The following is a 144,179-nucleotide window of genomic DNA, read 5'->3' as shown; positions in this document are numbered from 1 at the left end:
AAGACATGCGTCTTATACCTTTCGGACTCCTGGAACCCAGCTGTGCTGGGTGGACATTGACACTTTCAAGCCCTAAGCATGGCCCCCTCTGTAGCAGGCGAGCAGGTCCTTCTCTACCTCCAAAAGAAGCTTGATCTGATCATTACAAAAAAATGCATTTTTCTATCAAAGCAAGTGTGCTTAAAATCAGATTACCCTTTTAAAATTAAAGTGTTTAAAAATCCTGAAAAAGAATCTTGAGTAAAGACATTTTTCCTAGCCTATTTATCTCCCTACAATTTTGGATTGTACAGCTTAAAGTTATATATCAACACAAGCTTAGCCTACTCCTTCCCACTAGAAAATTCTTTCTCAAATCCTGCTGCTGCTTGTGGTGAGAAATATGTGCTATAACTCTTTTACAACGTAATAGAAGTTTTAAGTCAAATTATGCTAATTTTTATATAAATAGATACAAATGAAGGGGGGGTACTAAGATGCAGTATGAATCTTACCCAAGCTTCTACACTGCCCTTATGGATGAAGAAAAAAAAAAAAAAACTTTTTTTTTCTAGTTGGGAAATGAAAAAATGCAATGTTTGCCAATTGACTCATTAATATTTAATGAGTATTATTAATGAAATTAATATTTGAGAAATTCATCCACTAGAAAAATCACCTCTCTTCCACTTTTCCAAGAGTTTCTAACAAAAATTATTTTATGAGTGTATCAATTGTATAAGATCTTTTGCTCTTGCCACTGTATTCTATAGACGCAAAAATTGCTCATGTAGAATAGACCACAGAGAACACAGTTATTGCATAAATAATCCAGAGTTTTGCAGGGGTTTTCAGGTGTTTCAGCAGCATGAATACATTTTTTTCCTTAAATAGCAGTTCTCCTTAGTTAACTACTTAACTCCTTAGTTAACTCCTGCTGTATCTTGAAATGTATTTTAAAATGTCAAATGACTCTCATGGCTCTTCTGAAATATGTAAAAGGAGTTTTTTGGTTTTTTTTTTCCCCACATCAAACTGCCACTTCTATCTTAGAGACAGTTTTAAAGTTTCTAAATACTGATCTGTTTTTTCACCACTGTAGCTACCGCCTCTATCCCACTATCCCAGGACATGTGATTATAATTGACTTGCTTGGAGAATGGTAGTTAAATGCCAAAAGAAACCAATGACAAATAAATGATACATAACAAATGTATAGCGAGTATGTATCAAACCGACTACCCTCTCCTTTCCCTTAAAAGTATATGTGTGCTCAGTGCCTTCCTCCTGCCTTCCTCTTTCCTTCCTTCTTTTCTCCCTTCTTTTCTTTCTTTTGATGTTTTGTTCTGTACTGTCTTTCATTCTTTCATTCCCTTCTGCCTTTTTTCTTCTTTTATTTGTTCTTCTCCTCGAGTCCTTTGTTTCAAAGTCTGGCTCATTCTGGCTCTTCCAACCTCAGGCCGGCCATCCACGGCACTGGATCTGCCTTCTTCCAACCCTTATCCAGGGGGACAGATAATAAAGAGAGGAACAGACAGTGGAAAAGAGATAGTTCATTCTCTCCTTAAGTATTGTCATGTCATGCAGCTGTAGCTGTTTCATGCCCAGAGAGTCTCATGGTGCTGTTAAAACTTCAAGGAGGGTCAAGAGGCCAGATAGCTGCCGAATCCATTCTTGGAAGGTTTTGACCACCAGAAAATACAAGTTGAGAAGTCTTTGGGGATCATTATCTTTCTGAATCGCTTCTTAGGCAGAATTTGAAGACATCAAGTGACAAAGTTTAATGAGTTGACCTAGGAGGTCATCTTTTCTGCATATTCTTATGTTAAACCTTCCATTGGTGCCAACCATCTGTCTCATGTCTGCTTGGTTGAAACTGGTGCCATAGTCCGTTGCATAAGTGGTGCCTTTTCTTCCAAGTTCCCTCTGACCAGAGTCGTTCCCATCTATGGGAAACTCCGACCTGCTTAGCAGACATTGCCCCCCCTGCCATGGGTACAACTGTGTGCCAGTACGTAGCCAAACTAGCTTGGATGTATGTAGACAAATTCACAGTGTTGTTTGGTTGTGATTTATGATTTGTTTTTGAAATTGCAAAATCACTTTGATGTGAACTGCTGTTTTCCGAACCTGTTCCAGATGTACTTAAAACTCCAGATTTGTCGAACAAAAAAAAATTTTTTTTTTAAATAGTAGTACCTAATTTTAAAGGAAGGAGAATTCATCAGTACTTTGGGTCTGGCAAATTATCTTGGACCGTCTTGCAGATTTTTTCGGTGCGGCAAGATCTGTTTGGCCAAGGATTTCTCTCTTAATTTTTAAACCCTGAGTGTTTCGGGGGAAACTTCATCCATATGTTTCTGGTTCGCTGCCTCTTAAATCGTCAAAATGTTGTTTTCCAAAGGCTTTTTAGTGCTGAAAGAGGTTTATCTGACACTATACAAGTTCTCAAAAAGTGTTTCTTACCTCCAGTTGTGGATCCCACTGGACATGAACTCAAACTCTTAGAGTTTGGTTCTAAATTTAACTTTAAGAAAGCTTGACTGAAACCCAAAGCAGCCAGTCTGCAGTAAGTCCTTTGGAAAGCACCATATTATTGGAAGAACACATGTGTTGAATGGGACGTACAAATAAAAGCCCACCAAAAAGCAAACTTTGAGGGATTGATGGCAAGCCTTTCGAGGAATGACTGTTGTATACATTTCTATTTGATTAGCTCTCTTTTACATGTTAATTCCCCCAGCCACTCCTCCATGGTCCCACCACCCCATTGTATCCTGGGTAACTCCATTTCATGTGTAAAAAAGGAAAAAAAATTAAGAAGTATTATAATAATCGTGTGAGAGCAAAAAGGATAAGGAAAAACACATAAGAACTTACTGTCTAGAATGCATCTCGTAATTTCCATAATTCTCTAAAAAATTTCACTCCCCGCCAGTATATTTGATTTAACATCATCCAAAGTGTAAGGTTACGTGGAATAAATAGCTAATTGGGTTAATTTAATAGCAGGTTAAATCTTTCTTTTATTTTGTCTAAAAGGCACATTAAAATAGTGCAATTTTCAAGTGGTCTTGGAAATCTAAAGTAGAGTTTCTTGATAAAAAAATATATAGCTTTCCCACTGCTGGGTTTATAGTGGGAGTTGCTGGCATGCTTCCAGTTCACCGCATGAAAATCTAAGCTGCCTGTATAAGTGCAGAATTTAGTGTTGGGTCTTAAGGTTTTGTTTGGCGTCTTGCCAAAGATGTTATGCATTTAGCTGGGAAAATTGCCTAGAAGTTAATTGAGAGGAAAACACTAATATACAACCTCCCCCCCTTAAGAAAAAAAAAAAAGCCATGGATATGCATACGGTGCTGCTCATTGATAAGATTTGTATACAATAAAGACTCAGAGTAAAATTGATCCCAAGATTGATTAAGATGGATTTTCTCTGATTACCCAAGCACCACCTATCTACTCCTTTGTGAATGTCCAAAGTTTCCCTAGGATCAGGGTGTCCCCACAGTGCCTGCTCATTAGAGGCAGGGCGTCACTGGATGTCCCTTTAAAAATGTTACTGACTACAGGATGAGTGATTATTCTGGAACTCAGGAGAGGATATATATTCATTCCACCTCTTAATTAAATTTTAAGGGGACATTTTGATGCAGAATCTCAGTCTCTTCTCTCCAGAGGAGAGGCATAGAATTGACCCTAGCTCTTCCTGCCTCCCCCCTCGCCCCCCTGCCCCTCTGCCCCAGCAACCCTGTCCTCACCAGGGACCACCAGCACCTCAGGTCTGGTCTCTTCAGGGCTGAAGGAGGGTTTCTCATTCGAGAGGTTATGACATTTATTTTGTCAACCGTCTCCGGACCTGAATTTTGCTACCCTCAGCAGATAGCCCATGCTTCCTCTCCCATGCTTTTTAATCCACTGCTCCCCTTTCATCTGTGATCATTTTTCCATCTGTGGCATTCCCACCCCCTACTCAATTTTTCTTTTCTAACCAGTAATTACGACATTGAATTGCAGGGGTTTCTAAGGAGTTAACAGCTGTATTGCCTTCTTCAGCATGAAAGTACCGAGGGTTAGGTGTAGATGTCCCTTTACTGATCTCAGTAGATAAAACGGATGGGGAGACCCCACCAACACCACCGTGCCACATGAGTAATTAAGTCATCGCTCCCAGCACCTTCCCATCATCCACGCCCTCCTCCTTTCTCGGTCCCTTTAAGCCTTGGATAGAAAAATAACACTTCTCAAAACTGGAGTCCAGCCTGAAGCCAGAAAGCCCTGCTCTTCAATGACAGAGCTCACGGTTAAGTGGGCTCCTTGGTCACTTTCAGAGCTTTTCTTGGCGGTTCTCACTGTGGTCTTAGAGAATGGACTTGGAGGGGGAGGGCAGGAAAGACAGAGGAACAAAGCTGGGGGGCGCGCTTCAGGCTAGAAAGTGAGGGAAAAGTGATCCTTTAATTAAGATGAGGTTTCTTTTGTACCTGGACTGTATCTTTTTGATGTGTTAGGATAGAGAGGACAGGACTGGAGCAGAAACAATGAAAGTTTGCTACTGTATGAATTCCCTCTCCTTAGCCTTAATCCTGTCCTTATTGGGGCCTTGGGTGGAAAGCTGATAATTTTGGTGAGCCCGAAAAGAAAGGCTGTGGCTTGAATTCCTGCCACCATCCTCTGGATAATGAACAGCCCTAATGAATGCGGGTAAGTGGTAGGAATCTGTGACCAGCTGCATCGGGGCAGGTAATACAGCTCAGATTTAATTGGGAGCAGGTATTGGAAGGCTGTATTACTTTAATTGGTGAGGGGTTCTCTAAATGGAAAGGACAAAGTATAATGGACAAATTGTGCAGTACAATAGCACTTAAGCTGGGATTGTATGCATTCGTTAATCTGCTGAGGAATGAGGCAATTCTAAACAATTTTCTCAGTGAAACCAACTCCAGAAAGCTTGTCCCTTTTGTTCTCCCTTGGGAAAATGTAAGATTGAAACAGAAAATACCTTTACCGAGGCAATCATTTGCCACGTGTGGAAAGCGGATACAGCTGTAAACTATGAAAAAGGGATCTTTGTAGTACAATAAAGGATGGAAAAAGAGATAAAGCTTGGGATAAGAGTGGGCCTGTCACTGCATCTAAAGGAGGAATAAAGTGATGGCATTTACAGTGACAGATGAGACTCTAAAGAGAACGCAGGACAGTTGAGAGAGGGAAATTTGATATTTAAAAGAAAGGGCTGCAATAATTAAAAGTAGCATTGCATTAAACTGTTACGCATATCATTAATGACAGAAGGAAACTGGTGTCTTTTAAAAAGTTAATGATTCCTATAAAACCATTCTTGAAACCTTACACTTTTAAAAGTCCCTATGAACAGAAATCTGGCCTCACAGGTTGTATTTGTGATATCCAACTTTCCTTAAAAATATAAAAAGTAATTCAATTGGCACTATACAGCAGTGATTGTGTGACATCATCCATGGACGAGTGCTCCCGTTCTGGGCTGCTAAGGAAAAGGATGGACAGACACCAGCCACAGAAAGTTGCTATAAAAGGCCCTCTTATTGATATGTGGGCATTAAATGAGCCCACGGGACATGCATTGCCAAGCACACGCTATTGCCTTGTTTTCCTATCGTAATTTATATTTGACAACATCCAAGAGCATATCTATGGAATGGCATTTATGAGGGGAAAAAAAAAAATTGCTTCCAGATTTGTGGTTCAGTGACCAGCTCTGATGAGACTGTTTAACTGGATTTTCAACTGGTTTCAACGTAATTGTCGAAGAACCATTGTACTTGAGCTCTTTTAATGGAGCTCTTACACTTGTCTATTTCATTACAGGTGGGGAACCTGGGAAGATTGAATGTCCTCTGGAGTCCACAGGGGTTTCCAGGGGGAGAAGCAAAACAAAACGGAGCATAGCGGCACAGTGGGACAGACTTTCCCAAGATCCCCAGGTGAGTTTCAGGTACCCCCTAACACGAGGAGTGAGACGGGTTCGGCTTCCCACTGGCTCTAAAGGCTGAATTACCTTACCTCGGCTATTGTTTGCGGCTAGAGTCAAAGCTACCGCTGAGATAAAGGATTCTTTGGAAGGAAAACTACTTTGCTATCCACACATCTAGATCCACATACTGGACAGCACCTACTAGGCTCCAATCTCCTGAAGTATAGACTAGGATGAAAAAAGCCCCTTCTTTGTGGGAAATCATATTTATTCTAAAAGTTCCAGCCATGGGTGCATAATGTCAAAATTCTGCTTAAAATGCAGTCGAGATGCCATAAACTATAAGAGAAAACCAAAAAAAAAATCAGTCACCCCAAAACATGTTCACAAAGTATGACTCTTGACTAAGAGTCTCGCCATCTTAGCACATCTTAAAATGTTTGTAATCATGGTGATTCAAATTATGACTGGGTTTTCCAGTTAAAAACGAGTCTATCAAACCCTTTGAGTAAATGGGAGAATAAAGAGTTTAAAATCTCAAGTTATTATTTCAGTAATTGTGATGTTTGAGGTATCACAGTACTTATTTATACTGAAGACACATCACCTATGCTTTTAAGTGTATGTGCTGTGTGTGCATACACACACGTGCCTATGCATGTAGTCTCAACATGATTGAAGTTGGTGAAATGTGACTATGTTATATACAATATCACACTTGTATACAACTATGTATACTATGTTGTATACAAGTGTGACAAAAACTCAGGTAAAAATGCAATTAAAACAGGTCAAGTGTCTGTGGAATACCGTGGCCCTTCCCCCAGTCCCCAGAATTAAAACAAAGTAGTCTTGGAGTTCTGTGGTGGCTCAGCTGATTAAGGATCTGCCATTGTCGCTCCAGTGACCAGGGTCACTGCTGTGGCAGGGGTCACTGCTGTGGCACCTGTTCCATCCCTGGCCCGGGAACTTATACATGCCACAAGTGTGGCCAATAAAAAGCCAAAACAAAATAGCCTCCCACCCCACCTCAAAAGTATTCTGCTGTCCTTTGCTTTCCCCATGCCCATTTCTCCTCACCAAAAGGGTAGGGAAAGAATGTCTCCCTCAGTAAAAATGCTATGCAAATTGTAGATAAAAACCATTCAGCATTGGGAATATCGACTTATACAAAATTCCACTATCCTGGAGCTATTTACACTGGCAAGTGAACAATAAAGAAGAATCTTGATACACGCACACACACAAAACCACATCCATGGAGACAAATACACACATACAAGTTCATTGAATACCTACTGTGAGTTATTTAATTCAGCTCTTTGACCTTGTGTTCTTCTTATGAATAACAAATTCAGCAATTGGAGAATCATTTCTACAACCTTTAATTAGAAGCTTAGCAGCCATAAATATCCACAAAATAGAGATTTTAATTACATTTGGATAGGGAAAATCTTACAGATGCCATTGTATCCTTTTCTACCATTGAGCTATTGAAAAATATAGTCATCAAGTAGAGAATCAAAATAGAGGGCTAATAAAACTTGGGAGTTTTATGAGATAAAAATCCTCTGTAGGCAGATAACGTCTTCTGGGACTTTTCCATCATCCTTTCAGCTGCAACTTAAGACAATTCTGAGGGCCACAACAATGCTCATTCCCTGCTTTCTCATGTAAGAAGATGTAGAACATTTAGGTTTACATTTGATGTTTAATATTTATCACTTACAATATCTATCTATACAGAAAGAGAGAGCTGAATACACAAGTAGAAAAATATTATAGTGAAATTTCCGGCTTATTTAAGTAAATGGAATATATGCAAGAGAGGTCCTAATTTTAGGAGGCCTACTACCACTTTCAAGTAGAATAAGGGATAAAAGAGTTAAGGAATCTCTTTGAAGAAGCTTCATGTTCTTAAACTTTTCTGAGCATCTTGTGTATAGCCATACATGTCCAATAAATTAAATTATAAAGCAGCGATGTTAATTATTATTTGTGCATTTAGCTAAGGTGTATATAGATGTATAAAAATACATTACTTTAAGTTATGCATATATGTCTGCCTGAAGCATTTAAAAATGAATTGTATTCATTCATCGGCATTGGATAAATTCCCTGAAATCTCGGAAAGTGAATATTTACTGACTGTTCTATTTTGACATTATTCAACTATGTCTGGAGCATATACAAATTTTGTGCTTTTTATGAGATGTAATTAATCAGTGAAATGAAAAGAACTTCCCATGGGAAATACCCTTCAACTGTTTGGAATAGAAATGGAAACTTGAGAAATGAAGAGAAAATGAGAAAAATATTAGAGCTTCTTTTTGGATGAAAGAAAATGTTGGGAGTTGCAAATGAGACCTCCTGCATAAAATTAGAAATCTAAAAGTTCTGCTCACTTCATAAAAAAGGCAAATAAAATACCCACTCTGCCATCCTACAGTAGGAGAAAATAAGTTTTCACTTTTCAAAGTTTCAGTGTGGAAACATTTTCTATGAGAAATAGAAACACTAAATGTATGCCACACTCAGTTTTGAGGACTGGAATTCATTTTAACTTGGGATGTTTTGCATGTGTATTTCTCAAGCTGGATACCCCAAGAGATCCAGCAGAAGAAAAACCAAAGCTGTATATGAGATAATTCTACAACACAGGGTATCCAGTTTACCTATGGAGAAAATGAAGCTAAGGGTGAATTCATGATTTAAAGATACAAACCTGGTAAGAAAATATGCCAGCATCAAGAGACCAGCAGACACAACAAATAGGAGCATTGCTATTCCCAAATGCCTAAATTAATATTCTAAAATAAATATTCTGAAAGTGAGAATAAAGTAATAACGTTTAAAATAATTAGGGAAATAAACATTGGAATAGAAATCACAATGAAAGAATAGTGGATTATAGGGAAAAAAATCTGAATTTTTGAAGAACCATATAAAATCTCACCATTATAGTACCTGAACTCAATTAATAAACAGAGAAAGAATACTTAAACCCTTAGTTTCAAGAAGTGCCCATAATATGTGTGTTCATAGGAAAACAAACTAAAGATCTTATTAAGATTTTATGTTTTATTTTCCATAGTTATTGAAATTTAAAGAAAGGCAACCCAAACACAATAATAAATAATCACTGAAAACATCTAGTAACAATAAAAAGAAGTCATGAAATCATGAATGTGATAATAAAGAGTTTTGACCCTTTCCTAGAGATCTTATATGATAACAAGAGAATAAAAATGAAGGTTTCTAGACATGTCAAAAGGGAATCCTTAGGAGAGTGATGTCAGCAAAATGGCTTACTAGGAAGTTTCATGCTTTGTTTTCCAAACAGAAATAACAATAGCAAATAACAAGAAACTACATGAATCAACCTGGTAGGAGCTCTGGAATACTGTCAAATGTTTATAACTATCAAGCAAATGCTTGATCAACAAAAAGTCATCTTCAAAATGTTAAGCAGTTTCATCACGTTTTTACTTTGTTTTTCCTCAATCCATTTCCAGCACATAGCAGGTTTGATCTTGAGCAATGGAAGTCTGGTTCCCAATCACCATCCTTGAACTGGAGGGAGAAGCACAGATGTTATTTGCAAATTACTATGTATGTTTATTCTAACCTGGCTGGGAGTACATTAATAGCTGACCCGCTCATCTCTGTCTCACAAAACTTGGAACATAGATAGGAAATTTTACCAGAACTGCTCATAAAAGCTACAAGGGACAACACATCTAGAACACCTATGGAATTTCAGATACAGAAGAATTTGGAAAGTCATGCACATGCCTAGGCAAGAGGCATGCTCAAATGACCTGAGAAGACCTTAAGCTTTCACTTCATCCAATCTCTAGCTTCATAGCAAGCATAGCTAATCCACACAGAACTAGTCTTTAAAGACTGAGAGAGGTGGTTATATTATTATTATTATTATTATTATTATTATTATTATTATTATTATTATTATTATTATTAATGATCATTGTTTGCTTTTCTCTTTCAGCTCCTGACATTCAAGGAAATCTTTCTCAATACATTTGCAGAACACAGCTTAAAACAAACAAACAAACCAGCAAACAAACAAACAAGCAAACAGACAAAAAAACTAACAGTTCATACATCAAGAAATAGTCTTTAATGAAATGTTTGGAAAATCTCAAAATAAATGGAATACAACAGCCTTTAATAATCAAAACAACAGCAAAAACCAAACAAAATAAAGAAAACCCCAAGGAATTGATAGAATCTGGAGTAAAACATCACAAAACTCAAATACCAATTGTCGACAACAACAAATCACAAGGAATACAGAGAAATAGTTTATTCAAAAGGACAAAATAATTAAAAGTCCCTGGGATAGCCCAGATATTGAAATTAATAAAAAAGACTCTGAAACAAGTGTCTTAAACATGCTTAAAGAAGTTAGAAACAATAAGAACGTAATATGTTAATAAGAAGAGAATATCAACAAACAGATAGAGATTATAAAAAAAGAACCAAGCAAAAATACTGGAGCTGAAAATTTCAATAAATGAAAACTTCTCTAGAGAGGTTCAACAGAAGATTTTAAGAAGAATGGGTGAATTTAAAGATAAGACGATTGAAGTTATTGGGTCTGAGGTGCAGAAAAGAAAAAGAATAAACAAAAGTGAACCAAGACTAAAGGGCTTGTGAGAGGGACACCATCCACCTAACTAACATGCACAAAATAGGAGTGGCAGAAGAAGAGAGAAAGGGAAGAAACGAATTTCTTCAAATATAACCAGATATAACCAAATAGGAAGAAATTCATGAAATAAATTATTGAATTTGAATTTCTACAAATCAAAGAAACTCAGTAAATTCCAAGTAGAATATACTTTAAAAAGACTCTGAGACACATTACAATCTAATTGTTGAAAGATAAAAAGAATACAGAATTTTAAATGTAGCAATAGAGAAGAAATAAGACATGTTAAGTGACTCTCAATGTGATTATCAGTCAAATTCTCATCAGAAATCTGGAATATATATATATATTCATTCAGGGGAATGATATATATAAAAGGCTAGAAGAAGAAAAGAAAATGTCAATTGAAAATTCTATATCTGGTAAACCTGCCCTTCAAAAATGAGGGTGAAAGTAAAACACTCCTAGATTTAATTACCACTAGACTTGGCTTATAAGGAATCATAAACAGAATCTTTTAGGATTCAATAAAAAGACACTAGACAGTCATTTGAAGAAGTATGAAGATGTACATTTCTGTGGTAAAGATAGATGCATGGGCAAGTAAAAAAATGCCACTATTATCATAACTTTGATTTATAACTCACTTTTCACTTTCTACAAGGTTTAAAAGACAAAATATGAAAAAAAAATATAAAATTATGTTATTAGGTACACAACATAAATATACGTTATCTATGACATCAAAAATATAAAGGAAGGATGGAACTTTATAGGAGCCATGCATGCATTGAAGTTAAGTTGATACTAATTAAAATGAAGTAATTTTAATTTTAGTATGTTATATATAGTCTCCATGGTAACCACAAATGCAATATCTATAAAGTATATACAATAGGAAATAAAAAGAGAAGAAAGCATGTCACTAAAAAAGCCCACTAAATGTAATAGAAGGCAATTACAGAGGAAACAAAGGACCAAAGTATTTAAAACATACAGAAAACAAATAGCAAATGTCAGAAGCTCTTCCTTATAAGTACTTTCTTTAAATTTAACTGGACTAAACTCTATAGTTAAAAACCATAGATTATCAAAGTGGATGGAAAACATGATACAACTGTCTTCAAGGAACTCGCTTGATATCTAAGACAAATAATTTGAAAGTGGAAAGAATAGAAAAAACATCCAATGCTAATATAAGAATAGCTACACCAATATCCGACAAAATAGTCTTTAAATAAGAAGGTGTTACAACATATAAAAGGAGATATTATATAATACTAAAAGATCAATTCACCAAGAATATATAACAATTGTAAACACATATGCACCAAATAACATAGCCAAAATATGTATGATGCACCACTGACAGATTTGAATGGAGATATAAGCAATTCTATAATAGCAGAAACTTTAATACCTCTAATATTCATTTAAAAAGAATAATGAGACAGAAGATCCATAAAGAATGAGAGGACTGTAAAGCTGTAAACCATTTGGACCTAATAGACACGTACAATCATTTCACCTCAAAATAGAAGTTTACACATTTTTCTCAAGTGCATAAGAGATATCCTCCAATATAGAACATAAGTTAGTCAATGAAAAATACTTTAAAATTGTTTAATGTTTAAATTGAAATCAAAGTATCACTTTTGATCACAATGAAATGAAGCTAGAAATCAATTTTGAAACTGCAGAATTCAAAAATTTGTGGAAATTAAACATAACATTTAAACTACTAATTAAAGAAAAACAAGAAGGTAAATTAGAAAGTACTTTGTAATAAACAAAAACACAGCATACCAAATTTTACAGAATGCAGTAAAAGCAGTGCTAAGAGGAAAATTCATAACAGTAAATGAATACCTTAAAAATATCTCAAATTAGGAGTTCCCATCGTGGGTCAGTGGTTAATGAATCTGACTAGGAACCATGAAGTTGCGGGTTCAGTCCCTGGCCTTGCTCAGTGGGTTGAGGATCCGGCGTTGCCGTGAGCTGTAGTGTAGGTCACAGATGCGGCTTGGATCCCACTTTGCTGTGGCTCTGGCGTAGGCTGGCAGCTACAGCTCCAATTCGGCCTCTAGCCTGGGAACTCCATATGCCGTGGGAGCAGCCCAAGAAAATGGCAAAAAGACAACAACAACAACAACAAAATATATATATATATATCTCTAATTAATAACAGAATTTTACTCCTTAAGCAACTAGAAAAATAATTAAGATAATAAATTAAAAAACATGATAATTTCCATTAAAGTAAAAATTTGACAAAGTTCAATATGCTTTTTTGATAAAAATACTCAATAAACTATGAGAGAAGAAAATTTTTCTCAATATAATAAAAGCTATAAAAAAATCCCACACCTAAATCATATTTAATGGTGAAAGATATTTTTCTTCATTTAAGATCATAAACAAGACAAGGATGCTTGCTTTATCACTTCTATTCAACTTAGTATTGAAAATTCTAATTAGAGCTGTAGGCAAGAAATAAAAGGTATCCAAATTGAAAATGAAAAAGTTTAAAAAATCCTATTGGAACTTAATAAAACAAATTTAGCAAATTTGCAGGACATAAAATTAATACACAAAAATTGATGGTGGTTCTATATGCTAACAATGAATGATCTGAAAAGGCAATTAAGAAAATTTCATTTACAATAGCATAAAAATACTTAGAAATAAATGTAAACATGGAAGCAATGCACTTGTACCTCCTTTTTGAAGAAATGTCTACTTAAGTACTTTGCTCATTTTTTCCCCATTTTTTTTATTACTCAAATGAATTTATCACATCTATAGTTGTATAATGATCATAACAATCTGATTTCACACGATTTCCATCCCACAGCCCAAGCACATCCCCCCACCCCCCAAACTGAGACCATAAGTTTTTCAATGTCTGTGAGTCAACATCTGTTCTGCATAGAAGTTCCGTCTGTCCTTTTTTCAGATTCCACATGTTGGTATTTCGTTGTTTTTAATGGCTAAGTAATATTCCATTGTGTATATGTACCACATCTTCTGGATCCACTCCTCTGTCGATGGACATTTAGGTTGTTTCCACGTCTTGGCTATTGTAAATAGTGCTGCAACACTGGAGTGCTGAACATTGGAGTACATGTGCCTTTGTGAGTTGTGGTTTTCTCTGGATAGATGCCCAGGAGTGGGATTGCTGGATCAAATGGTAGTTCTATGTTTAGTTTTCTAAGGAATCTCCATACTGCTTTCCACAGTGGTTGCACCAATTTACAATCCCACCAACAGTGTACTAGGGTTCCTTTTTCTCCACCCCCTCTCCAGCCCTTATTGTTTGTAGACTTTTGGATGATGGCCATTCTGGCTGGTGTAAGGTGGTACCTCATCGTGGTTTTGATTTGCATCTCTCTAATAATGAGTGAGGCTGAACATCTTTTCATGTGTTTCTCGGCCATCTGTATGTCTTCTTTGGAGAATTGTCTGTTTAGATCTTCTGCCCATTTTTGGATGGGGATGTTTGTTTTTTTTGGTATGGAGCTGCAGAAGGTGTTTATAAATTTTGGAGATGAATCCCTTGTCAGTTGATTGATTTGCAAAGATTTTCTCCCATTCTGTGGGTTGTCTTTTTGTGTTGTTTAGGGTTTCCTTTGCTGTGCAGAAACTTTGAAGTTTGAGTAGGTCGTCAACAGTCATCAAAACTGCATGGTACTTGCACAAAGACAGAAATATAGATCAGTGGAACAGGATAGAAAACCCAGAATTAAACCATGCACTTACAGCCAACTAATCTATGACAAAGGAGACAAGACTATACAATGGAGAAAGGACAGCTTGTTCAATAAGTGGTGCTAGGAAAACTGGACAGCCACATGGAAAAGAATGAAATTAGAACACTCCCTAACACCATACACAAAAATAAACTCCAAATGGATTAAAGACCTAGATATAAGACCAGACACTATCAAACTCCTAGAGGAAAACATAGGCCAAACACTCTCTGACATAAACAACAGCAACATCTTCTCAGATCCACCTATTAGAGTATTGACAATAAAAAGAAAAATAAACAAATGGGACCTACTCAAATAATAAAGTTTTAAAATGGGCAAAATATTTGGATAGGTATTCTCCAAAGAAGATATATGGATGGCTAGTAATCACATGAAAATGTGTACACATATTACTCACTAGAGAAGTGCAAATTAAAGAAACAAGATAAATTCATTCCCACCAGAAGTTTTTTTTTTTTTTAAGAAAATTGCAAATAAGAATATGAAGAAACTAGAACTCTCCCTGTTAGTGGTGAAAGCATGCAGTTTCTCTTAACCACTTCAAAAAATTTTGCCACATAATTTTAAAGTTAACATAAATTTATCAATAACCCATTCATTTCACTCTTAGATATTTTCCCCATCCCTCCCCCACTAGACAAAATATTGTTTTCCTATCTTATTATGGAGTTTCCTATTACTGTGCTTACTTTTTTCCTGTTAATAGTAAGTATGTATTCCAATACCACAAGATTCCATGATCGTGCTCAAGCCACCTGGCTTTAGTGAAAGGTAAGTAATATAAGACAGGCATGATAAAAATGTCATAGGGATTTCAGATCATGTCCCTTAAGAATACTAAGGAATGGAGTTCCCATTGTGGCTCAGTGGGAAGGAACCCGACTTGTATCCATGAGGATGTGGCTTCAATCCCTGGCCCCTTTCGGTGAGTTAAGGATCCTGAGTTACTGTGGCTGTGGTGTAGGCCAGCAGCTGTAGCTCTGATTTGACCCATAGCCTGGAAACTTCCATATGGTTTGGGCGAGGCCCTGAAAAGAACAACGACAACAACAAAGTACTAAACAATGCACTCAACTAGTGGGACTAAAAGTGACCAAGAAAGGTAGGTGGATATGATCTTGAAGTTTGAAATGGATGGCATCTATTTCTGATATTCATATGAAAAGGCACAGAAGAGAAAATTGCCTCTATGATTGGAAAGCAGCAATATTGCAGCTGTCAATGAGTGGGTCTCTGAAAGAGCAGTTGTAATAGTTGGACAGGTAAATTGAGACTTGAACTCCAACTAATCTGAGAACATAAGACCCTTCTTGGGAATCTTTTAAGGGATAGAAGGACTCATTACTTTAGAATTCAAACAATTATATTTTTGAACAGGGTATTTACATACCACTGTTATTATTTCAAATGTTCTTGAAGCTCTATTTTCCAATAAACATATGTTTGATTCTGTTGTGAATTCTTATTTTACTTACATAGAAGTAAATTTGTGTTATGACAGGTATTTGGAAATAAGCACAAAGCAGCATTTTCATGTATTTGTGATTTAAAAATTAATATGCAATGTTTCACTTTGGTCATTGGTAAAAGTAGTATAGAACTTCTTAAATCATTGAGGAATGAGAATAATGCAAATTATCAAAGAAAAAGCAATTCTCAGGAGTCCTGTGTTCTTATCTTTCTATCCTAATTTAAGAGAACATTCTGTCTCCCGAAATTGCTTTTAAAAAGAGAGAGAAAAATAAGATGAGCTGTGGTTTATTTGAGGATAAACTATCCATCAAGAACAAGCTTTCCTTTCCAAGAACAGATCTATGTTATTTTGTATTTTTAACTAAAAATGAAAATTCTATTATTTCCTTTACTATGTCTTTGTGAGAACCATAAAATATCACTAAAGAAGGAAATTTTTTTTATGCACATGAATGATTTGAGTGTGTAAAATCTTTAATTATCCTCTAAATGCAAGTAAGGATATATTTTTCCCATTACCTATTGAAGAATATTTTTTTCGACGTCTGGAATAATTGGAATTCTCTTTAACTTATCATGATCTTTCAGTAGAAATTCCAATGTAGCAAAAATTTAAAAAATAGGGAAAGATGCTATTGTATTTCATTCTGGTTATCATCTTTATTTTTATGATTATAAGTAATTATTTATTACAGATAATAATTTCAAATGCTGTATTCTTAAATATATATAATTTCTAACTTTGACTCCTTAATTAGTGTATTTGCAGATTGCTTCTGAAACAAAATTCTATATACCTTGTCATAATCTTTCTCTCCGACACTGGGGCCCCAAACTCAAAGTGTTTTATCACATTTTCTTAATTTAATTCTCCCACTTTAAATAAGATAATAACAATAGCAACTAGATTGGTAGGTGAAGTTAGCCTACTTTTAGCATATAGGTGTGCACTAAGACAACGGTTCTTGATGCTTAAATAATTTTGAAAAATCCTTCTGTGATTTTGTGATTCCTGAGAGGACAGCCTTTTTACCACAAAATTTAGTCAGTGTCTGGCCTAATTCAAAAAAACAAAAACAAAACAAAACAACGTTTATTAATTAAGCCGGTCTCCTATTGGGGCTTCTTACAATTTTAATGAATTTAAGGGAAAAATACTGAGCAAGTTGCCTTACAGAGTTTTGATCCATGGTTTAAATATATATTTAACTATAAATGTGGACTATTCAAATTGAACTTCTGCCTAAAAAGTTAGTTAAAACAAATTTACTTTATTATGTATAGAATTGATATTAATTGAATGCATCAGTGTATCTATGGTAGGTACTAAACAGATTGAAAACAAAACATTAAAAAGAGAAAAAGCGAAGATTTTAACTAAGAAAAGATGCATAATAAAGCAGTGAATTTTATAACAGAGGATAGTATGAATTTATTCAGTGCTCTTGGAAGATTTTCATATATGTTGTTTTAACAGGTTCTACTCACGCAAGACAAAAATTCAATTCAGTTTATTACCAGTTAGCATATCATTTCTAAATGAAGCTCATTGCGATCTAAAATGGGTCCTGCAAGGAGCTAATGAGCAGGCTCCTGCCTGATATTGACAATTAATCAGGCATGAAAGCATTTAGGATCAGGACCCATTGACAAGCATGAAGGCTCACACAAACTTCAATGAAACATGATATGTGAATATATTTGTCTAATTGTATATCTTTTTTTTTTTTTTGCACAAATTCCCACCAAAACACTTCATTATCTACAGAGGTGATGCATCCGTTTCAGAATCCGTAGGAAGCTTTTTGGTTTGCTGTAACCATATATAATGGATTGAATGTAGAGTTATTAGGCTTTGTTCCCAGTTTTCCCACTTTAATTGCTATAGCAACCTGAAGCCAAAGTTGGATCATTGGATAGAGTAACTGAGCAATTAAAAGCAACGATCATTGTGCCCTGATAGAATTATCCTTGTCCCTTAAGGAAAGATAAATCAAGTCTTTAAAATAATTGAAAATTTGGAATGTGAAAAGAAAGAAAAGTTTTTTTTCACATTTAAATTAGGGAATTAGAAATAAGTTAGTATTTATATTTCTCCTTTTAAAGTTTATAATTGAAAACATTCAAAATGTATGTTGTATATCAACTTTGAACATATGAAATGAGTGCTTTGTTTCATAATTCATAAATTACTTACAGCTGATTTCACTCTGATATATATAAAAAGGGAAATAAAAAGAAAGGCCTATTATACAGTTTTGGTCTTTTTAAAAGTTCTTGATGAATATTTCAAGCACCTATACAGTTTATTTTGCTGATAGATCAAATGATGGAATACCCTCCTCTCCCTTTATTGCTTGTGATTTTTAGGTTTTCTATCAATTTATAATATTTTTAATCTCAGCGACAACAACAAAAAAAGGAAAACAGAAACTTTATTAAGTGGTGTAGTTAAATATATCCTTTGCATGATATTGAAGGTGAAAAAGTTCAAGGTGCTTTCTGACTATGTTCTTTAGATACAATTAGGTTTATTGCTTTAGAATATAATACCATACTAATATTTTATTCTGATTTGATCTTTCTTAGTTTAGAAGCTTGCTTTTCTCTTTCAAAGTGAATATGAAAAAGAATGTTGCTTCCTTGCAAATTGGCAGGAAGGTCTCAGCATAGTAAAAGAATGAAAAAAGAGCAAGTTAACCCAAGCATTAAACAGAGAAAGTACAATAGAGAATTATACCAGGAAGGAAGATGAAGGCAGAAATTCAGTGAATTTAGTACAATGATGGAAGAAATTAAAAATTAACTGAATGAATACTTTCCAAAATATAGAGATAAATAAACTATAGTGAATCATTGCTTTAATAATATACTGTATTGGAATCTGGATTTGCTCAAAAGATGAATTACTAGGTATCTCTTTAGAAAAACTCTGATTAACATTATTTCTTTATAAATGTACTTCACTTGAAACAAGAGAACAACTGTTAAAAATAGTTTATACATAAATCTTTGAGACAAAAAATGATGGCTTATAAGAGAATGAGCCATTTTTAACTCTAAGATAACCAGGAATTCTAACTTAAATCATACTCTAGTCATCTGTCTTGATTTAGGCTTTTTAAACATCCCAATAAAATGTCAACAGTAACACAGACATACAGAAAAATAGCAATGAAACTAAGAAGTACCTATTGACTTGAAATAATAGGTATGCATCTTTTTTCTTAAGATAATAAATATGATAGTTTGAAGAGATATTTTATTTGTTACCTTGTAGCCTGGATGGCAACTAATAGTCCACAATAGGTGCCAACAAGAAAATTAAGCAGCTATAATAAAATAGCTAGTGTGATGCCTTTCTTTCAAATTTTTTTTCTCATAATCACCTTCTCTTTAACATTCACCAGAAATAACAGCTGCAAATAAAACCACAGAACAAAAGCAAAAGGACATGTTTGTATGAATCAACATTACGGGAGATGGAAGTATTCCCTCTGCTTGGATCTTTGGAAGAGGTTATAGAGAATTGGCAAAATGTTTTCCTTAAATATTTGTTAGAATTCACAAATGAACCCAGATGGGCCTGGTACTCTGTTTCAAAAGGTTATTAACTACTCATTTAATTGATTTAATAGATGCAGACCCATCAGATTGTCTATTTCTTCTTGTGTGAGTGTTGGCAACTTGTGTCTTTTAAAGAATTGTTCCATTTAATCTAGGTTATCAGACTTGTAGCCATAGAATTGTTTATAATTGTATATCACTTTATTATTTTCTTCACATCCATGGGTTCTGTAGAAATGCCTCATCAGTCATTTCTGATAGTAGTAATTTGTGTTTTCTTTTTTTCTTAGCCTAGCTGGAGGCTTACCAATCTTTCTGATCTTTTCAAAGAACCAGCTTTCATATCTACTGATTTCTCTGCTGATTTTTCCTGATTTCAACTTTATTCATTTCTGCTCTTCATCATTTTTCTCCTGCTATCGTCCCCTTCCCCTATTTCCTTCCTCTCCCCTCTCCATCCCCCTTCTCCCCCTCTTCCTCCTTCTGCTTCTTCTAGTTTCCTAAAGTGGAAGAATATATTATTTATTTAGATCTTTCTGCTTTTCCAATATACACCTTTAATGCTATACATTTCCTTCTAATCACTGCTTTTGCTGCATCCCACACATTTTGATAATTTATATTTAATTTTTATTTGCTTCAGTATTTTAATTTTCCTCCTGATGTCTTTTTTTATTCATGTGTCATGTGTTATTTATAGGTGTGTTGTTTAATCTTCAAGTATTTTGGGTCTTTTCAGGTATCTTTCTGTTATTGATTTCTAGTTTAATTCCATTATGATCTATTATATGACTTCTACTCTTTTACATTAGTTGAAATCTGTTTTATGCCCCAGAAAGTGAACTGTTTTGTTCAACATTCTATGTCAGCTTTAGAATATGTAATCTCTTCTTTCTAGATGAAATAGTCTATAGATGTCAATTAAATCCAGTTGGCTGATGTTGCTACTGAGTTCAACTATATCCTTAGAGATTTTCTATCTGCTAAATCTATTTCTAATAAAGCAGTGTTAAAAAGTCTCCCACTAAAATAGTGAATTCATCTATTCTTCCTTGTAGTTCTATAAGCATTTTCCTCACTTATTTTGATGCTCTGTTGGTAGACAAGTACACAGTAAGTCTTTTTATATCTTCTTGGAGTATTGACCTCTCTGTCCTCATGTAATGTCCCTATTTACTCCTGATAATTTTCATTGTTCTGAAGTCTGTTTTATCCATTTAACATAGCTGTACTGATTACTATTTGCTGTGTATATATTTCTCCATCCCTTTCCTTTTAATCTATATGTGCAGTTATATTTAATGTGGGTTTGGATAGATAACATATAGCTGGGAGTTGTCTTTTGATCTGCTCTGACAATCTCTGTTTTCAATTGGTGTTTTTAGATGACATGTTCAAAGTGATTGTTGATATAGTTGGTTAATATCTACCATATTTGTTACTGTTTTCTATTTGTTTCCCTTATCCTTTGTTTCTATTTTTGTCTTCCACACTTTTTTCTGCCTTTTGTGGTTTTAGTTGAACATTTTTTTCTTGGGTGGCTCCTGCAGTATATGGAGGTTCCCAGGCTAGGGGTCAAATTGGAGCTGTAGCCACTGGTCTACACCAGAGCCACAGCAACGCAGGATCTGAGCCATGTCTGTGACCTACACCACAGCTCATGGCAACACGGGCTCCTTAACCCACTGAGGAAAGCCAGGGCAAACCCACAATCTCATGGTTCCTAGTCAGATTTGTTAACCACTGAGCCATGACAGGATCTCCTGCTGTTATTATTTTTGAACAAACATATCGGTTTGATCAAGTAAGAATAAGAAAAGTAGAAGTTGTTATTTTACTTTCACTTTATTTTATTTATGTTCTCTTTCTGCTGTTCTTTTTTCATGTAAATGTGAGTTTCTGACCTATATCACATTCCCTCTCTCTAACGAATTTCTTATAACATTTCTTACAAAGCAAATGTATGGTGACAAATTTCCTGAATTTTTATTTGTCTGAGAAAGTTGATTTCTTCTTCACTTTTGAAGGATAATATAATAGGCTACAGAAATCTAGGTTGGTGATATTTTTTCTTTCAACACTTTAAATATTTCACTCCAATCCCTTCTTGTTTTCATGACTTCTGAGAAAAAAATGGATGTAACTTTTATCTTTGTTCCTTTACAGTTAAATTGTTCTTTCCCTCTGGCTTCTTTCAGAATGTTTATTTATCGCTGACATTCTTAAATTTGAGAATGATACGTGTAGTTGTTCTTGGCATTTATCCTGCTGTCTGACATTAATTTGGGGAAAATTGTCTGTCATTACTGAGTAAAAAATTGTCTTCTCTTCCTTCCGCTCTTCTTCTGGTATTCCCATTTACACATATATTACACTGCTGTAGTTGTCCCCAACAATTCCTGGATATTCTGTTCTTTTTCTTTCTTCTTTTTTTTTTGGCTTTTTTTTTTGTGTGTTTCAGTTTTGGAAGTTTCTATTGTCATATCTTTAAGCTTTCTTTTCTCAGCTGTGACCCATCTACTAATGAGCTCATCACAGGCATTCTTCATTGCTTTTTTTTTTTTTTAATCTCTAGAATTTCTTTTTTATTCTTCTTAAAACTTTTTTTCTCTCTGCTTACATTGTCTGTCTGCTCTTGCATATTGTCTTTTGTTCATTAGAACCCTTACCATATTGATCCTGGTAGTTCTAAATTCTTGGTCTTATAATTCCAACACCTTTGCCATCTCTGACTGTGGTCCAGGCACATCCTATTACAAGTATCCTATGAGAGGCAGAAGGAGATTAGATACCACCAGAAGAGAATAATGAACACACACAGAGGAAAACAATGTGAAAGCAGAGGTAGTGCTTAGAATGGTAGGTTCACAAGCCAAGTAATGCCAACAGATACCAAAAGCAGAGAGGCAAGAAACAGATCCTCTGCTAGAGCTGCTGAAGGAAGCGCAGCCCTATTCACACCTTAATTTTCTCCCAGTGGTACTGATTGCTGTCTTCTGGAATCTGGAAATCTTAAAAAAAAATTAACTTATTTTAATCCACTCTGTTTGTGGTAATTTGTTACAGGAGCCACATGGAATTAATACAACATGTGTGTGGCATGGTCTGTCTCAACATGTAAGGGTGGTAAATCTCACCATCTGAGGAACAACCACAAAACATATGTTAAATAGTCAGGAATAGAGGATATCTTTGTCTTATTTCTGATCTTTTGTCCATATTCACAAAGGGTATTGGTTTTATTTTCTTGTAATCTGATTTAATATCACGATGACACAAATCTCATAGAATGAATTTTAAGTTTTCTTTCTCCTCTATTTCTGAAAGTGCTGGTGGACTATTGATATTAATTCTTATTTAAATGTTTACTAAAATTCTCCAGCGGAACCTTCTGGGAATGGATTTTTTTTGTAAAAACCTCTTAATTTGCTAACCCAATTTATTTACTTGGTATAGATATATTCCTTCAAATGTTTTTCCTGTCCCTTTCTCTCTCTCCCTGGGCCTAATATTACACATATGTTGTTACACTCAGTGGAAGAATACCGATTTCTGAAGCTCTGTTCATTTCCTTATATCCTTTTTTCTTTTAGTATCTCAGATTGGAAGAGGAATAACTATAGACCTATCTCCTATTTTGATTACTTTTTTCTCCACAGCTCACATCTAGTACTGACCCCCTCTAGTGAATATTTACCTTTAAGTTATTTTTCTTCTCGCTTCCAAAATCTCTATTTGGTTATGTTTAAAGATATTATTTTTGGAGTTCCTGTTGTAACTTAGTGGGTTACTAACCTGATTAGTATCCATGAGGTTGTAGGTTCAATCCCTGGCCTCTCTCAGTGGATTATGGATCCATTGTTACCATAATATGTTGTATAGGCCAGCAGCCACAGTTCCAATTTGACTCCTAGCCTGGGAACTTCCATGTGCCACAGGTGCAGCCAAAAAAAAAAAAATGAAAAAAGTGTATTATTTTTATATTTTGTTGATATACTCAATTTGTTGAGTCACCACGCTTGTACTTTTTTTTTTTTTAGTTATGATTTCCTTTAGTTCTTTTGTATGTTTCTAATAAGGGATTTAAGGTCTTTGTCTAATACCGCAAACATCTGAACCTTCTCAAGTATGTATTGACTTCCGTGTGTGTGTGTGTTTTGGGGGTGGTCATTCTCTCCCATTTTTTTTCCTCGCTCATAATTTTTCTGTTGAACATGAATATTTCAGGCTATATGATATGGGACTTTAGAAATCCTATTTCCCCTTTCTTCTACAAGTTTTGTTGGCAGTGATTACTTTGTTTAGGAAGTTTTCTGGGCTAATTCTGTTATGCCATGGGCATGGTAGCATGCAGCCACTGAAGTGTTGATTTGGTTAGCATAGTAGTCAGATAAAGATTGCTAAGAGATTTCCTTAATTAGCTTCATCCTGCAAGTTTCCCTACCTTTTGCCAAGAGGCTCTGTTGTGTAGGGACAATTATTTCCACTACGTCCATTTAAAAGTCTGTTTCAGCTTTTAGTTTTTTTTGTAAAGGACAGAGATTGGGCCTGGGGAGTGAAAATGTTCTCTAAGGTCTTGTCTAGTCTTACTTACAACCTCCCTGTGTGTGCACCTGGCCCTCTGTGGCCTTTTATTTCCACAGGAATTGGTTAGGGGTTTATAAATCTCCATACACACATTTTTTTTCATATCTTCTTTTTTAATTTTTGCCTGGTTTCTTGTTTTCCCTATCTGGTATCACAACATTTGGCACTTTTAAACTTTTTAAATAAGTGACATAATAAATTTCATAGTCTTTTTTTGACTTCTTTCTTTCATTCAGTATAGTATGTCTAAAGTTTATCCGGATTTTACCATGTATCAGTATTTCATTCCTTTTTGTTGTTGAATATTATTCCATTGTGTGGCTATACCACACTTGCTTATTTATTAGTGTTAAAATTTGAGCCGAATCCCACTTCTTTTGCTATAACAAATAATGTAAAGATCATCTTTTACAAGTCTTTGTGTAGACATAGGTTTTCATTTCTAGCAGTGGCATTGCTGGATCATAGAGTAATTCCATGTTGAGGAGGTGACCAATTGTTGTAGGAACATTTTACGTTCTTATGATTGATGAATAAGTGTTCTAGTGTCTCTACTTCCTTGCCAGGATTTGTTATAGTCTACCATTTTGATTATAGCAATTCTAGTAAGGGTGACATAGTATCTCTTTGTGGTTTCAACTGCATTTACCTAATGACTAATGACGCAAATTATCATGTCATATGCTTACTGTGTTTTGTATATTTTCCTTGGAGAGAATTCTATTCAATTATTTTACTCATTTTCAAATTGGGTTATTTATTGTTTTATTAATGAGTTCTAAGTGTTCTTTATATATCTAGATACAAGTCCTGATACTAGATAAAATTAGACACAAGTTACTGATAAAGGACTATCTATGATTCACGGTGGCTGTTGCAATATTACATAATTGTTGCTGGGGAGTTCCCATCGTGGCTCAGTGGAAATGAATCTGACTAACATCCATGAGGACACAGGTTCAGTCCCTGGCCTTGCTCAGTAAGTTAAGGATCTGGCATTGCTGTGAGCTGTGGTGTCAGTCACAGAGGCTGCTCGGATCCCACGTGGCTGTGGCTATCTATGGCTGCGGCTGTGGCCATGGCTGTGGCTGTGACCTAGGCTGGCAGCTACAGCTCTGATTTGACCCCTAGTCTGGGACCTCCATATGCTGTGAGTGTGGCCTTAAAAAGACCAAGAAAAAAAAAATTGTTGCCAATTTGACTTTAGATAAACACCCTGAAAATAGGGTTTTTCTTGTGGGGCAAGATCGGAGTCAGCTCAGATAATGACAATGACCTGTAAATGGGGATTTTTGAGAATGGAGCTCTAAGTCTGATAAATAGTAACCCTGCTCTGGGGGCTGGCACCTTTTGAGGGTCTTCTGTCTGGTCTGCCCCCTCCAGTGGCTATAAGGCTGCTGGCTTTTACAACTCTCACAATGGTCCACTTGATGATTTTTCAAGGCTGCAAACTTGTGAGAAGAGAATAGAAGTGGATAAGACACTGACCTCACTTGTCGCAACAAGATTTAGCACTTTTTCTTTAATTAACACTTATTGGAATGTCACAGGCCTTTGGCTAATTTCTAGAGATGGGAAAAATTTGATTTTGACTTGTTTTTTGCCAAACTTTTAGTGTTTTATGGAGGCATGGATGTACTGGGGTACTCACTGCCCTATTCCAGAATTTCTCTTACATTGGACTTGGCTATTACGAACTGATTTCTGGTCAGGTGATCCAATTTAATCAGGAAGAAAAAAGCAAATGAGGCTATTTTCTATGTTCTAACTAATTTTGGCAAATCAGATATTCTTCTAAGGTCAGATTTGTTGGTTATCTTCAAATTTGCCAGTCATAATCTAAAATGCTGTCAATTACAAACAAGTTGTGAGTACAGAGCTAGCTATGCACATGTGGACAAATTTAAGGACATTATTATACATTTAAAAAATGTTTCATTTATGTACTCAGTTTTCTTTAACTCAACTACTGGCACATATTTTTCTAATTATGAAATAGTCTATCCCCCCCCCAGAATACAGTGTACAATATTATAAATCTTATACCTTTGCCATGCTTAAGAAATTAAATATTGCCAGGTCCCCATCTTAATGACCTTTTCCTGAAATTCTCTAGAAATTAAGAAACATTGGTTTCTATTCTAATAAATAAGCCCAAACAGGAGAGAGGGAGAGCTGTTGTTGGCAATATTTTTTCTTAAAACTTGGAGTAATTGAGGACCGTAGGTAATATTTCCAATCACAGTATCTCCAAACAAAACAAATGTCTCCAACAAAACAAATATCTCTAACAAAACACGTTGTACCAGGTGATGATGGCCTCTTAGAAATTCTGCACTATTGAAAAGCAACCATGCTTCTATCCACATTTGCACATACTGAAAATATCATTTGGGTGAGTTTTTGATTTATGAGGGTAGAACAAAACTTCAGATGAATAACAAGAGTAAAATTCCTGCTACATTAGTCCAAATCTGTTTTTAATATTCCAGGAATTCATTTGAATATGTTGCTTTTGTTCCATAATCCCCCAAACTAACATTTGTATCAGAGTTACCTGATGATATAACTACAGGACACTGTATAATGAAAATGACTTTTTATATTTTCATCCCTTCTCCAGGGGATTAAAAGAATTGCTGAATCAAGTAATGGTTTTAACTAGAAACACAAGTACTCACTCATTCCAAACAAATGAAAACCAAAGGCATAATTACAGTTTTCACCATGGTGTGCTTTATACATAATCTATAAGAAAATTTTCTATCATTTTAACAAAAATTATTTCTGCTAGTCACTTTTATATCATGGAGATTGCTGGCAATAATGAAAATAACATGTTGATTTCAGCCTTGTTATGTCATCATATTCATTCTTTTACTTCATGAGAAACCTAAGATTTGATGAGTATCACATATTTTTTATAGACAACTCATTACTGACAGAGCTGGAGCCTCTTATTTGGTTTTGCTCATTCAGATGCTGGCAATGAGTTTCTCTCAGTGGTTTCTCTGGTTTTGAGTAGCCAATGGAAAAGGAACAAAATTTTTATTTTTTTTCACCTTCTTCAAAATTATAGTCCCAGTGTGACTCTTCTTTATGAAACAAAATCAGGCTGCTTGTAAACTCAAATAGCTAGGTTACAGTGAGGCTCTGAAGAGGATGAATCACAGAGTTGGTAAATTTAGAGGTAGGGAAAGAAGGTAAAATGGTCCAGAGAACAGACTCTTTGGCAGACAGGCTCTTCAACAATCAGAATCTGTGGACACTTACCTGAGTAAGTAAGGACTCTCCTCTCTGTATTTGGGGAGAGGGATGTGGATTTCTGGGTCGACACTCAAACTAGATGGTGATACAGGAAACTTTCATAAAGCCATCTATATGCTGATGACTTCCGAATTACTCCGAGGCCCCTTTCCATGACCTCCAAATACTCATATCCATTTTTCAACTTGATAATAGACAGTTAACCAAAGACATTTCAAACCTAACACTTTTTGTTTGTTTATTTGTTTGTTTGTTTGGCCGCCCAGCAGCATATGGAATTCCTGGCCCAGGGAGCAAATCCCAGCCACAGTGGCAACCTAAACTGTAGCTGTGGCAATGCCAAATCCTTAACTGACTGTGCTAACCAGGGATCAAACCTACGCCCCAATGAGACACCACTAATTCCACTGTGCCAACAGGAACTCCCAAACCTAGCACTGTTAAAACTGAACAACTGGTTCTTGCCACTTGTTCTGGTCATAAAGTAAGGAGCGGTTCAATACTCTGTTATTCTTCTTGGACTTTACAGCCAATCTACAACTACTAACCCTACTTTCTAAACATAGTCAGTATCCGACCATGTCTTCAAAGCTACTAGCTAGGTTCAAAGTCTGCCTATGGCATTCCCCAAACCCCAGACTTCCACCAACCCATCACCACCCCTTTCCCTTTGTTAACCATGTTCAGTGTTCATTGCAGCACTATTCACAACAGCCATGACATGGAAGCAACCTAAATGTCCATTGACAGAGCAATGGACAAAGAAGATATATGTATATACCCATACACAAAAAAGAAGGAAACAATGAAAAAAAAAAAAAAAGGAGTTCCCATTGTGGCACAGTGGAAACAAATCTGACTAGGAATCATGAGGTTGAAGGTTCGATTCCTGGCCTCCATCAGTGGGTTAAGGATCCGGTGTTGCCATGAGCTGTGGTGTAGGTCACAGACGTGGCTCGGATCCAGCATTGCTGTGGCTGTGGTGTAGGCTGGCAGCTACAGCTCCAATTCAGCCCCTAGCCTGGGAACCTCCATATGCCACAAGTGCAGCCCTAAAAAAGCAAAAAATAAATAAATAAAAAAGAATGAAACAATGCCATTTGTGGCAACATGGATGGACACAGAAACAAGTGAAACAAGTCAGATAGAGAAAGATAAACACCATATGACATCACCCATGTGTAGAATTTTAAAAAGGAGGAGCTCCCATCATGGCTCAGCAGTAAGAAACCCGACTAGTATCCATGAGGTTGCAGGTTCAATCTCTGGCCTCGTTCATTGGGTTAAGGATTCCGCATTGCTGTGGCTGTGGTGTAGGCCAGCAGCTGCAGCTCCGATTGGATCCTTGACCTGGGAACTTCCATGTGCCACAGGTATAGCCCTAAAAAAGCAAAAATAAAAAAATTTTAAAAAGGATACAAATGAACTTGTTTTTAAGATGACAGAAACTCAGATGAAAGAAGAATGCTGACCTTATTTCTACTACCATTTATCTTGTGGACCCAAATTTCTCAGCTTTCTATGACCCATTCAGCTACCTTCAGGTTCCTCCAAGTCACTCCTCTCACAGACATCATAATTAAAAGTTTCATTTCCAGAATAAAATGATGTTTTATGTGTTTCATCTTATCCCTATAGCATTTAGCTTTCTCCTTTTTGCAACATTCATAGATTTCTTATTGTCTCTAAATGTTAATTTTCTGCTGAAATCTGCTTTTGTGCCTGCCTTGTAAAAAGAGGCACTGAATTCCTTAGCGCATACATCATTACAAGTGAGACATATACACGACTGTAGGCAGAAAGATGCCAACCTAAACACATGGTTCAACATGCTTGTAATAAATGTGTTTGTATTTATGGGCAAGGACTTATTTAGAAATGGCGCAACTAGGAAGTATGTAACCTTTGAACAACCCAGGTGGGTTAAAAGAGATTTGGGGGGCCTATAAAATTTATGTGAATGTTAACTCTATAGATTTGAGTTGAAAGAAAAGGGAGGAGTGAATTTTGTGAGGACATCATAACATTTTATTGTTCTCTACTGTGGGATCTGTTTGAGTGTTCTCTTGTTTCCTGAGGCAGGAGTGCAGGGTTGCTTCTTAAAGATGTGCAGTGGTGAGGGAAAGATCCGAAAATAGGCAAAAAGGGAGCCCGGGAAGGAAATTATACACTTAAATATTCTTACTCTTAACAAGATCAATGTTTTCAGTTTTGTAGTTTTCCCATCTACAAGAGCTCTTTTCCTTTCTCTAGGACTTCCATGTGGATATCATTACAGCTCATCTTAAGTGATTAAGTGCCTAGGATTCCAAAGACTTCCCTGATCTTGTGCCGAATACTGGCTACATAATAATAAGTAGAAACAAAAGATGCTCATCACACATACATATTTGTACCATGATATCCTATCTGTATATTGCCAGTACTAGCAGACGGTGATAAATGTCTTTTGATGATGATAAAATGTCATTAATTTAGAGCATTGTGTTTTCATACCTATTTTATATTAGACAAAACTATCAACAGAGGGATGTGAAAATGGGCACCAATTGCAGTAAAATTAAATTTTAATTAAAATTTTGTTTTTTACCTGCTAATTAATTTCTGAAATTATGGTCATGCTCTAAATACTAAGTTCCAAAGGATCTTATACCAAATCACTCTTGTAAGCTATCCTCTTGGCTATAATTTAAAACAGAATTATGAATAAATATTAAGTCTGAATTTTTAAAAATTGTATTGTTTTGAAAATAAGTAATTACAGGCTATTTCCTGTATGTTGATGATTATTCACTTGTATAAAATTTTGCCATATTTTTTTGGTTTTGCCATGAAATCTCATTATCTTCTTAATGTTTTACAAATTTTCATGTATAAAAATGAGTCTTGGAATTTGCAAATGGAGTTGTGAAAATAGAAGAAAAAAAAATACAGACTATGTAGAAAAAAATTGTAAAAGTTATGTAACAATGAGCGAAATTTGTGTCCTTTCCCAGTCTACCCCTTGTCCTGTCAGAAACATTACAATCCAGTGGGAATAAATGGCACACATTTCTAGAAGCAGCCCAGAATTTGGGGGAGATAGGCCTGATGTTAAAATTTTAAAAAAAAGAAAAGATATTTGGGTTTTTGTAATGTGTGTTGGGTATGTGCTTGTGCTGTTGGTATTTGTGTATGAAAAAATGTGTACTTGAACTTTTATATCATATGTTTTTTATATAATATGTATTTGAATCTTTATGATGATAGAAATATGTAGGATCCGTGTATATATATATGTGTGTGTGTGTGTGTGTGGAGTGTGTGTGTGTATTTTTTCATTAATCTGAAAAAGAAAGACATTTACATTTAATGTCTACAAGAGGACATTAAATGCAAATAAATAATTAATTTAGTAGACAAACTTTCCACATTGAGAATTTAAGTGTTTTAACAAAAATCTTATGGGCTACAATAGTTTTCAAAATTCTTTACACAAAGTTTTCAAAAAAACATTAACCTGAGTGTTCATTTATCATCAAGAAATTATATGTACTCTATATGTGTATTGAAAGGCCACATGCCTTATGAAAGTCTTTCCTTATTTTAAAATAGCACTATATGTGTGTGTGTGTTTGTGTCCATGCACATGTGCATAAAGTGTAAAAATGATTTCACATATTGTATTTAAGCTTGTACGCATAAATTTTGCATTTGAACTAATATTCTTATGCATGTGTAGTTACATGTGACAATTTAAAAAAATACCATAAGCTAAAACAAACCATTGACTTGAAAACTCTATGTTTACTGTCATAACTTTTCAAGTATTAAGCACATTTAGAAACATAAATACTCACTTATTTAAATATTGTTTGTTGAATGCCAGTTTAACGTTGGTAATTGCTAGCTAATAGAGAAGCAAAAGTGAGCAAGGTATGGTTGTGGAGCTAATCACAATCTACATGAGAAGTTCTGTGGAGACATCAGCAGTGTTTCTAGGAAGACTGTGCTTACTCTAACAGAGCTCATTTCTGTTTGCCAGGAAAAACAAGGCAACTTCAACAGCTCACTCTATAAATGCACATTCATTGTATACGTGCACGTTCATTTCTTTGACCATCCTAAGTGAGGGAGCTCCTCTGAGATCTGTGTCCAGTCAACCAAAGAACCACTGGAAAAGTCATGCCGTGCAGAGGGAGGCCAATTTAGGAGAACAGAGCTCTTGAGAAAATCATCCAGCTTCCCTTAAATGGCCTTCATTAATTTTACATCTTCTGCCAATTCATTGCACTTAGTAAACTTCTTGTCTCACTCTGAGCAATTGAACTAATCTTGGCCCATTCCTGTTTGTTTGTTTGTTTGTTTTTCCCAGTCATTTCCAATTGTCAATATGAATCTTTATAATCACATTGCAACTGTTTCACTAAATTTACTCATTCATTCTTCATTCGGACAAAATGAGTCCCAATAATATGCTCTTTTTTTTTATTCTGAAATTTTATTTTTATTTTTTACAGAATAAAATACATATATTTAAACACAATTACATTCACACAGATTATTATATCATGGATCTTAAGAAACAGATTAAGTGACTCCCTCTGGAGAAGTGGAATGGAAAATATGCTGAGACATATAGGAAATTTATTCTATACTTTATCCCATTTTGTATGGCTTTCATCTTTACAATTTAGTATTATCTATTACATTTCAATTTTTATTTAAAAATTAGCATTATATTAAAATTGTTATATATGCAACTAAAATTTATAAAGAAGAAAGCCTTATATACCATTAAATATTTTATATGGCATAATAAAAAGAATAACTTAACTGGTAAGAATAACAAAAATAATACACCCTCTGAAAATAAGTAAAATATAAAATGCATAAATTGGTTAAAAAACAGTGTAACTATATAAATATGTCCTCACAATTTGTTACATCTTATTGATTCTTCAATATAGGCATTACACCATTCTAGGTGATGTGATAAACAAGACATTATAGAACTTACATTGTACCATGAAGAGAAATGGTTAATAATAATACAATTGTAGAGCTGTATTATTTAATTGTACAGTGGCATTATTTAATTATAATTATCATAAATTCTTTGATGGAGAGGAAATCAGAATCAGATCTAAGAAGACTTCAGCATTCCAAGAATGATGTCGAATGACCGTCTTCATGGTGGATTATGCACTTATTTACTATGAGATATATTTCTTCTCCAGAGATTCCTTGTTTGTGTATCAATTGTAGATTTTTGGTTTGCAGTTATTCTGAAGTTTTGATATAAGAGTCTATATGTATACGAGATTCTTTTAAGTTGTTGTTCTCTTAATTGCAAGTTCATCTCCAGAATCCTGCATTTGTACCCACCTCTTCTCCTGACTTCTGATTTTGGTGGTATAATTGTGCATGGATGATTTCGTATTCTTACTGTATATATACCTTTACTAGTGAGCCTTGTCATTTGTGGAATTTTTGTTTCCTGTTGCTGTCTTGTCTTTTCTGCCTAGAGAAGATCCTTTAGTATTTGTTGTAAGGCTGGTTCAGTGTTGCTGAATTCTCTCAACTTTTGCTTATCTGTGAAGGTTTTGATTTCTCCTTCAAATCTGAATGAGAGCCTTGCTGGGTAGAGTAATCTTGGTTGGAAGTTTTTTTCCTTTCATCACATTAAGTATATCATGCCACTCCCTTCTGGCCTGCAGAGTTTCTGCTGAAAAATCTGCCAATAACCTTATTGGGGTTCCCCTGTATGCTACTTGTTTTTTTCCCTAGCTGCTTTCAAGATTTTCTCTTTGTCTTTAATTTTGGTTAGTTTGATTAATATGTGTCTCAGTGTATTCCTCCTTGGGTTTATTTTATATGGTACTTGCTGTGCTTCCTGGATTTTAGTGAGTGGTTCCTTTCCCATGTTAGGGAAGTTTTTGGCTATTATCTCTTGGAATATTTTTTCTGTCCCCTTCTGTCTCTCTTCTCCTTCTGGCACTCCTATAATATGGATGTTGGTGCGTTTAGCATTGTCCCAGAGTTCTCTGAGACTTTCTTCATTCCTTTTCAGTCTTTTTTCTCTTTTTCTGTTCTGCATCCATAATTTCCACTAATCTGTCCTTCACCTCACTTATTCGTTTTTCTGCCTCCTGTATTCTGCTGTTAGCTGCTTCTAGTGAGTTTTTTATTTCAGTTATTGTATTTTGCATCTCTTCTTGTTTAATTTTTATATCTTGTATCTTTTTAGTAAGTGTTTCCTGTAAGTTATCCATCTTTGCCTCTAGTTTATTTCCAATGTCTTGCATCATTCTTCAGCATCGACAGTCTAAAGTCTTTTTCCTGGAGGCTGAGAATCTCCTGATCACTTAGCTGATTTTCTGGGGTTTTTCCTTTCTCCCTCATCTGAGTTATAGTTCTCTGTCTTTTCATTTTTATAGGTTTTTGGTGTGGTGACTTTTTATAGATAATAGAGCTGTAGCCTCTCTTACCTCTGGTGCCTGCCCCCCTTGTGGCTGAAGTCGGTATAGGGGGCTTGCTGTAGGCTTCCTGATGGGAGGGGCTGATGCCTGCCCACTGGTAGGTGGAACTGATTCTAATCCCTCTGGAGGGTGGGGCTTAGTCTCTGGATGGGATTAGAGGCAGCTGTGTGCCTGAGGGGTCTTTAGGTAGCCTGTTTACTGAGGGATGGGGCTGTGATCCCACCTGGATTGTTGTTTGCCCTGGGGCTTCTCAGTGCTGAATGACGGGTGGGGCCAGATTTTCCCAAAATGGCCACCTCCAGAGAAAGGCAGCTGCTGAACATTCCCAAGAGCTTTGCCTTCAATGTCCCTCCCTCACAACAAGCCACATTCACCCCTGTTTTCCCAGGATGTCCTCCAAGAACTGCAGTCAGGTTTGACCCAGATTCCTATGGAGACCTCTCTCTGCCCTGGGATCCAGTGCACGTGAAAGTCCATGTGCACCTTTTAAGAATGGTTTCGCCCAGTCCTGTGGAGCTCCTGTGCACAAGCCCCGCTGGCCTTCAATGCCAGATGCTCCAGGGGCTCTTTCTCCCAGTGATGGATCCTAGCATGTGAGAGTTTGATGTGGAGCTCAGAAGTTTCACTCCTGCAGGTGAGTCTCTGTGAACCAGTTAGTTTTCAGTCTATGGAGCTTCCCACCTAGGAGGTATGGGGTTGTTTATATCACGAAATCGCCCCTCCTACCTCTTGATGTGTCCTCCTCTTTTTCTTCTGGAGTAGGGTATCTTTTTTAAGGTTTCCGGTCCATTCAAGTGGAGATTGCTCAGCTTTAGTTGTGAATTTTGTTGTTTTTAGGAGAGAAGTTGAGCTCCAATCCTTCTATTCCTTGCCATCTTAATCCTCTGTCATATTAATCCTCTCTCAAAATGTAGAGTTTATTTGGTGATTGTATTTAAACAAATATACTCCATTTAAAATATAAGCTCATTGAATACAGATATGTATCTTCTTCTTACTATTCTAGTTTTAATGCCTATCTCTATGCATGTTATAAAGAAAAGAAGAGATAATTTTTTGTACAGTATGTAATTGAGTTCAATGTACATTTCTTTTATACTTGCTACATGTTCATTTCTGTTGATTTACAAAAATGAATAAGACCGAAGTTACGGTGCCAAGGAGCACTTGTTCTGTACATCAATGTGGTCAGTGCAATCACAGATTTCTTTACTGGGCATTATGGTAGCACATAAGAGGAAGTAACTCAACTTTATATTGAGTTACCCTCAGAAAATAGTTCATTTCTAATGTAAAAAAATAATTAATATTTGAAATTAAATAATAGTTACCATATAGACACCCAGAAAAGTATATTTTCTTTAAAGTATGGTTCATTCCAAAATTCTCCATTGCTGACAAATGAAAGCACAAAACACCAGTTATTGAAAATGAAAAAGAATATTTTTTTTGTATTTTGATTACCATTTCTATGATATGTAACTCTAGAATGGTGATAAATTTTGGTCTTAATAAGAACACAAGATAGGAATTCTGGGAGGACAGTAGAGTAATAGTATCTGAGGACTCCTTCCTTCAGTGTTAAATCAGATGTACAAAGAAGCTTCTGGGAAGTTAAAAACCCCTGACATGAGTTCCCATCATGGCACAGTGGTTAACGAATTCGACTAGGAACCATGAGGTTGCAGGTTTGATCCCTGGCCTTGATCAGTGGGTTAAGTTGCCATAAGCTGTGGTATAGGTCGCAGATGTGGTTTGGATCTGGCGTTGCTGTGGCTCTGGCATAGGCCGGTGGCTGTAGCTCTGATTAGACCCCTATTCTGGGGAACCTCCATATGCCGTGGGTGCAGCCCTAGAAAAGATGAAACAAACAAACAAACAAACAAAAAACCTGACAGAACTTAAAAAGCAAATGACAACAATTGAGAATGTTTCCGAAATCATGAGGCATTCCACACCAATAGGATTTGTTAAAATATGTAACCAAGAGCAGAACTAAAATTTTCCACTTTTCAAAAACCAAACCTTGGTTGTAAAAATATCTGAAGCATGGTTCTCAATCATACACATCCACATTAATAGGATATGCATGGGCTGAGCGACATTGGAAGATGGGCTAAACAGGAGCAACTGACATCCTGAAGCAGACCCTGGGGGAATAGAAAGATCACATCCATCACAAGGAGAAGTTAGCTGGTTATAAACAGGAGACAAATCTGGCTATCTTAGAGCCCCAGCTTTATCTAGACTGTAGCGAAAAACCAAACTCAAGGTATATATCCTTTAGTTAAATGTGTATCACAAGTGGACTGTCTTCCGATGGATTACCAGATTTATGGAAAGAAAAAACTAAATACTTACAATTATTTTTGAAGTCCATATTGAAAACTAAGTAGGAGAGGGCAGGTATAGAAATCAAGCTAGGTGTTCGCAGTCATAAAGATGTATAGAACAACACGGTAGAACAGAAAGCTCCAAAATAAACTCACATATAGACGATCAAATGATTTTTGACACAGCTGCCGAGACCATTCAGTGGAGGAAAGAACACTCTTTTCAACAAATGATGGCTGGAAAACGGAATATCCACATGCAAGGCAATGATGCATTACCCACACCACACACTATACAAAAGTTAACTCAAAATGCATCAAACAGTGGAATTGTAAGAGCTGAAACTATAAAACTCTTTAAATGAAACTTAAGGGAAAATCTTCATGACTTTGAATTTGGGGACGATTTTTTTTAGATATGATATCAAAAGCACGAGCAACAACAAAATAAAACGGGTAAATTGGATTTCATCAAAATTAAAACCTCAGAATTAAGAGACACTACTAAGACAATAAAAAGGCCACCCACATAATGGGAGAAAATATTTGTAAACCCTGTAACTGATTTACAGGAATTAATGTATATTAAGGAACTTATAAAACCTGACAACATCAAAACAAACTCAATTAAAAAATGGACAAAGGGAGTTTCCATTGTGGTTCAGTGGTTGACTAGCATCCATGAGGATGCAGGTTCGATCCCTGGCCTTTGCTCAGTGGGTTAAGGATCTGGCATTGCCATGAGCTGTGGTGTAGCTTGTAGACACGGCTCGGATCCTGAGTTGCTGTGGCTGTGGGGTAGGTCGGCAGCTACAGCTCCAATTCGGCCCCTAGTCTCCTGGGAACCTTCCTATGCTGCGAATGAGGCCCTAAAAAACAAAACAAAACAAAAAAGACAAAGGATTGGAGTGACCACTTCTTTAAAGAATGTATACAAGGAGTTCCTATCATGGCTCAGTGGTTAATGAATCCAACTAGGAACCATGAGGTTATGCCTTTGATCCCTGGCCTCACCTAGTGGGTTAAGGATCCGGCATTGCTGTGAGCTGTGGTATAGGCCTCAGACCTGGCTTGGATCTCCTGTTGCTGTGGCTCTAGCATAGGCTGGCAGCTACAGCTCCGACTGGACCCCTAGCCTGGGAACCTCCATATGCCACAGGTACTGCTCTAGGGAAAAAAAAAAAAAGAAGAAGAATGTATACAAATGGCCAATAAGCACATGAAATGATACTCAACATCATTAATCATTAGGAAAGTACAAATCAAAATCATAATTAAATACTACTTTACACACATTAAAATAGCTGTTATCCAAAAAGCAGAAAATAAGATCTATTAACCAGGATGTGGAGAAATTGGAACCCTTGTACATTGCTGGTGGGAATGTACTGCAGTACAGACTCTATGGAAGATAATAGAGCAGTTCCTCAAAAATTAAACATAGACTCGCCATGTAATCCAGAAATTCCCCTTCTAAGACTTTACCCCAAATAATTGAAAGCAAAGATTCAAACAGATACACATCCCTTGTATATGCAAAGGTTTATAACATAAATATGCACAATAAACAAAAGGTCCATCAGTAAATGGTGGGATAAACCTTATGGCATATACACACAAGGGATTATCATTCAGCCTTCAAAAGAAATGAAATTCTAATAGGTGCTACAACGAGGACAAAGCTTGAATCATTATGCTAAGTGAATTAAGCCAGACACAAAGGATCAAAAATTGTATGATTCCACTTCTCTGAGTTTACAAGACTAGGCAAATTTATGGAGACAGGAAGTAGAATGGTAAATCACCACAGGCTGAGTAGAAATGATGACAATGGATTATTGTTTAATAGGTACAAAGTGTCAACTTGCCAGGATGGAAGAGTTCTGGAAATGGATGGTGGTAATGGCTGCACAACAATGTGCAGGTACTTAATTTCACTGAATTCACCCCAAAAGAAGTTTTAAAATGGTGAATGGTACATCATGCATATTATATCACAATTGATAAAATGCCCATTGTGCAAAAACAAGAGTCTGAGAAACTGTCACAGTGAGGAGAAGCCAGAGAGACATGATAACTAAATATAGTGTGATAACCTGAATGAACTCCCTAAACATAAAAAATAGGTAACAACTAAAAACATATGAATAAAATATACTCTTCAATTAATAATCATATATCAACACATTCATTATGAAGAATGTGCCATACTAATATACAATGTTAAGAGTAGGGAAAACACGGTGTAGGGTTTCTAAAAAACCTGTATAATTGCTGCAACTTTACTGTAAGTCTAAAACTATTCTATAATAAAAAAATGTATTAAAAGATTTTTTTTTTAATGGTTGCACTAGGCATGTAGAAGTTCCCAGGGCAGGGATTGAACTCAAGCCATAGCTGTGTCCGATGCCACAGCTGCAGCAACACCAGCTCCTTAACCCATGCTCCAGGCTGGGGTTTAAAACTGCACCTCTGCAGCCATCTGCAGTCACCCGAGCTGGTGTAGTCAGATTCTTCACCCACTACACCACAGCGGGAACTCAAAAAAATTTTAAGTAATTAAGAGAGAAACAAAACGAAAAGATCATAGAAGTCAATTCCTTTCTGAGAAGGTACTTAAAGATTTAAGAAAATGACTGTAATTCTTTAGAAAGTTTTAAAACGATGAAAGACATTTTTATGACAAGAAAGCAAAAGTTGTTTCTTAAGAGCAGAACCTGAGTTATTATTAGAAGATGTAAAATTATGGCATTAAAACAGTAGACATTCCAATTATGGAATCAACATTTGTACTCGAACTAGATGGTACGTGTTTAAAAAATACAGATAACAATAGTCAAAGATCAAATGACCAAAACGGAAGCCAAGGAATAAATAATTATCTGAAAAATAGAAGGCTTATAAAACAAAGTTTTAAAATATTAACTGGAAGTATTTAATTGAACAGAAAGTCATTTCAAAGTTCAGCTTCCTTGCAGGCAATTACACTGAACTATATACCCAAGAACAATGTGTCACATGGAGAGAAAAGAGTTAAAAGTGATTGAGCTGTGATCTAGTCACTTTTTCCTGGGTGACTCTCTGGGGAGAGAAAAGGAAAGAGTGAACTGGGCTATACTTGCTAGTATAGTAAACATATTATATTATATTCAGAACAACCTTAGCAAATTGTCCCTAGATAAAGGAATCCCTATGGCAAATAAACTTAGAATCCCTGGTTTTATGAGGCAAGGTTCCCTAAGCTTCATTGAAACTAAAGTGTGTCTTTTATATAGCATTTAGTTGTGTTTTACTCTGTGCCCAGTCTAAAAGTTCTGCCTTTTGATCAAAGTGTTTATTTCACTCTCATTTAACATAATTATACCTACAGGTCAATTTACTTCTACATATTTACTATTTGTTTCCTATGTGTTGCATCTCTCTTTTTTTCCTGTTTCTCTTTTAATGCCTTCTTCATATGCTAGAGCGGTATTTTCATGTGGTTTTTGATTCTTTTGTTGATGTTTTAACTATTTACTCATTTATTTTCTTAGTGGTTGTTTCCAGAATTACATTATTTATCTTAATGTCCCCAAATGTACCTCACATTAACATTAATTCTGATAAAATATAGCAATGCTGTTGCAATACAGCCTGTTTCCCTCACCAGCCTTTTGTGCTATTGCTATATAATGAATTTAGATTACATCTATATTTGTTATGAATCTCACGGGAAAATACTATAATTATTGCTGTGTACAATCTTATGCTTAGTGAAAACAGGTATATACATCCATATGTAGCTATAAAAACTTTATACACACAATTTTATGTGTACCCACATGTTACCATTTCTGATCATCTTCTTTCTTTCCTACGTATTTGAGTTAAGCCCTGATTTCATTTTTTAAGTCTGCAGAATTTCCTTTAGTATTTCTTTCTAATAGAGCAGGTCAGGTAGTAATGAATTCTCTCAAATGCTATGTATCTAGTAACATTTATTTCTCATTTTAAAAAATTCTGGTAAAGCATATATTACATGAAATGTACCATTTTAACTATTTTAGGGCATATCATTCAGGGGTTTTAAATATATTCATAATGTTTAGTAACTATCACCAGTATTTGCAGAATTTTTTTATCATTCGAAACAGAAACACTCTACCCATTAAATAACTCTCCATTCTCTCCTCCCCTAGCCCCTGATAATCTCTATTCTACTTTCTGTCTCTGTGAGTTTGCTTATTCTCGATACCTCCTTTTTGAAGAAATGTCTACTTAAGTACTTTGCTCATTTTTTTTCCCTTTTTTTTATTACTCAAATGAATTTATCACATCTGTAGTTGTATAATATCATAACAATCTGATTTCACAGGATTTCCATCCCACAGCCCAAGCACATCCCCCCACCCCCCAAACTGTCTCCTCCAGAGACCATAAGTTTTTCAAAGTCTGTGAGTCAGCATCCGTTCTGCAAAGAAGTTCTGTCGGTCCTTTTTTCAGATTCCACATGTCAGTGAAAGCATTTGATGTTGGTGTCTCATTGTATGGCTGACTTCACTTCGCATGATAGTTTCTAGGTCCATCCATGTTGCAAAAAATGCTGGTATTTCGTTGTTTTTAATGGCTAAGTAATATTCCATTGTGTATATGTACCACATCTTCTGGATCCACTCCTCTGTCGATGGACATTTAGGTTGTTTCCACGTCTTGGCTATTGTAAATAGTGCTGCAATGAACATTGGAGTACATGTGCCTTTGTGAGTTGTGGTTTTCTCTGGATAGATGCCCAGGAGTGGGATTGCTGGATCAAATGGTAGTTCTATGTTTAGTTTTCTAAGGAATCTCCATACTGCTTTCCACAGTGGTTGCACCAATTTACAATCCCACCAACAGTGTACTAGTGTTCCTTTTGCTCATTTTTTAAATTACTTTGTTTTGTTGTGATTGAGTTTGGGGAGATTTCTATACATTCTGAACTTTAATTCCTTATTTGATACATGATGTACAAATATTTTCACCCCATCTATGGGTTGTCTTTTTCGCTCACATCATTGTGTCCTTTGATACACAACAATTTTAGTTTGAATAAAGTCCAGTTTACCTATTTGATCTTTTGTTACTTGTGCTTTTGGTGTCATACCCATAAAGTCATTCCTAGATCCAATATAATAAAGTTTTTTTTCCCTATGTTTCTCCTAAGAATTTTATATTTTTGTTTTACATGTAGATCTTTGATCCATTTTTGTTAATTATCATACATGGTCTAAAGTATTATTCCAGTGTCAGTCTTTTGCATTGAATAGCTGGTTTTCTCAGCATCATCTATTGAAAAGACTGTCCTTTTCCCACTGAATGGCCTTGGCATCCTTGTCAAATAACAATTGACTAAATATCTAAATATTTATTTCTGAGATTTCTATCCCATTTCATTGGTCCATATGTCTGTCCTTTCCTGGAATTACACTGGATTGACTATGGAAGCTTTGTAGTAAGTTTTGAAATCATGAAGTATGGCTCCTCCAACTTTTTTTTTTCAAGATTGTTTTGACTATGTGCAATCCCTTGAGATTCCATAAGAAATTTAGGACAGTTTTTCTACTTCCACCAGAAAACATAATCATGGTTTTGATAATAATTGAGCTGAACCTGTAAATTTCCTTGGGCAATACTTTCATCTAAAAAATATTCTTACTATTCAGGAACATGGAATGTCTTTCCATTAATTTATCTTCTTTACTTTCCTTCAATAATAGTTTATAGTTTCCATTGCTCAAGTCTTCTGTCTCCTTGGTTAAATTTATTCAGAATTGTTTTATGATTTTGTTGTTCTCTCTCTGGCTTATTTCACTTAGCACAATGCTCTCCAAGTTCAGCCATGTTGTTGCAAATGAAAAGATGTTATTCTTTTTTAAGGCTGAATAATATTCCATTATGTATATAATCACATTTTCTTGGTCCATTCATCCATTGACAGACACATAGATGGTTTCCATACCTTGGCTAATGTGAATAATGCTGAAATGAACTTGGGAGTTCAGATATTTCTTTGAGGAAATTGTTTCATTTCCTTTGGATATATACCCAGAAGTGGGATTTTTGGATCATATGGTAGTTCTATCTTTAATTCTGGAGGAAACTTTATGTTGTTTTCCATACTGGCTATACCAGCTTAGTACTTCACCAGCAGTGTGCAAATATTCCCTTCTCTCCATATCCCAGTCAACACTTGTTGCCTGTTATCTTTTTGATAAAAGCCATCTTAGCAGGTATGAGGTGATATCTCATTGTAGGTTTGAGTTGCATTTCTCTAATGATCAGTGATATTGAGCAACTTTTCATATATCTATTGGCCATGTGTATGTCTTCTTTGGAAAAATTTCTACTCAGAAATTTTACTCATTTTTAGTTGGGTTATTTGTGGTTTTAGTGTTGCTTTTATTGAGCTATATGGATTTTTTGTATATTTTGAATATTAATCTTTTATCAGATATGTGGTTTGGAAATATTTTCACCCATTCCATAGGTTGCCTTTTCATTTTGTTGATGGTTTCTTTTGCTGAACAGAAGCTCATTAGTTTGATGTACTCCTACTTGTTTATTTTTGCTTCTGTTGCATTTGCTTATGGTGTCAAATCCAAAAATCATTGCCAAGACCAATGTTGAAGAGCTTACCCCTATGTTTTCTTCCAGAAATTTTGTAACTTCAGGTCTCATATTCAAGTCTTTGATCAATTTTGAATGGATTTTTGTGACTGGTATAAGATAGGGGTCCAGTTTCATTCTTTGGCATGCAGCAATCCAGTTTTCTTAACACCATTTATTGAAGAGACTATTCTTTCCCCACTGTATATTCTTGGCTCCCTTGTTGAAAATTAATTAATCATATATTTTTTTCTATATCTTGAACTCTGTTGTTGTAGTTTACAGTTTTAGGATTGTGTTGCCTTCTTGTTTTCCTTCAAAAATCCTCTCCCCCTTTCTCTCTCTTCTTAAATGTAATCTGAATGATTACACAGAGGCAAACGTACTTGAGATATGTAACATAAATTTTTAAGAGCTGTATTCATATATCACTAGACAATGTTTTGGGTCCCCCAGTGTTGCAAATTTTCATTAAAATCATTTTTTCTTTTAAAAGTAAGATTACAAGATGCTTTATATCCTATTTAAGAATGAAAGAATCCTTATGAAAAAATACATTTTTGTTTCCACCTTTTCTTCTTTCTTTCTTCCTTTTTTCCTCCCTTTCTTTAATCATTCATCCATTTGTTTGTTCATCCATTTGTTCATTCCTTCCTTCCTTCCCTTCTTCCTTTCTTATTTCCTTTTCTTCCTTCCTGTCATTCTTCCTTTCTCCTTTCTTCTTTCCCACTCTCTGTTCCTGTCCCTGCATTATTTATTGTCCTAGGGTAATGAAGAATTTGATTTGAAATGACCACACTCTATCCTCTAATTCTTATTGACACTAGTGGAATGCATCTTTATGACGAATGGACAAGAAAAAGAGCCTCAAATATCCAGTCTGTGACAATGGAGTAGGAGTAGTCTGACTAGTTCCCTGGAATCAATGGAACAAGAGCAGTTTATAAACAGAGCTCAGAAGCCACAAAGAAGCAGTTTAATAATAATAATACATAACACAATAAATAATTTTGCTAAACAAATTGTAATAACAACTTAGTATGAATTACCCACTATGCTAGGTGGTAGAAAAATAAATGAGAAAAAAGACTCAAGTCGGGTGCTAAAAGAGCTATCAGCTTTTAAAGGAGGCTGCAACTGTAAGCTGAAATTCACTGCAAAGTAGAAAGTATTAGATATACATAGAAAATGACTTTGGTGGGAAACTAAAGGTGTTGCTATCTGTGGAAATTAGAAAAATGCCCACAGGGTTGTAGAGATTTTATCTAAGTCAGATGTAATTATGTTTATTAAGTTTCTTTGAAATCAATTTTACCTATTTTGAAATTTATTTTTATGAAGCTACTAAATATTGTTTAGTCGCTTAGCTATTTCAGTTAGGACATTGGCACTTATGTACACAGATAATCATTTCTTCATTATTTAGCACTATGATCTTTCACCCAGTAATGCAGGCTGTTCATTCTATCAATATGGCCTGGCCACCTATTATGTGCCCATTACTGGGTCCGACAAGGAGCAAATCAGACTGAGTCCCTGACCTCATGGAATTTACACTCTAGAGGGACAGACGAACATTAGTCAAACATTTCTCAACTAAACGTCCAATTAAAGGAGAGAAGGACAGATTCATTTGCAACCTAAATGAGTTGGGTGGTTTATTACATTGCATTGGAAGAAGCATGGGGCCATTAAGGGCACAGACAAAGGGGGAAGCTCCCAGAGTGGTCCTTAGACAGAAATCTACAGAATACCTAGGTCAAGGCAATGTGGAAAAGAGGTCCCATGGATGTGGGTCCTGTGGGAGGAAGCAGGGCACTTCAGAGGACAAGAAAAGGTGTAGATTTGAAAGAAGCATAGTCTCCAACAATAACAGGAGAACAAACTTGACTTTTGCTTTCCAGGCTTTGCAGCCCATTTGAAGAATTTCTTCTTGAAAATAGTGGGAAAGCTCTGAAAGACATTTAAATGTGAGAAAAAATAATTAAATTCCAGGTCTGCATTGTGGTAAATGGTTTTGGTATTTTCAGCTCTTCCAACGTCTCTGAAGCTAGTTCCCTGGATTAAATTCCCTCTTGCAAACTGTCTGGAATGGATACTGACCTTGATGTTGCAATGGGTAACATGTATTCCATGCTTTCTCTCTCCCTGGCATTTTCTTAAGTGCTTTACATAGATTATTTCATTTTTCCCAGGACTTTACGGATTAGTAGCTATTCCCATTCATATATTACAGATGTGGAAACTCTGGCACCAAAAAGTCAAAGGAACTTGTCTCAGGTCACACAACCATAAGATCTGCACATTAATTTGCATTTCTAGCATTATTATTGTTTTTCCTTGATGTTGTTTTGATCTTGTTCTAGTATTTCCTTACCTCTGCTTTATTTCATGTCACATTCTATCAGAAGTGAATGGTGTTCAAATATGTAATATACAAACATTTCAAATTGAGTAAGCTTTATATTTAAACATTCTACATGGATCTATGTTTTTCAGGGTTTCTGCATTTTCCTCTTTTCCAATACTCTTAAAGAGGCGATGAAGTTGTGATGGGTATAATTTCCCTAGCATCTGTATTTAAATGAAACATCTGAATACTTTAGATTCGTTTAAGTTTAAAATAAAGCACCTCTGGTAAAAAGATTTTTTGCTAAGGACTATCTTGGTATATTTGTTTATCTCAAAACAGTGAGATCACAACGTGTGTTTATCACTTTTTAATTTTTATAGATTTAGAATGTCAGTATTTAAGATAGGTTGCTGTCAGAGTGGGTGTTTCCATAAAAGGGGCATTCTATTCGAAATGTTACATTGTGAATGCACATGCCATGGACTATGTATATCATGGGATATATGTGTTAAGAGTCACACATTGTAAATGTTCTTTAAAAGAAGAAAGTTTTTATCTATATTATTTAAGTAAAATGTATTTCCATGCCACAGACTATTTATAACATGGATATATGTGTTAAGAGTCACACACTTGTCAATGTTCTTTACAAGAAGAGACTTTTGATCTATATTATTTAAGTAAAATGTATTTCCATTAACCTTATATAGGGAAAAAAAATTCCAAATCACCAAACAATATGGTATTCGAAATCTAGAACTACTAGTTAAATGCAGATTAATTTTTTAACAAGAATTCCTATGCAGTAGGCAGACAGTTCCCACATCCCATTGTGATTGACAAGCCTGACATATGGAATAGTTCACAAATTCCCAGGTGACTGACAGATGGAGAATAGAAAGGCGGATAAAGTTGCCTAGAGAGCTGAGGATGATTTCATATTCAGCGGTTTTGATCAAAAGGATTCCAGATCTCACACTAAATTTAGCACCGCTGGCAATTAGTGCATGATTTATTCAGTCCTTTCATTTGCTGGTTGACAAATGGAAAACAAGCACAAAATTAAAAATAAGTTTATTTCCAGCATTTCGGATATTTAAAATGTGTGTGTCTTTGTTTGCACATAAATTAACATGAGATGAATTTATAGTGAGATTAAATCTGAACTGGAGACGCAAGCAATAAATAAGAGCTTTTTTGTGTATCGTACGGGCAGAACAGGTGTTTGAATTAAGAAATACTAATATGTTTAGCAGCATGGCTCCACCTTTAGCATTAGGGAGTTGATTCTTTCCTAAATTTAGAATAATCTTTCCACAATTTAGAGTTCTTTCATAAGTTTCCAGCATAGGTGACCATCTGTATGGCAATATTAATGCTCTTCAGTCTAGAAATAATAAAAAAAAAGTAAAAACAACTCCCTATGACTAGGCTTTCCTCATTATGGTGAGTGATGCCAGGACTACAGGCTTGTCCCCCTGGTTTCTGCCTTTTCAACATCCAGGGTAAAATGCAGCAGACTCCCAGATCTGTTCCCCTCTTGCATTTATACATGGAGTTAAGATATTACAACCTTTTTTGCACTATCTTTCCAGCTGGACCATGTGAAGCTCCGTTTCCAATTCCTCCTTCTACTTCATGGAACTACCACGACATGAACAAGATGGGCTGATTAAACCTTCTGTTGTGTTGCCGAGAGTCAGAACATCCACTGTATCACATCCACAATTGGAGGGCGAGCATAACTGTGCATCGCACCTCCTAGGGACTCAGAGAGGTACACGCATCTTTAAGCATGTGGGCGGAAGGTGTCGAAACTGCATCAAGCAAAAGCTCCATTCTTTCAGTGATAAAAACCAAACATCATGTCTGAAAGACCTTGTGATTTCAGAAGAGGTGTGTCTGTCTGCCTCCTCACAAATCCTCCGGGCACTGTCTGATGTAGCTGCTCAGGGAGATGAATGAACTGCAAGGAAAACGGTGGGAGCTAGAAGGCTATCTCAGGGTGGAAAGTACCTTACCCCTCTCAGATGGAGCAGAAGTGGCCCTTAGAGGTGGTCCGACATCAAATGCAAACCAGAGCCACCATTTATGAGGATGTTGGCCCAGCAGTGAAGCACCTGAGACTTGGGGAATGCGGGGGCAGACGTTTGGGGGTACTTATAGGTTTTCTTTATTTGATTTGTATTCCAGGTCTGACATTCAACTTTATTTGTATTCATTATTCACAGTGGGAACTAGAATGGTTTTTAAAATAGCATAAAATCCACTTAAATTATAATGGGAAGAATCGTGTGCGATGTGATGCTTTAATTACTGTTAAGCTAACCTTGGGATATGGGAAATGTCAATTTCCATTGGCCACATGAAGGCTGAGCCCGGATTTCCCCCCCCCCCCCCCCGCCCCAGATATGTGCAGTCAGTAGGGGTGCAGCTTCTGGGCACAGCCCTGCCTGAGGAGCCCCCACCGGGCTTCAAACGTGCCTTCCCGCCTCTCCTCACACCCTGGGGCAGCATCACTTTTTTTTTTCTATTTTTTCCTCCTCTGAAATAGCCTCTCAGCAGAAGCCTAAAGACACTTCGCAGGCACATGGCTTCAGGTCCTCACATCGCTATTATTTTCTTTCTTAGACCCTCTCTGGGTGGAAAGTTCTGAATTTTCCACCTAGCAGGTACAGATTTTGAGACTTTTCTCTCCACAACCATTCCTGCTTGAAACCAGTTATCAAATGCCATGCTTTTTCCCATTTTCCACATCTTATCCATCTATAAATGATTTTTTCTGTAAATAAGCATCATGAGGCATTCTCGTTGCAAGGCAGCAGGTTAAACACCCGACTAGTACCCATGAGGATGCAGGTTCAATCTCTGGCCTCACTCAGTGGGTTAAGGATCTGGTGTTTCCGTGAGCTGTGGTGTAGGTCGCAGAGGTGGCTCGGATCCCACATTGCTGTGGCTGTGGTGTAGGCCGGCAGCTGCAGCTCTGATTCAACCCCTAGCCTGGGAACTTCCATATGCCACAAGTGCAGCCCTTAAAAAAGTAATTAAATAAACATCATCAGTTTTGAAAGTCCAGATGCTTAGGTCCTTGAGAACTTTCCATGGTAAGAAGCAGTTGGGCAGATTATGCTACAGAAGATTTTGCCAGCATTCTGCCAAGTACTGCAGAGGTGGTAAGGTACATGGTAGGACTACAATTGGACCCTAAATTCTTCCCAAATAAAAGATTTTCAATTTTAATTTATACCAACTGTGTGCAAATTTTAACTATATATTTACTGGGAGAAACAAAGACTGTGGGTTTTTTTGTTGTTGTTTTTTTTGGTTGTTTTTTTTTTTAGGTCATGTTCTTGTTAGAGAGTAAGCAATTCAGCATCTGTGTTGGAGTCTGGAAGCAAGTTATGACATATTTCTATATTATATTCATGTAGACACTTTTATTTTGATTTATTTCCCCCAAAATATACCTTCTGGAAATAACCGTGTGTAATCATCTGGAGGGTAACTACACTTTAAAATGAGGTTTGCCCTTCTTTCAGCCCAGAATATGTTTTCCCTAATTAATCTATTGAACTAAATTAAATTGTGACTGTGTTCAAACTATTAAAATCTCAATTTCACATGGTTCAATTTAGCATAATCGCAGTACTAGATGGGAGGAAGGTGGTTACATTCCCACCTCACTTTGGGGAGAAAAAAATAGGGCAATTCTAATAGGTTATGTGTCACAGAGCGATTGAAAGAATCTATTTTACAAGATTTTTTTTCACCACTTCAAACTTCCTCATCATGCTCAATACCAGTACCAAATTTAAATGTTCCTTTAATATCACCTGCATGGACTGTGATGATATAATATAATAGAAGAAAGAAAGGGAAAATGTAACACTTACTGAGTGATTTCTATGCACCAGATGCTCAGGCACCCATCTTGAGGTTTTCACACAAACTTAACTCTTGGTTTTTTTTTTTTTTTTGTCTTTTTGCTATTTCTTGGGCCACTCCCGTGGCATATGGAGGTTCCCAGGCTAGGGGTCCAAACGGAGCTGTAGCTGCCAGCCTATGCCAGAGCCACAGCAACGCGGGATCCGAGCCGCGTCTGCAACCTACACCAGAGCTCACGGCAACGCCGGATCGTTAACCCACTGAGCAAGGGCAGGGACCGAACCCGCAACCTCATGGTTCCTAGTCGGATTCGTTAACCACTGCACCACCACGGGAACTCCAACCTTAACTCTTGAATTTCCCATAGTTCTCTGAAATAAATCTTGTTTTAAAAGATCTGAAGCATAGGATTAAAACTTAACATTTGTCTAAATCTCTGCTGTCCAACAGAGTTGCCACTTGTCACGTGTGGCTATCTACTTTTAGGTTTTCAGTAATTTAACTTAAATATATTTAAAAAAATAGCCCCTCCAGTTACACAAGACACATTTCAAGTGCTCAGTAGCCACAGGTGACTAGTGACTACAGTATTAAAGCAATTATTGAAAATATACATGAGCTTAGAGAGTTCTGTCACTGGATGATGCTCGTCTAAAATTATTCTTTCAAAGGATGTGTTGGTCAACACAGCTGTTATAGCTCCATTAAACTTTGAGCAAGCTGGTGATCTGAGTCTACGTTCAATCCGTTGTCACTTTTAGAGATTAGTCTTTAACAAAGAATGTTTCTAAAAATGTAATTTACAAAAGAATAAGTGATAATATGTTCCTTCAAACATATATGTTAACATGAAATAGTCAACAAACAAAGAACCTCCTCAAAAAGTCTTCCATTTATTGTTTATGTTGCTAAATTGGGCCCCTTCTCTCATACTATGCTTTTTCCAACTTTATTGAGACTTGCATTTGGTTATATATTTTTGTTTGTATACAATGTATGTATACATTACAATTACATTTTTTTTCCCCACCCTTTCTTCTGTTGCAACATGAGTATCTAGACAAAGTTCTCAGTGCTATTCAGCAGAATCTCCTTGTAAATCTATTCTAAGTTGTGTCTGATAAGCCCAAGCTCCCGATCCCTCCCACTCCCTCCCCCTCCCATCAGGCAGCCACAAGTCTCTTCTCCAAGTCCATGATTTTCTTTTCTGAGATGTTCATTTGTGCTGGATATTAGATTCCAGTTATAAGTGATATCATATGGTATTTGTCTTTGTCTTTCTGGCTCATTTCACTCAGTATGAGATTCTCCAGTTCCATCCATGTTGCTGCCAATGGCATGATGTCATTCTTTTTTATGGCTGAGTAGTATTCCATTGTGTATATATACCACATCTTCCAAATCCAATCATCTGTCGATGGACATTTGGGTTGTTTCCATGTCCTGGCTATTGTGAATAGTGCTAAAATGGTTTATGCATAATCTGTTTAGTTTATAAGAAAAGGGGAAAAATCTTCTTTAAAAAATTATTTCCTTGGAGTTCCCACTGTGGTTCAGTGGGTTAAGAACCTGACTGGTATCCATGAAGATGCTTCAATCCCTGGCCTAGTGTAGTGGATTAAGGATCCAACATTGCCTCAAGCTCTGGCATAGTTTGCAGATGCAGCTCAGATCCTGCGTTGCTCTGGCTGTGGTGTAGGCTGGCAGTTGTAGCTCAGATTAGAACCCTGGCCTGGGAACCTCCATGGGTATGACTCTAAAAAAACAAACAAACAAAAAGAATCATCTCCTCCATTTTTACTTGTGTCATAAAGCACTAATTTCATTTTTTTCAAATATTAATATGGTTCATAAGTTATGTATTTAGAGGACAGAAAATTAACTAGTTTCAGAAAAAAAAATGAGGTGTTTGTTTATTAGATTCCTATGGTAAACTCCTAGAACTGTGTAATGCATTGAAAACACCACATGTCACTAATGAAAAATAAAATACAAGTAAGACAACTTACACAATGAAGTCTTGACAATAATTTTATCTCTTGATATATATGAGAAAAGAGTTATTTGGAGAAGTTCTAGTCCATGATGCTTATATTGCCTTAAAACTCCTGACACCAACTTATTACAATTAAAATAAAATATTTTTTTTTGCTTTTTCTTTGTTTTGTTTTGTTTTATAGGGCTGCTATGGAAGTGCCCAGGCTAGGGGTTCAATCAGAGCTACAGCTGCCAGCCTACACCATTACTAGAGCAATGCCAGATTCTAGCCGTGTCTGCAACCTACACCATAGCTCATGGCAACACCAGATCCTTAACATACTGAGCAAGGCTAGGGATCAAACTCACATCCTCATGGATCTTAGCTGGTCTAGTTACTGCTGAGCCACAATGGGAACTCCAAAACTAGAATATGATTTCCAACTCAGATCACCACCTAGTCTCCTTACAATAAGGATTAAGGACATCATTTAGTTCTTCAAATGTATTCTTATATTCTTAAACTAGCAACCACACTCTTCTCTTTTCCATTCTAATCACTTATCTTCTGTTTAGTTCAGTACTTTCCTCTTGTACAACAGAGAGATCTCAGGCACTAAACTTTCAAACTCAGAATTAGGTACACACAAGAGTTTATAGGACACACTCACTGCCCTTGATGATCTTAAATATTTATTTTCTTTTAATAATGTATAAATAACACATTTAGTGGCATCTGAGCCATCTTTTGGGGGAGGAAAGACAAACATTGCCACACTAGTATGGAAACACAAAATTTGTTCAGAACCAAAAATTAAAAGGACGTGTCATCAAAATAGGTGATAATTCAAAAAGTGGAAAAACTTGGAATATTTTAATAGTGGATGCTTTCTAAAAAATACTTTGTATTTGTCTCTCTATAAGTATAATAGCTACTATTCTGGTGTAAAACGAATCAAAGAGATGGATAAGGGAATGTATGTTTCTTAGCACAGGATGAAGCATTGCCACTGTCCATTGGGTCTGAGGTCTCCTGATTGAGTACCTGGACAAGTGAGTACCTGTCCTAGAATCAGGAGAGCAAAATTGCTGTTGAATGAATGAGATGGATCAGGCTGAGTAATTTCAGAGAGTGTAAGGGAAGTTCTTACCGCTCTTTTCAGTTCATAAAAATTTGATGATTGGGCCAGTTCTTCACCTACTAAATATCCTAACAACAACACTTTCCCTTCACAAGTATGTATTTATTTCTATAAATCCAATATCTACTCAAACATTATTGAAAAAGATATTCCCACAAAATCCCCCACCTGTCTCCTGGCCCTCTTCTGAGCAAACATACAAATATCTATGCAACATCCACACAACTTTTTTTAAAAAATCTTTTATATGTAATGTTTTTTGTTTTTTTCATTGTAGCTGGTTTACAGTGTTCTGTCAGTTTTCTACTATAAAGCGTGGTGACCCAGTTACATATACATATGCATTCTTTTTTCTCACATTATCATGCTCCATCATCAGTGACTAGATATAATTCCCAGTGCTACACAGCAGGATGTCATTGCTTATCCATTCCAAAGGCGATAGTCTGGATGGATTGGGTATTTGGGGTTAATAGATGCAGAACATCCACACAACTTTAACCACCTCGCACACGTCCTTTCCTCCTGTCCTATGAGCTTCTATCTGTCCCTCTGTCTTTTCATCTCCATCAGCATCCAGTATATGTCTTTCTCATTGCCTCCCATGTTCTGATGCAAAGCTGAAGTAGACTTTCATCATGCTTCAGCAATCACAGCTGGTAGACCCTTATGTTGACAGTTCTCTTTTGTTGTTGTTCTTTCTAGGGCCGCACCAGCAGCATATGGAGGTTCCCAAGCTAGGGGTCCAATTGGAACTGTAACCACTGGCCTACACCACAGCCACAGCAACGTGGGGTCTGAACCACATCTGCGACCTACACCACAGCTTACGGCAACGCTATATCCTTAACCCACTGAGCGAGGCCAGGGATCGAACCTGCATCCTCATGGATGATAGTCAGATTCATTTCCATTGAGCCACAACAGGAACTCCAACAGTTCTTGACGGAAGAAGTGACAAACCCTATTTTCTGACTATACCCTCTAAGATTTAGCCCTACAACCAAAAAAACTTTTTCAGTTCCCAATAAGACTGAACCCCGGGGAAAAGTTAACCTGACGAATAGAAAGTGTCACTAAATTAAATTAAAATATGAGGTGCTTTTATGTTTTTTCGCTTGTTTTAATATGGATTTACTTCCATTTGGAATAGATTGACTTTTGGGGTGATACAATGTCACGTAGAAGTCATGTTCACAAATTAGGAGGACAACCCACCAAAATTATCAAGCACCTTTACTGTTCTGGTAATGCTGCCAAAGTACAAAGTGCCCTACCCGTGAATTCTAGATATCACTCTTACTATACTTATTTTCTGTGTGAGTGAAATTACCAAAAGAGGATTCAAGGCCTTTCACCCAAAAGGACGGTTTCCAGGGTTTCATTTGGTGTTTTCCCCAAGCCCAAATAAATATCATCATTAGAAGGATTCATATGTGGAATCTTTTTTCTTTTGGTGTTTTTGGGCCCACACCTGAGGCATATGGAAGTTCCCAGGCTAGAGGTTGAACCAGAGCTGCAGCCTACACCACAGCCACAGCAACGAGGGATCCTTAACCCACTGAGCAAGGCCAGGGATTGAACTCGCATCCTTATGGATACTAGTCAGGTTCGTTTCTATTGAGCCACAACAGGAACTCCCATAAGTGGAATCTTTAAAATATGATACAAATGAACGTATATACAAAACAGACATAGACCCACAGACACAGAAGACAAACTTACAGTTACCAAAGGGTACAGGGATGTGGAGGGATAAATTAGAAGTTTGGGATTAACATAAACACACTACTGTATGTAAAATAGATAACCAACAAGGACCTACTACATAGCACAGGGAACTATACTCAATATTTTGTAATAACCTATAAGGGAAAATAATCTGAAAAAATTGTTATGTATATACATGCTATATATTATATATATAGCTGAATCACTTTCTATAATATTATACATTATATATATATATATAGCTGAATCCCTGTGCTGTAACCCTGAAACTAATATAACATTGTAAATAAAGTATACTTCATTTTTAAAAAACCATTTAGTGATATCATTTGTAGAGTATGTAATACGACATGAAGAGAAAAAATTGTTTTCAATGAAAATTAGGCTTACAATGAAAGCAGGTAATATATAAGGGTATACATAGAAACAGAGGAGAGATGCTAAATCAGAGTTTAAATGGACATATGGAAATAAAGAGAGACGGAGAAAGAGGAAGAAATAGATCCAAGATTTTGACCACTCATGCACTGACAAGACAAAAACCTTTTAAAAATGGGAAATTAAAACATGAGACTATGTGTGCAATATTGTTAGAATGGTTGATGATTTACAGACAAGCGACCACTGTGTTCTTATCATGAGATATCTTCAAGCACCAGACTTGAATCTCAGAAGCTGTGTGAACTCTGGATGGGACCTTTGGCAAAATGGAGAAAAGAGAAAGAAGACTGGAAACATCTCTCATTCGTTGAGAGAAGGCTCAGATGGTGAATTGGGGTGAGTCTCCGTGACCAGCGTTTCCAGCCCAGTTTACTCCTATTTGGTACTTGTTATTCATGCACATCTTTAGGAGGCATATGCTGCAAGTCTATACAGAAGCCTGAACTAAATAAACAGATGGGTGGACAGGGAAAAAATAATATTATTTAGGGAAATAGATAGCATATCTTTCCAATCTTTTCAGACAACTCAAATGATTAAGGTCAAAAATAAAATCTGACAAGAGAAAATATATTCAGAGGTTAGAAGTTATAAAGGAAAGCATTTAAGGAGTATAAACAAATAAAAGAAACATAAAAGAATGCAGGCATATGCACTACTTGGCGTAGAAAAGATTGAGTGTTGCTAGGAAATAGGAAATAAAACTAAACCAAAAATAAGACTAACTAGGAGATCTGTGCTCTAATATTCAAAAGGAGTGAAAATAAAAATATGTGTTAGGATAATCACTGCATCTGAATATTTTCATGGGCGTCAAGGTGAGAAATCCTATAACTCATATACATTATATTTGCCATCCCCCATTGTCTCGTTAAATGTAAAAGCAATGCAACATTTGGTGTTATAAAGACACACAATTGCTACAGAACTCTAAAACAGGACCAATAGAGATCTTTAAAAATAATTATTCTGGCAGGAAATTGAAGCAAATGTAGTTTTCCCTACTCCCCCTACTGAGTGCAGCTATAAACCTTGGACATTAAATATAAAACAAACATGAAAAGGCTTGAAAAGTCAGAGAGAAGAAGGAAGGCTGTCCAGGAACTCTGGTGTCTAGGGAATGACATAGTGGTGAGTTCTCTGGGGTTTTTTTTATCCTTTTTTTTTAACCCCCTTTTTAAATTGATGTATACTTACACACAATAGTGTATAAGTTACAGATGTACAATAGAGTGATTCACAATTTTTTAAGTTTACACTCCAGTTATAGTTACAACAAAATCTTGGCTAAGTTCACTGTGTTGTACAATATATCCTTGTATTTTGTGTTATACATAATAGTTTGTGCCTCGTAATCCTCTACCCCTATATTGTGCCTCTCCACTGGTAACCACTATATTATTCCAAATACATGTTAGTGTGTTTTTTTGTTGTTGTTGTTGTATTCACTAGTTTGTTTTTTATATTCCATACATAAATTATACTATAGAGTTTTTATCTTTGTCTGACTTATTTCACTTAGCATAATATACTCCAAGTACATCCATATTGTTGCAAAAGGCAGAATGTCATTACTTTTATGGCTGAATAGTATTCCATTGTGTGTGTATGTGCTCGTGTGCATGTGTGTGTGTGTGTGCCATATTTTCTTTACCCATTCCTCTGCTGGTGGACTTTTAGGTTGCTTCTATGTCTTGGTTATTGTAAATAGTTCTGTGATGAACATTGGAGTTCATGTATCTTTTTGAATTAGTGTTTTTGTTTTTTCAGATATATACCAAAGAGTTGATTGCCAGGTCATTTTTAGTTTTTTGGAAAATACAATAAGAAAAAATATATATATATACACATATATATGTATATATATAATATTAACTGTATGAGAAAAGACAATAAACAAATGTCAACATCAAGATGACACAGTATCAGAATTATCTGACAAGGATCTAAAAAAGCCATCATAAACAAATTAGCAATTACAAACATACATGAAGCAAATAAAAAAGTTGAAATCTGAGAAATTAAATAGAAAATCTAAGCAAATGAATATGAGATATAAAGAACCAAAGAGAGATGTACAAAAGAAAATCCAAACAAAAGCCCTCACTGCATAGTCTCAATAGCAGAATGGAGAGGGCAGAGGACTCAGGAACATGTGAGACTATAATGAAAGATCCAACATTCTTATCATTGGAGTAAAAAAATGAGGAAGGGAGAGTGCCGGGCTAAATAAATAAGTTTTTGAAAAATGACTGATAAATTTCTTAATTTGGCAAAAGACATAAACCTACAGATTCAAAAAGCTGAGCAAACCCCAAATAAATTAAACTCAAAGTAATTCATGCCCAATATATCATATTTAAACTTTTGAAAAATAGGGAAGAATAAATTAACTATGATGATAAATAGTGTTATGAATTTTAAGCCAATATAAAACATGTACAAATAAAAAGTTGCAAAACATTTGAAGCAAAAACTGATAGAACTAAAAGGAAGATATGAGATACCCAGAATTATCATTGGAGGTTTCAAGAAGACTCTATCAACAATTGTTAGATCCATAACTCAGAAAATCAGAAAAAACATAGAAGAGCTCAAAATCACCACTCATCACCAGGATATACTTGACAGAGAGTACCTCAACAAATTTAACAGAGTATGACCTTCAACTATAATGGACTCAAACTAGAAATCAATAACAGAAATATAATGGGTAAATCACCAAACACTTGGAAAGTAAATGATATGCTACCAAATATCCATGGGTCAAAGAAAAAAAATTAAAAATGTTTAAGGTACAATTAACAAAATAAAAGTAAAAATGCAACATATTAAAATCTGTGGGATACTGTTAAAGCAGTACTAAGAGAGAAATTTATAGCACTGAACACTGACAAGAAAAGTCTTACATTAAAATTTAAGTCCCCACCTCAAGAACCTAGAAAAATAAGAACAAAATAAAAGGAAATCCAGCAGAACAAAGGAAATAAAAAACAGCAGAAATGAAGGCAATTGGATACAGGAAAATACAGAAAAATTGATGCAATGAAAACTCATATTTTAAAATAAATCACTAAAACTGACAAAACTAGCTAGACTGACAAAGAAAAATAAGAGAGACGATACAAATCGACAATAATGGCAATGAAACAGGGGCTATCACTATAGACCCTGCAGAAATCCAAAGGATGTGACAGAACAGTACCAACAGCTCTACACACATAAATTTGACAACGTAGAAGAAATGAATCAATGTCTCAAAAACCACAAATGACGCAAATTCACCCCAACATAAAATAATTTGAATAGCCCTATTTTGGAAGGACTATTCAAATTATTTTGGAAATATAATTTATAATTAAAAAATAATTAATTAAAAATAATTTAAAAAATTCCAGATCCAAAGGGTTTCAATGGAGAATTCTATCAAATATTTAAAGAGGAATCAGCATAAACTGTATATAAAAAACACTTCCCAACTCATTACATGCAGCTAGTATTTCTCTGATATCAAAATCAGACCATTCCAAATGCAAAATCAATAGACTTCTCATTAGTAATAAAGACAGAAATTACTAAATGTTAACATATAGAATGTTATGATCATTATACAACTACAGATGTGATAAATTCATTTGAGTAATAAAAAAATTCAGCAATATATATAAAAATATATATACCATGATCAATATCACCAGATTTGTTCCATGTGAGGCTGCTGCAACACTCAAAAGTCAATTAATATAATTCGCCATATTAGCAAGCTAAAGAAGGAAACCAAATGATGAAAAATCATTTAATGAGGAAAGGGCATTTGACAACCCTAAATATCTGTTCATGATTTTTAAAAATGCTTAGAAAACTAAGAACAGAGGGAATTTTGTTCACCTGGGCGGGGGGTGAGGGGGTGGGGAACATCCGAAAAAGTATAGCTAACGCTGAAAAAGTGAATGCTTTTTATCCTCCTAGATCAGGAACAAGGCAAGGATGTTCTCTCTCACCATTTTATTTAACACAGTGCTGCAAGTTCTAGCCAGCACACTAGGTAAGAGAAAACAGCATATGGGGTACAAAGAAACTGAAATAAATGTTGTAAATCTGATGTATAGGAGTTGAGTGCTGAAAAGTACAAAATGCTGAGGAAAGAAATCAAAAAGGAGCGCATGAATGGAGAGGAACTGGAAGACTCAACATCATAAAGCTATCGATTCTTCCCCCAACTCGCCCCCCCCAAAAAAATCTTAATGCAATTTTCATCAACATCCCAGCAAGACTGTTTGTAGATATTGAAAAGAGGATTCCAAGTTTTCATGGAAATGAAAAGGAATTAGAAGGAAGTAATTCTGAAAAATAAAAATAAAACAGGAAAAAATCATTCTACTTGCTGTCAAGACTTATACGACTGCAGTCCTCAAGACTATCCTGTTGGCAGTCTACAGGTAGATGAATGGTTAGAACAGAATATTTAAAACTAGCCCAACACAATATAGCCAACCCTTTTGCACAAAGATGCAAAAACAGCTTAATAGACACAGAATAGTCGTTTCAACAAATAGTCCTAGAGCAATTGGATATCCATAACCCAAAAAATCATTTTTGACCTAAACTTCATACCTCATATAAAACTAACAATGGATAATAGATTTAAATGTAAAATATAAAGTTTACATAAATAAATTCTGTAAAATGTTTAGGAAGAAAAGGCCAGTGAAATCTTCAGGTCTTAGGTCTCAGTGAAGAACTCTTAAACATGATACTGAAAGCACAATCAAAAAAAATTATTGATAAGTTGGGCTTCATCAAAATTTATAACGTTTGCTCTGTGAAAGACCCTGGTGAGGAAAAAATAAAAAGGAAAAGCTACAATCTGAGGGATAATATCTGATGAAGAGCTCGTACCTAGAATAGGTTAAACAAAAACAAAAACAAAAAACCTCAAAATTCAGTGGTAAAGAAAGAAACCATCCGATAAGAAAGCGGGCAGAATGCATGAAGAAATTTTCACCAAGAAGAGATGGGGATGGCAGATAAGCCCAGGAAAGATGTTAAAAATCACTTGCTATCAAGGAGATGCAAATTAAGAGCAGAAGGAGATATCATTACAAACCTATTAAAATGGCTGAAATAAAAATAGTGACAACCAAATGTTGTGCATGTGGCAGAAAAATCTGGATCTCTCATACACTGGTGGGAGTTGTGGGTGACCACTCAGGACAGTCATTTATAAACTGCTTAAAAAATCAAACACGCACTTATCATACCATCCAGTATTGCCTTCCTGGGCATGTTTCCCAGAAAACTGAAAACTTCTATCTACACAAAACCCTGTACATGACTGTTTATAGCAGCTTGGTTTGTAATAGCCCCAAACTGGTCAAAACATATTTTTCAATAGGTGAATGAAAAACGGATATATCCACACCATGTTGTACCACTCAATAATAAAACAGACTGTGCTACTGAGGCACCCAAAATTCAGCTGAACTTGAGGGGCATTATGTTGAGTGAAAAAAAGAAAAAGAAAAATCCATTCTCTAAAGGTCATATAGAATTCCACAGATAGAACAGTTTGTAAATGACAGAACTACAGAGTTGAAAAACAGATCAGGGTTTGTCTTTGGTTTGGGGTGGTGGGGAGATAGAAAAGGGGGTGTCATTATAAAAGGATAACCCAAGAAAGAACTTGGAGGTGATAGGGCAGTTCTGTATCTTGATTGTGGTGGTGGTTGCTTAAATGTACAGCAAGTTCAGCATCACCTGGGAACTCATTAAGATGCACATTCTCAGCCATATTTTAGACCCATGGAATCAGAACACCTCAGACTGGCACCTAGGAGTCTATAGTTTAGTAACCCTCCAGGTGATTTTAGAAAATGTTAAAGTTTGAGAACCACTGGTCCAAGACTGGTGAGTCCCAATCCTAAGACCATGGATGCAGCCTAAGAAAAGCCAACTTTCCCTTGTATGTTCCTTTTTTGTCTTTTTAGGGCCACAGTCACAGAATATGGAGGTTCCCAGGCGAGGGGTTGAGTCAGAGCTGCAGCTGCTGGCCTACACCACAGCCACAGCAATGCCAGATCTGAGCCACATTTGCAACCTACCCCACAGCTCACGGCTCAGATACTTAACCCACTGAATGAGGCCAGGGATCGAACCCGAGTCCTCATGGACACTAGTCGGGTTCATTAACCACTGAGCCATGATGGAAACCCCCCCTTGTGTGTTTCTGTGCATACTGTATGTCATGTGAAAATGCCCTGTGTCATGCCTTGCACCCCAAAGAGTCCTGCATACAATTTGATACTCAAAATTATTAAACATTAATGACATGAATTTCAAAGTTCAGAAATACTGTCGCTAAGTCTCCAGGTTTATACTGTTCATTCACTTGTACTCCCAGATTTATTTTTAAAACTCTAAAAAGTTAAATTTAAGATCATATCTAGGGAGTTTCCATCATGGCATGGTGGAAATGAATCTGGCTAGGAACCATGAGGTTGCAGGTTTAATCTCTGGCCTCCCTCAGTGGGTTAAGGATCTGGCCTTGCCAATAGCTGTGGTGTAGCTCACAGATATGGCTCCGATCCTGTGTTGCTGTGGCTGTGGCGTAGGTGGCAGCTATAGCTCCAATTGGACCCCTAGCTTGGGAACCTCCATATGCCACAAGTGCATCCCTAAAAAAAAAAGGCAAAAAAAAATCATATCTAGATGCAAAGTGCCTTTAAATAATAAAAAAAAATAGAATTATAATGTTTGGCAGTTCATCTCATAAGATTTTATTAGATTATGCAAGATCATTTATTCAAAGGATCTCTGAAATATCTGAAGAACCGTGAATAATTTCTATCACAATGAATTGTGCTTATTACATAGTCTCAATATTACACTTACCACTTGTTAGCCAACTCCCAAAAGGCAGTTAGCCTCATGTACAGGCTCCATAGGAACTTTGCAATAGAGATAATTATCTCCAAAAAATGGGCATGTTGATTCAGAGAGGTGAGATAAGTTGTCATGGGTCCACCATAAAGTGATTGAACTCATATTTGAAACAAGCTAGACTATTTCTAATATATCAATCTTTCTTAACACTTACTGTGCACATGTGCACACACAGACACACACACACACACATTAAATGGTCAGTTTATTTTTTTCATAAGTTTTCAGTCTAAAACATCTTAAAGTTATAAAACATTGTTTAGTTGACAATGAACACATCACTAGTAAGAAGGAAAATGATTATGTGTGGTTGCATAGACACAACTATCACATGTACAAAATGGATTTGTGTCTGAAGATGAAACTGAAAAAAAAGCAAACAAAACAAACCTAGTACCTCCGTTTTCATAGACTCTTTAATGAAAGCCAACTTTTAAGGGTTTTCTTTGTAAGCAATAGAAGAAAGTTCATTTCAGCAGGAGAATGTAGGGGGAAAAAAGCATGCCCAGTGGTCAGAGCTGAGAAAAAAAGATATATCAATAATATTAAGGCTGACTTCCTAAGAAACATCCTCAAATAATGAGTAAATTGCAGTTTTTCAAAGTAAAGCAATACATCAATAGTAGTGGAAGTGTACATGTATCTGATTTCTATCAAAGTCTCATGCCAATTGCTGTTAAAATTACTTATAAGAGTATACTGGTGGCCTAGCAGCTTAAGGATCTGGCATTGTCATTGCTGTGGCTCAGGTTCAATCCCTGGCCCAGGAACTTCCATAGGCCACAGCCATGGACCCAAAAAACAAAACAAAATTACACTTAGCTCCCCAACATACATAAAGCCAGAGACTGAAAATGAGTTTAGAGAAATAGTCAAGCCGGGCCACGGCAGGTCATGAGCAGGACGTCACAGTGAAGAAGGAGGAAATCAGCAGGGTTCGTGAGCATTTGGTAAGGAGCCTGCTGCTGATGTGCAGGGGTCATATTGCAAGCATGTTCTATTATGTACAGGCAATGAACTTGGTCATCACATTTCCTCTATTGGCAAGTGAAACCAAACTTGTTTAAATGTCATAATTTACATTTCTCGTCTGAGGAGGATTAACTGAAGAATATGACACGCCTGTCTCCTGTCCTCCTCAGAGACAGCTCCCTAGGAAATCATGACTCCAACCACATCAAGGATCCTGGTTTGGCTCCAAAGACTGAATAACAAAAAAATACTGCATTTCAAGAGGGTAGAGTCTTTGCACCAGTGTGATAAGAGGAGGGGGCACCCCAGTGGGATAAAGTAATGGAATTCTACAAAAGCCAGAAAGGGAAATGGAAAATATCCCATGACAAATTAATGTACACCAAGGGTGAGGAATGTCACATACCAGGAAACGCACTCAGAATGGAAAAAGGTCAACATGGATAAATAAGAAGGTGCAGAAAGTAATCAGGGTGAGAGAGAAGAATATGTGAAATGGGAACCACCCCATAGAGAAGTAACTGGGACGATTATAGAATGAATTCAAGTGTAAAAAAATAGATCAGAAAAGCAAAGGTGAAAAATGAAAGGAAGATTACAGAAAAGTTTAGATAAATATCAGAACATTTCTCAAAGTATTAAGGGACAAGGGGTCAGCACAGGAGACAGTGGAATCTGGAAAGACGGGGACAGGTAATTTATTGACAAAAGGGTGGACGCTTAAGAATTAAATGTATTCTTCCATTTAGTTTGCACAAAAAGGATAAGGGCATAGGAGGGGCTGTGAGAGAGATGCGGGCCGTCCTTGATGAAATAGAATGTGCTTGAAAGAGTGATCAAGGAATTGGAAAATATGACAGTGGAGAAGTTTCTCAATTTTTTTTTCTTCTACTCAAATGATATCGGTAAATGGTAAATCTTAGGTATCAGAGAAAACACCACAGGAGAAATTTATGTCTAAAAAGAAAACTAAAATCTCTGTATCTTAACCTATAAAATATGCCTTAAGTTTACATTCTGTTTGTGCTTTTTATAGAGTTGAGGCACCCCTTTTTGAGGAAAAATATCTGTGTGTGTATATATACATGTGTGTGTGTATCTATATATATGTAAATATATACATTTGTGTGTATATATGCATACGTACATTTACATATGCTGTATCTCTCTATATATTTTCTAAATACACACACACCCACACACATCTATATACACTAATGCATATGTATGTATACACACACACACTCAGAGAATTTCTATTTGGAAATTAAAACTTAACATGAATTCAACTAACTGGAAAACCCTTCCCGTTGACCTCCACATACTCTGAAATTTGAATCGTTTGGATAAGTAAATTTTAATAATGTCTTCTCTTTTCTCACTGAAATGCTCTGAATGGCTTATTTTGGCAACATATTTTAACTCAGAAATAACAGTGAGAAGGTCCAGCCAGGCATTTGAGACCCTGATGAATGTTGTCTTATTTTCTCAATCTCAGTAGTCATAGAAAATAGAAGGAAAACATCTAGCATCTTCTGGCTCCATTGCATGGTTAAGATTTCTTTAATCATGGCTGGGCAATGAGGAAATGGGATAGCATCCTATAAAAAACTGTTGTGTGTTACCGCAGAACACACTACCGTGTGTCCACTGTCAAATCCTTTCAGTCCCACTTACACCTGAGGTTGCTCGGGCCAGCTTCCTACAAATGTGGCTTGAGTGAGCCTCACCCTCAAACCCTGCTGGCCTCGCCCTCCATCCAATGCCTCAGAATCATATCCTATCTTAGAAGGGTCCCCTGTGTGCTCAGGCATTTGAACTGCAGAAGCTGAGGAAGCCAGTGTGCTCACAAGGCAACTCCTGACACCTAGAAGACCAGAGCCAATGGAGCCATTCTTCTACCTTCACCCCCGCAGGGTGGTTCTAAAGTGTAGTTTATAAAACTTTCTAAGAAGATCAAACACTGGGTCACCCTTAGTGGTGGACATCAACCTCATTCTCCAATTAACTTCCTTTCAGAACACCAGCAGTTTTCATGCAGGAGAATGAAAATCGGATACATCATGATTAGAATTTAGATGATACATGATGATAATAATGATAATAGATATTATATAGATGGGTATTTAGTAGACAGGGAGAGAGATAAATAGGTAGTAGATAGATGATAGATGGATAGATAGGTAGATAAATGATGGATGGATAGATATATAGATGATAGTAGATTTATGGATGACAGATGATAGAGAGATAGATTCCTTTAATATTAGTAGTGTAAATAGTGACCTGGAGCGTCTTCTCTTTAAGGCCCCACCTTGACCTGGACAGAAACTCTAAATAAGGACAAGAGCAGGCTGAGCGGTGAGGCTCTCCAGACGGGCTTCTGTTCAAACAGGGTCCCCATAAAAATACACTATCTCAGTGACCCCTCAGTGTTTTGGTCCATTCCTGTCAGTCTTTCACTTTTTCAGGAAAATAAATATTTCATTATTATTCAGGAAAACTCAGAAGTCATAAATCTTTAGAATGAAAATAGAATCAGTTAAAAAAAAAACCAACATGATTTTGTCTTCATATATTAATTCCTGGTATATTTATATTTCTATGAGTCTTTGCATTCTGAATAATGTTTCCATGATTTCTCCTACATTCTCAACTTAAAGATTAAATGATTTATAAAAAGTAGCTTTTTCTAAAACAGCTCCTTACTGTGGAGCAGGCCCAGTATCAGGTAAATTTCACATAAATTTATTGGCACTAAGTCACACAGCTAAGAGCAAGCTACTGACTTGTCTTTCTGGCCCAACGCTTAACGGTTCCTAAAAGTCATCACTGCTCTTCTAACAAGGAAAGTGTTGGGCAAACTGAAAATCAGCTTCTCTTGGAGGCATCAGAGGATTATGGTTATAGACGAAATCAGCACCCCAAAAGTTGTATAGACAGGTGAATACTGAGAATCATGGCTCACTGGGAATAGAAACTGCACTGGAGTCAGCAGCTGGGTAATTGACCATTTACCAGAAATTGAGAGTGGACTAGCCTGAAAGATAAAAAGGTCTTGGATCCCAGCCTTAGAAAGGCCCCCCCAATATCGTGATGTTTGCCCAAAGGAGCCCACTCAGGTTCTCACTCTGAAAACCAGAGAAAGTTCCTCCTCTGACATGGAGAGGGGTGCAAGAACTTCTTCTCCTTAACAAAGCCCTGTCCCCAGGGGAAACAAAGGCTGAGACCCTATTCAAGAAAAGGTTTTTAGAGAAACCCAAAGAGAAGAGCAGTCAAAAAGAATAACATATTTTAGCATCTAATATGACAACTACAGCAAACAGTAAACACAGCCTAAATCCTAGCCAGGATAAAACTTCAACAAAGTCCCATTTACTTCAGATCTTTGTACCTACTATATCCTGTTTGGTTTCCAAAAAATAAAATGTAACAAGGCATGATAAAAAGTAAAACAAACAAACAAAAATCTGAAGACACAAAGATACAGCAGATACAGCAGAGATTCTGGAGTTAGCAGACCAGGAATTTAGAACAACCATTATTAATATGCTAAGGAAGCCAATGGAAAAAGTGAACAACATGAAAGAACAGATGAAGAATATAAACAGAAAAATGGAAACTCTAGGAAACAAGTTATTCGTGCCCAAAAGTATTGTGGGTTAAAGGATCTGGCATTGCTGTACCGGTGGGTCGGGTTGCAGGAGCAGCTCCTATTCAATCCCTGGCCCAGGAACTTCCATGTGCAGTAAGTACACCTTAAAAAAAAAAAGGAAGAAAAATAAAAACAACCCCCCCAACTCAGTCTTCTCTTGTTGCATGCATCTCAATTCTTTTTTTTTTTAAGGGCCATATTCATTTCCGCTGAGCCACAGTGGGAACTTCCGTCAATTCTTAATGAGTAACTCTCTTGGAACTTTCATTCACCTGGCTCAGGGTCACCTGTCTTGGGGGCAGGAGAGGAATTTCCTCCCACCAAGGAAACTACACTCCCACAATTCCATGACTCTACTGGGTCAGCAAAGATTACATACATATGCATTAGTAAATCTTACCTCCAGGAGAATAAGGATGACACCTGCATTTGCAGCCTCTCTCATCAAAGCCAATCAGCCAGGACGATCTGGTCACTAGCCTGATGTTTTTAGGGAACTTAGAGGAGAAGAGGGAGGCTTGTGTATAGCATGAAGATTTCAGGTGTGGACAGAGGAGTTACTTTGAACCTGGGTTGTGGACACACTTCTCAGAACCCCTAGTTACTCTGCTCGATCAAAGCCAAAGCTTAGGTAAACATGGAAGTTCAGGGGAGGAACTGATGCTTCCTCTTCGATCTGCTTAAATGCAAGAAGTTGGCTTGATATTGTCAACCTTAAACCACATAAAAATTCAACCTTTCTTATATCCCTTCTTACCTGCATCTGAATTGTCATTATGGACAAGCGAAATATTTTTAAAGGTATTTTCAAATTTAAAGAGTGTGTGCTCCATATACTGTTAAATAGAAGCTTTACAGACAACATATTTGTCATGAAAATTGCTGACGCTACCTGACACGACATTGGTATACACCTCTGCAATAATGTAAAAGTGAAATGGGGAGAGAACGATGGCTTTGCCATGACTTTGAAAGAGAGCCAGCCGTCACCCGACTCCCATCATCAACCAGCAGTAATAAATGAAAAGGATCAGCATACACACACACACACACACACACACACACACACACACGCACACACAAAGTGAATACGATGTTCACTTCCCACCAGGATCATGTCTGAAACACTTGGCATAAGAATTAGGAGTCCTGGAGGCTCTTATTTGGTTTTACCCATTCTGAAAATTACAGGGAGAAAATCGCAGGCTGGGATCAGGTGTCCAAATCTTCATCTCAAAGGGTGAATCATAAAACTATTATAAAAACTGTATCCTGCTGCAGTGACAGCTGTCATCCCAATCCACCCAGTGCGAGGGACTGTGCCGACAGCCATTAATGACTTAAATGTGAGATTAGTTTGTGATGTTGAACAGCATGGACAAGAAACTTTTTAAAAAAGTTATTGAAAGTAAAAACATCACTCTGTTGATAATGGATAAATCGGCCTAGGGATATGAGATCATTTAAACAATTATGCAAAGTATTGTATATTGATACTGTTGTGCAGGTTTCGTGTGTCTTTCCCACTTGTGAGGAGATCAAGTTTAAATGGAAGGGATTGTACATTTTGTTACTGTTACTTTGAGGCTGGCAGAGCCGTCCTTAATTGCTGCTTTAGAAAATGGGCAAAACTGCATGAGCACAAAATGAATCACAGAACTTTGGAGCAGAAGAACCCATTTTACAAGAAAGAAAACTGGGGTACAGAGAGAAGGTACAATGTTAGCTTACTTTGCTATAACCAGTTAACTGCAGAGAAAGGCCAAGACCTTAGAAGCTTTTAATGTTTTGTTTGCAGTGACTCAAGTATTATGTAGGTGAACTGGAGTGAAAACCGGAACTTAACAAATGTTGTTCTCAGGCTTTGCTGTAATGATTTCTACTATGTTAGGCCTTCGTTTGAAAATGTTTGGCATCCCTTGAATTATGGCAGAAAACTCAGAACTCTCTTGGTGTGGATTCTGATGTATACAGCCAGAAACTGCAAAGCAGGATCTCCAGAATACATTCTCACAAAGTCAATCACAAAGAGACATAAAATGAGAATGGGGGCAGGAGTTCCCCTCATGGCTCAACAATAACAAAACCAACTAGGATCCATGAAGATGAGGGTTCAATCCCTGGCCTCACTCAGCGGGGTTAAGGATCCTTCGTTGCCGTGAGCTGTGGTGTGGGTCAACAGACGAGTTGCTGTGGCTGTGGTGTAGGCCAGTGGCTACAGCTCCGATTGGACCGCTAGCCTGGGAACGTCCCTATGCGGCCCAAAAAATACATAAACAAATAATAAAAAAAATTAAAAAAAAAATAGAATGGGAGTGAGCTCATATCAAAGTAAATCAAATCGGGATACGATGGGATAAAAAATTCACACAGATACTATGGAGTGAAACACCAGTAAAATATCATGGAGTGAAAGAAAAAAAAAAAAAACGCAAAAAAGTACAAGACTCCCCTCCTTCCCTGCCCCATGTCAATGACATCTTGCAAATGTTTTCTCCTTTTCCCAATGTGTCTAGCTATCATTCAGAAATAAGAGATCACTGAAATTCTGAGATCATTTACCTTTCCTGACCGCCGTGTTGGAACCTTCTAGAAAACATGCCTGGACCTAGATGGCACTCGCCCTTCATTTCTTTGGCCAAGCTGTTTACCCAGCCTCTTCTAAAAAGTAGAGGATCTGAAATAAATCCAAAACTTTGGATGAAACAGGAAAGAAAATAGAAAAAAAAGAAATATCTTAGAGCTGGATCGATTAAGAATTTCTACACATAAACAGACATTCTCGCTCTTTTATCTTTCTGTCTAAAGACCCAGTTTTAACCACTTCTGTTATCTCCACTGTGATCTTAGAATTAAAGCATTTGAACATGAGATATGTGAGAGATCTGATTCCATAGGGTTTATTAAAGTAAATTGAATAGCAAATATGCCTGTTCCATTGGATTTTGAAGACTAATTGGTTAATGAGAGAATGATTACTTTGTTCAGACATGATTACTGAAAAAAATGTTTCATCCATATGTTGCTGAATAATGGGAAATTTTCCAGTGAAGGAGGGACAATGATTAGAAGAAATAAGATAGCTCAAGAAAATATTCCCCAATGTGTTACTAAATTTTTTATTATTTCTTTTAAACAGGCCAACTCTAAGTATAGAGTTTCTCTGTATAAGCCTGGAAGTTCAAATTGTCTAATAGGATGAAACTGCTTGTTGAAAAAGCCCCGTGTAGGTTTCTTTGTCTTTTGAATCAAAGAACTGCAGCTTCTTCTGAAACATTATGGGACCATACCAGTCATTTGGTCTCCTGGCAATCTTTGTATAGCTAATGTTATTCGAATGTGGCATTAAAGATCTAAGTCATATATTTACAGTTTTCAAAATATTGGCCAACATTTTTGTTTAAGACCACTGAGTAGAAAAACTTGATAAATTAATTCTCCTTTGTAAAGGGATTTTTTGAAAAGCCAGATGTTTATCAGTTTTACTTTTCATTGTAAATGCTCTGAGGTAAAAAATGTCACCAGTTGACACATTCCATATTTCTCAAAAATTAGCTGAAGTCAAATTGGAGAATAGTAAGTTTGTCTCCATAATTCTGCTTTGGCTGTCTTGGTTGCTAAATGCAAGGACCCATGATCCTAATATAAAGAGTAGAATTTGTCCCACATCTTAAAAGTTAATTCACCCTCCTCCCTACCCAAATGAAACAAAAATAAAATTCCAGTTTTAGTTTCATGCAAGTATGGAAATACCAAAATAATCGACTCCCTTAGATTCAGACATACTTGAGTTTTTCTTAAAATGTATAATCCACAACTCTTTTTAAATTTGAGGTGTTGTTTAGCCCTCAGTTAAGCTGCATGAACAATAAATGAGCAGAAGCTGAGCAACAATGAAAAGAGCTGAAGTCTATAACCCCATAGAAGTGCAACTAAAAGTGCATCTCTCACACATTCCAAGAACAAGGTGTATCATGTACCCACTCTACTTGGGAGTCAGAGAAGTTCCACAGTACAGACTATTTAAGCTGGGTTTTGAAGAATGAATAGGGGTTCACCCAAGTGAGCAAAAGGCATGCTAGAACATGGAACACAGTATGAGCAAAGGCACAGAGTCATTCAAGGATGGAGAATGTTCAAGAAGTAGAAAGTTCAGCATAGCCAGCATATGACACTGTGCAATTTTCATATTTAATATGAATATTTGCCGTGCATGGCACAACTAGCAACAGAGTTCTGGGGCAGAGGAAAATGGATAGAATTTAAAACATGAATAAGTGTCATTAGAGTATAGATATTAATCAGCCCCACAGAGTTCAATAAAAAGACCTAGAAAGAAGCACAGGAGATGGAAGATTGAGTCCAAGGGATTTCCAATATTTAAGATGCATGAACAAGAAAAGAAAGTGATGTTATCAAATAGAGAATCAAATCAGAGATTTAAAGAGGATAAAGAGGAGTTCCTGCTGTGGCACAAGGGGATGGGTTGTATCTCTGCAGTGCCAGGACACAGGTTGGATTCCCAGGACCTCACAGTGGGTTAAAGGATCTAGCGTTGCTGCAGCTTCAGCATCCTAGTTCACAACTGCGCCTTGTATCAGATCCCTGGCCTGAGAACTCCAAGTGCCAAAAAAGGGAAAACAAACAAACTAAATAAACAAGAGTAAGAACAATCAGTGTCCCAGTTGCTAAAGGAAATGAGAATACAGAGAAAAAGGAGACCCAAAGAGAGGTCACATAGAAGAAATACTGAAACAAAGCCATGGAACCTGGTAACTTGGAGGTTAATAGTGGTACTGATAAAAGAACTTGAAGGAAAGATTTTAAATTCTTTGACACTCTTCCCATCAAATGTTGGAATCTATGTTTCCTTGAATCTGTCTGTGCTCTGTGACTTGCTGACCAATAGAATAAAGCAGTGTTAAAGTTCTGTCCTCCTTAAAAACCTGAAAGCTCCACTTCCTGTCTCTTGGATGTCTGTTCTTGACATCCAGGCATCATGCTGTATATCACACCCAAAACCCAAACCCCAACTTCCAGACCACATGGAAGCCTTTGAAAAAGATCCTCCAGCCACCATTCTAGGCCGCATGGAACAAAGATGAGATGTCCCTGTACAACCCTGTCCAGGTCACAAGTCCATGAACAAAATAAAAGATGCTGGTTTCAAGACAGTAGGTTCTAGGGAGATTTGTTATGTAGCAAGAGTAACTAGAAGAGCTGGTGACAAAAAGACATACAACATCTTTTTAAGTAGGTTAGACATGAAGGGAAGGAGTTAAATAGGATGCTGTTTTGAAGGATGGTGGGAAGGAAAGGAAGGTTTGTAAGGATTTTGGAACCTTGAGCAAGGATCTGGAGGAAGATCCAGAAGAAAGAGTAAGCAGGAGGGAGAGCGTCTATTAATCAGCCAATAAAAAGAAGGTGGTCTGTTTATCCAAGGAAAGTAGGATAAGAATAAGTAACTGACAATTTTTTTTAAAGAAATGGTAGGCAACCTATTATTATGAATGGTTTTTTAGTTGAAATACTCTAATAATTTAAAGCAGGCATATAAAGAGAAGAGCTTATCTTTGAATTTGTAAGGCTAAGGTTCTATTTCTTTCTCTCTGCATGCAACCCCTGGTCCCTAGCGGAGAAGGAAGAAACAATGGCTTCATGGAGTAGCACAGAGTAACCTAGGGTAGAATGATGTAGAATGTATGCAGTTAATAATGATTTCTGGAAATATCTTAAGACAGAAGCCACCCATTGGGAAGCCAGGACAGAATAGGTATCAAAAAATAAAGTCATTTATACCTTCTAAAGCAGTTCATGACTCTGACAATCAAGGACGATCCTTAGCAACAAAGCCAGAGTTGCCAATGCCTTCAGGACACCCAGACTCTATGTAGAGAGTGAGAATCTATAGAAACTCCAAGTGAAGATAGCTATCAATTCTAAGCAAGTCAAACAAGAAGGAGTTAGGGACAGTTCAACATTCCTGAACGAGAGGGTGGCTGTTTCTGGTCTTTGGGTCAGATCTGGTCCTTGTCAGGTTCATGTGGCCCAGGAGCTAAGAATATTTTTACCCTTTAAAATGGTTGGAAAAACTCAAAACAGGAATTGTATTTCATGACATTTGAAAATGACATGGAATTCACATTTCAGTATCAATAAATAAAGCCTTAAAAGTATAGAGCCAAATCCTTTAATTCCTCTTCATCTCATCTTTTACTTTAACAGCATAGCTGAGTAGTTGCAAGAAAGATCATAGAGTCTGCAATGCCTCAACTATTTACTACTTCCCTGGCCCTTTATGGAAAAAGTTGGCAGCCCCTGAACCAGAGGTTTATTGACTTGCATTTTATTTTTGCTCTAAAATAGATTGAACAATTTGAGCAAAGCCAGAAAGGTAAAACACCAAACTGTGTGTAGAGGACACAATAAATGGCTTAAGTGCTAGAGATTAATGAGAATTAAAAGAGATAAGGCTAGAACGCTAAGCAAAGGTAAGATCACAGGGTGGTTTTATGCTCTGTTGAATGTCACAAATTTTATGGAATTTGGGAACCACTGAATTTTTTTTTAATAAATGGCTTTAACTGATTACTTATATTTAAGATTTAAATGGAATAAAAATGTCCCATAATAAAAAGAAAATATTTCAAGGACATGTGAAAACAATTAAGAAAGTTTAGCTACATATCATCATGAGCAGGGAGTTTCAATAATAATAAAAACAATTTAAGTTTCTGTGTCTTCCTTTTTAGCTTTATTTTTCTTGTGTACCTGCATTTTCTAATATACATTTTGGAATGTACACCAATTATATATTTAAAATTGATTGCCGTTATCAAAAAAAATCAAGGAAGATCTTTGCAAATACATAATAGTTATCTAAAAAAAAAAAAGATTGATTTTCCTATCATATATCTGTTTCCATGTAGTCAAAGTTGGTTAATGTAGACCTATGTTAAAAACTGAGTTTCTCTTCCTTTCTCTTGCTCTCTCTTTTTTTTTTTTCTCCTAGAAAAAGAAATGGTAACTTTGGGGTGGTTATTGATTTCTTTGTTTCTGAAAACACTTGGAAAAGACCCAGAATCTTAGTTTGTGTCTACCACTGAGCTGGTATCTCCTCCACAGTTGCACAGACTGCAAGCATATGCTGTTAGCAGAAACATTTTTTTTTAATCCATTTCACAAGCATTTATTGAGTATTGTCCTAGGCAGTGGGAGCGTGGCAGAGAAAAAGACAATCACAGTCCCTATTCTCACAGAAGACACTTTCTGGCAGTGAGAGACAAATAATAAAAATGTAAACAGGAATTCCTGCCATGGCACAGTGGGTTATGAATCCAACTGCTGTGGCTCTGGCCACTGCGGAGGTATGGGTTTGATCCCCGGGCCTGGGCCTATGGGTTAAATGATCTGGTGCTGCCACAGTTGGGGCTTGGATTCAATCCCTGGCCCAGAAATTTCCATATGCCCTGGGTGAGTTCACTGAAAAAAAAAAAAAAAAAAAAAAAGACAACAATGACAATAAAAACTCATTTAATAACATGAGCAGAAAAAGAAACTCTCACCCAGAACCAGTCTCTGGGAACATAGCCAGGGGCCACAGTGGTAGGAAAATTCTGATTCAGACAAGAACCTGGACTAGGAAACACCATCTCAGGTATATTTCACACTATATGCACCTTCACTGGAGAAGAAAATGAGTAAATTAGAATAAAAATATTATTTAAATTACTATGTAAATATTTTTAAAATTCCTCTTTTTTTTTTTTTTGTCTTTTTGCCTTTTCTAGGGCCACTCCCAAGGCACATGGAGGTCCCCAGGCTAGGGGTCTAATTGGAGCTGTAACCGCTGGCCTATGTCAGAGCCACAGCAATGTGGGATCCGAGCCACGTCTGCAATCTACACCACAGCTCATGGCAATGGCAGATCCTTAACCCACTGAGCAAGGTCAGGAATCGAACCTGCAACCTCATGATTCCTAGTCGGATTCATTAACCCCTGAGCCACGATGGGAACTCCTCCTCTATTTCTTAAAATCTCTACATTCCCAAAGGTCACTCTTTCCCCATGACTTCAAATCTGTTCTCTCCCTCTTTGGCTGTATCTAGGACATGTGGAAGTTCCCAGGCCAGTGCCTGAACCTACGCCACAGAAGCAACCTGAGCCACTGCTGGGACAACACCAGATCCTTAACCCACTGAACCACTGGGGAAGACCTACAAGCCTGGATCCTTAACCTGCTGCTCCACAAGGGAACTTTTTCCCATGATTTCACATTCTTTACACTTCTCTCATATAATTAAAGACACAAGATCTTCAAGTTTTTAAATCAGATTTGTTTTAAAGTTCTAGATTGAAAAGTCATGTCAGTCTTCATTTTATCTGCATCTTTTTTTCCACCCATTGTCATCACAGTATGACAAGCAAAACTCTTTTATTGCCAACAGCTCTTTTTTTTTATACAGCAATATGCTTAATGTTTTGTTTGTTGTAAAAGGGCTTAAAATGCTATTTTTCTTCTCTACATTTAGAAGCCATAAGTCTTCCCCTCACTGAGCTCTTACTATAGACAACTGATATCCAGAATTACACCCCATCAGCTGTGTGGGAAAACGCAGGCATTGTTTCTTTTTTTGTAAGCGAAGTAGTATTTGCCAGTTAAATCCCTAGGTAGCTAGCTTTCAAACAGTCAGATATAAAATTAGCAAATGAAACATCTGTTCCTCACTATTATTTTATAATCACATTAATTGGCAGATGTCTTTAGGTAACAGAGAAAAGCGTATCAGCCATTACGTGTATTTCCATAGGGTCGTGACCACTGGGCACTGCACACCTAAGAGACCATCGTAGCAGGGGACAAAGTGACACTGGACTCAAAGAGTAGCCAGCTTTCTCCCTATGCAAACCTCCTGGCAGAAGAGCCAACTGCCCACCGACAACAGGAACTGAGATGCCCTGTTAGACGCCATCGTGGAGAACCTTACCCTCATTGCTGCCAGGTTTGGTTTTTCAATTATCATGTAGTTTGCACAAAAGTGTTGTGCCAATTCAATTACTGCCTGATTAATGGAGTGTTGCAGGTTTATTTCAGGGGTCTAGCTATCTATTAATTAGCATATTGGGGCCTATACTCTACTGTTTTGTCCTGATATGCTTTGAAAAGTCCCCAGTGCAATTAAAAAACTCTAATATGCTTTAAATAGTTATTTGAGAAAACACATCCAGACTTTTTAAAATTCCTCAGGGACTTTTTAAGCACATCCAGATTTATTATAAGTCGTCTAAAATTCCTTTAAAAACACATTCTTCTTTCCTCTACTAGGTCTGGTGTTTTCCATCACCAGATGAGCAGCCCTGTGTGGGCAGCAGAGTTGCTCTCTCCTGCATCGGGGGGAAGAGGCATCATCAGAAAAGACCGAGTCTGAGAGTCTCATCCAGTGGTTTGCTTTCGTACTTTCAGGCTTATCCAGTTTCCTTTGAATGCAAACATGATTAGCGATTGAGTCTATATTGAGAACTGTCCATATTCAATAAAAAGAAGCAACTATTGGAGTTCCCATCGTGGCTCAGCAGAAATGAATCTGACTAGCATCCATGAGGACGCAGGTTTGATCCTTGGTCTCTATCAGTGGTTTAACGATCTGGCATTGCTGTGAGATGTGGTGTAGGTTGCAGATGCGGCTCGGATCTGGTGTTGTTGTGGCTGCGGTGCAGACCACCAGCTGTAGCTCCGATTTGACCCTTAGCCTGGGTACCTCCATATGCTGTGGGTATGGCCCGGGGAGGTGTGGGGGAGAAGATGCAACTATTGGAGTTCCTGCTGTGGCACAGTGGATTAAGGATCTAGTGCAAGTCCTAGCTGCAGCTTGGATTCAATCCCTGGCCTGGGTGTGGCCTAAAAACAAAAAAGCAAAAAGCAACTATCAGATTGGGCTGTGAACGATATTAATTGCTCTTCTTTTTCCCCCTGGAGAATGCAATTAAGACTGAGTGCTCCTTAGAGGGCAAATAAAACTGCTATGTTTACCACTTGCATGTATGGCCACTTTTAGGTACAGACAGGCTAAAAAAAATATATAGACTCTGTCATTAGTCTTTGCAAATGCCAATGGTAAATTCAAGATGGTGGAGGGGCTGAGTAGACTTATTTGCCAACTGTAGAAGACAGGCACAAGAAGAATGAGAGATTAGACTATAAAAGGAGTATATGTGTGGCTGAATTAAGTTAAGATACAGGTTACAAAGCAATGTAATTTGGCATCAGGAAACACTGACGGTGTTACGATACTTGATGTTTGAATAATATTTTAAGTATGCAATAATACTTTGTTATATACATATATAAAGCAAAGAATGTAAAATATATATGTAATATATTAAATATGAACAGTACTATAAGGACCAGGGTTCGTTGTCAACAGGTGAGATTTCCAGGAATTAGAGAGATCAGGAAAGGCCATTGGCCAGTTAGGGGGTCACTTCAAATTCAATAGTGATGTGAGAGAAAATAAACCACACAAATAACAGGCGATAGCTTTTCTACTTAAGAGACATCATATTAAGATGTGACTCAACAGCTACAGCATATGTCACCTACCATCAAATGACCTCGCCATTTCCACCCGCAAGATAGGGATGATGGCCAAAGGCCTGAAGACTCTGCGAAAATAATGGGATATTTGCCAATAGTGTCCTCTTTCTTAGGAAGAACGATAAAGCCAAAAATATTTTATGGTAATGATATAATATCCCACGCTTGGAGCAGACCTCCAATTATTATTTTTTTAATGAATAGATATTCAACACTCTGGGTCCAATGGATTTAAGTTTGAATCATATACAGTAGCAGGCTGGATATGGATTATATGGATACCATTCCCTCTGTACTGCCCAGCTATCATGGTGACAAGTACATACGCTGACAAGTGTCAGTGATTTGGACAGGGTAACACGTAGAAATTGTTGAATTTTCCAATGTCCTGGAAGCAACGTGTCTCAGGAATATTTGCAGGAGATTAATACGTAAAGAGACATCTACCTCCTAAAGAACGATAGCTCATTGGTGTATTTATTCATTCTTTCCTGCATTCATTTATTCATTTACAATCAGTGGGTTTGTGTGCCAAAGACCACGTTACACATTATGGATAGAACCTTTCTCTACCTTTCATTCTGGTATGGAAGAACAGGTAGAAAAAATAAACAATAACCATTATTTTCTATAATTCAAGGCATACTACATTTATTAAAGAAATCCCTCCTTCTTCAAAATGTCTACTCACTCTAAGAAGAGGAATGAAAACTTCCAAAACCATCTACTTCTGCTTTTGAAAACTTCAGGGTACAAATAAATTTGGAATCTAATGTGCTCCCTTAATGGGGGTGGGGGGGAATGGGAGATGTTTAAATCTTAAGAAAAGTAGTAGGATTTTGAAATGTGTATTTTATAGAATATGAAATAAAGAGTAAGTCCATAATTTTGAGTAATATCAACTCTGCCTGTATTAGAATCATTGGTTCTTATTGGTTCAGACCTATCACTAGCTTTCCCACTTGAAAGGGGAGGGACTTATTTTGGTCCAGCCCACAGGGAATGAGAAGGTGAAGCATTTGGTACTAGACAGTGTAGTGTGAGCAGGTCCAAATGCTGAATATGGTGAGGGTAATGGATGTGGAGTTACTGAAATCATACATACTGTAGGCTCCGGGGCAGGGGTGCCCACGTAACTTCACAACTCCCAGGAAACCACAGCAGCAGAAGTTAGGCTATGAGAAACCAGAGCCTTTGGGTGTGAAAGCATAACTTTTTTTTTTTCTGCTTTTTTTTGAGGGCCGCACCTGCGGCATAGGGAGGTTCCCAGGCTAGGGGTCAAATCGGAGCTGCACCTGCTGGCCTACACCACAGAAATGCAGGATCCAAGCTGCATCTGTGACCTACACCACAGCTCACGGCAACGCCGGATCCTTAACCCACTGAGCAAGGCCAGGGATCCTCATGGATGCTAGCCAGGTTCATTATCACTGAGCCACAACGGGAACTCCCCATAAGTGCATAACTTATCACCAGGGTTACAAGTAAAAAGTTAAGGTCTCCACCTGCGGAAAATTGCTCATGTCTTTCATCCTCCACTCTGTAATATACGGCCTGTATATTTTACATTGTTGTAACTGAGCCCATTAGCATTACCAGATATGATGGATTTTTCAAATTCAGTGTGCAAATCCTCTAAGTATTTCAGCCATTTATTTCCCAATCTGAACTTTTGAAGTTGTGGACCATAAAGGGGATTTATTCCACAGGCGTTGCTGCTGATTGTGAATAAATATGCAGCCAACATGCCAAAACATACACATTTATCTCACTTCCAAAATTTAAAAAATGTAAAGGAAAGTTTTTTTGAGAATGTTTGAAAGCATTTAAAAAAGGACTTAAAGATATTCTTAAGTCATAAATAAGAATTTTATGTGATTTGAAAAACACTTGCCTTATATTTAACATATTATTTTTAGAGAGAGATTGAATTTTCTTTTTAAAAATTTTTACTTTTTTTTTTTTTTGCTTTTTAGGGCTGCACCTTCAGCATATGAGAATTCCCAGGCTAAGGGTCGAATTGGAGCTGTAGCTGCAGGCCTACACCACAGCCATAGCAACACAGGATCTGAGCCACATCACACACACTGCGGCTCATGGAAATGCCGGATCCTTAACTCACTGAGCAAGACCAGGGATTGAACCTGCATCCTCATGGATACTAACCACAACAGGAACTCTGAGACTGAATTTTCAGAACACATTTTTCTAATAAAAGAGAGCAAGATTTATGCAAACAAGCAACTTGCGTAAAATAATCAGTGCCCAGAACCACCATGAGAATAATGATACTTTCAATAATATACAAGAAATAATCTAATCAGTAAATAAATTTGACTTTTGGAGTTTTATTTACTTTCCAAATTTATAAATATTTTGAAATGTTTACTTCAAAGCACAATATTGAACTCTGTTTCAAAATACCATTAACACTCAATAATCCTGATAAACTCTTTTCCTCTAAAATAGTATTTTTAAAAATTTAGTGTGAATATATACTTTGTCTTCGTAATCATTTGTTAGCATCATTTAGAAAGCAATATTAAGTCAGTTATGTCACACACAATTTTTAATTATCTCACCAAAAGTTCAGTACATTTCTTAGGGGGTTTTGGATTTGCTTAAGTGTGTAATTTGAAACTCCATTAACATACTTTTTTTCTAGCCAAATGATCATACAATTTTGAAAAATATTAGGTTTTTAAAAAACACTCCATTCTTCCTAATGTAGAAAATACATTTGCTGTTTGTTTTCTCTTTGAAATCATTGTTAGTAATTTTATGTCTTTTTTTCTTTTTTTTTTTTTTTTTTTTTTTTAGGGCCGCACCCACAGCCTGTGACGTTCCAAGGCTGGGGTCAAATCAGAACAGTAGCCACTGGCCTGCACCACGACCACAGCCACACTGGATCCCAGCCACATCTGTGACCTACACCACAGCTCACAGTAACGCCGGATCCTTAACCCACTGAGTGAGGCCAGGGATTGAACATGTGTCCTCGTGGATGCTAATCAGATTTACTTCTGCTGAGACTCGATGGAAAATCCAATTGTTCGTAATTTTAATGTATAGATCTTTAGAGGTTAACTTTTAAAACTGATGTTTTTATTAGGTCAACTAAAAAAATATTTACAAAGTTCTAAACGTTCCTGTGAAATTCTTTCCATGTTTAGGAGAAAGATGAACACGCTCCTAGTTTTTCACTATGTGCCAAAGTTATAGGCCATTGAGGATGTTTATGGTTCAGATATAAAACCTCAGAAATATAAACGTGAAGACAACCTTAACTACAGTGTTACAAACACAATGTTGTAATTTTATATGTTAATCTATCAATATACAGCATGTGCAAACATATGTTTATAGACAGGGAGACAGGAATATACCAATGAGGAGATAAAATTCTTGTATTTCATTTGATGATCTACAGTTTCTATCAATTTATGAACGTTTTGTTTTTGTGTTTTGATTTCTTCTGAAGTTGACATAATGCAACTTGGGCTTATTTGCAAAGGCCTCATGGAGAATATTCTCAAAGCCAGGGCTGCCAGCCTGCTCAGAAGACAGAGACATGTCTTTGCCTTCTGGGATCTTTATAGGCAGCACTAGGAAATCAGAACACTGTGCAGTGGGAAACTTTGGGGAGGTTTTTTAAGCGGCACAGGTATGCATTCAATTTTACGAGCACATCTGTTATATCTACATTTCTAAATTTGGCCCTTAGGGTTCAGCAGAAAATTTGTGGCAAAAGAAAGATAAAACAGTGCTTTAATAGTTGTGCTCTGACCCACTAAAGGAGCCCAGCTCATTTGCTCATCATTATGAAATTGAAACAAAATTTAGGGACACACAAGACCATTTATTTTGGGAAGAAGCCCCTTCAGCAAAAGACTTCCCTCTGTTGATGGAATGGTCCCCACTGCATGGTGCTCAGCCGAAGATTAAAGAAGATCTGAGGCCTTGCTTGGCTTCTTTGCTTGTTTTTATTCAAGTTACAAGATTTTGCAAAACACGTAGGTGAAGTCTGCTATGGAATTAGCAGATGGCTTTAATTTTCATTTGGGATATAAGGCCTATTTGCAATTTTCCTCACTAATGTGATGGATGAATTTTAGGAAGCTTTAAAATTCTAAATTTTAACTTTGATAGTTGCATAAAGAATGCAGGATTATATTATTAAAAGTTAGCATTGGAAGAGTTCCCTTCGTGGCTCTCTCCATGAAGGGAACCCAACTAGGATCCATGAGGATGCAGGTTCGAACCCTGGCCTTGCTCATCAATTTGACCCTTAGCCTGGGAACTTCCATATGCCGTGGGTGCTGCCCTCAAAAGAAGAAAGAAAAAAAAATAGAGAGTTAGCTTTGGAGTGCTTTGGAGTTCTTAGAAGCCACAGAAGAAAAATTTATGTAGTATATGACAACAAAGATACTCTTCTTTTTAAAGAAATTCTATCTCCAGGAGACAATACCTTGAGGTTAAATTCTTAAGATATATTTTATTCCCCTGGACAAACATTTAATATCCTTAAAGTTGAATTTTGGATTAACTTTACAAAATAATCTAGCTTTTTTCCTGATTGTAAACAAAATAAATATGCATCATAAATAATTTAGACCAATACATAACTCAAATAATAATATAGAATTTCATCATCCAAACATAACCCCCACACTAACATGTTTCTCTAGATGTATATACAACACACACATTTTTATGAAAATAGTTATCATAATATCCATACATTGTAAACTTCCTTTTTTTCACTGAACCATGTTAAAATATGCGTGTTGGAATGTGTATTTATAAACACACACATTCTTGTTAACAAATATAAATTTATATTCTCAATTTTGTTTTCTGAATAGAATTTTCTTTTTACATCTTTATAAAGATATAGATGTATTAGATATAGACCTTTGGATATATGGTTTTCCAAGGTTTGTTACATAAACCAGAATGTACTATTTTTTCATTCGAAGTATTTATACTTTATTTATATTTTTGTGTATTCTCTTTTTTCATTATTTCTAATAAATAATTTGCCTCATTAATTTGTTAGAATTCTTTAAATTTAACAATAATACTTTATATGTGTGTTTTCTTAAATTTTAATTATTATTTTACGTAGTCCCATAGAAATTTTTAAGGTGCTCAAATATATCTATTGTTTTTGCTATAATTTCTGAAAAGCAAAAAGAATTTTGTTTTTCTTTTTAAGGCTGCACCTGCAACATATGGAAGTTCCTGGGGTTAGGAATGGAATCAGAGCTGCAGCTGCTGGCCTACACCATAGCTCACAGCAACGCTGGATCCTTAACCCACTGAGCAAAGCCAGGAATGGAACCCACATCCTCATGGATACTACTTGGGTTCATTACCACTGAGCCACAACAGGAACTCTGTAAAGCACTTTTATTTACACTTGTAAAGCTGAAGTATTTTGACACTTTTCAGAATCAGAAGTTCACTCTGTTTACATATTACTATTCATATACATTATAGTTTCACTGGTTGGTTCATTAACTCTAATAACAGTTTTATAGTCTATTGTTCAATAATGTTCTATGTCTCTTAGAGAAATAGTGAAATTCAAATATAAAGTTTAGCATACATTTCGCAAATTATAAACCTGGTGGATATTTGTACAAAAGAATTATTTTAAAATATACTTAAGAACTCAGAAAATCCTACTGGGTCTTCTCCAGACTTCAGTAGCATGAGTAGTCAAGTTTCCTTTACCTGTTGGTTTATTTATTTAGCCATTTATTCTTAAAATCAGCATATATTTTCTGAATGTTAGCTTTTTGGCAGATACTGACCTAAATATAATTTACATAGAGGTGAAGGAACACAGATAGATACCCTCGTTCATGAAGCTAAAATCACTGGAGATTAGAATAACAAGTTTCCAAAATTAATTGAAATTGTTAAAAAGGAGAGGCAGAAACCTCCTGAGAGCATAATTGAGGGACAAACGCTAGTCTGTGGCAATCAGGGAAGCCTTCTTTGAAGAAGTGACATTTTATCTGAGACTTGAGGGATGGTTTAGAATTAGCAAGGTGAAAAGGAAAGCAGATGATATTCCAAGCAAGAGAGGCACGTGCAAAGGCAATGAGATAGAGAAGAGACTAGCCCAAAAGACGGTCTTAAAAAACAACAAAGTAACCAGAAGTTTAGGACTAAAAGGCAGAGCTGTATGAGATGAATTTAGGAAGCTATCTTGGAATACAGAAGGACCATTTGACAGTGGTGAAGATTTTGCCTTTTAGGTAGACTTTTAATGAAATCAGGAACACTTCGAGTAACGAGTTTTTCAGCAAGAGTTGAGAAAACAGAGAGAGTTTATGAATTTGAATTTTAATATGCAAAGTTCGAGATACCTATGAGATTACACTACACAAGTGGAACGTTCAGTAAACCATATGTAGGTGGTTGGATACGTGAATTGGCATCTCTGAATAAAAAAGTCTGGAACAGTTTATCCTCAGCTTGCCACATTATTAACCCTCATCCCAGGGAGGATATTTGGCAATATTTTTGGTATTTAGTGCTGAAGGCAGGAGGGTGTTCCTGGCATCCAGAATGCAGAGACAAATTATGCTGCTCAACATCCTACAATGCACAGTGCCGTTCCTCCCAAGAAGGAATCATCCCATCCAAAATGATGAAAGGTGCCAGGATGGAAAAACCCTGGTCAAGAAAACAGGTGATATAATTGTGTACATTCTGATTGGTTTTTGAAGCTCTACAGGCAAATAAGATCACTTAAGATTATGGCCTAAGAGTAAAAGAGGACCAAAGACAGAGTCTTGGGAGATTAGAATTGTTAAAAGTCAAGGGGAGGACTGGGGATGATTCTGAAAGAACCCGATAAGGAACAACCTGGAGATACAGGTGCAAATATTGTACTCCCACTAATTTCTCCCTGAAGCCAACTGTATTCTTTATCTATTGCTGTGTAACAAGTTACCCTAAAACAAGGCATCTTAAAATAATGACCATGTGTTATCTGACATGGTTTTTGAAAGCCAACAATCAGGGACTTCTTATATGGGTGGTTCTGACTCAGGGTCTTTCCAAGGTTTCAGTCAAATTCTTACCTCAGGCTGTGATCATCCAAAGGTTCAACTATAATTGAGATAATCTGCTTCAGAGCTAGAGACTGTGGCTGTTGGCAGACTCAGTTCCCCACTGGCTGTTGACCCTTAGGTTGTAATACCTCACCTCAGGGATTCTTAAACCATGACAACTTGCTTCCCCCAGTGCAGTATGAGAGAGATGGGAGTGGTGGGGGAGAGGGAATATGAGATGGAAGTCGCAGGCTTTATAACCTAACCTCATTAGTGTCATATATCAAATGGACCATTCATTGGTAAAAGTTGCCTAATCCAGCCCACACTCAAGGGGAACAGAATTCACCTCCATCTCTTGGAGCCTCTGTATCTCTCTATGGAATTCTTGCTGGAAAGGGTGCAATTGACATCTGGTCAACCAATGAATTGACTCAATCTGGGTAAGAGTTGTCTGCTAGTCACATCTGCTCCAGAGAGCAAAGTCCCTTAGTCCACACATTGTGCAGGGCTCCCCTTGGGGAGGAAAGCAGTTTTCAGACAGAAGCATTCCCGGCTAGTAAAGGCTGTTTGTCCAAGAAAAAATCTGCTAGATCGAGCAGAGGGCAGTGAACTCATCTTACCTATGTCCTGTTCACCCTCTGTGGTTTGCTACAATCGGATTTTCATGTAGAAGCTGGCTTATATCCCATGGAAATTTCTGTGGGGAAAATGATAATGCTTGATGTTTGCAGCAAGAATTAGTTTTCCCAAGATCAGATAAAGCTCCACATTGTAGTGAAAACTTAAATATTTCCAAAATATTAACTCATTTTATCTCCTAAGGAAAACAATGTATTGCCAAAAAGACATATTTTATTTTCCTTAAATGTTCTTAGTTAGTAAATGATATTATACCCCTCTACCCATATTGACTCCAGGCTAGGAATTTTAAAGCATTTCCCCTTGGTGGGCTGGAGTACTAGAAACCAGCCTGTGTTGAAACTAAAGATAAAATTACTTTGACCTATGATTTTTTCACAGGCTATGCCACTTTCTCCAAACCCTATTATCATCAGTTGATGGCATGCTGACCACTCAGCACACACACTTCTTAGCCTTTTCCTCTTCCACCTTCGCAGGATGTGGGAAATGGAACCGCATTCCTGGAAAAAAACCTACAGGGTTGGCATCTGTTGTTGTGTGCACATTTTTACACACGTGTTTATTGGAGGGGCTGACAAAACAGTTGGTTTAAGAAGAAATGGTTTTATTACTGTGTCATCCACTGTGCTGGAAATGTACACAGTGAGTCCTATCTTTGCTCAGAAAAGCACCAAGGCCATGAATGAGCTCGGCACAGACTCAGGCTGAAAGTTGGCACAGGCCCACAGAATCTCAAACATTGGCAACAGAGGCTCGTTGGAATCCTAAATGCTGACCCTAGGCAACTTATTTGTGGAAACCGACAGCTAATGTTGGCTCTGTACTTGCCTTCTTTATTCTCAGCAAACCACAGGATCAGTGTGGCTGACTGCTCAGTCCTCTCATGTCTCCCCAGGTTGTAACAGAGTCCATCACAAAGTGCAGTGAGATGAAGCAGGCTGTGGCTATAGCATGTTTTCACTTCCAGGATTTTTTTTTTTTTTTTTTTGCCATGCCCTTGGCATGTGGCAGTGCCTGGGCCAGGGATCAAACCTGCACCAGAGCATTGACCCAAGCCACTGCAGTGACAACACTAGATCCTTAAACTGCTGTGCCACAAAACAACTCCCAAGATTTTTTTTTAGTATCACTCATTCAAATCAACATTATAAACAGTAAAACATGAAAGAGGACAAAGCTACTTAAAAGATTTATAAGTGTACAAACGAAGATCAAATTATGCATTTCTTCCACAATCAAATCAATATTATCAGTATTACATTATATGAAAAAGGAACTTAGGCTAAAGTGAAATAATAACCATAGTCGACACTATTGAAGAAATAAAAAACCCTTGTGAATTCCTGTCATTCTGGAAGGCATATAATTTCTTTGAAAGAAGCAGTTTTTATCCCATCATTTTCTTATTGTCTTATAATCAAGAGCTTGAAAAAGAAACTCACTTGGGTTATGGACCAAAAATATTTTAAAATACTGACATCTAAATGTATCTATTTTTCATCACCTCAGTAATTTAGTAAGTGAAAGCCTTTTTATTCAAGAGTCTCAACCTATAAGAAAAGGGTCATCACTCCAGCTACAAGTGACTAGATGAAAAAACATTAAACAGCAGTTACCCATAAAGTTATCAAACTTTGCAACTAGCTACCATTACTTAATTTGACCAAAATATAAGTTTATATTTGATTGTGCCTATCATGTTTGAATACATCTAATTGGGTTGAGGTGAAATAGAATTACCTAACGACAAAGTAACCTCTTGAAGCCTATTTGATTAAAACAAAATTGCAATCTCACCAAAGATAGACTTTTCACCTAATCAAACTTTACTTTATCTACAGTCCCCTTCCTATATTCAGCCTGCTTTATACTTCATGAAGCTCATATCTAAATGAGATAGCCACAGAGATATATTTGGGGGAAGGGGGCTCTGATTTTAAGGGAGACTTGGGACCTCAAGACCCTCAAAGCTTTACAAATTCCGACTAAAGCCACTGAGATGTTGAGAACGTGTTTTTGTCCCAACTCTATAAGTCTAGAGAAGCCAGGGACCGCAAGAGGAAAATAAGTCCTCAAGGTCACCCAAGGTGAGTGAGCACGACTTGAAATATAATACTCCTGGCACCTACTCTGCAATTTTACCCAGTATCTCATCCTGCTTATCTCATTCTGATCTGCCTAATGAGCAGCTGTCGAGCATTAAGCAAAATCATCCCATTCCTTCCTGCTAAAAATACACTGTATGTGCCAACTTTCAAAAAAGGAAGCCAAGGAGATGATGTTTAGTTGTCTGTGTCCAGGTGCTTTATTCAGTCCCTGGTCTTTATTTAGTTCTTAACATACTCCAGTAGTCATCACGGTGGCTGACACTTCATGGCTGCCCTGAAGTCACCATGGCTGGGAACAGTTGTTCCAGATTGTTCCACATTCATGATTTGAGAGGGGAGATAGTGCACCCAGGACAAGAAGCATTTTTGAGGGAGATCCAGAGGGATGGGTACAGGAATATACTTTGTCCCACATTTTGCTTTTTCAGTTAAAACTTTCCTGGAAAATTCCAAAAAGAAGCATCTTAGATAAGTATATTATTTGTTTCAAGTGTAGCACTGGGAACTATGTCTAGTCACATATGATGGAGCATGATAATATGAGAAGATAGAATGTGTATATGTATGTGTAACTGGGTCACTATGCTGTACAGTAGGAAAAAAATGTATTGGGGAAAAAACATTGAAAGAAATTTGTTTTTAATTAAAAAGAGTCTCTCCCTTTTAAATTTACTCTGATCTTTGTTCTTTGATTGAATGGCAAAGTTAATGCCCAAATACCTATTCAATAAAATATAACTATAAAAAATAAGTACAAGTTTCACCCAAGTATTTCAACAACATCAAGTAAACTGTCTTAAGCATCACCATAGTTAGTCCCCACATTTCAAAAATACATCTTTGGCGTTATTTTCAAACTACTTTACAAATACGTTTAGAGATACATGTATACTAAAAGTAATCTATAAAACAGGTTTAGGCTGAATGAACATCAAAGTATATTTTTATATTTTTAAATTATTTTTATACAATTTTATTTATTTATTTATTTATTTATTTATTTATTTATTTATTGACTTTTGTCTTTTTAGGGCTGCACCAATGGCATATGGAGGTTTCCAGGCTAGGAATCTAATCAGAGCTACAGCTGCTGGCCTGCACCACAACCACAGCAATGCCAGATCCAAGCCATGTCTGCAAACTACACCACAGCTCATGGCAATGCTGGATCCTTAACCCACTGAGCAAGGCCAGGGATCAAACCCACAACTTCATGGTTCCTAGTTGGATTCATTTCCACTGTGCCACGATGGGAACTCCTAATTTCTATACAATTTTAAATGTTACTTTCCAATTACAGTTATTTCAAAATAACAAGACAATGATGCCCATTCTCACCACTTTTATTCAGTATAGTTTTGGGAGTCCTAGCTACAGCAATCAGAGAAGAAAAAGAAATTAAAGTAATCCAAAAGGGAAAAGAAGAAATAAAACTGTCACTCTCTGCAGATAATATGATCCTATTCATAGAAAGTCCTAAATTTACTACCAGAAAACTAGAGCACATAAATGAATTTGGTAAAGCTGCAGGACACAAAATTAATATATAGAAATCTCTTAGATTTCTATACACAAACAACAAAAGGTAGAGAAATTAAGGAAATAATCCCATTTGCCATCACACCAAAAAGAATAAAATACCTAGAGGTGAACCTACATAAGGAGGCAAAAACTTATACTCTGAAAACTGTAAGATGCTGATGGAAGAAACTGAAGATGACACATTCTTGGAATGGAAGAATCAACATTGTCAAAATCACTATCCTACCCAAGGCAATCCACAGATTCAATAAAATCTCTATTAAGATACCAATGGCATTTTTCACAGAAAGAGAACAAATAATTTTTTGTGTGGAAACACCAAAGATCCTGAATAGCTAAAACAATCTTTGGAAAAATGAACAGAGCTGGAGTAATCAAGCTCCCTGACTTCAGGATACACTACAAAGATACAGTAATCAAAACAGCATGGTAGTAGCACAAAAACAGAAATATAGGCCAATGAAACAGGATGAAGAACCCACAAATAATGGTCAATTAATCTACAATGATGGAGGCAAGAATATACAATGGAAAAAAGACAGTCTCTTCAATAAGCGACACTGAAAAAACTGGACAGCCACATGTAAACCAGTGAAATTAGAACATTCTCTAACACCATATACAAAAACAAAACAAAACTCAAAATGAATTAAAGACTTAAATGTAGGACCAGATATTATTTATACATTTTTGAAACATTACATATATAATGAAATATCTTCAACTAAGCTCATTACATATTAAGATTACAAAGTGCATTGCACTTTAAACAGGAGATTTATGGTTTCTTCATGTTATATGTCTTATAAACTATAATGTTTTACATTCTGGGTTTAGATTGCATCTAGTGGGAATATAATGATAAATATACAATATAGAAATTATCTACATTGAGTTACATGATGTGAATCATCACAGTTGCAATTGTGATGAGCTAAAGAAGATCTTTACAGTAGCAATAAGGTAGAGTTATGAACAGGTAGGTTCCATAGACTAGAATTGGTATTGTTATAAGGGCTATTAGAAGGAAGGGATTGGAGTGAGAATGTGTGTGTGTGTGTGTGTGTGTGTGTGAATGTCCTAAGAATAGGAGAGCTAAGATCTTTGGCCAGGAGAGCAGAACTATAAGGAAAAAAGCAGCTCAACTTTTCTGAGTGAAGAAAAGTAGAAAAGCTATTTAATAGAAGCTGGTGGTAAAACAGAACAAAACATTGAATGAGGAGTTCCCACTGTGGTGCAGCCGAAAAGAATCCTACTAGTATCCATGCGGATGTGGGTTCAATCCCTGGCCTCGCTCATTGGGTCCAGGATCCAGCATTGCCACGAGCTGTGGTGTAGGACACAGACATGGCTTGGATCCTGCATTGCTGTGGCTGTGATGTAGGCTGGAAGCTGTAGCTCTGATTCGACCTCTAGCCTGGAAACTTCCATATGCTGTAGGTGCAGCCCTAAAAAGAAAAAAAAAAAATAGTATTGGAGTGTATTTTGTATAAAGGCCAAGGGAAAACTGCAAAATTAATTTGTGAATGACCTCACTCTTAAATTCATAGAAATGACTTCCACAATTATACCTTTGATTAATCTATTTCAAAAACAAAGTGGGGTCAAGAATATATTTCTTTCCAATAGAATGTTGATTTTTTGAGTATAGAGACTCTAAGACTGCTTAGAAGCAATACTCACTAAGGAATACTGATCATTGCCAAAATTATGTAAACAGTGATTCTAATTGGGACTGTGATGAATTACAACTCAAAAATGTCTGATATATAAAAAGAAATCCTGGGAGTTCTCGTCATGGCTCAGTAGTTAACGAAACCAACTAGGAACCATGAGGTTGCGGATTTGATCCCTGGCCTTGCTCAGTGGGTTAAGGATCCGGCGTTGTAGGTTGCAGATGTGGCTTGGATCCCGTGTTGCTGTGGCTGTGGCATAGGCCAGCGGCTACAGTTCCAATTCGACCCCTAGCCTGGGAACCTCCATGTGCTACAGGAGCTGCCCAAGAAAAGGCAAAAAGACAAAAATAAATAAATAAATAAATAAATAAAAATTAAAAAAAAAATCCTGCATGTGTCTAGGTGGAAGTATATATGTGTGTGTAATGTTTGAGAGTGGAAAGAAAGGAATACATTCAAATTTTTTAAAAATTTAATTATCTTGTGAATTCTACTGTACATTAGTTGGAGAGTGGCTGAAAAAGATCAAAGTCTTCAAATAATCAAAGAAAATATCTGACAGTCAATAAGGGATAACTGCAATTATTGTCCATGATAGGGCAATAGAAATTAGGTTATCAAGAATTAGATAATCAGTTATTAAGGATTTGCCCCCCCCAGAGCTTCATCATATTCTAAACATCTGCTGGCCCCGTCTATATTTTCCATCGAGGAATCTATTGGCATTTCTTTTTACTTTCTTTTGATACATTACAGTACCTATAATATGCTGTAAAAAAAATCATAACATAGGAGTTCCAGTTGTCGCACAGCAGAAACGAATTGGACTAGCATCTATGAAGATGCATGTAGGTGTGATCCCTGGCCTTGCTCACTGCCTCGCAGATCTGGTGTTGCAGTGAGCTATGGTGTAGGTCACAGAGGTGGCTCAAATCTTGTGTTGCTATGGCTATGGCATAGGCCGGCAGCTGTAGTTCAGTTCAAACTGGGAATTTCCACATGTTGCGGGACCACCCTTAGAAAAAAAAAAAATTCATATCAGGTATCTCCATGGTGCAATGGATAGTGCAGCAGAATTCTAAAATAATACATACTAAATAGTAATATATGCCTTTTAAGTGATAAGAATCTTGTCTGAAATTGGAATCACTTAAGGGAGCTTCAAAAAATACACCTGCCTTTGTCCCAAGCCTAGACTTTCTAACTTAACTGGTCAGGGGTGTGGTTTGGTCTTTGGAATATTAAGAGTATGTATGTGTGTGTGTGTGTGTGTGTGTGTGTGTGTAATATATATAATATATATAATACATATAATATACATATTTATATATGTATTATAATATATTATATACATATTAATATATTATATATTATATTCAGGTGATTCTAACATTTATATAAATATAAATATTGTATGTATATATGTTATATATTATTATATATTATATATTATATTCAGGTGATTCTGTATATTTATCTAAATATAAATATTGTGTATATATACATATTATAATATATATACTAATATATATTATATATATTCAGGTTAATATTTATATAAATATATTCTATAAATATATCATTTATAAAAATACATTTTATATACATTTATATTAAATATTAAGGTGATTCTAGCAGTCATATTTAGAAACAACTGAACTATATCTTAGAGATGATTAGTTATCATTTGAAGAAATTTTGTGTGAACATAGGTTTTCACTTTACTTGGGTAATATCCAGAAGAAAGATTTCTGGGTCATAAAATACATGGATGTTTAACCCCATAAGAAACTGCCAACATGTATTCCAACATGGCTCTACTATTTTACATTTGCACCAACAATGTATGAGATCTCCATTAGCTCCACATGCTCACTGGGTATACAATATTGTCAGTTTTTGTGGTTGCTGTTGTTTTAAATAGGTGTGTAGTGTTATTTCATTATGCTTTTAATTTACATTTTCCTAATGAATAGTGTCATGACCATCTTTTCACATAGTTATTTGTCATGTCAAGAGCTTCTTTAATGAAATGTCTGTCCAAATATTTTCTCCATTTTCTGTTGGGTTGTTTGTTAATTGTTGAATTTTGAGAATTACTTTATTTATGCTGGGTACAGGCTTTTCTTAGCTTTGCATGTCTCCCATTGTCTCTCTCTCTCCTCTCTCTCTCTCCATTTCCTTGCTTCATTTTCCATCTCACATGGAATGCATTCCAGTTTTCTCTATTAAGGAGAAAGTTAGCTGTCTGGTTTTTTGTACATGGATGTTCTTTATCTCACACAAACCACATGCACATCCTATCGGTTGTTTTTCTGGAGGCCCCAAATACAACAGTAAGAAAACTATACAAATTGATATAATCAAAACTCTAAACGAATAAAAATGTAATCCTATCCAGCGTTGCTGTGAGCCATGGTGTAGGTCACAGACGCGGCTCCAATCTGGTGTTGCTGTGGCTATGGTGTAGGCCGGCAGTTGTAGCTCCAATTAGACCCCTAGCCTGGGAACCTCCATATGCCACGGATGTGGCCCTAAAAAGACAAAAAAAAAATGTAATCCTAAAAAATATTCAGGAAACATACAAATAGATAGTTAAGGAAACAGAAAAAGAAGAGAAACAGAGGAAATAAAGAAAAAATAACAAAATGGTAAATTAAGTCTTATGGCAATAATTATACTAAAACAAATGGTATAATAGCATCCATTTTACAACAGAGATTGACAGCACAGATGAGAAAACCAAACAATATTCAAGTGCATGTTCCTATAAAAAACTCACCTTAAATGCACTAGCATATGTGTATTGAAAGGAACAGGATAGAAGAAGGTAGACCACGAAAACAGCTATCAGAAAATAAAATATAAGGTTAAATATAGTATAAAATATAATGTAAAATATAATATAATATATACTATAAATAAATAAGGTTAATAAAATATAAGGTTAATATTAGAGAAAATGTAAACCTCAGAATAAAGAAAATCAATGAAAAAAGACAGATCATCTAATAGTAAAAAAAACAATGTGACAAGAAAAAAATAATCAAAAATATCTACAGACCACACACAAAAGAACTTCAGAATACATGAAAGAAAAACTCAACAGCTGACAGAAGCAGGCAAAGCCACCAATAGAGTTGGAGTCTTTAATATCCGATAGTCAAAAATTGATAGAAATACTAGACAGAAATGAGTAAGGATATAGAAGAAATAAACAACAAAATTAAAAAAGAGGATCTAACATACACACACACACACACAGGGTGCTTCAAACAGAATAACACAACTTTTTTTCAAGGACGTGGAATATTCAATAAGATGGACCAAATCCTGGTTCATAAAATAGCTCTCACAATAAATTTAAAGGAATTGAAATCACATAGAGTATTTTCTCTGATCAAAAATGGAATCTGCTAGCAATCAATAACAGAAAGACAAGTGGAAAATCTCCAAACACTTGGAAATAAAATGACAGATTCTTAAATATACCATGGGTAAAATACAAATTCTCAAAGGCAATAAATAGAAAATACATATAATTGTATAAAAATGAAAACACATATTAAAATATGTAGGAAGCAGCTAAAGCAGTACCGAGAGACATTATAGCATTGAACACTGCTATTTTAAAACAATGAAAATGTCTCATATCAATAATCTAAGTTTCTGCCACAAGAAACTAAAAAAGGAAGAGAAAATAAACCCAAAACAGGCAGACGGAAGGAAATCACAAAAACACATGCAGAAAACTAATGAAATTGAAAATAAGAAACCAATGGAGAATTTTAATGAATCAACAGCTGATTCCTAGGAAAAAAATTAATACAATAGGCAAAACTACTGCAATATGAGAAAGATAAAAATAAAGAAGACAAAAAATCAATATCAGATTAAAAAGTGTGGGTATAACTGCATCCATTTAAGGGATAACAAGGAAAAAAGCAAACAATTTTATACTCATAAACTTGATAACTTTGAAGCCATAGACCAATTTCTAGAAAACCACAAACAACCAAACACAACAGATGAAATGGACAATGTGAATTATCCCATAACTATTAAAGAAGTTGAAATCATGATTTAAAAGTTACAGAAAAAGGAGTTCCCTCATGGCTCATATGGTTAAGCATCCAGCATTGTTGCTGCTGTGGAGGGGTTCAGTCCTTGGCCCAGGAACTTCCCCATGCCATGGGCATGGCCAAAATAATAATAATAATAAATAAAATAAAACCTTCTGGAAAAAAAGTTACAAAGAAAGAAATATCCAGACCCAGAGTGAATCACTGGATTTTAATGAGCAATTAATAAAGAATTATTTTTTTCACAATACATTCCAAAAAATAGGAAAGGAGAGAATACTTTCCAAGTCATTTTTATGAGACTAGTGTTACTCTAATACTGAAACCAGGCAAAGACAGTTCCAAGAAGAAAGCTATAGACCAACATGTATCATGAATTTAGATACAAAAATCCTCAACACAATATCAGCAAAATTATTTCTGCAATGCATAAGAAGAACTATACCTATAACCAAGTAGAATTTATTCTAGGTAAGTAAGGCTGTTTCAACATTTGAAAGTCAACGCATGTAATTAATAGACTGAAGAAGAGAAATCATATGAGCATAGCAAATGATTAAGAAAAAGTATTTGTAAAATTCAACACACCAAATTCTCAGGTCAGGAAAAGAGAAATCATTTAAATGTGATGAAGAGCATCTACAAAACATACAGCTAACATTACAATTAATGACGAAAGATTGAATGCATTTCTTGTAAGCCTGGGAATAAGGCAAGAATGTCCACTCTTATCTTATTTAACTATTATTAGGAGTTCTAGCCATTGCTGCAAGCAAAAAAAGGAAATAAAGGAATCTAAATTGGAAAAGAAGAATTAATGATGTCATTCTGTGTAAATGATATGATTGTTTATATAGATCTTAAAGAAGCTATCAAAATAAAGCAAACAAAAACACCTAGAATTAATGAGTTCAGCAAATTTGCAGTGTATAAGATCAATACACAAACTCATTTGCATTTCTATATAGCAATGAACATGGAAAATAAATAGAATAAAATATTATTTACAATTGCTCAAAAAATAAAATACTTAGCTATAAATTTAGCAAAATATGAATAAGACTTTTCTGCTGAAAATTATAAAATGCTGGTGAAAGAAATCAAAGAAAACCTAAATAAATGGAAAAGGCATAATCATGACTTTGGAGACACAATCTGGTAAAGACGTCAATTTTCTCTAAATTAATCTAAATGTTTACATCAATTTCTATAAAAACTTCTGCAATATGCTGAGACAAAGAAAAACTTATTCTAAAATGTATAAGGAAAAATACAGGCTACACAATATCTAAAACAATTTTTATAAAGAAACAAAGTGGGAAAAATCATACTGTCTCTTATCGTTTCATTATATGGCTACAATAATCAAGATTGTGTGGGGAGTTCCCGTCATGGCTCAGTGGTTAAAGAATCTGACTAGGAACCATGAGGTTGAAGGTTTGATCCCTGGCCTCACTCAGTGGGTTAAGGATCCGGCACTGCCGTGAGCTGTGGTATAGTTTGCAGATGTGGCTCAGATCCCACGTTGCTGTTGCTGTGGTGTAGGCCACTAGCTACAGGTCCAATTAGAATGAGAACCTCCATATGCCGCGGGTATGGCCCTAGAAAAGACATAAATAAATAAATAAATAAATAAATAAATAAATAAAAATTGTGTGGTGTTGGCAGGCAGATAGACCTATAAATCAATTGAAAAACAAACACAGAAACAGACATAAAAAAAAAATACACCCAAGAAATTTCTGACAAATTTGCAAAAGCCAGTCATTAGAAGGATAGTCTTTTCAAAAAATGATTTTTGATTAACTGGACATTCATAAGAAACATAAATGAACATTTTCCTAAATCTCACACTTTACAAAAAAGTTAGCTAACTCAAAATGAATCAAAAGTTTAATCGCAAACTGTAAAACTAAAATCTCTTGAAACAATATTTTTTAAAAAACTAAGATCTTCTAGTGTTAGGCAAAGAATTCAAGATTTGACACTAAAAGCAGAATCAATAAAAGGAAAAAACAATCATTTGGACTTCAACAAAATTACATTTTTTTACTCTGCAAAGATAAACTTTGCCAGGTTGGAAAATAAAAAGAAAATTGTAGTAGGCAGAGTAATGATCTTCCAAAATGTTTATTTCCTTATCTCCAAAGCCTTTGGATGTATATGTTACTTGGCAAGGGAAAATCAGATTTCAAATGGAATTAAGGTTGTTAACTGATTTTAATATAAAGATAGTATCTTTCAAAAATAGAAGAAGGAAGCAGAAGAGTCAGACTCTTGGCTTTGAAAATAGAAGATGTATGGAGTTCCCATCGTGGCTCAGTGGTTGATGTACCCGACTAGTATCCATGAGGAATGTGAATTCAATCCCTGGCCTCATTCAGAGGGTTAAGGATACAGTATTGCCGTGAGCTGTGGTGTGGGTCACAGACACAGCTTGGATCCTGCATTGCTGTGGCTGTGGTATAGGCTGGCTGCTACAGCTCCGATTGGACCCCTAGCCTGGGAACCTCCATATGCTGCGGGAGTGGCCCTAAAAAAAAGACAAAAAGAAAAGTAAACAGAAGAGGTCAATGAGCCAGTGAATGTGAGCAGCCCCTAAAACCTATAAAAGGTAGATAAAAGAATTCTTCCCCATAGCCTTCAGAAAGGAACACAGACCTACTGATACCTTCATTTTAGCCCAGTGAGACACATTTCAGACTTGAGAACATAATAAACTTGTGTAAAGCCACTAAGCCTGTGGTAATTGTTACAACAACCGTAAGAAATTAATACAATGAGCTACAGATGGAGAGGAAAAAAACTATGAATCCATAACCAGCAAGGGGCTAGGATCTAAATATATAAAGAACCCTCAGAGCACAACAGTAAAATAATAAACAAGCCAATTAGAAAGTGGCAAAAGACATAAACATATATTTCAAGAAAGAGGAAATACAAATGGCAAATTAGGACATGAAAAAATATTTGGCATCAGTAGCCATAAAAGAAATGCAAATGAAAAGTAAAATATCTACAGAAGTATCAAAAGTGACTAAAGTAGAAATTGGTGACAACACCAAATGCTGGCAAGGATGAGAAGAAATTGAATTACACATACATTGCTGGAGCATAAACTTGAATATAAACTTGTTCCAGTTACTCTGAAACTTGAATATAAGCTTGTTCCAGTTACTCTGGAATAGCTTAATGGTTTCTTATAACCTGTGTGCAAAGGTTAATAACAGCTTTATTCGTGACTGCTAAAACCTGAAATCAACTCAGATGTCTTTCAACTATTGACTGTTTAAAACGAACTTTGGTACCCCCTTTCCATGGAATATCATTCAGCAATAAAAAGAAATGAACCATCCTTACCTACAACAACATAGATTATTCTCTAGGAAATTATGCTGAACAAACCAGTGAATTCCAAAAGGTTACATATTCTGTGATTTCATTTTTATGCCATTCTTTAAGTGATAAACTCCAGAGATATGAGAATATATTAGTACTAGCCAGGCCTTAGGGATGTGTATGTGTGGAAGGGATCAGGAGAATGGGATTATAAAAGGAAATAGGAAAGATCCTTGTGGAGAAGTAACTTCTGTATCTTTACAGTGTTGATGGATACATGAACCCGCGCTTGTAATAAAAAAAACTGCATAGAAATGAATACACATAACATATGTAACTGTGCAAGTAAATCTATGGAGATTGGATTAAGACAGGTGGATTGTAACAATGCTGATACTCTGGTTTTGATATTTTATTATAATTATAATATTCTAAGGGGTCACCACTGGAGGAAATTGTATGTGGTACTTGGGAACACTGCATAATTTTTTTTTTTTACAACCCAAGTAGAACTTATAAGTATCTCAAAATAAAAAGTTCAATTAAGAAAACTGTGCATAAAAAGAATGTGTATACATGTATGCTGGGTCACTATGCTATATAGCAGAAATTGCCACAACACTGTAAACCAACTATAATTAAAAAAAAAAACTGTGCATAAATTTACCTCACTGTGGTTTTGATTTGTATTTGCCTAATAACTAGTGTTAGCGGGCATTTTTTAAAATATGTTTTATGGTATACACGATCTATGGAGAAATGTCTAAGTCTTTTCCCTATGCATGTATTGAGTTTGTCTTTTTATTGTTAAGCTGTAAGAATTCTTTAGGTATACTGTTTATAAGACCCTTATCCTATATATGATTTTAAAATAGTTTCTCCTGTTCTATAGTTTGTCATTTTACATCTTGGTAATGTCCTTTAAAATACACAAACACTTATAATTTTAGTCAAGTCTAGGTTATCTTTTTTTTTCTTTTGTTGCTCCTGCTTTTGGTATTATATCTAAGATCATATTACCAAATCCAAAGTCATGAAAGTTTTCTTGTATTTTTTCTTCTAAGAATTTTATAGTTTTCAATTCTATATAGATGTCGCTGATATGTTTGAGCTCTTTTTCTATGCCTCCTTCTTTGAATGTGGATATCCAGTTGGTCCAGAACTACTTGTTGAAGAATTACTCTTTCCTTGGTTAAATGATCTTGGCACCTTTGTTGAAAATCACTTGATAGTAGATATAGTTGGTTTATTATGGATGTTCAGTGTTAAGTTTGGAATTTTTATATAGGACCTTTATTATAAAGAAGGTTTCTTCCATTTCTAGTTTGCTGAGAGCTTTTACCAAGAAAATGCTAAATTTCATCAGTTTTTTTGCATCTCTTGAGATGATGAAGACTCATGATGTTGATTATGAGTATCACATTGATTAAGACTCGTACTGTTGAACTTTCCTTGTATCCCCAGAATGACTCCTACTTTGGAGTGTGATCTTTTTAAGGGGCTGTTGAATTTAGCTTTCCTCATATTAAGGACTTTACATCTCTATTTATCAGAAATCTTCACCTGTAAATTTCTTTTTCGTAGTACCTTTTTCGGGCTTTAATGTCAGAGTAACGCTGCCCTCACATATAGGATGTTTTAGCCCTTAACTTACTGGATAGTCTGCTATATTTAATAGTGTTTGTTCTGTGAAATGTATATTGCAACTTTCTGTTCACTCTGCCTTCTCACTCAGTCTTGGGTTTTATAAAATTATTCTTTCAGCCCTCTTGTCTATAATATACTCCTCACAGTGTGATCTCATTAATAACCACAACCTTTACTGTGCTAATGAATTTTGTATCTAGATTTTTAGACAAAGCCTTACCTATTCAGGGTATATCAGTGTCTGTTCAGTGTCATCCATTGTATGGTCCACAGGTTCCTCAACCTATAGATGTTCAAGATTAAACTCACCTCGTCTCCAGGGTTTACCAAAATCCTTGCCTTCCATCATGCTCAGATTCTTTTTTCTGCATTTTGTATTGTTTTGTCTTGACTTGTTTTTTGTCAAACATCTCTATCTGGACCTTATACTCCAACCATATTAGTGTTCTCTGTTTAATTTCAGTTTTGTGGCAATGATCACAATGGATTATTTATTTGATTCCTGCTCATAGGCTCTTAACAACCAGGCAGCTCTAATTATGTATTTTACTACTGTATCAATAGTATAGCACTAACAGCCAAAGCCTGGCCATGCTGAGAGGTTTCCATAATGAAGGTCAGTTGAATGGATGGAAGGAAAAGAGTCCCATGTAATAGCAGAAAGGATGCTGCCCAATAGAACCTGCTCAATCCTAACCTAACTTTCTTCCTGGTGCAAGTTTAACCATCTTCCAGTCTCTGTCTCAGTTCTCTCCTTCGATTGATAATACAGCCCAAAGTTCTGTTTGATGATGTGATTATATGCGAAAAACTTAGAAATATGAGAAACCATTCAATACAACACACCACATACATAAAACAAACAGTGAATTTTACGCACATGGACTCAAAGAGCTCCCTTTTGAAAGGATTTTATTTCTCTCCCTATGTAGTAACATCTTAATTTACTAAAGCAAAGGACTCCTCCATGAAAGATTAAATTATGATAAAATTTAATATTAATATATTGGAATATACTATGAAAATACTTTATAGGTTCCCTGGAACACCTATTAAATTCAATAGAAATGAGTGAACATAAAACCAAATGAACATGTGCCTGTTCTTTATGGCCTTTAACATGGCAGACCCACCCCTGATCCACAAAGCTAGTGTGACATAAAAATGGGCAGTCAGATTTGCCACATGTTTCTGCTCAACCTCTTTTACACTCCACCTTTAAAAAAATTAATAAAAGAGTTCTTACACACCATTTGCGCAAACACACCTGAGATTTAGAGGAGTCCATGGTTTAAAAGGGAAAAAGTTATTTCAGCCCATGTGTTCTAGACTACTTGTCAGCCTGTCAAGGAATGTATTCATGTTAAAGTGATAGTGTTAACAGCAAAAACAATAAAATAAAATAGAGTAAAACTAGTGCAAAATTATCCTTAAACAAATTTGGAGGGGGGGAGAAAAGATTGCATAACTTAATGCTAATAATTCTAAAATTCAAATATGTTGTCCTTGAAAGAATCGATAATTTTATTTATGTCAATTGATTTTAGGAACAAAATGAGGCACTGATTTTACATCACATAGTTTGTTCTTGAGCATTTCTATCCAGAGTAGATTTTTCTCCCTAGTGATTAGAAAAGGGCATGTGATACAACAGTTTTTGAGTAGGAAGCCTCAGCCTTTAAATGCCTTTAAAATGCCTTTAAACACTCTCTCTATATATCAGCACATATTAAACATACAGGTGGTATGCCCATAGAAAACTATATGTCTATATTCAGATATTCTTTTGCTTGCCAAAACATATAGCATAAGCTCAAACTAATTTATCAAGTTTGGTTAATCATGTGATTATATTTGGTTTTCAACTTATAAAATGAAAAAAATTCATGAGCAAAGAATAGTAAATGTTTTGAAAACTTACTTTCTGTCTCTTCTTTTGAAAGATAATCTAACAGAGAAATAGAGTATTTGCAGAAAACCTTGACCCATATTTATTAATAATAAGTGTTATTCAATACATCAAATAGAAATAAATTTTCAGTTAGGAAAAAAGAACAGGACTTTAACACAACAGGACTTTAATAATTTGTTAACGAGTTGTGACCAATTTCTATTTGAAGAGATGTGAAATAGTTTGACCTACCAGTAGTTAATAGTTACACGAAATATTTGTATACTTAAGAATATTCCCATCATCACAACAAAATTTCCAAAAGTGTTAGTTTCATCAAAATGGCTTATGATGGAGTATTCAAATTATAAAGTAATTTTTGTCTTTTCATGGTGAAAAAAAATCAACAATTTAGGTATAATAAAATAATAAAACCTATGTAAGAAAAACCTATAGTTAACATACTCAGTGGTGAAAGTTGAATGATTTTTCTCTAAGATCAGGACAAAACAAGGATTGTCAGTCTCACCACATGTATTTAACACAATACTAGAAACCCTCACCAGAGCAATCAGTCAAGAAAACAGGTAATAGGTATTTGAATCTGAAAATAAGTAAAACTGTCTTTAAAGATGACATGATTTTCTATGTAAAAAACCAAAAGCCTGAATCTTTTTTAAAGCATCTCACAACTAATAAACAAATTTAGTAAAGCTTCAGGCAACAAAATCAATATACAATCATCAGTCACATTTCTGTACACCAACAATGAATTATTGGAAAGAGAAATTAAGAAAAAATCCCATTTACAAAAAAAAAAAAATAGGAGTTCTCATCATGGCTCAGCGGTCAACAAACCTGACTAGGATCCATGAGGACATGGGTTCAATCCCTTGCATTGCCATGAGCTGTGGTGTAGGTTGCAGACATGGCTTGGATCTGATGTTTCTGTGGCTGTGTTGTAGGCCGGCAGCTGTAGCTCCAACTTGACCCCTAGCCTGGGAACCTCCATATGCCGTGGCTGTAGCCCTAAAAAGCAAAAAAAAAGAAAAAAAAAACAAGAAATGATCCCACTTACAAAAGCATCTAACCAAGAAAATATTTAAGAATAAATTTAACAAAAGTGGTAAAAGTCCTGAACACTGAAAACTAAACAACACCGATGAAAGAAATTGAGATGGACAGAAGTAAATAGTAAAATACTCATGTTAGAGGATTCAAAGAATTAACATTGTCAGCATATTCATACTATTCAAAGGGATTTGCAGATTCAATGACATCCCTATCCAAATACCATTGGTATTTCTTACAGAAATTGGAAAGCAATCCTAAAATTAATATGGAACTGTAGAAGACCCTGAATGGGATTTCCCATTGTGGCACAGCAAAAATGAATCTGACTAGAAACCATGAGGTTGTGGGTTTGATCTCTGGCCTCACTCAGTGGGTTAAGGATCCTGTGTTGCAGTGAGCTGTGGTGTAGGTCACAGACGCAGATTGGATCTGGTGCTGCTGTGGCTCTGGTGTAGGCAGGTAGCTATAACTCCGATTAGACCCCTAGCCTGGGAACCTCCATATGTTGCAGGTGCAGCCCTCAAAAACACAAAAAACAAACAAACAAGCAAAAAGACCCTGAATGGACAAAGCGATACCAAGAAAGAATAATAAAGCTGGATGTATCATGCTTCCTGATATCAAACTATATATCAAAACTATTGTAAACAAAAGAGTATTAGTACTGGCATTAAAACAGATATATAGGCCAATGGAACAGGATAGAGAGCTCAGAAATAAACCCATGGGCATAGAGTCAACTAATTTTTCACATGTGCACCAAGAACACAAAATAGGGAAAAAGAGTCTCTTTAATAAATGGCATTTGGCATTTTTAAATTTTTTTTTAGGGCCACACCTGTAGCATATGGAGATTCCCAGGCTAGGGGTCGAATCAGAGCTGTAGCCGCTGGCCTACACCACAGCCATAGCCACATGGGATCCAAGCCACATCTGCAACCTACACCACAGTTCACAGCAACACCAGATCCTTAACCCACTGAGTGAGGCCAGGGATGGAACCTGTGTCCTCATGGACAGATTCATATTCATTTCCACTGAGGCATGACGGGAACTCCCAATAAATGGCATTTGGAAAACTGGGTATCCCCATTTGAAAGAATGAAACTGGACCCCTATCTTAAACCACTCACAAAATATGAACTCAAAATGAATTATTAACTGAAATATAAGATCAGGATCTACGGGCTTTTCTCTAAGAAAAACCACAGGTAGAGTGATATGTGTAAACTGTCATAAACTGCCAGAAATTGTTGTGGAGTTTCCTACAGTCAAATTAAAAATGGAATGAAGAACATGTCTATTAAGGAAAAGGTGGAGGTGGAGTTCTCCTGTGGCCTATCAGTTAAAGATCTGGCATTGTTTCTGCTGTGGTTCAGATTACTACTGTGGCAGGGGTTCAATCCCTGGCTCAGGAATTTTCACATGCTGTGGACACAGCCAAAAACCAAAAACCAAAAAAGAGGTGCAATGTTTCTTCTTTGGGTAACAAAAATGTCCTGAAATTATTAAACTGTGGTGATGATTGCACCTGTGAATATACTAAAAAAATTTAAGTTGTACATCTAAAATTGTTAAATTTTATGGAGTATAAATTTGATCTCAATGAAGCTATTATTAAAAAAAACACAGTTGCATTATATTTATCTCTTTAAATTTCTGTATTTTCTATGTCTTCCCTAGGGATGTGGTAGGACTCTGTCTCATTATTAGTTGAATCCCTATCCTATACTTAGTTTCTGATTTATTGCTATTGATGAAGGAATATTTTCTCAATACATAAACATAAATATTATGTTCCAAAATCACAAAGTTGAATTAGGGCAAAGGATTGTCTGACTTTTTTACCTTTTGCAGAACCTTCACATGGAATTCATCATAAGCACTTAATTCATATTCATTGATAAACTGGATAGATAAAATTATCTCCGTCACCATTTTTTAGGGAGGATGCACTATGCTATGTCAGACTAAACTTTTTTTTTAACCTCTGAAACTGTCTGACTCTAGAACACACAGACAATGCTTTCATTAGCCAGATGAAAGTGGCTTTAGTGTTTTGCGTTTTACCATTAATACATGACATAGAGCTTCACTTCTTTTAAATTTCTGTTTTTCAAAGAATGAACTAATGAATCTAATACTTTCATACAGAATTCTTTTCTGTAGATTCAGTGTATGAATTACACATAAGATGGTAAACTCCTTGAAGGCAGGGTCTTAGCCAAATATAACCTCATAATCTACTACAATGTCTTCTCAAAATATATTGATCGCAATGATCAACATTTGGTATGCTTATCAAATCCCTTCCCTAATATACAATTCTGTTCTTTCCTGCCAATATGAAGTCTTAGTTCTGTAAAACAATGAGGACGTCTACCTCCAAGTATTTTAGGAATCCTAGAATGGACATTCTCCTTCTGCTTTATTCATTTTTGTTTTCATTCCTGAATAATATATGTTTATTGCTTAGTGTGGCACATCAGCTTGTCAGCATATTTTTTTTTTATTTATATCCATAATTATTTTCTAGAAGGAGGCCCTTCTCCAATGGGTTTTTGTGGGGTTTGTAGACGCTTCCGATTCCTGGCATGGGTATTGAGCCAATCTTCAGGGAATTGGTAACCATCCCAAAAAGGATAACCCTTAAGTATATACACATTAAGGTCACTATTAAGCAAAGGTACCACTGATGGAATCCGTGCTCCAAGGGGATGTGTCCTATCACAGGGCTCGGAGGTCTTCAACATAAGCAGATTCCCATGGTCAAACACATGTTCCACTTTCTCTGAAAACATCTTAAGCTGCTTGGGTGTGCATGTCACACTTGCTTTCTGCTGCCACCACAGGGTGTCCTCAATTTTCCTGCTGCCCTTTTAATTCCCTGCCATTCCTGGGGATGCACTGTGCTTTCCAGGAGCCACTCTCATGACCCCTGGATGGTTGCTATGAAAACAGCTTCCATGAGTATATGTAAACAAGCGAATAACTGAGAATGAACAGACAGTGCTTGGGTTCAATCACTGGACTGGGGAACTTCCACATGGGCATGACAAAAGAGAAAAAAAAAGAAAAGAAAAAAGAAAAAAAAAAACTCCTAACAAGGAATCCATTTAGATGGAAGATTTCCAGAGTTTCAGAAGAAACTTGGTTCAAAGTTTTAGAGAGCAGGCTTCGACTGACCTTGAGGAGGTAACAGCAATCACAATAAAAACCAGATAGGAATGGTTTTCATTTTATTAGATCATTAAATGTCAAGCAGAGAAATCTGGGGATCCCCTGTAACCTTTAGGTGGAAGAAAATGAGCATATCTTCTCGAAATACATTTTTGGCCCCACCGTCTCGCCTGGCTGAGCATGTGTCTACCCCAGCACACTCTGAGTCCAGGCAATGACTCTATCATGACTGTGGCTTTCATATATCTGACATTAAAAAAAAAAGCATATTCTGCTTCAAGCCCTGTAATACAAATGTTCTAATTTAATGCGTGAGTGATTTTGATCCGGCCAATTATTATCTGTATTGTTGGTTATGGCTATGGCCTCAATGAGTCTTTTGAATCAAGCGTGTTAGTTTTAATGCCCTAGGTTTTGATTTCAGTTTGCAGAGATAATTCTTTTCACTACATTCCAATAAATGTATCTGAGCAACTTTAATATTTCTTAATTTGGACGGATCCCTCTTTTGTAGTTCAAGTCCGTCTTGGAAATAGAATGAGGCACCCACTTGACTTTCCAACCTTTAACTCTAGTATTTATCCAGCCAAGCCAAACCTCCCCTGGTTCCTCATGGATGTCAGAGCCTCATCTTTGATTTACTGGTCTTTGATTCACCCAGGACCTTGAAGGCTCTTATCCTCCAAACCACATGTATCTGATAATCTTTTCAGGGCCGGCTCGAAATTGAACTTTGCCAAGAAACGTTTCCTTCCATTTCCCATCAGTGGCAAGCAACCCCTCACTTTCCAGTTTCCATCCTTGGCAGTGTGACTCACACAGTGTTCACCATATTTCGTCTTAAGCTACAGTCTGATTTTGTGGGCTTGGTTGACACCTGCCTTAAGAGTAGGATTCTTTTCTTTCTACCTGTTGGGTTGCCCATGAGCTCTTTTGAAGATAGTAGGTGCTTTACAAATATGTATTTTTTTGAGGGAAAGAACTGTTATAAATAAATATGATACGGGGAGTTCCCACTGTAGCACAACCTGATTGGCAGCATCTTGGGAGCACTGAGATGCAGGGGCGATTCCCCACCACCGGGCACAGTGGATTAAGGGTCTGGCATTGCCGCAGCTGTGGCACAGGTCAACACTGGAGCTTGGATTTGATCTCAGGGCTGGGAACTTCCATATGCTGTGGGGCAGCTAAAAAAGAGAAAAAAACAATATGATATGGTGGTGAGGAACATATGAAGAGCCCTCAGCTGCGGGACCTGGGAAACATTGTGCAATATTTCTGTTTAATGGGATTCCTCCTTTTATAAAATGAGGGCAATGGACAAGGTCATGTCTTCTCCCAACTTCCAACACTGTGTCATCATCCCCCATGGGATGTGGAGGAGAACTAGGAACAGAAGTCACCCTAGTTTATCCAATCTTTTGCTCTTCTAAAGTATGAGTCCTTGGCGTTGCCACAGATGGGGTGTAGATTGCAACTGTGGCTCGGATTGGATTCCTGGCCTGGCAACTCTATATGCACCTGGGTGGCCAAAATAAAAAAAAAAATTAAAAAAAAAGGTATGAGTTCTTAGGAATATCATTCTAAGAGGGCAGTCTAAGAGCAGCAGGCTGGCTCTCAAATGATAGGAACCAATGCCTAGAAGATTTAGTCTTGTCCCAACATGAAGCAATGTAAAGCATAAGGATTTTAAGCCAGAAAATGTAGTTTTATTTTTCCTGTGTGTCCAACAACCTGTGTTCCCATGGCAAAAGTAATCTCTCTGTGCCTTGTTTGATACATTTGTAAAATGAAGATATTAATACCAACCATTCAGATCCCATAAAGTACTTAAACGAGCGAGCATGAGGCAGGACGGTGTGTATTAACAGCAAGGCCACTGGGGTCCCGCTCTCTCTAGACAAGGATATGGAACAGTGAGTCCCTGTGTGTCCTTAGAGAAGTCACACCCCACTCTATTCCAGTTTCCTCCTGGGTCCAATGGGACACAGATATTGGATCAAATATTTCCAAGGATTAAAAGACTTAATACTCAAAGAGTTGAGAATATGATATAAACCTCAGTAAGCATTAGATGTGTTCGTTGAGTGTCCAAAAATTAGCTCATTTCACTTATCAATGCAAGATGGCAAATGGAACTGGTGGGCTCTCGACTCCATTCAGGCAGGGATTATGGGGAGGATAAACCAGGAAAGATAAATCCTGTAGAAGAATAAGGCACCTCTGGCCTTTACAACATCTCTGCTCTTCATTCTGTTAGATCACTATGATAGAAGACTGACTCCCTTTTTTGATTCTGAGGACCAGCGGTTATTACTCAAATATCCCTTTCCTACTCCCTGAGGCCTGGGTTATCTATTCATTATGGAGCTTTGTTGAAAACTAGTCATAACTTTCATACTGGCTTACTGTGCATCAAAAATGATCTTCCTACTCCCTGGTTACTACCTCCTATCTTTGTCCTGTTTCCAAAATACCAGCTGCTTCTAGACACCGATGCCAAGTAGGAACTCGGAGACAGAGTTGGAGGAAACAGAAAAGCAGCTTTAATTGCCAGGAAAAGAGGGGACACGGCAGGCTAGTGCCTCAAGGATTGTACCCTCCTGGAGGGATTGTAAGGAGTCTTAGAGTGTCAAGGGGCAGGGTGTGGTCAGCTCCCAGACATTTTCCTGATTGGCAGGTGGTGAGGTCACTGGGAAATGAAACAGCCTTCTGGTTCCAACTGGTATGGGGTCTTTGAGCTTGCGGGCAGCATAGAGTTAACTTCTTCCACCTGGTGGGGGTTTCAGCACCTGCAAAACACCTCCAAGGACAAGGCTCAGGATATTATCTGTAGTCTTTGAAGAAGAACTAAAGGTCCTCGGCTTTGTTGAATGGCTAAAATATTATTATTCTGTCTTGCTTGACTGTTTTCCTTTTTCTCTGCTTTTTCTCGCTTTTTTGACTAAAGCTTTTCTATAGATTAAAAAAGGCAGGTGGAGGGCATGAGTCAGGGTCCACTCTGGGGAGACCTCACAGGGTCCTGCTTGGTGACAGTCCTGACCATCGCTACTCCTGTGCCATTCTTCCATTCATCTGAGAGCCTTCCCCTTCATGCGATCTATCCCAGCTGATTTGATCAGCTTCTCCTATTGTGCAGTCACCTCCCACTCAAGACCTTCAAAATTTCCTTGGAGCCAACTGTAAACTAATTCATTGTCCCAATCCTATTCTGCTTGCCATTACTTTTTTGCCTAGATTGTCTTTGTTGAATCGTAGACCTGGAGACCAATATTCTCCATCTTTCAGCTGGCAAAACACAAATGGCAGGGGAAAAAAAACTGTGAAATTTATATTTGAAAAATATTTTATTTTGGCTACTCCCAGGCCATGGATCAAACCCATGCCAAGAAATGACCTGAGATATAACAATGACAACACAGGATCCTTAAACTGCTGAGCCACCAGGGAACTCCTTAAAAAAAATTAAATGCTGAAAGCAACACAAATGATGCTATGATTAATCTAATGTCACCTCATGAGTTTTCCAATCCCTAGTGCTAAACAATAAGGAAATTGTCTAGTGTTGAAATAAAGGCAGAATTCCCTCATCTTTTCTATTGTGGACAAGAAAATCAAACAGAAATAAAAGAATTTTAATGAATTCTACATAGTGTAGCACCAACTACTTTGTTTTTGGAGAGATGGAAATTGTATTTGAACCCAAACTTTTTTTTTTTCATTTTTAGCTGTCCCATGCATATGAAGTTTCAGGGCCAGGGATCAGATCCAAGGTGCAGGTGGACCTACACTGCAGCTATAGATCCTTAGCCCATGGTGCCCAGCCTGGGATCGAACCTGCATCCCAGTGCTCTAGACTTTGCAGATCCTGTTGTGCAGGAACCCCTGAACCCAAACTTTGAAGTGAATATCAAGTAGCATTGGGGCCACACATTCCTGAACTTTTTACAGTTAGAGCTGCTTCCTGGTGGATTTGCTGAGGGAGGAACGCGCAAAGCCAAGTTGGTAAAGCAAGAGAGATTTATGAAGGCATCCGAGGAGGGTGGGCTGAGCTCAAGGCGGTGCCAGCACCGACTTTGAGGAGATGCTAGGCTTATGAAGGATCTGTGGCTGAATCTGTGGCTGGCATTCATGACGGGGATTTGTGGCAGGAACAATGAAGAGGGAGGAGGGGAAGGTCAAGGGGGCTAGGGGGTTGGGTCCCAGGACAGAGGGCAGTTCATCCTTGTAGGTGGTTAATCTATGCAGGCAGTTGTTTTCCCCAGACCATTGTTTCTTGCTGCCCAACTTGAGACTCCACATTCCAGGAGAGGGTGTCCACAGCAGGTCTCCAAGGTGAACAGACACATTTTGGGGGTGGGGAGGGTCTGTCTCCATCCTGCTGGGAACCTATCGGTACCATGTATTGAACTCCCTACCCTCTTTCTCAGTGCCCGACGTGCAATATCTTACTTTCATCAATACAGCTACTATAATTTCCATCATAGAGATGAATTAAAGCAAAGTGAGGAACACTTACAGCAGACAGGCACATCTCAACAGTTAAGATACTGACACCATGGACATCTATGTCTATCCTCCAACATCACCTGCCATCACAGTTACCATTTCTTACCCTTTATTGTTCTTCATTCCATTTATTGCCCCTGGGGATGACCATCTATACGCCTTTGTTTGTTTACTGTTAAAATGTCTCTCTAATGCTTCTGGTCCATGAGAGTAGATACCTCTTCTCTTTACATGGAATGCCAGACCACAGAATGGCGCTTGGCAGGAAGCAGGGTTTTCTAAATATTTGCGTAATGAAAACATAAAGAATCTGAGCCCCAGGGGGACACAATCGCTTCCCTCTCCAAGGGTACACAATTAATAGGAAGAAAAAGCAGGATTCCAACGAAGCTCACATTACTGTAAAGTACAGTTCTCTCCACTATGCCCTGCCACTGGTCCTACCTTTGAATGACTGATTCCTGTCACTCACAACGACAGACAGGAATCCCATTTTCTTGCATCCATCCCAGGATCAAAACCAACCCAACCCCAGAAATAAAAGGAAGGTCTAACCCATCCCCACAGGCAAAACTACTGTCTAAGATGCCATGAAGAGGATGCTGCAGAGAAGTTCCCTTGTGGTGCAGTGGCTTAAGGATCTGGCATTGTCACTGCAGTGGCACCGGTTCCATCCCTGGTCCAGGAAGTTTCCATAAGTTGCAGGTTCAGCCAAAAAATTAAAAAAAAAAAAGAAAGAAAGAAAACCAGAAACCAAAGAGGACGCTGCAGAAAGGGGAAGATATGATTGCTTGATTCATCCCTGACTTCCCAATTGCATTTTCTAGAAAGTTTCCACATACCACTTTGACAGAGCTCCAAGGAAAAATAAGCGAAGGAGAGAATATTAAAAAGGAGAGTGCACCATTCATGGGGGCTAATGAAGGCATCTCTATCTTGTGTGACCACCTTTTCATGTGTTTCTTCTGAAACTGCAATCGACGAAGAGGACAGACATTCTATTAATGGACATTTGATTAGGCAGAATGATCGGTACGCTAATGATCGGTAATGTTCCCCCATGGGAGTTTCATTACCCTGAGAAAAACACCTCTTGCATTTGCATGATTTAAAAAATCCCTCTCAATCATTCACATTAATCCCGTTAACATTTTTTTTTTTAACTCAAAAGACGGTTTCACTATAATGGTGTGCGCCTTTTCCCCAAATTGCTTTGAATTTCCAAGTGTGATACCTTGAAAACCCGGGGATCGCTACGGACTTTGATGGTGACATTGACTTTCATGGCAAAAGGACTTCTACCCCCACCTCATTACTTTCTGTTCTGATCCTATTCTCAAAACTGCTCACACCTAAGCCCAGTTGGAGTCCAGGTGCCATTTCTGTTACTTAACTAGCAGCTGCGTTTTTTAAATCACGGACCAGACGTGGAAGAAGGGACATTTTCAATACGTTTTTCAATAAAGAGGGTATGTCTAGCAGCTGTATAGGAGCTGATCTCATCCTTTCTCTTTTATCTCATGTAACACTCACCACCAACTACCATAATGACCCTCATCCTTGAACATTTGTAATTCATGCTAGCCAAAGAACGGGAAAATTCAATGAAAGAAGCGATCCTTTAAAACATTATTCCTTGTCCTTCATTCATATCTGAAGACTCTGAAACTTCATGGCTAGTCAGTATGCAGGAAGATACAGGAAATGAAGCAAAAATAATTCTCAAAATTGAAAAGAGGAGATGGGCATACACCTTCCATCTTTCCTCCTTGGTGAACTTTTAGAGAAAAACAGAATCTTGCACATATTGCTGACTGGTGCTCAATTTTTTTTTTTCCCCAAATAGGCTTCAAATACTTGAATTCAATCTTGTTGCAGCTTAGAGATGGGAATGTAGTACTTTGGGTCAGAACTCATTACATATTTTCAGAAAGTCATAAATCCTTGCTTGTTTAATAATAGTTCTTTAGAAAGCTAAGATCAGGAGAAGTGAATATTAGCTATGTTTTCTTAATGTTTATTGCATTAGATGATAGGTTCCTTTTGGAAGTCTGCTTATTATTCTTTGAATTGGCTTTATCCATGAACTCCTTGTAAGAAGGGAGTCTATAACTTTGTCCGTTTATGAAATCATTCAATGTGTCATATTGCCCTATGCAGGATAATACCAATGAGGGGCTAACACCGGTAAGGGGAATAATTAGATAAATTATACAAATAATACATAGCGTGGTGTCACTGGAATCAGGTACCAGTCCAGATTAAGTGCTCAAAATTTCAGAGATGAATTGATCACATGCCCTTGGAGAAATTGAATAGATTTCCAGAAGGAAAATAGTATTGGCTGGGCCTTCCTGGTGAAGATGGAGCTAAGCATTGAAGAGGGGGTTGGGCTTTAAAAAGGATGGTTGTGCTATGAACCAGTCTCTGAGCTGGAGAAGCATTAAGAGAGAAAGCAAATCCTTGTGCTCCTTTTAGCTGTGGAAGGAAAGATGGTCAGAGAGGCCAGAAAGGGGAATTCGGAGTTGAATTGGAAAAAACTTTCAAGCTTAGGACAGCCTCTGGAAACTCTAAATATGTGAAGAACTTAACTTGCATGCAAGTAGAATTTCTTTTGAGGTGAAATGATAATACTTTTATTTTATTTTATTTTATTTTATTTTATTTTATTTTATTTGCTTTTCTTTTTTTAGGGCTGTGCTTGAGGCATATGAAAGTTCCCAGGCTAGGAGTCTAATTGGAGCTGTAGCTGCTGGCCTACATCACAGCCACAGCAACTCAGGATCCGAGCCACATTTGTGACCAATAGCGCAGCTCATGGCAATGCTGGATCCTGAACCCACTGCCTGAGGCCAGAGATCAAACCCGAATCCTCACGGATACTAGTCAGATTCATTTCCACTGCACCATGAAGGGAACTCACAGTTTTTTTTATTTTTATTTAAAACCCATTGACTTGGTACCATGTAGCAATGATATCTAACACTGAGCACTACCAGTGCAGGGAATTCCACATAAATTACTGTATTTCGTTCTTATACTAACGCCATGAGCTAGATATCATTGCTGCCATTGTAAAAGAAACTAGGACCCAGTGATGAAAACATCTTCCGTGAGATCACAGGTCTCAAAACTGGCAAAGGCAGGATTGGGTCTGAGCTGTAGAACTTCACTCTCACCTCCACCTGCTCTGGCACAGGTAAGGGGTAAGAGACATAGCATCTTGGTTCAGAGCAATTTCACCAAAATGAACATCGTCTTTGTAAGTACCTTTTCTTTAATTTTTTTTTTTTTAAGGGATGCACCCATGGCACATGGAAGTTGCCAGGCCAGGGGTCAAATCAGAGCTGCAGCTGCCGAACTACACCACAGCTCATGGTAATGCTGGATCCTTAACCCACTGAATGAGGCCAGGGATCAAACCCGTGCCCTCATGGATACTAGTTGGATTCTCTACCGCTGAGCCACAGTGGGATTTCCTATAAGTAGTTCATTTAAGTGAGATAAACAAGGAATGCTGGGAGAGCATAGGAGGTGCTCTTACAGTTTGGGGAGAGGAAAATAGGGCCACAGATAAGGATCAGGGTAGATGCAAGTTTGTATTCTTCTTCAAAACTGCAGTCAAGAAGTTCAGACAGGTTTTAGTGGTCCTTGAGGCTATATCACTGTGACCTTCTTTCTAGTCATCAAGTAGTTATGTCTTCCCTGTGTTGGGTTTTGGTTCTGCGGAAGAGCTCAAAGATATTGTTACGTGTATCCCTTGAGGGGGAACCAGGACCCTTCCCCAAGGCTGCACTATTGTTTCTTGACTATTCCGCCCTAGTCTCTGCATCCCCTCCCTTCCCTGATTAGCACTGGTTTGGATTTGCCCTTTGGAACTCTCAGAAGGTCCAGGATGCTGAAATGAAGCCTACTCCCTACAGGCAAGAAACAGAGGAGGCGGGAGAAAGAAAGGCTTCCATGCCCAGGAGCCCCTGCTCAGTTTCAGGCAGAGAAAAAAAATTAAACAGAAAATATTTTATTGCCATATACACCTTGCAACCAACTTAAGATACTTTTTTCCCTCAAGATCATTTTATTAGAGGGATATCATTGACTGGCGAGAAATGTGGAAAGGATGAAATAAATAGCACGGGATCAGCAGGAATATTACACAGGCACCACTTTATGATTTATCTAAGTGATGCTTACGCAGAGGGAAAAGAAAAAACTCTTTGCATTAGAAGAGTCGCTTTTTCACTTCTAAAAATATTTTCAGACATAGCAGCTACCAACTGTGTATCAGGCAAATAAAGGATAAAATCCTTCTGTTGGGCTAAAAAGCATTAAATGCTTTGCTTAAAACTCATTGGTAAATAATCTTCTGGGAATGATTTCGGGGAGAAAGCTGCAATTCAAGCAGGTTGCAATTATGAATTCAGTAAGACTACGTGAAGGGAGAAGTGGGAAATGCAGTCTCCTTTATTCAAGGTTGTACTTTACCTGCTTTGGTGCTAATGATTCTCCTGGCTCTGCCCTGATCTCTTTTTTGTTATGTGTATATGTGTGTGTGTGTTTATGTGTGTGTGTGTGTTTATGCATGTCTGTGTGTTGTTTCTTTTTTTTTTAACTTTTACTTTGTAAACATTACATTTTTTAAATGCTAGGAATCCAAAAACTAACACAGTGTTCAAAGAGAAATTAAATCAGTGGTTTATATAGCATAATGTCATAATATTTTCCATACTATTTTCCCTTGCCTTATTAATATAACCATCAGTCTATTAGCTTTAACTGCTGCTGAAGACTGAGCAGATGTCTTCAATGAATACTTCCATCCATAATTACCCCTTCTTTTTTTCCTGAGAAGTTCAGCTAATTCAGATCGTACCAATGTATATGAAAAGTTTAAATGATTTCTCCCAAAATGCATTACCTTTTTCTTATCTACATTAAATTCCATCTGTCATTATGTTGCACAGTCTCACACTTTGATTAGATCCTTCTGGAGTTTTTAACAATCCTTGCTAGTTTTGTGTGTGTGTGTGTGTGTGGTTTTTTTTTTTTTTCTACTAACCTAAATAATCTCACAGCATTTTATAGAAGAACTGTTTTTACAGTTACGACTCTCTGCCATCCTTGCCTTTGTCTGGATTTGCTATTAGTATTGTGTATGCATAGAAATGCATTAAGTGTGATGTTGCAACCATGAAAACAGCATAGACACTTAAGCAAAAACAAACAAAAAAAAGGAAATAAAATCAGGTCTGGAAACCTTTTCCTGCCTTTTTTGTGCAGCGTTCACATAACTGTGTTTCTGAAATAATACTAATTAATTGTCACTAATGGAATTAGGAGAACTCATTGGTAATTGTATCTTCTACCAAAAAGCATGAGTATCTGAAATTTCTATTCCCTACGTTTTTCCAAATAAATAGAATAATTTTAATTGGGAAAATACACGCTCTTGACTCTTCTTCAAAGATGTTTTAAGTAAAGATATTTGCCATTATGTTATTGCCCATGAAAAAGAATCCGTTGTTTAATTATTTAAGCACCGATTGGTTATCTGGTTCTTTACGAACTCCTTAAGTAGGCTTTTCAAGGAAGAAAAGTAACTGTTTTTCTTGCACTTTGTCTTAACTGAAGGTAGAGATGGGAAGTTATCTAGTTGGTTTAGTTCCAACTTTTAGGATTATTTTTCCACTGCCCAATCGGGATCACCAAATCTAAGAAGACTAACTTCTGGAAGTGTAAAGACCCTTTTGTCATTCATCTTAAGCTCCAACCCATAGTGTTGGCGGAAACCGCAAAAACCGTGGCAATGGAAGGAGACAAACAGCACTCGGAGATATGGAAAAGCAAGGTTTATTCAGCATCGATGCGGGCTCAGAGGAGTCACCTCCAGAGTCTGAGCACCAGGTCTTTGTTCTCAGTAACTTTTATACACTACAAGGTCTTGATTTTTCCATGTAAGCATCCCGGACCTCCCCCATCCCCAAGCAGACAGTGTCCCTCCCTAAGAAACTGAGCAAGCAAGGTTACAGAAGCGGAACTGATAAGCAATGCTGGGTACCTGATTAGCAGGGCTGCTGGCTTGGACAGAGGGCACACGGTTGTTACATTATTACAAGAAGGGTGGCATAGTGATGAACACAGCTGGAAAGGCTTGCAGCTGCCTTCTTAGCCAAGGGGGGGTTGTTCTTTAGTTAAAACTCCATTTCAATAGGACCATTTCTTCTATTCATTCATTTATTCAAAAAATGGTAAGTACATCCCAAATCTCTCCTAGGACTAGTTGCTAGTAATCTCTCCTAGTTGCTAATAATTCCTCTTTACATTGATCTACAGTGACATCCTTGGAAGATTTCAAGGATTTGATCCATAGGTCATGGTTCCGCCACAAGAAATTACAGAAACTCCTTTCTGTTTTATATAGAAATTCCTTATATCATTCAAGACAGTTTTCAAATTCATGCTGTTTCTTTATTCCCCAACAAATTTAACTTCTCCATTGGCTAGTGGCTGAAGATCTCTTCAAATTATGACCAATTTTCTCTGGATTTACACTTTTTTTTCAGTTTCTTTCTTGAAATGGGTCACCAAGAACTAGGCACATATACTGCCAGCAGTTTATTATCTGATTTGATGCCCACCAACCACTGAGTTATATGTTATTCTCCCTTTATTTGAAGAAACCCAGTCTTGGTGAAATTAAGATATTAAGTCAGGGTCCACGAAAAGTAAGAGGGAGGCAAACCAATTTTTCTGGAATCTACCAGGTCAATTATAAAAATGATTATTTCTATATAAAATGATAATCATGTTCTTATCAATTGATACTTTAACAGCAAACAACATTGAAACTATTTTGAATAAAAATGAACATCAATGTTCTTTGAACATAGGTGACTAACCCACATATAACTTTGTTTATAACTATGTGTTCTAGTCCTCATTTAAGATAGTATCCTGGGAGTTCCCGTCATGGCTCAGTGGTAATGAGCCCAATTAGTAATCATGAGGACGAAGGGTTAATCCCTGGCTTTGCTCAGTGGGTTAAGGATCTGGCATTGCCGTGAGCTGTGGCATAGGTTGCAGATGAACCTTGGATCCTGTGTCGCTGCGGCTGTGGTGTAGGCAGGCGGCTACAGCTCTGATTGGACCCCTAGCCTGGGAGCTTCCATCTGCCGTGGCTGTGGCCCTAAAAAGCAATAAATAAATAGAATATTTTCTTATTTGCCTAACTTCTCAAGTCCAAAGGAATACAAGAAAATTCTGTTTTCCCATAAAGCCAAGATCACCTCCAAGCTTGGATTCTTTTAGGATCAATGTATTTGAAGTTATTCCAGAGGGAGCGGGGTAGAGGGTAGCATGATAGATATAGCTTCAAGACCAAATAGGAAGGGGAGAAGCTATGTTTAACACATCATAAGGCTTGAGAGATTCACAAAGGACAAAGAGGCAGGCAATATTCCTAGGGAACACACCCTGCAACGCCTGCAAGTGTGCGCCTGTGTGTGTGTGCACGAGCTCATTCAACAAGACTTCAGTGAGTTTCCTCAACACCAGGTGCTGCTCTGAGTTCTGTGTTGAGGATTCAAGCAGCTTATAAGGTCCTCTGCTCTTAAGAATGCACATCTTTATTCACATACATAATTTATATGCAACATGATTCTCATGTATTCATCCATAATATATATTCACTGACTACCTATATTCTTACACATATTCTTTTTAGAGCCGGACCCTCGGCATATGGATGTTCTCAGGCTAGGGGTCCAACTGGAGCTGTAGCCATCGGCCTACACCACAGCCACAGCAATGCAGCTGCATCTGTGCCCTACACCACAGCTCATGGCAACACCAGATCCTTAACCCAATGAGCAAGGCCAGGGCTTGAACCTGCATCTTCAGGTATACTAGGTGATTTCATTACTACTGAGCCATGATGTGAACTCCATTTACACATATTCTTTATTTACATTAGGGTCAGGTTCTTCCCTGGATGTTCTTTTTTCCTCCTGTTCTAAGGGGCATCGCTATGGACCCATAGCTACTGACAACTCGAGAGCTCCAAGCATAACAACGACCTCAATTTGCCACATCCCAGGAATGTTTCAAGGCACATACACACGCTTGGATGGAGTTGGTGCAGGAATGTTTTTATATGAAATTGTTTTTCAGGGTCTTCTCAGTATTCACTTCAAATAAGCACATGATTTCAATGGATGTTTTTGGCTTCTCTTTTAATGTACATTATCACCATTAAGAATTTGACACAGGAGTTTACTTGGAACAAACAATAAGACCCTTTTCCTCAAGGCTGGGATTGGGTCTATCCAAGCCAGGGTTCAAGTGACAGTTAAGAGAAGTGCCTTGGGGAATGAGATTTTTGTCTTGTTCTGCTTTGTTTTGTTTTGTTTTTAGGGCCACAGGTGCTGCATATGGAAGTTCCCAAGCTAGGGGTGAAATTGGAACTATAGCCAACAGCCTACACCACAGGACACAGCAATGCAGAATCTGAGCCGCATCTGCAACCTACACCACAGCTCACAGCAATGCCGCATACTTAGCCCACTGAGCAAGGCCAGGGATCAAACCCACATCATCATGGGTACTAGTCAGGTTTATAACCTGCTGAGCCACAGTGGGAAATCCCATTTGGACTCCTTCCCATGGTTCAGATAATGAGCTGGAGAATGAAATTTAAGTATTGGCATCCCCACCATGACCCTTCTCCAGGTCAGAAAAGGAGGTCTACAGTCTAACACGACAGTCATGCTCAACTGGTGCACATGGCTTCCAGGTATTTTAATAAAAATAGTTAGCTAGACTTAAAATTAATAAAAATGCAAAAATGCTTTGCAGTCGATGACATGAAAAAGCAGTTGGTTACCTAAGAGTCTGCTCATTTTTGCTTTCTGACTATGCTGCTTTTTTGGAAGGTCAGTAATTTTTCTTGCATGTTTGTCTTTGGTTGGCTTTCATTTTATCAAAACCCAGTTGTAAACCTGCTATTAAATAAACACTTATAGGAGTTCCCTTGTGGCTCAGCGAGTTAAGGATCCTGTATTGTCACTACCATGGCTTGAGTAGATGCTATGATGCAGGTTTGATCCTTGGCCCAGGAACTTCTGCCTGCCATGGGTGCAGCCAAAAAATACATAAATAAATAAAAACATGTATTTTGCTAGGATGAGTATAACATATTCCCCAAAGAAGCTCTAGGTTTAGCTACTGCAGTCTGCCCCAGAATACCTTCCTATAACCAACTCATACCATTTTAATTTAATGGGATTTGTAACTCATGTTTCAATTAAAATTAAAATTATTATGTTCCTTAGTTTGTGTGATTTTTTTGATAGACTAGTACATTTATCCGGTAATTTTCCAAAGATCAACTTTATTTATCAGTAAGATGCTATTCCAAGATTGTTGTATATTTTCTTTGCTTCTGAAATGTTATCACATTTAATTGCCTGATCTTATTTGGGTTGCCATCATAGTCATTAATTAGTAGGAAGGTGAGGGACAGCCTCATATCTAACTATCTGTTATGGCTGCTTTAATGAGGAAAATACCTGCCATCATTTTAAAGGCATCCTGTATACTTCACAAATACAGCTTGCTGTAGCATTCTCATTTAGGCTGTGAACATCAAAGGAAATTGATGTCAGGTGTGAACAGAAGCTGTTGACTATATCTGCTGAGGAAACTGAGTGGTATGTCTGGGTAGGAGAGATGAAGGGCAGCTTATAACATTAACGAAACTGCAGGTAATTAGTGGAAGCTTTCAGTGGTTGGTAGGTCTGAGGAATAAAAAATGCTATTTATATGTGTGCCCTAAAGACTACAAAAGTTGAAGATATTTTTATTCTGTTCACTTCCTACATCTATAGGGAGAAGATTAAATTAAATAATGAAACAACAAAATTAAATAATGAAAATCTATAGAGAGAGTTAGGATCAAAAGAAAACTATGTTTATAATTGTAATCAAAACAGCAATGTGTGGGTTTTAGGTATGCCTTTTGCTCCCTGGTATGTTATTAAATTCAAGGAACCAAATGAAAAAATAAAGGGTTGGTTAACTAATTAAATGAGTGGCTTCAGAAAGATTTTTTTGAGAGAAAAATAGGCACCCTAAATTTGCAATGTTTTTGGAAGGGTTTTTTGGGTTTTTTTTAATGGCAATGGTAGTTCCTGGGCCAGGGATTGAATCTCAGTGGCAGCTGCAACCTACACGGCAGCTGCAGCAATGCCAGATCTTTTAACCCACTGCCTTGTGCAGTGTTTGAAGCCATGCTTTCACAGTGACCCAAGCTGCTGCAGTCAGATTTTCAACACACTGTGCCATGGTGTGAACTCCTAGAAGGATTTTTGTTAAACTAAACTTAGATATGGGTGTGTGTGTGTGTGTGTGTGTGTGTGTAGGCAATATGCTAAAACAACATTTATTTTCCAAAAAAGGTGTTATGATATATAAAAAAAGCTTCTTGGCTCGGCGGTTAATGAACCTGACTAGGATCCATGTGGATGTGGGTTCAATCCTTGGCCTCCCTCAGTGAGTTAAGGATCCAGCATTGCTGTGTTTTGGTGTAGGTCTCAGACCACGGCCTAGATCCTACATTGCTGTGGCTGTGGTGTAGGCCACCAGCTGCAGCCCTGATTCAACCCTAGCCTGGGAACCTCTATATGTCATGGGTGTGGCCCTAAAAAGTAAAAATAAAAATAATAATGATAATAATAATAATAATCTTCTTTAAGCAATGCCAAACTACAGATGTATAGGGTAGGGTTGAGGAGGAAGACATTTTACTCTTCTAGATTTTTCTGGCTGGTCTAAGAATCAAAACTGACATGAGTGAGAGTAACGGAAGAAAACCAACAGAACTTTAATAACACAAATTCATGGGAGAGACCAAGAAAAACCAAGTACCTCACCAAAATGGCTAAGACTCCAGGCTTCAATACCATCTTCAGCTAAAGACAAAAGAAGATGTTGAGGGTAGTGCTTTGGGCATTGAAGTGGAGGAAGGTGATTCACTTCAAGATAGAAGGACAAACGATTAGTAAGCAAATGTTTGCTGGGCCGGGCAGACATCGTGGGTCACAGCAGGAACTCCAGTCTCTAGGTTCAGCTGAGGACTTTCCTCCACCACATCTAGTGCATATCCTTTGCAGCTATGTCTGAGAATAGCTCTATTTCAAGAAAAGCTCTTCTAACCAAATATTTTTTAGGCAGTTATGGAGGAAGATCAAAGTTTCTCCCAGAGTCTTTCAGGTCTTAATTGTTTTCAGCTGGAAATAACCCTCATGCCAGAGTGACATTTTGGGCAGGAAAATTTTGCTTCCCTCCAGTAGACTGTTGCAGCTTTCAAGGGTTGTTTTGCAAGGCCCTTTCTACCATGACTGGTGATATTATCATTCCTGGATTGATCGTTGGAAGCCACGTAATTGATAAAAGCACAATGCTTTCCTTGACTTGGAAAGGGTAGGTTTCCATTCCTAACCCAGGTCTAACATCCTTATCCTTCGCCTTCATTTTTCAAAAGGAAATTCTGAGGTGTGCCATGTTCTTTAGAAATAGGCTTCCAGGACTTCCCTTCATGGCTCAGTGGTTAACAAACCCGACTAGGATCCATTAGGATGCAGGTTCAATCCCTGGCCTCGCTCAGTAGGTTAAGGATCTGGTGTTGCCATGAGCTGTGGTGTAGGTCGCAGACTCAGCTCAGATCCTGTGGTTGTGGTGTAGGCTGGCAGCTGTATCTCTGATTGGACCCCTAGCCTGGGAACCTCCATATGCCATAGGTGTGGCCTTAAAAAGCAAGAAAGAAAAAAAAAAAAAAAGAGTAGAAAAGAAATAGGCTTCCAAGAAGCAATGCTCTTCTGTACTTGGTTCTATACTTTTTCAGTTGTAAATAAATGATTTTGGTCATCATGCTTCTGATACATAGGATCACTCTTTATTTACTGTAATGGTCACTTGCAGATTTGGATGATTAGATTCAATTTTCTTAGTAACTCTTGGTTACAGTCAGAACAGCTTTTGTCTCTGTAGGACCAGATCAATGGAATTGACATGCCTCAGGCTAACAACTGTTGCTACTCCCTGTACTTAAACCCTTTAATACTTGTTTATAGGATTATAAGCTTATTTGTTGTAGCATTATAGCCTATTTGTTCCACTATTCCTTTGTGTAACATTTTTTAGTGTCCAGGTTCAAATATTTAAAAATTTTTTCTAATAGTAAAGAAAGTCTCACAATCTTATATGCCCATAAATAATTTAAATTGATTCTGCCCAATAAGATAGCCTCTAGACACAGTGGCTACTTAAATTTAAATTTTAATTAAATGATGGAGTTCCTGCTGTGGCAAGGTGGGTTAGGAACCTTCCTACGGTGGCTTGGGTCCCTGTGGAGGTGCAGATTCCATCCCGGCACAGTGGGTTAAAGGATCCAGTTGTGATGTAAGTTGCAGCCGTGGCTCAGATTCAATCCCTGGTCTAGGAACTTCTATATGCCATGGGTGTGGCTATATTTTTTTAAAAAATTAATTGAATAAAATAACATTGAATTAAAAATTAATTCCTCAGTTACAGGAGCCTCAATTCAATTACTCAGCAAGTCATATGTTTTATAAAACATTTCTATCACCACAAGATGTTCTTTTGGAGAGTCCTAGTGTAGATAATACAAACCTACCCCTTCTCTTGAGATAACCACGTTAATCGTGGCTTTGAAATTGTCCAATTTTAGACACAAGAATAACTTGTCTGAGGGGCAAAAGGAGCAAATGTTAGAGATTCAATAGGCTTATCTACTTAACAATCTTGAGACTTTGAAGTACAATATTTTGTGATCACTAAACATTCATTTTTTTTAATTTTCCCTTTTCCAATTAGTTAAGATTTTTTTATACGAAAAATGCTTTATCCAATCTGAAGTGGAAATTAAATATGTGTAAATTTTAAGTTAGTAAGAAAGCTCACATGTGATATGGCCTTCATTGACTTCAGCAGGACACCAAATTTCCTAACATATATATAATTGCTTTGGCTGGAGTTACTTAGGTGCTCCCACACCCATCTTCTTGGTTTCCAACCCTAAGATTAGTTCTTCCTAGGTGTGTGACTTGAAGCAGACATTTAACTCCTTCATCCAATTTCTTCATTTATAGCATAGACATAATGATACATGTACCTCTTAGGCTAATAGGTATAAAGCACTTTAGAGCAGTGGTTATAATAAGTATCATATTTATGTATTTCATAATGAATGCTATATTTTTGCATTTTCATTATGATTTTTATTGAATGGATTGATGATCTCCTTAATTATTTTGCCACACCATATTTGAAACAAATATTCACTAAAGACTGGAAGTTAGCTTATCATTGTAGTGCTCTGGAGCAATGGACTGTGAAGTGCCAGCTTCCATGTACCCATCCTCAGCTCCGCACACCTGCAGCTATGACACAGTCTTGATGCCAATATTTCAATGGAAAGAGAAGGCCAGATGCTTAGTGGTTATGTGCCATAATGTCAGGCAAACTTAGGTTTAAATCCAAGTTTTATGACTTAATGGCTCCTTATTGTTGAATAAAATATTTATCTACTATAAGCTTCAGATACTTTTATGTCAAGAAGATGAAATTAATGCTCATGGATTAATGCAATGGATTGCTATTGGGAGGATTCAGTATGGACTTTGCCCAATTCCCGGCCCACTCATCATCCCATTTGCTATAATTATTGTCTTATTGATCTCAGACCAGACTATAAGTCTGAAAGCTGCAGGTTGGGGACTTTTTATCCAATTGTTGATTCATTTAACACATACTTTTTAATGTCTCAGACTGCAATACTTCAATACAAGAAGGATCTACTCATAGTGTTGGATAAATAGTGGGGAACAAGAGTGCCAAGGACTCTTTCTTGGGTCTTATTTAATAATGGACAAGTGGGGGAATAGATTTGGAAAAACCAGATAATGATAGTTGCTAGGCAAAAAATTAAAATAAAATAATATCCAAAATTGACTTTAAATTACCCTTTCTGAGAGGTGACACTAAAATTAAAATCTGAGTAATAAAAAAGTCAGATAAAATATCTTGTATTCCCACAGCCATGGCTTATTAAACGCATTTGATAGAGCTTCTATTCAACACGTCCATGATGTTCAGGTATAGCTAGGAGACTGAGGAAACTAACTTTGGGTGTTATTTAGAATGGAGACTTGCTCATGTAAATTTTTCTAAACCAACATAACACTCTCTATGGTAACTTTGATATTTCAGAAACGATGTGAAGGATAACTTCAAGGATGAAAACAGGGATGCTTTAAACGCCCTGAAACTTTACCCTTTTTTAAGTCCCAATTAACCAGCCATCTCTCCCCGCGGCTCATGTAAAAGGGTCATCACACAGAGAAACTCCTCATTGCCAAGCCCAATAGGTATTTTTTTCTATCCTAATCCTACGAGACATTACTTCCGCATTTACACATAATCGTTTCTTGCTTAACATTCTCTACCATCTTGATTCCCGCCACCAGTCATTCTTGTCTTCCAATGCCTCTCTTTATCTCTTCCTATTCTGAGTTATCTCATCAACTTTCTTGGTTCTAGTCACTGTCTGCAGATTGACAGTCCCCAAATCCACAGTCCCAGTTCCCAACACTTCCCCGAGTTTCAGGATCATGTCCAATGATGTAGTGCATATTTCTACCTGGATACTGCATAGGAACATCAGCTTCTCAACAAGCTGACCTCCTCCTCCCCCTCCTCAAAACTCGCCATCACCCTCACAATGGATGGCAGGGTCATGCCCAGGCTCGCAGATTGAAGATGTGGTATCATTTTACAGATTGTCCTTCTTTCTAATGCTCTACATTCAATTTAACCCCAAACTCTCAAAACTAAATCTTCTTGGTGGGGAATAGCGTTTGCATACAGTATTTAACTGTTAGAGATAGTGTGTTTCAGGGGTCCATCAAGCCTGCTGGCCACCATTGATGTCCAGATTGCAGATGACACTGGAGGACTGGTCTGTGGCAGACAGGACAATGCTGCCTTTTCCTTTATTTTTTTCTTTCTTTGTCCCTGCCCAAGCCATGCAGAAGTTCCTGGGGCAGGGACTGAACCCGCGCCACAGCAGCGATCCAAGCCACAGCAGTGACTGTGCCAGATCCTTAACCGATAGGGCACCAGGGAACTCTGTCTCTGCCTTTTCCTTAATAGACATGGTCTTCATTCTGTTTTTAATTTGACAGGAGGAAATTGCTGGCAGCAATTCCTGGCAGCTTGACAGTTTGTACCTATTACTCTACCTGTAGTGTTTCTTATAGAAAAGCCTGTACATTTTGGAAGGGAAACATACAATTCATTTAAGCCTGAAAAAGGAAAAAAAAAATATGAGTCCAAATGTGGAAAATATGAAAGTTGAAATGTGTTGAGACAGCGTGTCCTGGAGACCAGATGGTTGTTGGAGGGAGGGAGATGATTAAATAACTGTCCTCAAAGAAAAGGAGTGTCTATAACAGGAAAGCTCTTCCCAGAAAACTAGGGAAGAGAAATTTCAACTAGGTGTTGAACCAAATGGACTTCTTCCCGTTCTTTTTCCAGAACCCAGAGCCTCTAGCTAACTGGACGTTTCCTACACTTAAGTTTCTTTTGTTCATTTATCTGAGGACAACCAAACATGCAGAAAACACTTCTAAACAGCTTACTGCCCTCATGGCAAATCCTTTCCATGTTTTTAAAACTTTGTGCTCATATACTTCATCCCTTTACCATCTCCATAGAGCTTAGTTTTTTTTTTCTTTTCAATTATGAAATGAAATAGTGCAATCATTATTTTTGCATTGGCCAATAAATGAGCCCTTATATTGTCTACCTAGCACAGAGTTACACAATAAATAATGCCAAGCCCTCTACTACAGAAATACTCCAAAGAACCCAAACATTAAGCCCCACCAATTTCAATAAAAATCTTTGTCCCACCTCTGAGACTTAATCACATTGAACAGAAAAAAATTCGTTAACTATCAAGCAAGGGCACATTTTGAATCACTAAAAATGGATTTTACATATTCTGGACATGAAGGAAATTCTAAAGAAAGCCCAAGCTGAACCCCTCTGTGGTGTGGATGTTTCCTCTAAAGTGAAACCATAGACGGGACCTCCCAACATCTACCTGTGTGTTTATCCCTGACACTTGTAGGCATGTGCAGTAAATAAGCAATGGGAAACCCCAGACTGACCCGGGGGGCGGGGGAAGCTATGATATTCTGGGGAAGTCCTTGAAACGGCTTCATCCTCATCCGTCTTTATCTCTCATGGAGATTGTCTTTATCTCCGCGAGAGCTAGTGTCCGCACATCTCTGGATCAGCTCTTCTTCCAGAAGAGTCTTCACAACAAAAATGGTTGATTTTTTTAAAATGCAAATCACAAACAACCCACTACAGGAATAGCAGACAGCTTGGAGTCTTGGCGTAAATGCCTGAGGGCAAAAATCAGGGCCTTGAAAGGGAGACGACTTCTTGGAATGGGGTAATTAAAGTGGGTCTGGGTGAGCGCGGAGGAAAAGGAAAGTTAGAAGAGACCATGTTCAGCTCGGTATATGTTTTTCTCTTTTCCTTTATTTCCCCCCCACTTTTTTTTTTTTGGCTGCACCCTTGGCATACAGAAGTTCCCAGGCCAGGGATGGAACCCTTAATCCTCTGCACCACAGGAGAACACCCCAGATCTGTATTTTTTAAGGTCGAAAATAAATTTGCATTTTAAAAGGCGTGAAGATGCGCCACTGAAGGGACTTCGTGGACCCAACGTCTATCATTTAATGTCCATACCCATCAGAGCTGGGATAAAATTCAGAGGGTTTTCTGTGCTGGAGAAGTGACCTCTCCGGCATTCTAGGACGAGGATACCTAGGGCCTAGGGCCAGAAACAGGGTGAGGTCATGTTGGAGAGAGCTCTTTTGAGAGACGTCCTTAGAGGTTTTTAATTAGTTTCTGAAATTTGTGACAACATTTTGAGAAATAAAAATCCATGACTTCTTTACTAATTGAGGAAGATAATTCAAGAAGTTGATGTGAAGGAGTGCTATGGGTCGGCTGGTGGTGGCCAGACCCTCCTGAAGGACAGTCAAGTTCAACCGAATTGCAGCAAAGCCAACCCCTGGAATCATGGCTGGGAGAAGGGCGTTCCTTGCAGTGCACTGGGCTGCCAGGAGCTTTTTTTTTTTAAGACAGAGAAACACTTTATATGGACTCTCATCATTTCTCCTTGTGTTTTTTCCAGAAATATAGAAATACACATACACACCACTCACAGACAATTTGCTATAATAAGCTAGGAAGGCATTTATTTCTGAAGGAAAGTGAAATGACCTAAGGACTACTGGGATGGTAACTATTCTACATGAACTGATTTATTGATCATGATTGTCTTATTAAATTATAAACCCAGTTGAGAAGAATGATGTGAAAACAGAAGTTGTGTTGCTGCATTGCTGGGTGATGAGACCTTTATCATTTGGAATACAACTTCAACAATGATAGTCATCAAAACGCGGATTAGGATTCAAATCAAAACACTTAAAAAAAAAAAGAAATACAAGTATGTTTTCCAATCAGGTAAAACATAGAAAATATTCACTTTCTATGAATACTAGTAGGACTTAATTTGCATACAATTTATTCAATCAGCCATTTATTCAACAGATAGATTTTTGAGGACACACTGGTACCAGAGGTGATGAGATTGGAGCTCTGGGAAGGAAGCCACGATGCACTGAGCATTCCCTACTGGCCAAAGGGTATAAATATTATTTCCCTTGATCCTCATTTTTCTAATTCCATATTATGCTCAATCTATGGAAATATAACAGAGATTCAATCAATGTTCCCAAAGTCAGAGAGCTGGGAAAGGATGAAAGCAGAACTTGAATTCAGTTCTGTCTGACATCTTAGGGGAACAAAGATTATTCTCTCAAGGAACTCAGCATCCCAACCCTGCACAGCCAATGATGAGAAAGGGGTGTGAAGCCCAGTGACTCAGGCAGAAAAATATCAAAACTTCCCACACACTCATTCTAGCATTTGTGAGGGTGGGTCAGGCAGCACATGCTCATTTAAAACAGGTCAATTTAACAACAGCTCCTGTCCATCTCCCAGCCTCCTTTTGTGAAAAGAATTTTTCCTTCTCCTGAGCATTTGCTGTGCTTTTATTTAATGATTTCTTTATTTATGCATTTACTCACGGAAATACAAGTATGTTTTCCACTCAGGTAAAATATAGAAAACATTCACTTTCTATGAATACTAGTAGGACTTAATTTGCATACAATACAAGAGTAGACATACAAGCATGTTTTCCAACTCATTATAGGTATCTGCTATATCTATAATAGATTACCTACTCATTATAGATATAGATACTTTATTTCAAGAGATTTGACCCAACAATTTATTTTATTTTATTTTATTTATATTATTTTTTGGTCTTTTTAGGGCCACACCCACAGCATATGGAGGTTCCCAGGCTAGGAGTCAAATCAGAGCTGTGCTGCTGAGCTATACCACAGCCACAACAATGCAGGATCCAAGCCACATCTGCAACCTACACCACAGCTCATGGCAGTGCCAGATCCTTAACTCACTGAGTAAGGCCAGGGATAGACACTGCATCCTCATAGTTGCTAGTCAGATTCTTTTCCACTGAGCCATGAGGGGAATTCCTGACCCAACAATTTTAATGTGCATGTATGTATTTACATGTATATTTGTACATATGCATACACACACACACTCAGACACACAAACACTTTAGCAATACTTTAGTATTGAGTAATTTTTTTTTGACTATGCCAAAGCATGCAAAAGTTTCCAGGCCAGGGATTGAAACCAGGTCAGAGCAACAACTTGAGCTGCTGCAGTGACAACTCCAGATGCTTAACCCAATGTGCCACAAGGGATATTCAGTAACTATGAAACACAGCTAGTTGACCCCACAAAAATACACACAACTTATCTGAGCTTATGAGATTCTAAGATAAAAGAAAAGAATATAGCTTTTGAGTCTTTAGTAGGACTTTAACTCAGGTCATTTTTATAACATTTCTGCTCCCAATGCCTAAGAAAATTAGTCTTAAGTTATCATGAAGTTCATTTTCTTTCCTCAGGGGGCCCACTTTCCTATCAAAAGTCCTAGGAAGATGGAAACTTCCACTGCCCTTAGAATACAAGCCAAGTTCTTGCCACAAGTCAAGGGGGGGAGGTGTGAAGGTAATAAAACCAGAGTAGAAAATGAAATTTCCGCAAGAACCTCTTTGTTTCTCTTAGAAAAAGAAATGCTCTGCTCACTGGTCTCATACTGGACATACCTCTAAAATCCTAGCCTATCTTTGTGTATATGTGGATCATCTGGTCACAGGAAAACCAAGAGCTTCTCTGAATGCCTGATCCTGTGGGTACCACAACAAAAACACGCCAAAGCATGTAGCCTATTGAGTACAGGTCAGTACAGTGGTTTAAAAGCATTTCCTCAAATCTTTGACACTTATCTCATTGAAAGGTGAAGTGGTATGGTTAAACAAACCTCAGTAGTATCCATGAGGATGCAGGTTTGATCCCTGGTCTCGCTCAGGGGGTGAAGGATTCAGTGCTGCTGTGAGCCATAGTGTATGTAGGTCGCAGACTCAGCTCGGATCCCACGTTGCTGTGGCTGTGGTATAGCCCGGCAGATGCAGCTCTGATTTGACCCCTTGCCAGGGAACCTCCACATGCTGCTAGTGCAGCCCTATAAAACAAAAACAAACAAACAAACAAGCTTCTTTGAAGACAGTACCTCCAAGTACAGCAGCATTCTGAGAAATTGGGGGTTAGGATTTCAACATGAGTTTTTTGAGGGAACATGACTCAGCCTATAATTGTGATGGAAAAATCTGCACGGGTGTCTTCCTTCTGTTTATTCCAGTGCCACACTTCAGCATTACAGTACATGCCATTTGCCAGGTTACACCAAGCCTTTCATGTATACTCTCTCATTGACACCTTGGAAGTGGTTAGTATCACGCCCATTTTACAGAAAGGGAAGCAAAGATTTAGAGAGATGGCTTAATTCTCCCAAAATAAGGCAGCTCATCCGTGGTCATATCCTAGTTTGTGTGACTTCAAAGACCATTTGATTTCCATCAAATCATGTTTGCTCCCTCATGGATGGATTGATTCCCTTTGGAGTTTCATTTAATGCCTAGAATCCAAAAAGACCTATTCGTGGAGTCACTAGGGTGTCAACTTAGTGGCAACCATGAACATGTTAATTTTACTAACATCAATAGACAATTTTGGGTAACGAAATATGTCTCATAAGAAGTCAACAGAAGGAAATTCTGAAGTGGCTTCTGAAGTGAAAATAATTTTGCCATTGTTCATTAGATACTGTCTACAGAAGAAACTATAAATTATAAAGTTAGACTATGAATATACATACATATATATACATATACATACGTAGGTAGCCATGGCAGTAACATTTATCCCACAGAAATTGGCAAACACTATAATCCAGAGCTCTTTTGCTGTAGAGCTGGTTGTTAAACATTTATCACCATACTGCGACTACGAAGTATTAAAATGCAAGACTTCCTTATTCTCAAAAAGAAACTGCATGCAAACACAAAACCAAACAACATGGACAGTGCAAAGAAATGTTTTAAAAATTAAAAACAGAAATCATGGAATAAAATATGCCAATAGACAAATCTACCATATAAAATAAACATAAGTGTGCAAAGCTCGCCTGTGAAAAAAGACTCTCATTGAGTTTCAAACAAAACCCAATGACATACTCTAGATAAGATGCTCCCTAACCACCCACTCCCTAAAAAATGTTAGGATGCTAACAAATCTGAAAATGGACAAAGGAATGTCTGGCAAGGATATACAGAATGAAAGTAAAGGTCACGATCTTAATTTTGGATGAAGCGTTATGGGTTTCTGGTAGCAGCATCTGTCCCCAGGGGAGCGAATAATAATTGTAGGATAAATGATTAAGAGACACTGCATGTCATTTTGGATACTTTAATATTAGTATCAGATGCTTCTATTATTTATAAAAAATAAATGGAATCATATTCTCTAAAAGTGATTGTCCTTATAAAACCTGTGCTTCTGAGACACTTCTCTGCATCAGGTATCACTGAAGAGTTTTGTTAAAATGCGAGTTGCCAGACTCCGTTGATAGGAAATTCTTATTTGGTAGACCTGGGATAAAGCTTGGGGGTCTGCACTTTTTATAAAACCTGTATGTGATTCTCTGGCCAACTTGAGAACCGATGACACGGGGTACTCAGCAAGAGACCCCTGAATTGGAGCAGAACCTCCCCCAACCAACCACGAAGGAGTCTGTTAGGGCTAAGAGAGAATGAGGACCAGGGATTTATCAAGGAGGACCAGAGAGTCCTCAATCACAGGAAAGCGAGCTCCCTTCTTCAGAGGTCTTCACACACCCGGCGGAAACCCGGACAAGCACATTCAGATTTTGGCATTGTCACATCGCCACCTTCTCCCTTCTCTTGAGCCTCCACTCCCCCATCCCCTCCCCAGACTCACGGTGTGTCCTGACACCTTCTCCTTGTGGGTTCTCTTCAAAACCCTTCAGAATGCCAGGCTTCAAACCGTTTGCTGCTGTTCCTTGAAATCTACCCAACTAATATTCCATCGTCCAGTCTCTGCCATCGTGACCACGATCAACTGCAATAACAATGGCTTAAACAGCAATGAATCTTCACAATAGATACACCTTCTCTCCTTTATTATTTCACCTGAGACTTCCTATGAATGAAATGTCACATAATTGTTTTAAATGAAAGCTCCTTCATCAGACGTGCCTGAAGTCTTAAACGATCACAAATGCCTAAACGATAGTGATCGATGTTGAAATTTTCTGCCATTACGCAATTTCTGTAGGACAGATGCTGGGGAGGACTTTTCCAACCCTCCTCCAATAATTCCACGTAGGAAGCTGCTTATGACAGCTGTGGATGCTGGATAGTAGGCAATTCGATGGTTGTGTAGGAACTTCAGGTCAAAAAGCTTTAACATATTTTTTATTTGTTTAACAAGGATATTTTCATTCATATTTGAGTCAGGCCAGCCCCCACTCCTGTGAATGTCCACATCACATCCTCCAGCACCTGCAGTGGGAAAGGCAGTCACCCCGTTCGGCTGGCCATGGGTACTGGACGCCACCTGGACCACGTCCCAGAGATGCAACATTTCAGGGAACTGACAGCTCTTAAAGCAAGGAACTCTGTGGCATCTTGCCCAACACCTGGAACATGGCCTGGCAGAGAGTAAATCCAAAAGTCCTGGTTTGGAACTTTGGATCCACAATGAAATCACCTAGGGAGTGTGTAAAGACACAGATGTCTGAGTCCTTCCCTCAGGGATTCTGACTTAATTGGTCTAGGATGTGCCCTTGTACAAGGATTTCTAAAAGCTCCTCCGAGGATTTCAGTGTACAGTGACATATGAAAAGTACTCTTCTAAAGCTCAATTTCTCTCCTAAGGGCTCCTAAATCAATAGTTCAGAGTAGAGGTAGTGGTAAATTTTGCAGCTACTTTCTAACAAATTATGGTGCCTGTCATTGATGAAGCACCCCCTTTGCAATGTCTTTTCTACCTTCTCAAGCCAATCCAAAAATTAATTTTTTCCTCTTTTTTTAATTGAAGCATAGTTGATGTATAATATTATATAAAGTACAAGTGTACAATATAGTGATTCACCATTTTTACTTTTTATTTTATTTTATTTTATTTTATTTTATTTTATTTTATTTTATTTTATTTTATTTTTGTCTTTTTGCCTTTTCGTGGGCCACTCCCACAGCATATGGAGATTCCCAGGCTAGGGGTCGAATCGGAGCTGTAGCCAATGGCCTACACCACAGCCACAGCAACGTCAGATTCTTAACCCACTGAGCAAGGCCAAGGATCAAACCTGCAACCTCATGGTTCCTAGTCAGATTCATTAACTACTGCACCAAGACGGGAACTCCTTTTTCACCATTTTTAAAGATTATACTCTAGTTATTATAAAAACTTAGCTATATTCCCCTCATTGTACAATGTATCTTTGCAGCTTATTTTATGCCTAATCTTGATCTAACCCTTACCTTGCCCCTCCCCCATCCCTATCCCCACTGGTAACCACTAATTTTTTTCCTATATTGTGAGTCTGCTTCTTTTTGTTATATTCCCTAGTTTGTTGTATTTTTAAGATTCCACGTATAGTTGATGTCATACAGCAGCTGTCTTTCTGACTTATTTCATTTCACCTGGCATAATACCCTCCAGGTACCATCCATATAGCTGCAAATGGAAAAATTTCACTCTTCTTTATGGCTCAGTTGTGTTCCATTGTATATAAGCACCATATATTCTGTATTCATTCATCTATCGGTGGACACTTAGGTTACTTCCGTACCTTCGCTATTGTATATAGTGATGCTATGAACACTGGGGTGCGTGTATCTTCAAATCAGTGTTCTGGGTTTTTTTCCACATATGTACCTGGGGTGGAATTGCTGGGTCATGTAATAGTTCTACTTTTAGTTTTTTGAGAAACCTCCATACTGTATTCCACAGTGGCTATACCAATTTACATTCCCATTAACAGCATATGAGGGCTCCCTTTTCTCCACCTCCTCAGCAACACTTGTTATTTGTGGTCTTTTTGATGATAGCCATTCCAACAGGTGTGAGGTGATATCTAGCTCATTGTCGTTTTGATTTGCATTTCCCTGATGACACCCAATGTTGAGCATCTTTTCGTGTGCCTGCTGGCAAGAATTAAATGTTTTTAAAGAAGTAAAGAGTCACATAAAGATAATCTAGTTTAAAGTCAACTGAAAGCAAGCATTCCTTCTATTGGTTCACGTATTATAAAAATATTAGGTGTGAACCTGCTCAATGCTAGAATTGGAGATACGACAGTGACCAAGCTTCTGCTCATACAAGCTTCCTTGGCTAATTGACATCTCAGTTCATTTTGAACCCTTTGCAGCCTGGGTAACTCATTCATTCAATTTTAGTATCAGTTACATATCAGACACTATCCCAAGCTTGTTGCCTATATTATCTTATTTATTACACAATCCATACAAGTGTATGTGTCTCTAAGTAGCAGAGTAGGTACATAATTTTAGAGATGTACCTGCCCAAATTTATGGGCAGTGGCTAGGGATGATATCTAAATTCAGATCCACCTGACTTCAAAACTCATGCTTCCTTCACCTCATTCTTTTGTTTGGAAAGCTGAAAGTGCTCAGAATTCTAAAATCTTACACTGATCTACAATCAACTGCCTCGAAAGTGGGTACTGCTCTCATGATTCCATCATCTAAAACAATATCCAGCAGGCCCTCTGCCATGATAAATGTTCAGATATTGGAACCTAATATGTTCAATCTTTGTGTGGTTGTTTTGTTCATTTGTTTGTTTGTTTCACTGTAGGTGAAAACCATCCTGTTCATTTGTCTCTAGAGTCACACTTATTGGCCAATGACCCTTAAATTCTATCTCTGAGGACTACACCTAGCTTCATTAGGCCTGGTGATTTGCTAATTGCTTTCCCATACCATCTTGTTTGATATTCACAAAACTTTTGCCTAAGGTATGATGCCCTTTCATGAAGGTCCCAGGGACCAGTGAAATTATACAAGTTTCCTCAGCAAGTAATGGCATGGAAGGATATTTCAGTCTTCAAGTCTGACAGGTTGGGGGAGCTGGGCAGGTATAGCCCCTGGATTTCTCTGAATCAAAAGGTTCATGGACTGATATTATTAATGCATTAGCAAACCACCTTATATCATTTAGTGCATCAATACAATAAAAAAAAAATTCAGAACAGCCAGGAGATAATTAGAAGACAGTTATATACCTTTGGAAAGGAAACCGAGGAGGCAAATGGAGCTTCTGAGATGTTGACAGCAATATGCAGCCTCTTATGTTTGCTTTATAATCATTTACAATTATTCTTACCTATCTGTTCACTTTTTTAAATTAATTTTTTTCTTTTTTTTTTTAAGGCCACACCAGTGGCTTATGGAAGTTCCCAGACTAGGGGTCGAATTGGAGCTGCAGCTGCCAGCCTATACCACAGTCACAGCCATGTGGGATCCAAGCTGCATCTGAGACCTACACCACAGCTCACAGTAACTCTGGATCCTTAACCCACTGAGCGAGGCCAGGGATCAAACCCACATCCTCATGGCTACCAGTCAGGTTCGTTACTGCTGAGCCACAATGGGAACTCCATCTTTTGTACTTTTCTAGTTATATGCTCTATTTCACAGGGAAAACAAGAACTTGCTCTGCTGCTTTATAAAGAAAAATTATAACTATTATCAGTGGTGCATTTTAAAGTAAGTGGGACATTTCTATTTCTTTAGAAAGAAAGAGAGGAAGTTAGGTCATATGCATGGCTCTAATGATGGCAAATAAGTTAAATGCAATTCATCACAAGGTGTACTCAAAATAAAATTGTGTTATAAATACAAAAGGAGAATGTTTTAACTTTTTTCTCCTAATCTTTGCCATAAAAAGGTAGTTTTTTTTTTCTCCAAACCACATCAGTAATGATGGATATTAATAGCACCCCAAACTTATAGGTCAGTAAGCTAGAGTTCTCACATAAATCTTACTCAAGCATCCTTTCTCTCAGAAGGGTTATGTCACTGAGGAGGTTAACTCTGCCCTCGAGGAGGCGAGCACACAAGAAGCTTGGGCCTCTTAACATTGTCAAGACCTGCTTCTCTATTCAGAATATCAATTAAAGTTAAAGCAAAACGCTCAGAAATTCAGAAAGAATGTTCTGAATAAACTGTTATTTTGCAGTGACTTAAAATGGCAGTAGTCACTTTGGGAACTCATAATGTATTCTCTAGAACAAGATCGCAAAAAATAACCTAGATGGGTCTTATTTCAAAAACAATGTGAGGAATATTATTTTATCATCTCTGGAGGAATGAGAAGAGCAGGCTTTAAATAGCATAAGCAAAAATAAGCCATTACTTTTCCAAGTCAGTGGCAAGGGAAACATAACCCTCTCTACATGTCCCTATTTTCTCAAAATTTCGACACTTTCTAGAACACTGCTTTCAATTATAGCCATGTCCATCAAAAGGCTCGCCTATGGAAATACCAAAGCATGGGCCTAACTTTTTCATAGAAATACTATCTAGATGGGCACCAATTTGCATAGACAATTGGCCAGGTGAAACTTCCTGATTCTGAATTGTTTAGGTTTTTATTCATACCTGGAATCCAAAGAAGTACACACAGACACACACACGCTGTTATAGCTGAAGCTTTAGCCAGAGAGTCACACATGAAATTTATACAGAGCATTAATCCCTAATGACAATGAACCTTCAGGAAGAGTTCTGTATGATAAGACAACTGTGGCCAATTTATACTCCCTAATGGGTAGTCTAAACAGGCTTAGAAAGTGCATATTCTAAAATCCAATGTTAATGCACAGTGTAATAGTTTAATGCTATTTAACACTATTTCTTAATGGTTTGTGTGAAATAGATGTTGAAATTTGCCTAACAAACATGCTTCATGTAAGGAAAAGACACAACTATTTCACTAATATCTTAATCTTTTTTAATTTATCTTACATTCTAAAATATCACAAGGGGCACATCACCACTATACTTTGCAGAACAAGCATGGTCACAAATACATAGATCTGAGGGAGTCCTTCTTCTAGATTAAATAGCATTGATCAGCTGTAACCTCTGAACATTCACGTCTCTACGTCACCCATATGGAGAGTTTCACATATTTTTGTAAAGATGGTTTTGATGAAACATAGTTCATCTTCCTGTATCAGTTGCAAGTATTGCCATTTCAGGTCTTGAAGCAATTTACAATTGCACACTACAATATGCCTGCTTTAGATGCTGCATAGCAATACTGAAAACTGGAATGAAAGGCAATATACTTCCACTAGAATCCCCGAAGAAAGTGGGCTTCCATGAGCCAGGCTGGAAATTGTCAGTTACACTGGCAGGGAACTTCATTTTTTTTTTTTTTTTTTTTCTGCCCAAGTTGTCAGCAGGTGTCTGATTTGGGTAGAGTGTAACCAGGAACTCGGTCACCTCCTCCTTCCTGGTTGTCTGTCTTAAGCATAAAAACTACTTGGTTAATCTCCATTTTAGGAGCAGCGAAGCACAATCAATGCTTTCACAGTTTAGCAGAGACTTAGAAATAATAGTATCAATGAGTCAGGCTTGGCTCTCTATTGATTGACGGCCTCACTTATGTGAGGAAAATGAGTGAATGTGGTGCAAAGCACTTTATTAATCATTTTTAAATTCCAAGTTTCTGAATGGCACTCTTTCATTATCCTTCTAAGTGAGTTCAACTAAAGTACTTTACTTGCCTATATATTTTAAAAAAAAGTAAGGCCGTACCGTCGTATCAGATGATTCTTCAGTGATTTCAAAATTATTGGCACGCTGGATTTATTTCCATTCATGTGTCCAGCCATTAACAAACCATAGAAGCAAAGTCTCATTTTTACTCATAGCTGGCAGCTTATTGCCAATGATAACCGAAAAGCCCTTCTTCCTATAATAAATTCATCAGTCAATTGAAGCTTTTGTTAAATAGTTGTAACGGCTTTCTATTCTTTATTTTTTTTCTTTTCTTTTTTTTTTTTTCATTGTTGCTTTTTTAGGGCCACAGCTAAAAATGGCTAGGGGTTGAACTGGAGCTGCAGCTGCCAGCCTACACCACAGTCACAGCAACACCAGATCCGAGCCATATCTGTGACCTACACCACAGCTCAGGGCAAGGCCAGGGATCAAACCCACATCCTCATGGATACTAGCCGGGTTTGTAAATTGCTAAGCCACAGCAGAAACTCCACTTTCATTGGATCTTAAACTCTGGGGGAAAAAAAAACCAAAAAACTTGTGGAATGTCTGAGCTGTACAGATTTGAAGACATTTACGCAGCAGAGGTAAATCTGACTCCTGAATGCTTCAGTGCTGTTTCAGTTTAGAGGCCTTTATAGCAGATACATTATCAAAGAGCTTTATTGTTAGTAATTAAAACACTTCAGATTGCTTTTATGAGAGAGTACAGGCGACAAGATGGTCCTCACGTTCTCACAATAACAGAGGTGGCATTGGCCACAGAAAAGAAAACATTTCAGTTGCAGACCTGCTGGATTCACTGGACTATGCTGTTGATATGCTTCCAAGCTTGGCTTTAGAATGACAATTAGCCTTTCAATATTGGACGCTCCCAAGTGCCTGATGTGTGGTATGGAGGAAAAATTAAATAAGATGCAGAACATGGAGAAAATAAATTTAAAGAAAACAAATACATTCACACTGAATGCTCCCCTCCTATATTCTCTTCACCAGTGAGGAAAACTATATCGGCAAAAGAGAGGAGGTGAAAATTACAAAAAGCAAAAATTAAAATGGCAACAAAAAATGTTTGCCAAGGGGAAATACACTCCAGATAAAAATAAACAAAATTCTCTTTGCCTTTATGTGCTCATAATTTTTCCACCGGGTACATTTGCACAGTTGGAATTACGGGAAAAAAAAAGCATATTTCCCACTAGCGTATTTGTTAGAAGAGGAAAAAGGGAAACAGCCCTGTAGGTCAAGTCTCACAGAGAGAATGCCAAATGTCTTTGTGTCCAGTTATTTATGGTTTCAGATAATTGTACAGAAAATATCAAATTTGCATAGTGTGATTATTGCTGATTATTTATCTAGCAGTCAAAATGTTTCAGTGGTTCCTAGGATGACAGATTGACAAGTCCTTAAAACTCATTCATTTTATGAAATTTGCATGTAATTAGGCAATAATGAAGGGATGTTTGTGGACAGAGGATTATACTACAATATGCTGGAAGCAATTCAAATGCTTGACAAAGTGTTAACATTATCTTCAGATTCAACGGAGCCTTAAACGCTTGGCTCAAAATCGCTACATGTATGAATTGGGGAAAGAAGATTTAGAAAATTATCAGTGATGTAAAATGTATTTTTCTTTCACTTTTTAAAAACAGATTCACTCTCTAGACATAACCATATTTGGGGGGCTGTCACATTCTAATGAGACTGTCATGGTCTACGCTTTGAAGAGCAAAGGTCCAGGGAGAGCCACCTTGGGGAGATAAAAAGAGTTCAGTCCACACATTTCCCAATCCTGCATGTGAACCCCTCATCAGCCCCTCTCAAGATGCGGACTTCAAACCCGTTATATCTGCACTGCAATACCGGTGTAGACTTGAGAGAATAATCTATTCCTTCAAGCCTGAGAAATACCCATTTTCCATGCATTTATAATGATTTTTAAAATCTGGATGCTTCTTGCTGTTGAGTATTTCTTTTAAGGTAATAAGTGAATTCCTTTTGTCCTCTTCCCCCCTCAAAGTTGCATATTTCAATTCACAGAATCTTAGAATTAAATACATTTAGTATTTAGAAAGTGAAAAGCACAAAGCCAGATATTAAAGCTCATCCTTAAAAAATGATACCTATTATTCTGTGATCGTCTTCCTGCTGAAATCCTACACCATTGCTTCTCCAGGGTTGAGATGGACATTTAAAAATCTGCATTTGAAAGTTACAGATTGTATCTGATCTTCACACAGAAATGTCTTTTCAAGTAATTGATGTATATTATGTAAAACACCTTCTTTCAAAACCAGACTACCTGAAGTATTGGGTTATTATAGTAATTTAAATCAATGAAATTCTTAACAAAGGTTTATGGAGACTTATAAGAGGAATAAAAGTTATTTCTTTTGACTGACTACTGGATCCAGAGTTTGTAACTTTTTTTCTTTTTTTTTTTGTCTTTTTAGGGCCGCACCTGCAGCATACAGAGTTTCCCAGGCTACGGGTTGAATTGGAGCTGTAGCTACCGGCCTATACCACAGCCACACCAACTCAGGATCCGAGCCATGTCTGCAATCTACACCACAGCTCATGGCAACGCCAGATCCTTAACCCACTAAGCGAGGCCAGGGATCAAACTTGTGTCCTCATGGATACTAGTCAGATTCGTTTCTGCTGAGCCATGACGGGAACTCCAGAGAGTTTGTAGCTTGATCAAAGCAGTATGGGATTTTACTCAGGACTTCTAGGGTGTGTTGGGTGGTCGAGGGGCATGGCAATCACACTTTGAAACTTAAAACAATAAACTGAATCTCCACACACAGATTGTGGTAAACTGTCTTCCAGAAGAAGATGTAGCCCTTAGTCACTGGCAGTGAGGGAGCTGATATGTTTCCATTAGGAAATCCACCCAGTCAATCACATAGGCCGAGAATTCTTAAAGTTCAAGAACACTTCAAAATCCATCCATTGATACAGTTTACATCTCTTGCTGTCATTCATTAGGTAACGTAGGTAAATTTTAGGCACTGTATTTCAATATGGAAATCTTACCAGACTATTAAATAGATTAGGAAGTATCAATCTTAACCAGAAATTTTAGAGTCCTTACATTAAGATGGTTAAATTTAAGATTAATTAGTCAAGGTAAACCAATAAGTATAAAAGAGGCATTTCTGTGGTGAGGCAGTGGAAAGGAACCTGACTAGGAATCATGAGGGTTCGGGATTGATCCCTGGCCTTGCTCAGCGGGTTGAACATCTGGTTTGCTGTGAGCTGTGGTGTAGGTTGTAGACATGGCTCAGATCCTGAGTTGGTGTGGCTGTGGTGTAGGCCAGCAGCTGTAACTCCAATTGGACCCCTAGCCTGGGAACCTCCATATGCCGACAGTGCAGTACAAACAAAAAGAGCAGTAGGAGAATCTTCTTTAACTATATACTATTTGGTCTCCTGTCCTCAGTTCTGAAAATAACTTCAGAGCCATAAAGAGGAGATGGGTGTATTGTGATTCCTAACAAGCCCCTCTCCTCCACCACTAGGTTTATGCTAACGAGCTAAATTTTATAAAGCACCTCAGGATGGGGGCTGGTTGTCAAGGAAAACAACCTGGTGATTACAAGGTTGGACCTTTCAGTCCTTTTCTTGAAATATGATGCATATTGCATTCTTTAATTTGCAAACTAGGAGTTGCAGTCTGAGGACCATTTAGAAGGGCAAGTTCAAGAGGAAAATGAAGATTTGAGAACTTTTAAACTTTTCATTGACTGAAAAGGAGTGTTAAAGACTTGATTTGAGACTTTAACCTGCTGGCAGTCCCAAATGAAATTATGCAACCCTGATAACATATTCCTTGATTTAAATTGGCTTTTGCAATTGAGTGGAACTTCATAAAGTGTACGGGCAGTTATTTAATTAGAAAAAAAAAAAAAAAGCAAAACCTGAACCACCTTCTGCACTTAAAGAGGCCTAACAGTTCAATACACTATCTTAGATATGATTTTTAAAAATTTTTAATTATTGTACTATTTATGGTGGTGGGGCTTTCGTACTAACACCAGATCAATTTAATCATTTCAAAGACATTCTGTTTGGTTTAGAAGTTAATTCCCAGTAGTGCCATATTTCAGTTACTGTATTTCCTTTTGCCTGCAGTGTAAGCAGCTCAGCTCTTGTGTTACCCCTTTTTTTCTATCTGGCTTTCTCCTCCTCCCCCACTGTTAGATCCCTATTCTTTTTTTTTTTTTTTTCTTTATGTGATTGAACGGTATATACTGCAATTTGAAGTAAATGTTTGCTTTTCTTAGTTAAAAAAAACAAAAAGACTATAGGGAAGACCCACAAAAGCAAGTGGAAAAAAGGCAAGAAAATAGCAATAAATACACATCTGTCAATAATTACTTTAAATGTTTATGGACTAAATGTTCCAACCAAAAGACATAGGGTGGATGATTAGATTAGGAGAAAAAAAAAAAAACATTCTTGTATTGCTTACAAGAGACTCACTTTAGATCTAAAAGACACACAGACTGAAAGTGAAGGGGTGAAAATAGGTATTTTATGTAAATGGAAAAAAGAAAGCAGGGGTAGCAATATTCATAGCAGACAAACGAGACTTTTACAAAAGGTCTATAGCAAAAGACAAAGAAGGGCATTATATAATGATAGAGGGATAAACACAAGAAAAAGATACTACATTCATTAACATATATGCACCTAATACAAAAATGCTAATATTTGCTAAATAATAAAGAAAATACTAGCAGGAATTCCCAGCATGGCTCAGTGGAAACAAATCTGACTAGCATCCATGAGGACTCAGGTTCGCTCCCTGGCCTCACTCAGTGGGTTAAGGATTTGGCAGTTGCCTTGAGCTGTGGTGTAGGTCACAGACACAGCTTGGATTCCATCTTGCTGTGGCTGTGGTGTAGGCTGTCAGCTACAGCTCTGATTTGACCTTTAGCCTGGGAACCTCCATATGCTGCAGTGTGGCACAAAAAGACAAAAAAGAAAAGAAAATACTAGCAGACACAAATGGAGAAATTGACTACAGTACAATCACAGTAGGGAATGTTAACACCCCACTTATATCAAATGACAGATCATCCAGACTAAATAACAATAAGGAAGAAATGGTCTTAAATGATATTGTAGGCCAGTTTGACTAGTAGATATCTATGGGATATTTTATCCCCAAAAAATTAAAATACACATCTTTTCAAGTGCACATGGAACATTTTTCAAGATGGATCATATGAGAGGCCACAAAATAAGTCTCAACAATTCAATACTTTTTTTTTTTAATTTGTCTTTTTCAGGCCACTCCTTCGGCATATGGAGGTTCCCAGGCTAGGGTCGAATCAGACCTGCAGCTGCCAGCCTACACCACAGCCACAGCAACATGGGTCTGCTATCTACACCACAGCTCACAGTAACACCTGATCCTTAACCCACTGAGCGAGGCCAGGGAGCGAACCTGAGTCCTCCTGGATACTAGTCAGATTCATTTCCACTGAGCCGTGATGGGAACTCCAACAATTCAAAAAGATAAAAATTATGTCATGAATTTTTTTTCCTACCATAACAGTATGAAATTAGAAATTCATTTCAGGTAAAAACACAAATGTGGAAACTAAGTAATATGCCATTAAAAAAAAAATTGGGTCGATGAAGAAATAAAAAAAAAGAAATCTGAAATAACTCAAGAAAAATGAATTTGGAAATGAAATTTTCCAAAATTTATGAGAAGTAGCAAAAGCAGTTCTAAGAGGAAAACTTATAGCATTGTAAGCCTACCTCAAGAAATAAGAAAAGAATCTCCAATAAACAACCTAAACTACCATGTAAAGAAATTAGAAAAGAAGAACAGACAAAGCCCAAAGTCAGCAGAAGGAAGGAAATTGTGAAGATCAGAGGGGAAATAAAATAAAGGCTGGGGTTTCAATATTTGCATTTTGAGGAGGCAAAACTCAATTTATAAGTTCCGTGTTTCCATAAAAGTTTATTTATAAAAAACAGGCAGAGAGCTGGATTTGGTCCATGGGCCATAGTTTGCTGACCTCTGATCTAGGAATATGTTATATATGCCATATATATGAATTGTAATATAAAATTATAAAGCGCAATATAGAATGGAACACATGATCAAATATATTTAGGTAAAAATAAAGTATGTCCCTAGGAATCTGATCTGGTGTTGCTTCCCTTGGTTTGATGCGTTTATTATTAAGGCTACTCCATTGGCAAAAGGAAAAAGATGGAGAGGAGAAGAGGAGGAATGGGAAGAAAACAGTGGACATATTTTCACTTTTGCAAACTTTTATCATTTGCCTCTTTAAGTCAGTCAGTCTGCTAAAAGCTTTCTCATCACTCTTGTACTAACTTAGTGCAGTTGGGTGTTTTTTCCCACCATTCTACAGATGAGAATCTCTGCCATATTCAATAAATCCCCCAGGGTTTAATAGATCAACTGAGATCTTCAAAACTAGGTTTGTCAAATGCTAGCCTCTAGAGTCTTAACCATTTCTGGTGTCAGTTTCCTTGATTATGTACAACTTTTAAGTAAGAAAATACAATTAATGAATTTTCAAATCATATACATCATACGCAAAATAGGCAAACATCTTATGTAACTACAAACACAGAATGGAAGCCTTGTTTTGAAAGGTAGTAGTTTGAACCATATGAAACTGACTTTGTTCTGCATCAAAAATGGTCAAATAGGGGCAATTTCGTATGGAATGACTTGCTTCTCACCTCGGTTAAGGTAGGGTTTGGCTCTGGCCTTGGATTCCATGCAGGTAGGTCCACTTCATGAAAGTGTTTCCAAGGTACACACCAGAGCCTGCCCAGCCTGGAGAATCTGATCAAGCCCATGGAGGACAAAGATCTCCATTTACTGGGTTGCAACCAAGAAGGCTCTTCAAAACTGTTTACATATTCTTTGCCAGTGATGTGCTTCACGTTTGGTTGCAAAATATAAATAGGCTGAAAAATATTTATTTATTAGTTTAGGAAATTTAGAACTTGCATAAAATGCCAAATTTAACAACCCCAGAGACTGAAATGCTTTATGCATTCACCTGCCTGCAAATGGATCTTGCAGACAAGCACTGCCAGCTTCCTCCATGGCTCTGCCTCTCCAGTAGGTTTGAACTCTGCGTTGAAAGGACAGCTTTTCATCGTAAAGGAATCCACTGGTCTCAAGGTGATTTGGTTCTTGGCCTCTGGTCCAAGAAGTAAGGATTTGTGTCAGCTCTAATGGTCACTGGTCTGAAATTTCCATGTGTCAATCACTGGACAGTCTGTGGATAGTCATCTCCAAGTGCTAAGTGGTCCAGAAACTACTAGCCAGCAGAAACTATTAAGAATTCACAGTGCAAACTCACAGAGAAAAGTCCGTCTGAAAAGCTAGGAACCCTGGGGTCAACCAGTGGATGTGGTCCCTTAGGGATGCTCAGGATCCCATCATCCTTACCTGTACCCTCTTACAGATGTGCTTCCTGGTGCAGTGATGGGTGTCTCATTCTGACTATGGAGAGTTGGAAATAGGAAAAGATCTCTGCATTATCCTGGCTGATGAAGCCTCTGGAGGAATGGGAACACCTGTTAA

Source organism: Phacochoerus africanus, chromosome 5, assembly GCF_016906955.1.
Source record: "Phacochoerus africanus isolate WHEZ1 chromosome 5, ROS_Pafr_v1, whole genome shotgun sequence".
Classification (NCBI taxonomy): Eukaryota; Metazoa; Chordata; class Mammalia; order Artiodactyla; family Suidae; genus Phacochoerus; species Phacochoerus africanus.
The sequence above is the reverse complement of the archived record's forward strand: the minus strand, read 5'-3'. Positions refer to the sequence as shown.